Source organism: Hypanus sabinus, unplaced genomic scaffold, assembly GCF_030144855.1.
Source record: "Hypanus sabinus isolate sHypSab1 unplaced genomic scaffold, sHypSab1.hap1 scaffold_937, whole genome shotgun sequence".
Lineage (NCBI taxonomy): Eukaryota > Metazoa > Chordata > Chondrichthyes > Myliobatiformes > Dasyatidae > Hypanus > Hypanus sabinus.
This window is the reverse complement of record NW_026781791.1, coordinates 11,349-155,527: the sequence shown is the minus strand read 5'-3', so window position 1 is coordinate 155,527 and position 144,179 is coordinate 11,349. Positions and strand designations below refer to the sequence as shown.

Here is a 144,179-nt window from a genome sequence, read left to right as displayed (position 1 = left end):
ATACACCTCAATCGAGTGATTGGAGGAGGGTATTGGGGGTATACACCTCGGTCGAGTGATTGGAGGAGGGTATTGGGGGTATACACCTCAATCGAGTGATTGGAGGAGGGTATTGGGGGTATACACCTCAATCGAGTGATTGGAGGAGGGTATTGGGGGTATACACCTCAATCGAGTGATTGGAGGAGGGTATTGGGGGTATACACCTCAATCGAGTGATTGGAGGAGGGTATTGGGGGTATACACCTCGGACGAGTGATTGGAGGAGGGTATTGGAGATGTCAGAGCGGGTTTTTGACAGAGTGGAGAGTGTATGGAACGTGCTGCTGGGGTGGTGATTGGGGACATTTTAGAGACGCTTAGACAGACTCATGGCTGACAGACAAACAGAGGGCGATGCAGCCAGTGGTGACGTCCTCACTGGACTGCGAGGACAGTGGTCCCAGGTTCCAATCCAACCAGTTCCTTGCACACTTTCCATCCCCACGAGCTGGCAACTCAGCCTCGTGAAAAACAGACAAATGCTAAAGAAATGGCAGGACTGCCTCCCGATACAGCACAAGGCACGGAGAGGAAGTAAGTCACTACGAGGGAGGAGAGAGTTATATCGATCTAGCAGTGGGTTGAATGTTTGGGCCAAAGGGCCTGCTCGGTTCTGTTCTGACAGCTGGCAAGGATCAGGGGCGGACTGCTGACTCAGATCTGCTACTTGGCCGGGACCCAGAGCTCTGTGGGGAACGGCCTCCAGATTGCACTCCAGTGGGTCAAAGGTTGCCGTTTGTAGCTGAGCTCAGCTCTTTTCCAAATGACATCAGTTAATTGAGGAACTATCTCTGACAAACAGCTTTGAGTGGGGCAAGGCGGAATCTGACGCATTCCACACACTGACAAATCACATCATAAAATGTCAGGCTTGAGTTCGTCGGGACCAACACGTCAATCTCGGGCGCAGGTTGCTCTGCGCCTTGGAAATCCTCCCCCCCCCACCGTCCCTCACACTTCACAAAGGAGTTTCCTTCCCACTCCTTCCTTGGCCTTGTCCTGCTGTTGGGAGTGAGGAACAATCGAGGCCTCCCTGCACCTCGGGGCAGAGAGTGGGGTCATATCACGGATACCCCCTGACTACATGCCACTTCCACACTCCGGAGGAGTCTGCCCCCTCATCCCCAGCCCACGGTGCAGCGCTCGGCGCACTGGGAGGGGTGCGATAGGCCGTGACTGATCCCTGGTTGGCCCGGATGAGGAGGCCAGTCACCCGAGCTCAGCAAGCCATGGAGAAGAAATCACAGGCGACGTCTCCGGCCAATACGTCGACCGCTTTCTCCCCTCCGCAGACGCTGCCTGACCCGCTGAGTTCCTCCAGCATCTCGTGTGTGCTGCTCTGGATTTCCAGCATCTGCAGAACCTCTCGAGTTTATGACCGGTCGCAGGCTGTGACCTCTCCCTCTTCCAAAGATAGGTCTGTGTCTGGAGAGGGAGAGGGAGCATCTGGTGGTCTGGGCCCAGCGGAGCCCTGATCCCAACTCCACACAGCCAAGGGAACACAGTGTGGTGCACCCACACCACCTTCCCCGGCCTCCGCTTCCTCAGGAGGCTAAAGAAATTCACAACACCCGGTTGATCCTTGGCAACGCGCGACAGGAAGCATCCTGCCCGCATGCAGCACGGTTCGAGATGGGAACTGCTCGACCTGTGACGTGTGACACTCCAGCGAGGAGTGGCTTAGCACGTCACAGAAACCAGCCCCCCCCTCCATGGACCCTGCATCGGCAAAGCATCAAAGATCACCCCCCCCCAGAGTTTCTCTTTCCCCCCCTCCCGTCGGGCAGAAGATACAAAAGCCTGAAAGCTCGTCCCACCAGGCTTGGGGACAGATTCTGCTGGACTAGTGACTAGTGAGTCCAATAAACTGGACACTCAACTTCATCCACACTGTTATGATCTCGCTTCTCATTGTTCTCCTGCTGGGCAGTTTCCCTGGAGCCAGGGCATTTTATTTTGTATTCTGTTGTAGTTTTACCTCGTTCTACCCAATGCACAGTGCAATGGTTTGATCTGTATCTCAGTACAGAGACAGTAATAAACCAATTCCCACCTCAGCCTCCCTGTACCCTCACAGAACTGGCCAGGCTGCAGGAAGGGAGTGACACCCTCAGTTCGAGCCACCTCTGGGAGGGGAGTGGGCAAGTTCTGGGAGGGTGGTGGGCCAGTTCTAGGAGGGTAGTGGGCCGGTTCTGGAAGGGTGGTGGGCCAGTTCTAGGAGGGTGGTGGGCCGGTTCTGGGAGGGTAGTGGGCCGGTTCTGGGAGGGTAGTGGGCTGGTTCTGGGAGGGTGGTGGGCCGGTTCTGGGAGGGTAGTGGGCCGGTTCTGGGAGGGTGGTGGGCCGGTTCTGGGAGAGTGGTGGGCCAGTTCTAGGAGGGTAGTGGGCCGGTTCTGGGAGGGTGGTGGGCCGGTTCTGGGAGGGTGGTGGGCCAGTTCTAGGAGGGTAGTGGGCCGGTTCTGGGAGGGTGGTGGGCCAGTTCTGGGAGGGTAGTGGGCAGGTAGTGGGACGATATTTTATTTGCAGGTATACGTGTGTACAGTTGCGTGTGAGTTATATGCACTGTGTCGGTGTGGAGGAACGTCATCTCGTTGGGTGGTATACTGCATGTGTGACAATAGGCTGAACTTGAACGTGAACTGCTCGATCCTGGAATGACCATGGACCACGCTGCTGTGAAGAGGCGACTTGCCGATTCTTGATGTAGAAACCTGGGGTGTGACCCGGCTGCCTCCCCACATGTTGCCTCTTCCCCCACCCCTTGGGGGGGGCAAACAATCCCACAGACCCCAGGTACTGAGGTCAGGTTTTCTGGTCTCTATTGTGTTGCCATTTTTCTGGGGGATCTTGTTGAAGATTCAAGTTTGTTTGATGTCATTTCCAGTACGCAAATGTAAAGGAGAACGGAATAGTTGTTACTCCCGATCTCTGATGCAGCTCAAAAAAACAGCATCAGAGAAGGAAGGAGCGATAATAACCAATCACAATAAATATAAATGCAGAAGATAGCTTATCGATTGACTGCATGTCCATAAAGTGACGCTGCGTGACTGACGGAAGTAATAAAGCAGTGGGTGGAGGTGTTTCTCAGAGCCACGAGCTGAGGGTGGGTGGGGGTGGGTGGAGGTGTTTCTCAGGGCCACGAGCTGAGGGTGGGTGGGGGTGGGTGGAGGTGTTTCTCAGAGCCACGAGCTGTGGGTGGGTGGGGGTGGGTGGAGGTGTTTCTCAGAGCCACGAGCTGAGGGTGGGTGGGGGTGGGTGGAGGTGTTTCTCGGCCACGAGCTGAGGGTGGGTGGGGGTGGGTGGAGGTGTTTCTCAGAGCCACGAGCTGAGGGTGGGTGGGGGTGGGTGGAGGTGTTTCTCGGCCACGAGCTGAGGGTGGGTTGGGGTGGGTGGAGGTGTTTCTCGGCCACGAGCTGAGGGTGGGTGGGGGTGGGTGGAGGTGTTTCTCAGAGCCACGAGCTGAGGGTGGGTGGGGGTGGGTGGAGGTGTTTCTCAGGGCCACGAGCTGAGGGTGGGTGGGGGTGGGTGGAGGTGTTTCTCGGCCACGAGCTGAGGGTGGGTGGGGGTGGGTGGAGGTGTTTCTCAGGGCCACGAGCTGAGGGTGGGTGGGGGTGGGTGGAGGTGTTTCTCAGGGCCACGAGCTGAGGGTGGGTGGGGGTGGGTGGAGGTGTTTCTCGGCCACGAGCTGAGGGTGGGTGGGGGTGGGTGGAGGTGTTTCTCAGAGCCACGAGCTGAGGGTGGGTGGGGGTGGGTGGAGGTGTTTCTCGGCCACGAGCTGAGGGTGGGTGGGGGTGGGTGGAGGTGTTTCTCAGGGCCACGAGCTGAGGGTGGGTGGAGGTGTTTCTCGGCCACGAGCTGAGGGTGGGTGGAGGTGGGTGGAGGTGTTTCTCAGAGCCACGAGCTGAGGGTGGGTGGGGGTGGGTGGAGGTGTTTCTCAGGGCCACGAGCTGAGGGTGGGTGGAGGTGTTTCTCGGCCACGAGCTGAGGGTGGGTGGGGGTGGGTGGAGGTGTTTCTCAGAGCCACGAGCTGAGGGTGGGTGGGGGTGGGTGGAGGTGGGTGGAGGTGTTTCTCAGGGCCACGAGCTGAGGGTGGGTTGGGGTGGGTGGAGGTGTTTCTCAGAGCCACGAGCTGAGGGTGGGTGGGGGTGGGTGGAGGTGTTTCTCAGGGCCACCAGCTGAGGGTGGGTGGGGGTGGGTGGAGGTTTTTCTCAGGGCCACGAGCTGAGGGTGAGTTGGGGTCCTTACCTGGCTCCTGGCACATGTAGGAGTAAAACCCCTCGGACTTCAGCATCAGCAGCAGGGAACCCCAGCCCAGCAGCACGGCCGAGAAGAGCAGGTTTTCCAGCACGGCCGTGCAGGCCATCCACCAACGGCGGCGGTGGGCCGTAGCCAGAGTGGGAGCCATGTCGGCGGTGGCTGGTCACTCTGCAGGTCGATGGGGAGAGAGGGGAGAGACACGGGGTTAGTGAGCCTCATCTGGACCAGGACTTCCCAGCTTCACCTTCTCTGCAAACCCTCTTCCCCACATCCCCCAACGCAAACCCCTCTCCTTCACCCCGCCAGGACACATTAACGTCATCATCATCAAGTTCGGTGGAACTGCAGACAACCCACCCCCCCACAAAACCACTGCCATCTCCCCCCCAACAAACCCCCCAAACCCACTGTCATCTCCCCATCAAACCCCCCAAACCCACTGTCATCTCCCCATCAAACCCCCAAACCCACTGTCATCTCCCCATCAAACCCCCAAACCCACTGTCATCTCCCCATCAAACCCCCCAAACCCACTGTCATCTCCCCATCAAACCCCCCAAACCCACTGTCATCTCCCCATCACACCCGCCAAACCCACTGTCATCTCCCCATCAAACCCCACAAACCCACTGTCATCTCCCCCATCAAACCCCCCAAACCCACTGTCATCTCCCCCATCAAACCCCCCAAACCCACTGTCATCTCCCCCAACAAACCCCCAAACCCACTGTCATCTCCCCATCAAACCCACCAAACCCACTGTCATCTCCCCCAACAAACCCCCAAACCCACTGTCATCTCCCCCATCAAACACCCCAAACCCACTGTCATCTCCCAATCAAACCCCCCAAACCCACTGTCATCTCCCAATTAAACCCCCCAAACCCACTGTCATCTCCCCCATTAAACCCCCCCAAACCCTCTGTCATCTCCCCCATCAAACCCCCCAAACCCACTGTCATCTCCCCATCAAACCCCCCAAACCCACTGTCATCTCTCCATCAAACCCCCCAAACCCACTGTCATCTCCCAATCAAACCCCCCAAACCCACTGTCATCTCCCAATCAAACCCCCCAAACCCACTGTCATCTCCCAATCAAACCCCCCAAACCCACTGTCATCTCCCCCATTAAACCACCCCAAACCCTCTTTCATCTCCCCGAACAAAACCCCAAACCCACTGTCATCTCCCCCATCAAACCCCCCAAACCCACTGTCATCTCCCCATCAAACCCCCCAAACCCACTGTCATCTCCCCCATCAAACCCTCCAAACCCACTGTCATCTCCACATCACACCCCACAAACCCACTGTCATCTCCCCCATCAAACCCTCCAAACCCACTGTCATCTCCCCCCCAATCAAACCCCCCAAACCCACTGTCATCTCCCCCATCAAACCCCCCAAACCCACTGTCATCTCCCCATCAAACCCCCCAAACCCACTGTCATCTCCCCATCAAACCCACCAAACCCACTGTCATCTCCCCCATCAAACCCCCCAAACCCACTGTCATCTCCCCATCAAACCCCCCAAACCCACTGTCATCTCCCCATCAAACACCCTAAACCCACTGTCATCTCCCCATCAAACCCCCCAAACCCACTGTCATCTCCCCATCACACCCCCCAAACCCACTGTCATCTCCCCCATCAAACCCCCCAAACCCACTGTCATCTCCCCATCAAACCCCCCAAACCCACTGTCATCTCCCCATCAAACCCCCCAAACCCACTGTCATCTACCCAGCAAACCCCCCAAACCCACTGTCATCTCCCCATCAAACCCCCAAACCCACTGTCATCTCCCCATCAAACCCCCCAAACCCACTGTCATCTCCCCATCAAACCCCCCAAACCCACTGTCATCTACCCAGCAAACCCCCCAAACCCACTGTCATCTCCCCATCACACCCCCCAAACCCACTGTCATCTCCCCCATCAAACCCACCAAACCCACTGTCATCTCCCCCCAATCAAACCCCCCAAACCCACTGTCATCTCCCCCATCAAACCCACCAAACCTACTGTCATCTCCCCATCACACCCCCCAAACCCACTGTCATCTCCCCATCAAACCCCCCAAACCCACTGTCATCTCCCCATCAAACCCCCCAAACCCACTGTCATCTCCCCCATCACACCCCCCAAACCCACTGTCATCTCCCCATCAAACCCCCCAAACCCACTGTCATCTCCCCATCAAACCCCCAAACCCACTGTCATCTCCCCCAGCATACCCCCCAAACCCAGTGTCATCTCCCCATCAAACCCCCAAACCCACTGTCATCTACCCAGCAAACCCCCCAAACCCACTGTCATCTCCCCCATCAAACCCACCAAACCCACTGTCATCTCCACATCACACTTCCCAAACCCACTGTCACCTCCCCATCAAACCCCCCAAACCCACTGTCATCTCCCCCATCACACCCCCAAACCCACTGTCATCTCCCCATCACACCCCCCAAACCCACTGTCATCTCCCCATCAAACCCCCCAAACCCACTGTCATCTCCCCATCAAACCCCCCAAACCCACTGTCATCTCCCCATCACACCCCCCAAACCCACTGTCATATCCCCCATCAAACACCCCAAACCCACTGTCATCTCCCCATCACACCCCCCAAACCCACTGTCATCTCCCCATCATACCCCCCAAACCCACTGTCATCTCCCCATCAAACCCTCCAAACCCACTGTCATCTCCCCCATCAAACACCCCAAACCCACTGTCATCTCCCCATCAAACCCCCCAAACCCACTGTCATCTCCCCATCAAACCCCCCAAACCCACTGTCATCTCCCCATCAAACCCCCCAAACTCACTGTCATCTCCCCATCAAACCCCCCAAACCCACTGTCATCTCCCCCATCAAACACCCCAAACCCACTGTCATCTCCACATCACACCCCCCAAACCCACTGTCATCTCCCCATCACACCCCCCAAACCCACTGTCATCTCCCCATCAACCCCCCCAAACTCACTGTCATCTCCCCATCAAACCCCCCAAACCCACTGTCACCTCCCCATCAAACCCCCCAAACCCACTGTCATCTCCCCATCAAACCCCCCAAACCCACTGTCATCTCCCCCATCAAACACCCCAAACCCACTGTCATCTCCCCCAACAAACCCCCCAAACCCACTGTCATCTCCCCATCAAACCCCCCAAACCCACTGTCATCTCCCCCAACAAACCCCCCAAACCCACTGTCATCTCCCCCATCAAACACCCCAAACCCACTGTCATCTCCCCATCAAACCCCCCAAACCCACTGTCATCTCCCCCATCAAACACCCCAAACCCACTGTCATCTACCCAGCAAACCCCCCAAACCCACTGTCATCTCCCCATCACACCCCCCAAACCCACTGTCATCTCCCCATCACACCCCCTAAACCCACTGTCATCTACCCAGCAAACCCCCCAAACCCACTGTCATCTCCCCATCAAACCCCCAAACCCACTGTCATCTCCCCATCAAACCCCCCAAACCCACTGTCATCTCCCCCAACAAACCCGCCAAACCCACTGTCATCTCCCCCATCAAACCCCCCAAACCCACTGTCATCTCCCCCATCAAACCCCCCAAACCCACTGTCATCTCCCCCATCAAACCCACCAAACCCACTGTCATCTCCCCATCAAGCCCCCCAAACCCACTGTCATCTCCCCATCAAACTCCCCAAACCCACTGTCATCTCCCCATCAAACCCCCAAACCCACAGTCATCTCCCCCATCAAACCCACCAAACCCACTGTCATCTCCCCCCCAATCAAACCCCCCAAACCCACTGTCATCTCCCCCCAATCACACCCCCCAAACCCACTGTCATCTCCCCCATCAAACCCACCAAACCCACTGTCATCTCCCCCATCAAACCCCCCAAACCCACTGTCATCTCCCCCATCACACCCCCCAAACCCACTGTCATCTCCCCATCAAACCCCCCAAACCCACTGTCATCTCCCCATCAAACCCCCAAACCCACTGTCATCTCCCCCATCACACCCCCAAACCCACTGTCATCTCCCCATCAAACCCCCCAAACCCACTGTCATCTCCCCATCAAACCCCCAAACCCACTGTCATCTCCCCATCAAACCCCCCAAACCCACTGTCACCTCCCCATCAAACCCCCCAAACCCACTGTCATCTCCCCATCACACCCTCCAAACCCACTGTCATCTCCCCCATCACACCCCCAAACCCACTGTCACCTCCCCATCAAACCCCCCAAACCCACTGTCATCTCCCCATCACACCCCCCAAACCCACTGTCATCTCCCCCATCACACCCCCAAACCCACTGTCATCTCCCCATCAAACCCCCCAAACCCACTGTCATCTCCCCATCACACCCCCAAACCCACTGTCATCTCCCCATCAAACCCCCCAAACCCACTGTCATCTCCCCATCACACCCCCAAACCCACTGTCATCTCCCCATCAAACCCCCCAAACCCACTGTCATCTCCCCATCAAACCCCCCAAACCCACTGTCATCTCCCCATCACACCCCCCAAACCCACTGTCATCTCCCCATCAAACCCCCCAAACTCACTGTCATCTCCCCATCAAACCCCCCAAACCCACTGTCATCTCCCCATCAAACCCCCCAAACCCACTGTCACCTCCCCATCAAACCCCCCAAACCCACTGTCACCTCCCCATCAAACCCCCCAAACCCACTGTCATCTCCCCATCAAACCCCCCAAACCCACTGTCATCTCCCCATCAAACCCCCCAAACCCACTGTCATCTCCCCCATCAAACACCCCAAACCCACTGTCATCTCCCCATCAAACCCCCCAAACCCACTGTCATCTCCCCCATCAAACACCCCAAACCCACTGTCATCTCCCCCAACAAACCCCCAAACCCACTGTCATCTCCCCATCACACCCCCAAACCCACTGTCATCTCCCCATCACACCCCCCAAACCCACTGTCATCTCCCCATCAAATCCCCCAAACCCACTGTCATCTCCCCATCAAACCCCCCAAACCCACTGTCATCTCCCCATCAAATCCCCCAAACCCACTGTCATCTCCCCCATCAAACCCCCAAACCCACAGTCATCTCCCCCATCAAACCCACCAAACCCACTGTCATCTCCCCCCCAATCAAACCCCCCAAACCCACTGTCATCTCCCCCCAATCACACCCCCCAAACCCACTGTCATCTCCCCCATCAAACCCACCAAACCCACTGTCATCTCCCCCATCAAACCCCCCAAACCCACTGTCATCTCCCCCATCACACCCCCAAACCCACTGTCACCTCCCCATCAAACCCCCCAAACCCACTGTCATCTCCCCATCACACCCCCCAAACCCACTGTCATCTCCCCCATCACACCCCCAAACCCACTGTCATCTCCCCATCAAACCCCCCAAACCCACTGTCATCTCCCCATCACACCCCCAAACCCACTGTCATCTCCCCATCAAACCCCCCAAACCCACTGTCATCTCCCCATCACACCCCCAAACCCACTGTCATCTCCCCATCAAACCCCCCAAACCCACTGTCATCTCCCCATCAAACCCCCCAAACCCACTGTCATCTCCCCATCACACCCCCCAAACCCACTGTCATCTCCCCATCAAACCCCCCAAACTCACTGTCATCTCCCCATCAAACCCCCCAAACCCACTGTCATCTCCCCATCAAACCCCCCAAACCCACTGTCACCTCCCCATCAAACCCCCCAAACCCACTGTCACCTCCCCATCAAACCCCCCAAACCCACTGTCATCTCCCCATCAAACCCCCCAAACCCACTGTCATCTCCCCATCAAACCCCCCAAACCCACTGTCATCTCCCCCATCAAACACCCCAAACCCACTGTCATCTCCCCATCAAACCCCCCAAACCCACTGTCATCTCCCCCATCAAACACCCCAAACCCACTGTCATCTCCCCCAACAAACCCCCAAACCCACTGTCATCTCCCCATCACACCCCCAAACCCACTGTCATCTCCCCATCACACCCCCCAAACCCACTGTCATCTCCCCATCAAATCCCCCAAACCCACTGTCATCTCCCCATCAAACCCCCCAAACCCACTGTCATCTCCCCATCAAATCCCCCAAACCCACTGTCATCTCCCCCATCAAACCCCCAAACCCACAGTCATCTCCCCCATCAAACCCACCAAACCCACTGTCATCTCCCCCCCAATCAAACCCCCCAAACCCACTGTCATCTCCCCCCAATCACACCCCCCAAACCCACTGTCATCTCCCCCATCAAACCCACCAAACCCACTGTCATCTCCCCCATCAAACCCCCCAAACCCACTGTCATCTCCCCCATCACACCCCCCAAACCCACTGTCATCTCCCCATCAAACCCCCCAAACCCACTGTCATCTCCCCATCAAACCCCCAAACCCACTGTCATCTCCCCATCACACCCCCAAACCCACTGTCATCTCCCCCATCACACCCCCAAACCCACTGTCATCTCCCCATCAAACCCCCCAAACCCACTGTCATCTCCCCATCACACCCCCCAAACCCACTGTCATCTCCCCATCAAACCCCCCAAACCCACTGTCATCTCCCCCATCAAACACCCCAAACCCACTGTCATCTCCCCATCAAACCCCCCAAACCCACTGTCATCTCCCCATCACACCCCCCAAACCCACTGTCATCTCCCCATCAAACCCCCCAAACCCACTGTCATCTCCCCATCAAACCCCCCAAACCCACTGTCATCTCCCCATCAAACCCCCCAAACCCACTGTCATCTCCCCCATCAAGCCCCCAAACCCACTGTCATCTCCCCATCACACCCCCAAACCCACTGTCATCTCCCCATCACACCCCCCAAACCCACTGTCATCTCCCCCATCAAACCCCCCAAACCCACTGTCATCTCCCCCAACAAACCCCCAAACCCACTGTCATCTCCCCATCACACCCCCCAAACCCACTGTCATCTCCCCCATCACACCCCCCAAACCCACAGTCATCTTCCCATCACACCCCCCAAACCAACTGTCATCTCCCCATCAAACCCTCCAAACCCACTGTCATCTCCCCCAACAAACCCCCAAACCCACTGTCATCTCCCCGAACAAACCCCCAAACCCACTGTCATCTCCCCCAACAAACCCCCAAACCCACTGTCATCTCCCCGAACAAACCCCCAAACCCACTGTCATCTCCCCCATCAAACCCCCAAACCCACTGACATCTCCCCATCAAACCCCCCAAACCCACTGTCATCTCCCCATCAAACCCACCAAACCCACTGTCATCTCCCCATCACATCCCCCAAACCCACTGTCATCTCCCCCATCAAACCCCCCAAACCCACTGTCATCTCCCCATCAAACCCCCCAAACCCACTGTCATCTCCCCATCAAACCCCCCAAACCCACTGTCATCTCCCCATCAAACCCCCCAAACCCACTGTCATCTCCCCATCAAAACCCCCAAACCCACTGTCATCTCCCCATCAAACCCCCCAAACCCACTGTCATCTCCCCATCAAACCCCCCAAACCCACTGTCATCTCCCCATCAAACCCCCCAAACCCACTGTCATCTCCCCCATCAAACCCTCCAAACCCACTGTCATCTCCCCCCAATCACACCCCCCAAACCCACTGTCATCTCCCCATCAAACCCCCCAAACCCACTGTCATCTCCCCCCAATCACACCCCCCAAACCCACTGTCATCTCCCCCCAATCACACCCCCCAAACCCACTGTCATCACCCCATCACACACCCCAAACCCACTGTCATCTCCCCATCAAACCCCCCAAACCCACTGTCATCTCCCCATCAAACCCCCAAACCCACTGTCATCTCCCCATCATACCCCCCAAACCCACTGTCATCTCCCCATCAAACCCCCCAAACCCACTGTCATCTCCCCATCAAACCCCCCAAACCCACTGTCATCTCCCCATCAAACCCCCCAAACCCACTGTCATCTCCCCATCAAACCCCCCAAACCCACTGTCATCTCCCCATCAAACCCCCCAAACCCACTGTCATCTCCCCCATCAAACCCTCCAAACCCACTGTCATCTCCCCCCAATCACACCCCCCAAACCCACTGTCATCTCCCCATGAAACCCCCCAAACCCACTGTCATCTCCCCCCAATCACACCCCCCAAACCCACTGTCATCTCCCCCCAATCACACCCCCCAAACCCACTGTCATCACCCCATCACACACCCCAAACCCACTGTCATCTCCCCATCAAACCCCCCAAACCCACTGTCATCTCCCCATCAAACCCCCCAAACCTACTGTCATCTCCCCATCACATCCCCCAAACCCACTGTCATCTCCCCCATCAAACCCCCCAAACCCACTGTCATCTCCCCATCAAACCCCCAAACACACTGTCATCTCCCCATCATACCCCCGAAACCCACTGTCATCTCCCCATCAAACCCCCCAAACCCACTGTCATCTCCCCATCAAACCCCCCAAACCCACTGTCATCTCCCCATCACATCCCCCAAACCCACTGTCATCTCCCCCATCAAACCCCCCAAACCCACTGTCATCTCCCCATCAAACCCCCAAACACACTGTCATCTCCCCATCATACCCCCGAAACCCACTGTCATCTCCCCATCAAACCCCCCAAACCCACTGTCATCTCCCCATCAAACCCCCCAAACCCACTGTCATCTCCCCATCACATCCCCCAAACCCACTGTCATCTCCCCCATCAAACCCCCCAAACCCACTGTCATCTCCCCATCAAACCCCCAAACCCACTGTCATCTCCCCATCATACCCCCCAAACCCACTGTCATCTCCCCATCAAACCCCCCAAACCCACTGTCATCTCCCCATCATACCCCCCAAACCCACTGTCATCTCCCCATCAAACCCCCCAAACCCACTGTCATCTCCCCCCCAATCAAACCCCCCAAACCCACTGTCATCTCCCCATCAAACCCCCCAAACCCACTGTCATCTCCCCATCAAATCCACTGCCATCTCCACTGATAAACACCTCCCTCCATCAAACCCTGCACCCCCTCAGTGGTAAACCCACCCCCTCCTCTACCCTCCAGCAACAGCAGCGTCTCCTTGAGCCAGCTCTGCACCCTGATCTCCCAACCGACCAGGCATCCCAAAGTGGAGCAACAACTTGTTCAGTTCAGGACTTTAGTTGGGAGATTCAAGGAATTACAGGTGCCCCTCCGACTGATGAATGTTCGCTTTACGCCCTTTCACTTTTACAAAAGACCTTCATTAGTAACCTGTTTTCACATTACAAAGAGGATTTTCACTTTTACAAAAATCTTTCCCATATAAATTAATGCTTCTTCGCTTTACGCTGTTTCGGCTTAAGAAAGGTTTCACAGGAAACATTGAAAAGGCAGAGATGGGGGGGGGGACATCTGTATCGGTATTTTTCATCAGAAACAGTACAGCCCCCCCCCCCCACACACACTGACCGTCACTGGGGGATGGTCCCACACACACTGACCCTCACTGGTGGATGGTCCCACACACACTGACCCTCACCGGGGGATGGTCCCACACACACTGACCCTCACTGGGGGATGGTCCCACACACACTGACCCTCACCGGGGGATGGTCCCACACACACTGACCCTCACTGGGGGATGGTCCCACACACACACTGACCCTCACTGGGGAACGGTCCCACACACACAATGACCCTCATTGGGGGACGATCCCACACACACTGACCCTCACTGGGGGACGATCCCACACACACTGACCCTCACTGGGGGACGATCCCACACACACTGACTCTCACCGGGGGACGGTCACACACACACACACACTGACCCTCACTGGGGGACAGTCCCACACACACTGACCCTCACTGGGGAACGGTCCCACACACACATTGACCCTCACTGGGAAACAGTCCCACACACACTGACCCTCACTGGGGGACAGTCCCACACACACATTGACCCTCACTGGGGACAGTCCCACACACACTGACCCTCACTGGGGGACGGTCTCACACACACACACACACACACACACACTGACCCTCACTGGGGGACAGTCCCACACACACACTGACCCTCACTGGGGGACAGTCCCACACACACACACTGACCCTCACTGGGGGACGGTCTCACACACACACACACACACACACACACACACACACACACACACACACACACTGACCCTCACTGGGGGACAGTCCCACACACACACTGACCCTCACTGGGGGACGGTCCCACACTCACTGACCCTCACTGGGGGACAGTCCCACACACACACTGACCCTCACTGGGGGAAGGTCACACACACACACACACTGACCCTCACTGGGGGACAGTCCCACACATACACTTACCCTCACTGGGGGATGGTCCGACACACACACTGACCCTCACTGGGGGACGGTCCCACAAACACACACTGACCCTCACTGGGGGACAGTCCCACACATACACTTACCCTCATTGGGGGACGGTCCCACACACACACTGACCCTCACTGGGGGACAGTCCCACACACACACTGACCCTCACTGGGGGACGGTCCCACACACACAGACTCTCACTGGGGGACAGTCCCACACACACACTGACCCTCACCGGGGGACAGACCCACACACAGTGACCCTCACTGGGGGACGGTCTCACACACACACTGATCCTCACTGGGGGACAGTCACACACACTGACACTCACTGGGGGACGGTCCCACACACACATACTGACCTTCACTGGGGGACAGTCACACACACTGACCCTCACTGGGGGACAGTCACACACACACTGACCCTCACTGGGGGACGGTCCCACACACACTGACCCTCACTGGGGGACGGTCCCACACACACAGACTCTCGGTATAAGACTCCACAGCCCCGTTGCCCTGCCCTCTCCTACCTGCAGGTCTGACTCGGGCTCCCTGAGGGCCTGTCGAGGAAGAGGAAGCGGTTGCTTTCACCTTCCCTTTTATTGAGTCGGAACTCCTCGGCCGATGATCTGTTCTAACATGTGACTTTGTGATAAATGCTTAACTCAGTAAGAATAATCCCTATAAACTTTGCTCAATTTCTTGCTGAACACTATGTTTCAGCATCTGGTATCTACACTATAATTTTGCTTACAGCCAATCTCCAGGTCTCTTTAGAAATAACACTCAGCTTGTGGACTTCACTCCCTGATAAGATGATATTATAATGTTATAGTTATATCTACTAAATCTTTACAGAATGCCTTCTATACGCTTAAACAATGACCTACACAAAGGTCACATTGTTTTTTTAAAGAAAAACAGTATTTTCGTTGACAAGGTCCCAGATTATTTTGGTGTGGTGTTTGCCTGTGTACCTCTCGTTGCCTATCAGCCCTCAGATGGAAGTCCCTCACTACAACTGATAGCAACAGTTGTTGATCATTTTATTTTCTTTAAATTCCTCAAAGGCACGTTCTCTCTTTGACCTTTGGACCAGACCTTGCCTCTGATGGTCAGCCGGCTCGGAGGTTTTAATGAAACTGGGCGTGGAGTTGGTGGGGAGGGTTTGGGGGTTTCATGGGGAATGACCGCTGTCTGAAGCTCAGGAGGTTACCCTCACTGGCTCTGGCACAGGGGGATCTAGTGCTGGGAAATGGTGTGAGATCAACGTTCAAAGTAAATTTACTATCAAAGTACATATATACTACCCTGAGGGCCATCTTCTTGTGGGCATTCATATTCTTACAATAGAATTTCTGAAAACTATACACAAAGACGGACAAGCAACTAATGTACAAAAGATGATAAACTGTGCGAGTATAAAAATACTAAATAATAATAACACTGAGAACGTGATTGCAGAGTCGGGAAAGTGAGGCCATTGCTTACGTTGGGGTGGATGATCCAGGAGCCTAATACGTGCCATGCCGCCCAGCTACCCCAAATTTATCACTAGCTTAACCATGGGACAGTTTACTAACCTACCGGTACGTCTCCGAACTGTGGAAGGAACCAGAGCACCCGGAAAAAACACAGACTCCTTATAGATGCCGTTGAAATAGATCTCCAGACTCCATGTCCCGAGCTGTAATAGCATCGTGCTAACTGCTACACCACTGTGGTGCCTCGAGTTTACTGAGGAAAGATAGTGGAGTGGCAGGTAGTGCTGAGGACACAGAGTGTCTACAGAAGGACTTGGACAGATTGGGAGAATGGGTGAAGAAGTGGCTTGTGGAATATAGTGTAGGGAAGCGTATGGTCAGGCACTTGGAGAGAAGGAATAGAGAGTAAACTGTTTTCTAAACAGGGAGAACAGTCAAAAATCAGAAGTGCGAAGGAACTTGGGAGAACTTGTGCAGGATTCCCTAAACTTGCAGGTTGAGTCCGTGGCAAGAAAGGCAAATGGCATGTTGGCATTCATTTCCAGAGGACTGGAACTTCAGAGCAAGGATGTAATGCTGAGACTTCAGGAGGCACCGGTCAGACTTCACTCGGAGTATTGTGAGCAGCTTTGGGCCCAGTATCTACGAAAGGATGTGCTGACGTTGGAGAGGGCCCAGTGGAGGTTTTAAAGAATGATCCTGGGAATGAAAGGGTTAACATGTGAGGAACGTTTGATGGTTCTCTGCCTGTACTCACTGGGGTTTAGGAGAATGCAGGGGGTGGATTTCACTGAACATTGCAAGTTCTAGGAAGAGTGGGTGTGGAGAAGATGGTGGAGAGTTGAAGACCTGAAGGTCAAGTCTCAGATTGCAAGAACGTTCCTTTAGAACGGAGATGAGGAGAAGGTGGTGAATCTGTAGAATTCATTGCCAGAGATAGCTATGGAGGCCAAGTCATTGGGTAGATTTAAGCAAGGTTAATAGTTCATCAATCAGTAAGGGTGTCGAAGTTTCAGGGAGAAGATAGGAGAATGGTGTTGAGAGGGATAATAAATCAGCACAATGGAATAGTGGAGCAGATTGATGGACCGAATGGCCTAATTATGTTCCTGTGTCTTATGGAGTCAACCATATCAGGTATCAGTGAAGTGAATCTTCTCTGAACTCTTTCCACTTCAGCTCCTTAATGACGGAGTCTGGTAGGGAGACTCATAACTGACTGTTTTGTGGGATTTCATCAGCCCTCGAGATAAGACCACCTCTCTGTTCTAAATGGACGTCCCTCTGTTCTCAGGCAGTACTCTCTGGTCCTAGACCCCCAGCCCTCCTCCACTACAGGGAACATCCTCTCCACATCGACTGTATCTGTGTCCTCTGGTCCTGCACTCCCCCAGTATAGGAAACATCCTCTCCACATCCACTCTATCTGTGCCCCCTGGTCGTAGACTCCCCCACTGTAGGAAACATCCTCTCCACATCCACTCTATCTGTGCCCTCTGGTCCTAGACTCCCCCACTATAGGAAACATCCACTCCACATCCACTCTATCTGTGCCCCCTGGTCGTAGACTCCCCCACTGTAGGAAACATCCTCTCCACATCCACTCTATCTGTGTCCTCTGGTCCTGGACACCCCCACTATAGGAAACATCCTCTCCACACCCACTCTATCTGTGTCCTCTGGTCCTAGACTCCCCCACTATAGGAAACATCCTCCCCACATCCACTTTATCTGTGTCCTCTGGTCCTGGACTCCCCCACTATAGGAAACATCCTCTCCATATCCGCTCTATCTGTGTCCTCTGGTCCTGGACTCCCCCACTATAGGAAACATCCTCTCCACACCCGCTCTATCTGTGTCCTCTGGTCCTAGACTCCCCCACTATAGGAAACATCCTCCCCACATCCACTTTATCTGTGTCCTCTGGTCCTGGACTCCCCCACTATAGGAAACATCCTCTCCACATCCACTCTATCTGTGTCCTCTGGTCCTGGACTCCCCCACTATAGGAAACATCCTCTCCACATCCACTCTATCTGTGTCCTCTGGTCCTGGACTCCCCCACTATAGGAAACATCCTCTCCACATCCACTCTATCTGTGTCCTCTGGTCCTGGACTCCCCCACTATAGGAAACATCCTCCCCACATCCACTTTATCTGTGTCCTCTGGTCCTGGACACCCCCACTATAGGAAACATCCTCTCCACACCCACTCTATCTGTGTCCTCTGGTCCTAGACTCCCCCACTATAGGAAACATCCTCTCCACATCCACTCTATCTGTGTCCTCTGGTCCTAGACTCCCCCACTATAGGAAACATCCTCTCCACACCCACTCTATCTGTGTCCTCTGGTCCTAGACTCCCCCACTATAGGAAACATCCTCCCCACATCCACTTTATCTGTGTCCTCTGGTCCTGGACACCCCCACTATAGGAAACATCCTCTCCACACCCACTCTATCTGTGTCCTCTGGTCCTAGACCCCCACTATAGGAAACATCCTCTCCACATCCACTCTATCTGTGTCCTCTGGTCCTGGACTCCCCCACTATAGGAAACATCCTCTCCACATCCACTCTATCTGTGTCCTCTGGTCCTAGACTCCCCCACTATAGGAAACATCCTCTCCACATCCACTCTATCTGTGTCCTCTGGTCCTAGACTCCCTACTATAGGAAACATCCTCTCCACACCCACTCTATCTGTGCCATCTGGTCCTACACTCCCCCACTATAGGAAACATCCTCTCCACACCCACTCTATCTATGCCCTCTAAGTCATGGAATGAGTCTGTAGCCCGTGGGATCAGTTCAGGGTTGAGCTGAGTGAAGTTACCCACGCTAGTTCAGGAGCTGATGGTTGAGGGGTAATAACTGCTCCTGAACCTGGTGGTGAGAGCCCTGAGGCTCCTGTACCTACTGCCCGATGGTCGAGGGGTAATGACTGTCCCTGAACCTGGTGGTGAGAGCCCTGAGGCTCCTGTACCTACTGCCCGATGGTCGAGGGGTAATGACTGTCCCTGAACCTGGTGGTGAGAGCCCTGAGGCTCCTGTACCTACTGCCCGATGGTCGAGGGGTAATGACTGTCCCTGAACCTGGTGGTGAGAGCCCTGAGGCTCCTGTACCTACTGCCCGATGATCGAGGGGTAATAACTGCTCCTGAACCTGGTGGTGAGAGCCCTGAGGCTCCTGTACCTACTGCCCAATGATCGAGGGGTAATAACTGCTCCTGAACCTGGTGGTGAGGGTCCTGAGGCTCCTGTATCTCCTGCCCGATGGCAGCGTGGGAAGAGAGCCTGGCCTGGGTGGTGGGGGCTGACAGTGCATGTTATTGTAGAGTGGGCTGGTGGAAGGACACAAAACGGAGGGATGTGGTACTGCAGGCACACCGGGCGCCGGTGAGGTCACACCCGTCTCCTGGTGAGGGATCGATGTTCGTGAGCGGAAGAATGGTTACTGCGCTGACCCTGGCTATGAGCGATTGTCCCACGAGGAATGTTTGGACCAATCATGGAAGAATTGCACATATTTGTTCACAGTTCGTGGTAATATTTTGTTTATGTGCTGTGTGTGGTTGGATGCTTTGGGGATGCTCTGTGGCCTAGAGGAACGTTGTTTCATTTGTTTGTATAGACGACAATACACTTGAAGAGCGAGGGGGGGCGTGTAAGATGCTGTTAGCAGTGACAGGGTGGGTCGCCCCTTATTGCAGAGTCTGGAACTGGGTCATCGGGGTTTAAAAACAAGGGGTTGACAAGGTTGCCTCGAGCTGCTGAGTCTGTGAATCTGTCTCGGGGGAGAGGGGAGAGAGTCTTCGAACATTTTCAGGATGTGTCCCTGATTACCAAGTGTACTGGGATCCTGGGGGGTAGGGCAGGATCATACAGTGCGGAGCATTGCAGGGCTGGGGTGGTTGTCAGACCTGATCGTACACAGAGACGGCAGCAGATTTCAGGAGTACACCCCCGCCCCCACCCCAGCAGCCCTTGCAGATCCTGACACCTACAATCAGCACCTATTGTAAAATAGAATACAGAGCTCCAACCCCCCCCATCCGAACGGCTGTAGGAGCATCCCCCCAACCCTTTCCATCTTCATCCCCCCTCCAACCTCCCGAAAGCCTCTCACCCTAGGGTATGAACCAGGGTGTGCTTAGGGGAAGGAGGAAGGTGAGGGGGTGGGGGTGGTCACAGTCAGGAGAACGATGGCAGGGCGGAGGAGTCTTGGAGACTGTCTCACCATTCTGATACCATGTCCTCAAACCCCTCCCTCATTTGTCTACACACCTCCCTCATCTGTCCATACACCTCCCCCACACACCTCCCCGTCTCCTCACACTCCTCCCCGTCTCCCCCACTCACCTCCCCCACACACCACCCCGTCTCCCCCACACACCTCCCCGTCTCCCCCACACTCCTCCCCATCTCCCCCATACACCTCCCCATCTCCCCCACACACCTCCCCGTCTCCCCACACAGCTCCCCGTCTCCCCCACACACCTCCCCGTCTCCCCCACACACCACCCCATCTCCCCCACTCACCTCCCCGTCTCCCCCACACACCTCCCCGTCTCCTCACACTCCTCCCCGTCTCCCCATCTCCCCCACTCACCTCCCCATCTCCCCCACACACCTCCCCGTCTCCCCCACACACCTCCCTGTCTCCCCCACACTCCTCCCCATCTCCCCCATACACCTCCCCATCTCCCCCACACACCTCCCCGTCTCCCCACACAGCTCCCCGTCTCCCCCACACACCTCCCCGTCTCCCCCACACACCACCCCATCTCCCCCACTCACCTCCCCGTCTCCCCCACACACCACCCCATCTCCCCCACACACCTCCCCATCTCCCCCACACACCTCCCCGTCTCCCCACACTCCTCCCCGTCTCCACCACACATCTCCCCATCTCCCAGTTTCCCCATCACCCACACACACCTCTCCGTTTTCCCATCTCCCCCTCACACCTCTCCATCTCCCCATATCCCCCACACATCTCCCCCATACACATTCCCATTTCCCCGTCTGCCCCACTCACAGCTCCATCTCCCCACACACCTCCCCATCTCCCCACACACCACCCCATCTCCCCCACATACCACCCCATCTCCCCCACTCACCTCCCTGTCTCCCCACACACCACCCCATCTCCCCATCTCCCCCACAGACCATCCCATCTCCCCATCTCCCCACACACCACCCCGTCTCCCCATCTCCCCCACACACCTCCCCGTCTCCCCACACACCTCCCCGATGCCTCACCGTCACCATACAGATTTTCCCATCTTCCCCACATCCCTCCTCGTCCCTCCTGCACCCTCCCCAGTCCACAGCGTCCAGCTGTGTCCTGTCCAGGGTCCAGTGGTGTTTGAGGTGATGGCAGATGTTAGGCTGGTCCTCTCCCTCTGGACCCGACCCCCACCTCTCCCTCCAGCCCCGACCCTCACCTCTCCCTCCGGACCTGACCCTCATCTCTCCCTCCAGACCGGACCTTCACCTCTCCCTCCAGACCTGACCCTCAATTCTCCCTCTGGTCCTCTGACCCTCACCTTTCCCTCCAGACCCGACCCTCACCTCCCTCCAGATCCGACCCTCACCTCTCCCTCCAGATCCGACCCTCACCCACCTCTCCGGACTCCTGTTCTGTGGATTACTCTCTCCCCTCATCCCCTCTTCCCCCTCCTTCTCTCCATCACGACCCTTTTTTCGTACCCCCCCTCCCGTTCCTCAGAATCCTGCGGCTCCTCGCCGCATCGCCCCTCAGTGCCCTCTCGATCCCCGCAGCCCCTGTCCCCCCCCCCCCGGTCCCCCGGTGCGCCCAGCCCGCACTGTCACCGCACCGAACCGCCCGCAGTGACAGCGGCCAGTGGCCGGGAGGGGCCGCTCACCTGCGGCTCTAACCGAGCTGGACAGCCCTGCGATGTCCGCCTTCCCTTCTTCCTCTCTCTCTCTCTCTCTCTCTCTCTCTCACACTCACACACACTCTCTCTCTCTCCTCTCTCTGTTTTCTCTCTCCCCCCTTCCTCTGCTATTTATTTCTTTTACCTTTACAATTTCCTCACCATCAGCCCTGCTCTCATTGGCTGCCATCTCTGCCCTCCGGCCAATAGCAGGGACGTTAGCGACAAACCTCAGCCAATCGGGTAGCGAGGCATTCAGAGAGAGTCCGAAAAACAAGCTGGAAAGGGGCGTGGCCTGAGGATAGAGGGAATGGGGAAAGACGGGATGGAAAGAGAGAGAGAGAGAGAGAGCAAATGCAGAGGGAATTCAGCGTGATGGAGAATGCAGAGAGAGAGAGAGAGAGAGAACGGAGAGAGGGAAAGGGAATGTAGGGAGAGGGAGAGGGAGACTGAGGGAACGAGAGGGAATACAAATGTAGAAAGAGAGGAAAGAGGAGATAGAGAAGGAAAGAGGGAGTTTGGAAAGGGAATGCAGAGAGAGAGGAGATGCAGAGAGAAATGCATAGGGCAAGAGTGAGTTCAGAGAGAAATAGAAAGGAGAGAGATGAATAACAGAGAATGAGAGAGGGGAAGAGAGATTGCAGAAAGAGACAGATCAGAGAGAGGGGTGGGGGATTGAGAGAGAGAGAGAGAGAGAGAAGGAGAGTAGGAAGAGATTATGGGGAATTGGGTTGAGAAACCGAGAGAGGAGATTCAGCACAGTAGCTGGCCCTTCAGTCCACAGTCCCTGCCGACTATCCATTGCTCACTTATTGCCATCCCTCTCCACCCCCATTTCATTTGCCTGTCCCAGATTCTACCCCCTCTTCACACCAGCAGCAATTTACAGCAGTGATCTGGGTGGAAATGCGACTCCACACGTCCAGCACCCAGGATCAAAGTCAAACCGGGATACCTGTCCCAAATTGCTGCTGGCACAGGGGTGGGTGGGACAGAGGTGATAGGTCAGGGGTGATGGGTCAAGAGTGATTGCACGGGTAATGGGACAGGGTGACGGTTCTGGGGTGATGGGTTGGGGGTGGGACAGGGGTGAAGGGTCGGGTGTAATGGGTCAGGAGTGATGGTTCAGGGGTGGGTGAGACAAGGGTGATGGGTCAGGGGTGATGGTTCAGAGGTGATAGGCCATGGGTGATAGGTCAGGGATGTTGGGTCAGGGTGATGGGTCAAGGGTAATGGGTCAAGAGTGATGGGACTCTTGACACTGACCCCTGTCACCGAGCTTGATACTGACTGCTACCACAGTACCAGGGGTCTGTCGCTAGCCATGACCTCAATACTGATCCTAGCCCCTAACTCCCTACCCAGGCTCGGAGAGCAGCTAGGTACAGTACCGGGTGAGTGGTGAAATGTGGAGACTCCCTGTGTGAACATGATCTGGTTACTGTGAGGAGGACACGTTCTCCACATCCACCCTTTTGGGACCCCTCCACCCCACTCTCAGGAGCTGATGCTCCCAACTCCAGCGGGTTCCAGTTGACGGTGTGACGTCTCTGCTACAAAAGGTGGGATTTCCCAGAGGCCACCCACTTCAAGTCAGCTTCCCATTCCCAAGCTGACTCCCCTGCTCTGTGGGAGTGACACCTCACAGTCTGGGCAGCCTCCAACCCGAGGGCATGAACATTGATTTCTCCAACTTCCAGTAATTTCCCCCCTCCCCTTCTCTCTCTTTCCATTCCCCATTCTGGCTCCCCTCTCACCCCTTCCCTTCTCCTCACCTGCCCATCACCTCCCTCTGGTGCCTCTCCTCCTTAAGCAGATTCCTACTTCACCTTTTCCACCTCCCATTCCCCCCCCTCCAGTCTCACCTATCAGCTTCCGGCTCATACTGCCCCCACCTTCCTATCCTGGCCTCTGCCCCCTTCCCTTCCAGTCCTGAAGAAGGGTCTTGGCTGGAAACATCGACTTTTTGTTAATTTCCACAGATGCAGCCTGACCTGCAGAGTTCCTCCAGCATCTTGTGTGTGTTGCTACCGATTTCCAGCATCGGCAGAATCTCCTGTGTTTATTCAATCAAGTCTCTACTTCTCTCCAAAAATGTAGCAGAAACGAGCTGGCAGCTCGATGTTCCTGGTTCCATGCACCCCTGACCCTCCACTCCTCCAGACTGTGCTGACCCTCCTCACTCCTCCAGACCGTGCTGACCCTCCTCACTCCTCCAGACCGTGCTGACCCTCCTCACTCCTCCAGACCGTGCTGACCCTCCTCCAGACCGTGCTGACCCTCCTCACTCCTCCAGACTGTGCTGACCCTCCTCACTCCTCCAGACCGTGCTGACCCTCCTCACTCCTCCAGACCGTGCTGACCCTCCTCACTCCTCCAGACCGTGCTGACCCTCCTCCAGACCGTGCTGACCCTCCTCACTCCTCCAGACCGTGCTGACCCTCCTCACTCCTCCAGACCGTGCTGACCCTCCTCACTCCTCCAGACCGTGCTGACCCTCCTCCAGACCATGCTGACCCTCCTCACTCCTCCAGACCGTGCTGACCCTCCTCACTCCTCCAGACCGTGCTGACCCTCCTCACTCCTCCAGACCGTGCTGACCCTCCTCCAGACCATGCTGACCCTCCTCACTCCTCCAGACCGTGCTGACCCTCCTCACTCCTCCAGACCATGCTGACCCTCCTCACTCCTCCAGACTGTGCTGACCCTCCTCCAGACCATGCTGACCCTCCTCACTCCTCCAGACCGTGCTGACCCTCCTCACTCCTCCAGACTGTGCTGACCCTCCTCCAGACCATGCTGACCCTCCTCACTCCTCCAGACTGTGCTGACCCTCCTCCAGACCATGCTGACCCTCCTCACTCCTCCAGACCGTGCTGACCCTCCTCCAGACCATGCTGACCCTCCTCACTCCTCCAGACCGTGCTGACCCTCCTCCAGACCATGCTGACCCTCCTCACTCCTCCAGACCGTGCTGACCCTCCTCCAGACCATGCTGACCCTCCTCACTCCTCCAGACCGTGCTGACCCTCCTCACTCCTCCAGACTGTGCTGACCCTCCTCACTCCTCCAGACCGTGCTGACCCTCCTCACTCCTCCAGACTGTGCTGACCCTCCTCCAGACCATGCTGACCCTCCTCACTCCTCCAGACTGTGCTGACCCTCCTCCAGACCATGCTGACCCTCCTCACTCCTCCAGACCATGCTGACCCTCCTCACTCCTCCAGACCATGCTGACCCTCCTCACTCCTCCAGACCGTGCTGACCCTCCTCACTCCTCCAGACCGTGCTGACCCTCCTCACTCCTCCAGACCGTGCTGACCCTCCTCCAGACCGTGCTGACCCTCCTCACTCCTCCAGACCGTGCTGACCCTCCTCACTCCTCCAGACCGTGCTGACCCTCCTCACTCCTCCAGACCGTGCTGACCCTCCTCACTCCTCCAGACCGTGCTGACCCTCCTCACTCCTCCAGACCGTGCTGACCCTCCTCCAGACCATGCTGACCCTCCTCACTCCTCCAGACCGTGCTGACCCTCCTCACTCCTCCAGACCGTGCTGACCCTCCTCACTCCTCCAGACTGTGCTGACCCTCCTCCAGACCATGCTGACCCTCCTCACTCCTCCAGACCGTGCTGACCCTCCTCCAGACCATGCTGACCCTCCTCACTCCTCCAGACCGTGCTGACCCTCCTCACTCCTCCAGACCGTGCTGACACTCCTCACTCCTCTAGACCGTGCTGACCCTCCTCACTCCTCCAGACCGTGCTGACCCTCCTCACTCCTCCAGACTGTGCTGACCCTCCTCACTCCTCCAGACCATGCTGACCCTCCTCACTCCTCCAGACCGTGCTGACCCGCCTCACTCCTCCAGACCGTGCTGACCCTCCTCACTCCTCCAGACTGTGCTGACCCTCCTCCAGACCATGCTGACCCTCCTCACTCCTCCAGACCGTGCTGACCCTCCTCACTCCTCCAGACAGTGCTGACCCTCCTCCAGACCATGCTGACCCTCCTCACTCCTCCAGACTGTGCTGACCCTCCTCACTCCTCCAGACAGTGCTGACCCTCCTCACTCCTCCAGACAGTGCTGACCCTCCTCCAGACTGTGCTGACCCTCCTCACTCCTCCAGACTGTGCTGACCCTCCTCACTCCTCCAGACCGTGCTGACCCTCCTCACTCCTCCAGACCGTGCTGACCCTCCACTCCTCCAGACGGTGCTGACCCTCCTCACTCCTCCAGACCGTGCTGACCCTCCTCACTCCTCCAGACCGTGCTGACCCTCCTCCAGACCATGCTGACCCTCCTCACTCCTCCAGACCATGCTGACCCTCCTCACTCCTCCAGACCGTGCTGACCCTCCTCACTCCTCCAGACCATGCTGACCCTCCTCACTCCTCCAGACCGTGCTGACCCTCCTCACTCCTCCAGACCGTGCTGACCCTCCTCACTCCTCCAGACCGTGCTGACCCTCCTCCAGACCATGCTGACCCTCCTCACTCCTCCAGACCGTGCTGACCCTCCTCACTCCTCCAGACAGTGCTGACCCTCCTCCAGACCGTGCTGACACTCCTCACTCCTCCAGACTGTGCTTACCCTCCTCACTCCTCCAGACTGTGCTGACCCTCCTCACTCCTCCAGACTGTGCTGACCCTCCTCACTCCTCCAGACTGTGCTTACCCTCCTCACTCCTCCAGACCGTGCTGACCCTCCTCACTCCTCCAGACCGTGCTGACCCTCCACTCCTCCAGACCGTGCTGACCCTCCTCACTCCTCCAGACCGTGCTGACCCTCTTCCAGACCGTGCTGACCCTACTCCAGACCGTGCTGACCCTCCTCACTCCTCCAGACCGTGCTGACCCTCCTCACTCCTCCAGACCATGCTGACCCTCCTCACTCCTCCAGACCGTGCTGACCCTCCTCACTCCTCCAGACCGTGCTGACCCTCCTCACTCCTCCAGACTGTGCTGACCTTCCTCACTCCTCCAGACTGTGCTGACCTTCCTCACTCCTCCAGACCGTGCTGACCCTCCTCACTCCTCCAGACCGTGCTGACCCTCCTCACTCCTCCAGACCGTGCTGACCCTCCTCACTCCTCCAGACTGTGCTGACCTTCCTCACTCCTCCAGACCGTGCTGACCCTCCTCACTCCTCCAGACCGTGCTGACCCTCCTCACTCCTCCAGACTGTGCTGACCCTATTCCAGACCGTGCTGACCCTCCTCACTCCTCCAGACCGTGCTGACCCTCCTGACTCCTCCAGACCGTGCTGACCCTATTCCAGACCGTGCTGACCCTCCTCACTCCTCCAGACCGTGCTGACCCTCCTCACTCCTCCAGACCGTGCTGACCCTCCTCACTCCTCCAGACCGTGCTGACCCTCCTCACTCCTCCAGACCGTGCTGACCCTCCTCACTCCTCCAGACCATGCTGACCCTCCTCACTCCTCCAGACCGTGCTGACCCTCCTCACTCCTCCAGACCGTGCTGACCCTCCTCCAGACCGTGCTGACCCTCCTCACTCCTCCAGACCGTGCTGACCCTCCACTCCTCCAGACTGTGCTGACCCTCCTCACTCCTCCAGACCGTGCTGACCCTCCTCACTCCTCCAGACCATGCTGACCCTCCTCACTCCTCCAGACCGTGCTGACCCTCCTCACTCCTCCAGACTGTGCTGACCCTCCTCCAGACCGTGCTGACCCTCCTCACTCCTCCAGACCGTGCTGACCCTCCTCACTCCTCCAGACCATGCTGACCCTCCTCACTCCTCCAGACCGTGCTGACCCTCCTCACTCCTCCAGACCGTGCTGACCCTCCTCACTCCTCCAGACCGTGCTGACCCTCCTCACTGGTACTGCTGTCACTTGGGGACTGACTCCATCTCCCAGGAAGCGAATGTTTGTACTGAGACACCATCTCCTGCCTCTGGACCCTCAGTGAGGCCACGGTCCCCCACCTCATTTCCTCTGGAGATCTTCTGTCCGCACAGTCACACACAGCACAGGAACCAGTGTCCAGTGAACAGTGTCCAGATCTAGTGGGTCAGCCTCCTCTTGCCCCTACAAACTTCCTTCTCCTGTCCCTGACCCCTTCTCCCCAGTCCGGTCCCTGCCCACCGACAGCTGTGAGAGGCTCCCTGCCCATTCCCCATTTCCGACCGGTTCACCTCCACCAGGGACGTGCCCCTCTGTCCACGCGACGATAACCTGAGGGGTGTCCGCTCCCTCTCTGAGTGCAGCCCACCCCCCCCAGCTGCCCCGCTTCCCCCTCCCTACCAGGATGGGCTGCAGAGGAGGGACTCCTGGAGCCAGACTGGGCCCCTGGCTGAATGGTGCCACCAGCACCAACCTCTCCCTCAGTCAGCTGGCGGGATAGGAGTAGTCCGGGGTAGGAGGGTGAACGTCTGCTGGGGAGGGACGTGTCCGTGATGGCTTGGCAGCAACTTTAAATTCATGGACATTGACTGCCCCGGGCTGGACACAGAGAACTAAACATAAGGAAGGAGCACCAGAGACCGTAACTTCTTCGAAGGTTAAGGAGGTTTGGCTTGTCACCGAACACTAACAGGCTCAATGCAGAGTGCCTGACTGGCTGTATCATGACCTGCTACAGCAATTCAAGTGCGCAGGAACGTGTGAACCTGCTGGGAGCAGAGGACTCTGCCCACCATTGGTCATGTCTGTGGGAGACGCTGCCTCAGGAAGGCGACGTCCCTCATCTGGGCCAGGCCATCTTCTCACAGCTCCCACTGGACAGGAGGTACAACTAGTCTACAAAAAATTGCTATCCTACCAGCAGCCTGCACCTGGATTACAGCCCTCCCTACCCCTCCCACCTATGTACGTACCCAAATGTCCCCTAACTGTTAAATTCAAATCCATATGCTGGCAGCTCGTTCCATTTTCTCATCACCCTCTGAGCGAAAAAGTTCCCCCTCATGCTCCCCTTAAACATTTCACCTTTCACCCTTAACCTGTGACTTCTCGTTGTAGTCTCACTCAACCTGCTGGGAAACAGCCGATTTGGGCCGAATGCTTTCATTAGGACTTGAAGAAGGGTCTTGGCCTAAAATGTTGACTGTTTACTCGCCGCCACAGATGCTGCCTGACCTGCTGAGTTCCTCCAGCATCTCGTGTGAGTTGCTCTGGATTTCCAGCATCTGCAGAATCTCTCGAGTTTGGGAGTTGGTGGGTACCTCTATCTGTGTCCTGGGCCTGAATCTCAATCACTGGAGGGAAATCGATGAAGCTTTGGAAAAGATTGCTATGAAGGCTAAGTCTTTGGGTGTATTTAAGGCAGAGGTTGGTCAGGACATGAAGGGATACGGGGAGAAGGCAGGAGACGGGCTGAGAGGGAAAATGGATCAGCCATGATGAAATGGTGGAGCAGACTTAGACTTGATGGGCCAAATGGCCTAATTCTGCTCCTATATCTTATGGACTTACAAGAAAGTGTTTTGTGCAAATCTGCGGCTGCATTTCCCACAACACCTGACTCCACCCAGGAAGCTCTTGATTGGCTTTGAGCTCGATGGAAATGCAGGCCTGTTGTGATCAGGACAAGTGGTCAGGGGCTTTGGGGAGGCCAGAAGCTGACTACACCATAGGTGGGAGGAGGAAGAGCAGGGGAGGTCAAAGACCCAGGTCGAAGTTCAAAGTAAATTTATTATCAAAGTACATATTTGTCACCAAATACTAGCCTAAGACTAATTTTCTTGCAGGAATTCACAGCAGAGCAAATAAATCAAAGGTTCAAAGGTTAATTAATTATTAAAATGTGCTACTCTGAAATTCTTCAATTCTCTGAGTAGCCATGATAGAGAGAGCGAGGGGGGGGGGGGAGAGAGAGAGAGAGAGAGAGAGAGAGAGAGAGAGAGAGAGAGAGAGAGAGAGAGAGAGAGAGAGAGAGAGAGAGAGAGAGAGAGAGAGAGAGAGAGAGAGAGAGAGAGAGAGGAGGGGAGGAGAGAGAGGGGGGAGAGAGGGAAAGAGAGAGAGAGAGAGAGGGAGGGAGAGAGAGGGGGGAGAGAGAGGGGGAGAGAGGGGAGAGGGAGAGAGAGTGAGAGGGAGAGAGAGAGGGGAGAGAGAGGGAGAGAGAGAGTGAGAGAGAGATAGAGAGAAAGATAGAGAGGCAGAGAGAGAGACAGAGAGAGATAGAGAGAGGAGAGAGATTGATAGAAAGAGAGAGAGAGAAATAGATAGATACTGTAGATAAATAATACTGAGGACATGAATTGCAGAGTCCTAGAGTGGGTAGGTTGGGGAATCAGTTCAGAGTTGAGGTGAGTGAGGTTAGTCCCACTGGTTCAGGAGCCTGATGGTTGAGGCTGTTCCTGGCCTGGTGGTGTGGGACCCAAGGCTCCTGTACCTCTTTCTCCATGGCAACAGTGAGAAGAGAGTATGGCCTGGATGGAATTGGCAAATCCTGAAGCCCACTCGAGAACGAAGGCTGGAGACGGCCAGTCCTGGGATTGGAGGCTTTTGCCTATTTGTGAGGGTGGCTGGGGTGAGTGTGAGGGAGATCAGTGGCTTGTTTTACAGTGGAAGCTGTAGGATAGCAGTTTAATTCCCACTGCTGTCTGTAAGGAGTTCGTACGTTCTCCCCGTGACCATGTGGGTTTCCACCGGGTGCTCCGGTTTCCTCCCACATTCCAAGGACGTACCGGCTAGGGTGAGTGAGTTTGGACCTACTGTGAAGCTTGCAGACCCCAGTACAACCCTCGCTGATTTGATTTGACACAAGCGATGCATTTCACTGCATGACGAATAAAATTGATCTTAAATGTTTCTTTGTTTTGTTGTTGTTGTTTTTGTAGTTGCTGTGCTGCTGAACACAGTAAATCCGTGTCGGAATGTGTGTCAACGCTTGCTGGCTCATCCTTAGGCTATGTTGGTTGCTGATGCCGGCGACTTTTACGCGGTTCCGGCTGTTTTCCGATGTGTAACCCATCCCCGCGTCACGCGTGTTGTGTGACCTCTGCGCTTCGGAGTAAGGTTCACGGTAAACGTGTTTCTGGTTAAATGACAATGGATTCAGCGCTGTGCCTAACCAATCAATTAGTAATCAAATGACCAACTAAACTAAATCCCCTCTGCCTGCACAATGCCCATATCCTTCTGTTTTTCTCACATTCATGCGCGTCTCCTAAAACTCCCAAGTGTTCCTGCGTCTATCCCGCATCCACTCTGCGTAAAGAACCTCCCTCATAACTCCTTTGAAATCACCCCCTCTCACCTCAATGCCCTCTGGCAGACATCTCAACCCTGGGAAAAGGACACTGTCTACTCTATCCATGTCTCTGATAATCTTTTAAGCTCCTCTCAGATTTCCCTCCTCCTCCTCCGCGGCTCCAGCGAAAACAACCCAAGTTTGTCCGACCTCCTGTTACAGCCCATGCCCTCTGATCCAGTTCGAATCGGAATGGAAACGTGAGGCTGACTCTGAGCGCAGGTAACACGAACAGATCTGCTCTGTGTTCAGCCGGGAAACGAGCCAGGTCTGAGAATGGGAGCAGGATTCGTTCCCTGAGGACGTTTGAGATTTGGGTTGTTTACAGGAGCTTTCAACCGCTTGCCATAGCGATGTACGGAACAGCCTGTAACGTCCGTCTGAACCAGATAGGGACATGACACATTCTGTATTAATACATCACGTCCACATAGTGAGACTGCAGCCGTCTCCGGCAGTGCTGCCCTGTCCCCTTGGCAGAGAGATCGCTGCTCCCAGTGACACACAGCCTGGTTCGCCCGAGGACAGCACGGCGCGGGGGCCACTGTCCTCTGTAAAGCGTTCCCTGGGGCAACAGTTCACGATAATGGGGCGAAGGTCTACATTACAAGGCGTGGCTGCGGTAATTGATGTGGCAGAGAATGCCTCCTGTGAGTCACAGTCAACAACTGGTCGGATCGGTTACACGGTCTGTCGCTGCGTCCAGGGGCTGTCTCAGGCTGAACGAACAGTCCACACCCTTTCCTCTCTCTGCCCCGCAATGGCCGGGGAGTTTCCGATTTTCCGAGCTTCCCCGTCAGAACCCTCCCGAGGTCGACAGGGTCAAGATCATTAAAACACTGAAAAGGCAGATCCGTTCTCGCGTTTCCTTTTCTTTGCGCTTCAATTCTTCGTCTTTTGTAAAATTCTACTTTCTGCAAAAAAAATTAATCTCCAGGTAGCTTATCGTAGTTTGATTATAAATTTACTTTGAAACGTAGAGACACACACTCAACGATTCAGGAACAGCTTCTACCCCTCTGCCATCCGATGTCTGAATGGGACACTACCTCTCTGCTTTTGCATTTCTATGTTTGCTCTATACTTATCACAGCTTTTTTCTCTAATACTATGTATGGCATTGAGCTGCCTGCGGCCGCAGCCACAGCAGACTTCACGACATACACAAGGTTAGGGCAAAGGCTGACCAATGCAGCGCTCTCCACGAGGACCACAAGCTTGTCCTAGGGTCTGGGGGCTTGCGTTGGCTGGAGTCAGGGCTCTATGCTTTGGGTCACCCATGCCAAACAGGTCAAAGGGTAGAGGCCAGACTAAGAGTGGTCCAACGGTCCTGTAGGCTCGGGGTACAGCTCAGGGCTAACGACCCTGTCTGGCCAAAAGAAAATTGTCATGGAAACAACAATGACGAATCCTTCTGTATCTGAGTGTGACGGCACCCGGACTGGCGGTAGTGAAAACCGAGAGGAGGCTACTTGCACGATGAAGGAAGCCCTGAACAGCGGCAAGGCCAAGACCAAATTGTTTCTTTGGAACACAGGAACCACGTCCCACACCAGCAGACTGGCACAAATATCTGCAGATGTGTGTCGCCACGAACTGCAGACAGACAGACAGAAATGGAAGACCGTTATTGCTGCCCTAAATAACAGTAAAGCACAACGGCTGGCCCTTCGGCCCGACAATGTTCTGCTGAATTCATTCAGTACGTAATTAAATGCTTACCGAAATTAAACTTACCCGCCTGCACAATATCGATATCCCCCCAATTCCTTGCTCATCCAAACCCAACTTAAAACCTTCATGTAGAATTGTTTTAATATTCTGGTTATATTCAGTGTATTATATAATTTGCTTATTATGTCACATGTTCTAACATACAGTGAAAATCTTGTCTTGCATTACAGATAATTTCATTGCAGAGTAGAATGAGGTGAAACGGTAACAGAAGGAAGTTTCAGCTAAAGTGCAGTGCCGCCAGACGCCGAGCTGCAGTGAGGTCGACTTCTGGTTCGGACGCAGCGACGAGAACAGGGCCAAACAAAACAAATTCTCTTTCTAAGCACATTGCTTATGATCGCAAGACCTCCTGGACACTAAGAACTAAAAGCATTGCGGGCTCATCCCACCGCTGAGTCGCTCGTCAGCGGAGAGGAGCTGGACCTGGTGCGGACTGCGCCGCGGGCTGCATCAGGTACGTAGTCTCCCAGCAAGCGACCGTCGTTCAGAATCCGGCTTCTCATCACCGGATTGCGACGTGAGATCTGTTACTTTAGCAGCAGCAGCTCAATGCAATGCATAATCCAGCGGATAAAAAAAATAAAGAAAATAGAAAAATAAACAAGTAAACCATTTACGTATGTTGAATAGATTCAAAAACATGCAAAACCAGAAATACTGTATTTACAAAAAATGAGGTAGTGTCCAAGGGTTCAATGTCCATTTAGGAATCGGATGGCAGAGGGGAAGAAGCTGTACCGGAATCGCTGAGTGTGTGCCTTTAGGTTTCTGTACCTCCTACCTGACGGTAACAGTGAGAAAATGGCATGCCCTGGGTGCTGGAGTTCATTAATAATGGACACTGCCTTTCCTAAAGATGTCCTGAGTACTTTGAAGGCTAGTGCCCAAGATGGAGCTGACTAGATTTACTACTCTCGACAGCCTCTTTCGGTCCTGTGCAGTAGCCCCTCCATACCAGACAGTGTTGCAGCCTGTCAGAATGCTCTCCATGGTACATCTATAGAAGTTTTTGAGTGTATTTTTGACATACCAAATATCTTTAAACTCCTAATATAGTCGCTGTCTTGCCTTCTTTATAACTGCATCGATATGTTGGGACCAAGTTAGATCCTCAGAGATCGTGACATCCAGGAACTTGAAACTGCTCACTTTCTCCACTTCTGATCCCTCTATGAAGATCGGTATGTGTTCCTTCGTCTTACCCTTCCTGAAGTCCACAATCAGCTCTTTTGTCTTACTGACATTGAGTGCCAGATTGTTGCTGTGGCGCCGCTCCACTAGTTGGCATATCTCACTCCTGTACACCCTCTCGTCTCCATCTGTTGGACATTGTTAATGTGGAATGCTGCAAATCGAGAGGCGGGGGAGCGAGGACTAGGTCTCAAGCCGCGGCGTTGCCTGTTTGTGGCCCCGCAGGGAGGAGGCGTCGCAGCCGGTGCGCTCCCCCCAGAGTGCCGGAGGTGGTGCTGTGCGGCGTGCACGTTGCGGTCGGTGCTGCCCTCCAGTGTTCACTCGGCAGAAGACAAGTTGTATTGAGTTTGACTGGGACCAGGACTATATATTTTTTGTGTGACTGTATTTTACTGCTGTCGTGATTATATGTACTATATGTGCTTTGTACTGTGGTTTGCACCTTTGCTCCAGAGTTAATGCTGTTTCGTTTGGCTGTATTCGTGGGTATTCATGTGTTGTTGTTGATTGTCAATTAAACTTGAACTTGAAGGTCCACAGGACCATAGAACACTACAGCACAGTGCAGGCCCTACAGCCCTCCATGTTGTGCCGACCCATATAATCCTCTAAAAAATACTAAACACACACTACCCCATAACCCTCTATTTTTCTTTCAACCATGTGCCTGTCCAAGAGGCTCTTAAATACCCCGTTAAAAATATCAAGAGTCCATTTTCACCGTACACGTCGTCGTAAGGTCGCATCTGGAAATTTCAGTTGGTGGACGATTTCCCTCCACGCTGCTCTGATATATTGAGAAATCATATAGTCAGCAAGTTACCGCAGTAGTTTGCCTTTGCCTACTGCCGGGTGAGTTTAAAGAGATCAGCACGCCTTGCAGTGGATGACCAGGACGTCTAACTGCCTTGTCGTGCTCCTAGCGCTCCACCAACTGGCCTCTGGCTTCTTGACCGCTGGACCGTTAACCGGCCTCCTCCGCTCGGTCCGCCAGGGCCAGACTTCACGCGCTGGGACAGACAGATCCCCTACCTCACCGAGGGCCGAAGACCCTTCGGCTCCCCTCACCCGGTGAGTCGGTGTACCGGGGTGCGGCCGCTCAGTCTGCCACAGCCACATGTGAGAGCCGAGCGCCAGCTGGGAACCAAAGGTGGAGGAGCCCCGAAAAAGAGGACGGCAGGCACACCCCAGAAGTGCAACCCCTCCCGACACACCCCATATTCCCTAATATTCTACGGAATGTTAAAATAATCTTAAAACGGCGAGCAGAATCTGTCCGTCAAACTGGTGAGACGTGCTTTCAGGCTCGTACTTCCTGCCCGAGGGGAGAGGGGAGACGGTCGGGGGGGGGGGGGGTGAGACCGTTGACTGTGCCGGCTGCTTCCCTGAGGCAGAGACACGTGTAGACGGGTCTGTAGAGGAGAGGCTGGTTCCTGAGGCAGAGACACGTGTAGACGGGTCTGTAGAGGAGAGGCTGGTTCCCCTGAGGCAGAGACACGTGTAGACGGGTCTGTAGAGGAGAGGCTGGTTCCCCTGAGGCAGTGACACGTGTAGACGGGTCTGTAGAGGAGAGGCTGGTTCCCCTGAGGCAGAGACACGTGTAGACGGGTCAGTAGAGGAGAGGCTGGTTCCCCTGAGGCAGAGACACGTGTAGACGGGTCAGTAGAGGAGAGGCTGGTTCCCCTGAGGCAGAGACACGTGTAGACGGGTCTGTAGAGGAGAGGCTGGTTCCTGAGGCAGAGACACGTGTAGACGGGTCTGTAGAGGAGAGGCTGGTTCCCCTGGGGCAGAGACAAGTGTAGACGGGTCTGTAGAGGAGAGGCTGGTTCCTGAGGCAGAGACACGTGTAGACGGGTCTGTAGAGGAGAGGCTGGTTCCCCTGGGGCAGAGACAAGTGTAGACGGGTCTGTAGAGGAGAGGCTGATTCCTGAGGCAGAGACACGTGTAGACGGGTCTGTAGAGGAGAGGCTGGTTCCCCTGAGGCAGAGACACGTGTAGACGGGTCTGTAGAGGAGAGGCTGGTTCCTGAGGCAGAGACACGTGTAGACGGGTCTGTAGAGGAGAGGCTGGTTCCCCTGAGGCAGAGACACGTGTAGACGGGTCTGTTGAGGAGAGGCTGGTTCCTGAGGCAGAGACACGTGTAGACGGGTCTGTAGAGGAGAGGCTGGTTCCCCTGAGGCTGAGACACGTGTAGACGGGTCTGTGGAGGAGAGGCTGGTTCCCCTGAGGCAGAGACACGTGTAGACGGGACTGTAGAGGAGAGGCTGGTTCCCCTGAGGCAGTGACACGTGTAGACGGGACTGTAGAGGAGAGGCTGGTTCCCCTGAGGCAGTGACACGTGTAGACGGGTCTGTAGAGGAGAGGCTGGTTGCCCTGAGGCAGTGACACGTGTAGACGGGTCTGTAGAGGAGAGGCTGGTTCCCCTGAGGCAGAGACAAGTGTAGACGGGTCTGTAGAGGAGAGGCTGGTTCCTGAGGCAGAGACACGTGTAGACGGGTCTGTAGAGGAGAGGCTGATTCCTGAGGCAGAGACACGTGTAGACGGTCTGTAGAGGAGAGGCTGGTTCCCCTGAGGCAGAGACACGTGTAGACGGGTCTGTAGAGGAGAGGCTGGTTCCTGAGGCAGAGACACGTGTAGACGAGTCTGTAGAGGAGAGGCTGGTTCCCCTGAGGCAGAGACACGTGTAGACGGGTCTGTTGAGGAGAGGCTGGTTCCTGAGGCAGAGACACGTGTAGACGGGTCTGTAGAGGAGAGGCTGGTTCCCCTGAGGCTGAGACACGTGTAGACGGGTCTGTGGAGGAGAGGATGGTTCCCCTGAGGCAGAGACACGTGTAGACGGGACTGTAGAGGAGAGGCTGGTTCCCCTGAGGCAGTGACACGTGTAGACGGGACTGTAGAGGAGAGGCTGGTTCCCCTGAGGCAGTGACACGTGTAGACGGGTCTGTAGAGGAGAGGCTGGTTCCCCTGAGGCAGTGACACGTGTAGACGGGACAGTAGAGGAGAGGCTGGTTCCCCTGAGGCAGTGACACGTGTAGACGGGTCTGTAGAGGAGAGGCTGGTTCCTGAGGCAGAGACACGTGTAGACGGGTCTGTAGAGGAGAGGCTGGTTCCCCTGAGGCAGAGGCACGTGTAGACGGGTCTGTAGAGGAGAGGCTGGTTCCCCTGAGGCAGAGGCACGTGTAGACGGGTCTGTAGAGGAGAGGCTGGTTCCCCTGAGGCAGAGACACGTGTAGACGGGTCTGTAGAGGACAGGCTGGTTCCCCTGAGGCAGAGAGACGTGTAGACGGGTCTGTGGAGGAGAGGCTGGTTCCCCTGAGGCAGAGACACGTGTAGACGGGTCTGTAGAGGAGAGGCTGGTTCCCCTGAGGCAGAGACACGTGTAGACGGGTCTGTAGAGGAGAGGCTTGTTCCCCTGAGGCAGAGACACGTGTAGACGGGTCTGTAGAGGAGAGGCTGGTTCCCCTGAGGCAGAGACACGTGTAGACGGGTCTGTAGAGGAGAGGCTGGTTCCTGAGGCAGAGACACGTGTAGACGGGTCTGTGGAGGAGAGGCTGGTTCCCCTGAGGCAGAGACACGTGTAGACGGGTCTGTAGAGGAGAGGCTGGTTCCTGAGGCAGAGACACGTGTAGACGGGTCTGTGGAGGAGAGGCTGGTTCCCCTGAGGCAGATACACGTGTAGTCGGGTCTGTAGAGGAGAGGCTGGTTCCCCTGAGGCAGAGACACGTGTAGACGGGACTGTAGAGGAGAGGCTGGTTCCCCTGAGGCAGTGACACGTGTAGACGGGACTGTAGAGGAGAGGCTGGTTCCCCTGAGGCAGTGACACGTGTAGACGGGTCTGTAGAGGAGTGGCTGGTTCCCCTGAGGCAGTGTCACGTGTAGACGGGACTGTAGAGGAGAGGCTGGTTCCCCTGAGGCAGTGACACGTGTAGACGGGTCTGTAGAGGAGAGGCTGGTTCCTGAGGCAGAGACACGTGTAGACGGGTCTGTAGAGGAGAGGCTGGTTCCCTTGAGGCAGAGGCACGTGTAGACGGGTCTGTAGAGGAGAGGCTGGTTCCCCTGAGGCAGAGGCACGTGTAGATGGGTCTGTAGAGGAGAGGCTGGTTCCCCTGAGGCAGAGAGACGTGTAGACGGGTCTGTAGAGGACAGGCTGGTTCCCCTGAGGCAGAGAGACGTGTAGACGGGTCTGTGGAGGAGAGGCTGGTTCCCCTGAGGCAGAGACACGTGTAGACGGGTCTGTAGAGGAGAGGCTGGTTCCCCTGAGGCAGAGACACGTGTAGACGGGTCTGTAGAGGAGAGGCTGGTTCCGGAGGCAGAGACACGTGTAGACGGGTCTGTAGAGGAGAGGCTGGTTCCCCTGAGGCAGTGACACGTGTAGACGGGACTGTAGAGGAGAGGCTGGTTCCTGAGGCAGAGACACGTGTAGACGATTCTGTAGAGGAGAGGCTGGTTCCCCTGAGGCAGAGACACGTGTAGACGGGTCTGTAGAGGAGAGGCTGGTTCCCCTGAGGCAGAGACACGTGTAGACGGGTCTGTAGAGGAGAGGCTGGTTCCCCTGAGGCAGAGACACGTGTAGACGATTCTGCAGAGGAGAGGCTGGTTCCCCTGAGGCAGAGACACGTGTAGACGGGTCTGTAGAGGAGAGGCTGGTTCCCCTGAGGCAGAGACACGTGTAGACGGGTCTGTAGAGGAGAGGCTGGTTCCCCTGAGGCAGAGACACGTGTAGACGGGTCTGTAGAGGAGAGGCTTGTTCCCCTGAGGCAGAGACACGTGTAGACGGGTCTGTAGAGGAGAGGCTGGTTCCCCTGAGGCAGAGACACGTGTAGACGGGTCTGTAGAGGAGAGGCTGGTTCCTGAGGCAGAGACACGTGTAGACGGGTCTGTGGAGGAGAGGCTGGTTCCCCTGAGGCAGAGACACGTGTAGACGGGTCTGTAGAGGAGAGGCTGGTTCCTGAGGCAGAGACACGTGTAGACGGGTCTGTGGAGGAGAGGCTGGTTCCCCTGAGGCAGATACACGTGTAGTCGGGTCTGTAGAGGAGAGGCTGGTTCCCCTGAGGCAGAGACACGTGTAGACGGGTCTGTAGAGGAGAGGCTGGTTCCCCTGAGGCAGAGACACGTGTAGACGGGTCTGTAGAGGAGAGGCTGGTTCCTGAGGCAGAGACACATGTAGACGGGTCTGTAGAGGAGAGGCTGGTTCCTGAGGCAGAGACACGTGTAGACGGGTCTGTGGAGGAGAGGCTGGTTCCCCTGAGGCAGAGACACGTGTAGACGGGTCTGTAGAGGACAGGCTGGTTCCCCTGAGGCAGAGAGACGTGTAGACGCGTCTGTGGAGGAGAGGCTGGTTCCCCTGAGGCAGAGACACGTGTAGACGGGTCTGTAGAGGAGAGGCTGGTACCCCTGAGGCAGAGACACGTGTAGACGGGTCTGTAGAGGAGAGGCTGGTTCCTGAGGCAGAGACATGTGTAGACGGGTCTGTAGAGGAGAGGCTGGTTCCCCTGAGGCAGAGACACGTGTAGACGGGTCTGTAGAGGAGAGGCTGGTTCCTGAGGCAGAGACATGTGTAGACGGGTCTGTAGAGGAGAGGCTGGTTCCCCTGAGGCAGAGACACGTGTAGACGGGTCTGTAGAGGAGCGGCTGGTTCCCCTGAGGCAGAGACACGTGTAGACGGGCTGTAGAGGAGAGGCTGGTTCTTGAGGCAGAGACACGTGTAGACGGGTCAGTAGAGGAGAGGCTGGTTCCTGAGGCAGAGACACGTGTAGACGGGTCTGTAGAGGAGAGGCTGGTTCCCCTGAGGCAGATACACGTGTAGACGGGTCTGTAGAGGAGAGGCTGGTTCCCCTGAGGCAGAGACACGTGTAGTCGGGTCTGTAGAGGAGAGGCTGTTTCCTGAGGCAGAGACACGTGTAGAAGGGTCTGAAGAGGAGAGGCTGGTTCCCCTGAGGCAGAGACACGTGTAGACGGGTCTGTAGAGGACAGGCTGGTTCCCCTGAGGCAGAGACACGTGTAGACGGGTCTGTAGAGGAGAGGCTGGTTCCCCTGAGGCAGAGACACGTGTAGACGGGTCTGTAGAGGAGAGGCTGGTTCCTGAGGCAGAGACACGTGTAGACGGGTCTGTAGAGGAGAGGCTGGTTCCCCTGAGGCAGAGACACGTGTAGACGGGTCTGTTGAGGAGAGGCTGGTTCCTGAGGCAGAGACACGTGTAGACGGGTCTGTAGAGGAGAAGCTGGTTCCCCTGAGGCAGTGACACGTGTAGACGGGTCTGTAGAGGAGAGGCTGGTTGCCCTGAGGCAGTGACACGTGTAGACGGGTCTGTAGAGGAGAGGCTGGTTCCCCTGAGGCAGAGACAAGTGTAGACGGGTCTGTAGAGGAGAGGCTGGTTCCTGAGGCAGAGACACGTGTAGACGGGTCTGTAGAGGAGAGGCTGATTCCTGAGGCAGAGACACGTGTAGACGGTCTGTAGAGGAGAGGCTGGTTCCCCTGAGGCAGAGACACGTGTAGACGGGTCTGTAGAGGAGAGGCTGGTTCCTGAGGCAGAGACACGTGTAGACGAGTCTGTAGAGGAGAAGCTGGTTCCCCTGAGGCAGAGACACGTGTAGACGGGTCTGTTGAGGAGAGGCTGGTTCCTGAGGCAGAGACACGTGTAGACGGGTCTGTAGAGGAGAGGCTGGTTCCCCTGAGGCTGAGACACGTGTAGACGGGTCTGTGGAGGAGAGGCTGGTTCCCCTGAGGCAGAGACACGTGTAGACGGGACTGTAGAGGAGAGGCTGGTTCCCCTGAGGCAGTGACACGTGTAGACGGGACTGTAGAGGAGAGGCTGGTTCCCCTGAGGCAGTGACACGTGTAGACGGGTCTGTAGAGGAGAGGCTGGTTCCCCTGAGGCAGTGACACGTGTAGACGGGACTGTAGAGGAGAGGCTGGTTCCCCTGAGGCAGTGACACGTGTAGACGGGTCTGTAGAGGAGAGGCTGGTTCCTGAGGCAGAGACACGTGTAGACGGGTCTGTAGAGGAGAGGCTGGTTCCCCTGAGGCAGAGGCACGTGTAGACGGGTCTGTAGAGGAGAGGCTGGTTCCCCTGAGGCAGAGGCACGTGTAGACGGGTCTGTAGAGGAGAGGCTGGTTCCCCTGAGGCAGAGACACGTGTAGACGGGTCTGTAGAGGACAGGCTGGTTCCCCTGAGGCAGAGAGACGTGTAGACGGGTCTGTGGAGGAGAGGCTGGTTCCCCTGAGGCAGAGACACGTGTAGACGGGTCTGTAGAGGAGAGGCTGGTTCCCCTGAGGCAGACACGTGTAGACGGGTCTGTAGAGGAGAGGCTCGTTCCGGAGGCAGAGACACGTGTAGACGGGTCTGTAGAGGAGAGGCTTGTTCCCCTGAGGCAGTGACACGTGTAGACGGGTCTGTAGAGGAGAGGCTGGTTCTCCTGAGGCAGAGACACGTGTAGACGGGTCTGTAGAGGAGAGGCTGGTTCCCCTGAGGCAGAGACACGTGTAGACGGGTCTGTAGAGGAGAGGCTGGTTCCCCTGAGGCAGAGACACGTGTAGACGGGTCTGTAGAGGAGAGGCTTGTTCCCCTGAGGCAGAGACACGTGTAGACGGGTCTGTAGAGGAGAGGCTGGTTCCCCTGAGGCAGAGACACGTGTAGACGGGTCTGTAGAGGAGAGGCTGGTTCCTGAGGCAGAGACACGTGTAGACGGGTCTGTAGAGGAGAGGCTGGTTCCGGAGACAGAGACACGTGTAGACGGGTCTGTAGAGGAGAGGCTGGTTCCCCTGAGGCAGTGACACGTGTAGACGGGACTGTAGAGGAGAGGCTGGTTCCTGAGGCAGAGACACGTGTAGACGATTCTGTAGAGGAGAGGCTGGTTCCCCTGAGGCAGAGACACGTGTAGACGATTCTGTAGAGGAGAGGCTGGTTCCCCTGAGGAAGAGACACGTGTAGACGGGTCTGTAGAGGAGAGGCTGGTTCCCCTGAGGCAGAGACACGTGTAGACGGGTCTGTAGAGGAGAGGCTTGTTCCCCTGAGGCAGAGACACGTGTAGACGGGTCTGTAGAGGAGAGGCTGGTTCCCCTGAGGCAGAGACACGTGTAGACGGGTCTGTAGAGGAGAGGCTGGTTCCTGAGGCAGAGACACGTGTAGACGGGTCTGTGGAGGAGAGGCTGGTTCCCCTGAGGCAGAGACACGTGTAGACGGGTCTGTAGAGGAGAGGCTGGTTCCTGAGGCAGTGACACGTGTAGACGGGTCTGTGGAGGAGAGGCTGGTTCCCCTGAGGCAGAGACACGTGTAGACGGGTCTGTAGAGGAGAGGCTGGTTCCCCTGAGGCAGAGACACGTGTAGACGGGTCTGTAGAGGAGAGGCTGGTTCCCCTGAGGCAGAGACACGTGTAGACGGGTCTGTAGAGGAGAGGCTTGTTCCCCTGAGGCAGAGACACGTGTAGACGGGTCTGTAGAGGAGAGGCTGGTTCCCCTGAGGCAGAGACACGTGTAGACGGGTCTGTAGAGGAGAGGCTGGTTCCTGAGGCAGAGACACGTGTAGACGGGTCTGTGGAGGAGAGGCTGGTTCCCCTGAGGCAGAGACACGTGTAGACGGGTCTGTAGAGGAGAGGCTGGTTCCTGAGGCAGAGACACGTGTAGACGGGTCTGTGGAGGAGAGGCTGGGTCCCCTGAGGCAGATACACGTGTAGTCGGGTCTGTAGAGGAGAGGCTGGTTCCCCTGAGGCAGAGACACGTGTAGACGGGTCTGTAGAGGAGAGGCTGGTTCCCCTGAGGCAGAGACACGTGTAGACCGGTCTGTAGAGGAGAGGCTGGTTCCTGAGGCAGAGACACATGTAGACGGGTCTGTAGAGGAGAGGCTGGTTCCTGAGGCAGAGACACGTGTAGACGGGTCTGTGGAGGAGAGGCTGGTTCCCCTGAGGCAGAGACACGTGTAGACGGGTCTGTAGAGGACAGGCTGGTTCCCCTGAGGCAGAGAGACGTGTAGACGCGTCTGTGGAGGAGAGGCTGGTTCCCCTGAGGCAGAGACACGTGTAGACGGGTCTGTAGAGGAGAGGCTGGTACCCCTGAGGCAGAGACACGTGTAGACGGGTCTGTAGAGGAGAGGCTGGTTCCTGAGGCAGAGACATGTGTAGACGGGTCTGTAGAGGAGAGGCTGGTTCCCCTGAGGCAGAGACACGTGTAGACGGGTCTGTAGAGGAGAGGCTGGTTCCTGAGGCTGAGACATGTGTAGACGGGTCTGTAGAGGAGAGGCTGGTTCCCCTGAGGCAGAGACACGTGTAGACGGGTCTGTAGAGGAGCGGCTGGTTCCCCTGAGGCAGAGACACGTGTAGACGGGCTGTAGAGGAGAGGCTGGTTCTTGAGGCAGAGACACGTGTAGACGGGTCAGTAGAGGAGAGGCTGGTTCCTGAGGCAGAGACACGTGTAGACGGGTCTGTAGAGGAGAGGCTGGTTCCCCTGAGGCAGATACACGTGTAGACGGGTCTGTAGAGGAGAGGCTGGTTCCCCTGAGGCAGAGACACGTGTAGTCGGGTCTGTAGAGGAGAGGCTGTTTCCTGAGGCAGAGACACGTGTAGAAGGGTCTGAAGAGGAGAGGCTGGTTCCCCTGAGGCAGAGACACGTGTAGACGGGTCTGTAGAGGACAGGCTGGTTCCCCTGAGGCAGAGACACGTGTAGACGGGTCTGTAGAGGAGAGGCTGGTTCCCCTGAGGCAGAGACACGTGTAGACGGGTCTGTAGAGGAGAGGCTGGTTCCTGAGGCAGAGACACGTGTAGACGGGTCTGTAGAGGAGAGGCTGGTTCCCCTGAGGCAGAGACACGTGTAGACGGGTCTGTTGAGGAGAGGCTGGTTCCTGAGGCAGAGACACGTGTAGACGGGTCTGTAGAGGAGAGGCTGGTTCCCCTGAGGCTGAGACACGTGTAGACGGGTCTGTGGAGGAGAGGCTGGTTCCCCTGAGGCAGAGACACGTGTAGACGGGACTGTAGAGGAGAGGCTGGTTCCCCTGAGGCAGTGACACGTGTAGACGGGTCTGTAGAGGAGAGGCTGGTTGCCCTGAGGCAGTGACACGTGTAGACGGGTCTGTAGAGGAGAGGCTGGTTCCCCTGAGGCAGAGACAAGTGTAGACGGGTCTGTAGAGGAGAGGCTGGTTCCTGAGGCAGAGACACGTGTAGACGGGTCAGTAGAGGAGAGGCTGATTCCTGAGGCAGAGACACGTGTAGACGGTCTGTAGAGGAGAGGCTGGTTCCCCTGAGGCAGAGACACGTGTAGACGGGTCTGTAGAGGAGAGGCTGGTTCCTGAGGCAGAGACACGTGTAGACGAGTCTGTAGAGGAGAAGCTGGTTCCCCTGAGGCAGAGACACGTGTAGACGGGTCTGTTGAGGAGAGGCTGGTTCCTGAGGCAGAGACACGTGTAGACGGGTCTGTAGAGGAGAGGCTGGTTCCCCTGAGGCTGAGACACGTGTAGACGGGTCTGTGGAGGAGAGGCTGGTTCCCCTGAGGCAGAGACACGTGTAGACGGGACTGTAGAGGAGAGGCTGGTTCCCCTGAGGCAGTGACACGTGTAGACGGGACTGTAGAGGAGAGGCTGGTTCCCCTGAGGCAGTGACACGTGTAGACGGGTCTGTAGAGGAGAGGCTGGTTCCCCTGAGGCAGTGACACGTGTAGACGGGACTGTAGAGGAGAGGCTGGTTCCCCTGAGGCAGTGACACGTGTAGACTGGTCTGTAGAGGAGAGGCTGGTTCCTGAGGCAGAGACACGTGTAGACGGGTGTGTAGAGGAGAGGCTGGTTCCCCTGAGGCAGAGGCACGTGTAGACGGGTCTGTAGAGGAGAGGCTGGTTCCCCTGAGGCAGAGGCACGTGTAGACGGGTCTGTAGAGGAGAGGCTGGTTCCCCTGAGGCAGAGACACGTGTAGACGGGTCTGTAGAGGACAGGCTGGTTCCCCTGAGGCAGAGAGACGTGTAGACGGGTCTGTGGAGGAGAGGCTGGTTCCCCTGAGGCAGAGACACGTGTAGACGGGTCTGTAGAGGAGAGGCTGGTTCCCCTGAGGCAGAGACACGTGTAGACGGGTCTGTAGAGGAGAGGCTGGTTCCGGAGGCAGAGACACGTGTAGACGGGTCTGTAGAGGAGAGGCTTGTTCCCCTGAGGCAGTGACACGTGTAGACGGGTCTGTAGAGGAGAGGCTGGTTCCCCTGAGGCAGAGACACGTGTAGACGGGTCTGTAGAGGAGAGGCTGGTTCCCCTGAGGCAGAGACACGTGTGGACGGGTCTGTAGAGGAGAGGCTGGTTCCCCTGAGGCAGAGACACGTGTAGACGGGTCTGTAGAGGAGAGGCTTGTTCCCCTGAGGCAGAGACACGTGTAGACGGGTCTGTAGAGGAGAGGCTGGTTCCCCTGAGGCAGAGACACGTGTAGACGGGTCTGTAGAGGAGAGGCTGGTTCCTGAGGCAGAGACAGGTGTAGACGGGTCTGTAGAGGAGAGGCTGGTTCCGGAGGCAGAGACACGTGTAGACGGGTCTGTAGAGGAGAGGCTGGTTCCCCTGAGGCAGTGACACGTGTAGACGGGACTGTAGAGGAGAGGCTGGTTCCTGAGGCAGAGACACGTGTAGACGATTCTGTAGAGGAGAGGCTGGTTCCCCTGAGGCAGAGACACGTGTAGACGATTCTGTAGAGGAGAGGCTGGTTCCCCTGAGGAAGAGACACGTGTAGACGGGTCTGTAGAGGAGAGGCTGGTTCCCCTGAGGCAGAGACACGTGTAGACGGGTCTGTAGAGGAGTGGCTTGTTCCCCTGAGGCAGAGACACGTGTAGACGGGTCTGTAGAGGAGAGGCTGGTTCCCCTGAGGCAGAGACACGTGTAGACGGGTCTGTAGAGGAGAGGCTGGTTCCTGAGGCAGAGACACGTGTAGACGGGTCTGTGGAGGAGAGGCTGGTTCCCCTGAGGCAGAGACACGTGTAGACGGGTCTGTAGAGGAGAGGCTGGTTCCTGAGGCAGAGACACGTGTAGACGGGTCTGTGGAGGAGAGGCTGGTTCCCCTGAGGCAGATACACGTGTAGTCGGGTCTGTAGAGGAGAGGCTGGTTCCCCTGAGGCAGAGTCACGTGTAGACGGGTCTGTAGAGGAGAGGCTGGTTCCCCTGAGGCAGAGACACGTGTAGACGGGTCTGTAGAGGAGAGGCTGGTTCCTGAGGCAGAGACACATGTAGACGGGTCTGTAGAGGAGAGGCTGGTTCCTGAGGCAGAGACACGTGTAGACGGGTCTGTAGAGGAGAGGCTGGTTCCCCTGAGGCAGATACACGTGTAGACGGGTCTGTAGAGGAGAGGCTGGTTCCCCTGAGGCAGAGACACGTGTAGTCGGGTCTGTAGAGGAGAGGCTGGTTCCTGAGGCAGAGACACGTGTAGAAGGGTCTGAAGAGGAGAGGCTGGTTCCCCTGAGGCAGAGACACGTGTAGACGGGTCTGTAGAGGAGAGGCTGGTTCCCCTGAGGCACAGACACGTGTAGACGGGTCTGTAGAGGAGAGGCTGGTTCCCCTGAGGCAGAGACACGTGCAGACGGGTCTGTAGAGGACAGGCTGGTTCCCCTGAGGCAGAGACACGTGTAGACGGGTCTGTAGAGGAGAGGCTGGTTCCCCTGAGGCAGAGACACGTGTAGATGGGTCTGTAGAGGACAGGCTGGTTTCCCTGAGGCAGAGAGACGTGTAGACGGGTCTGTGGAGGAGAGGCTGGTTCCCCTGAGGCAGAGACACGTGTAGACGATTCTGTAGAGGAGTGGCTGGTTCGCCTGAGGCAGAGACACGTGTAGACGGGTCTGTAGAGGAGAGGCTGGTTCCCCTGAGGCAGAGACACGTGCAGACGGGTCTGTAGAGGAGAGGCTGGTTCCCCTGAGGCAGAGACACGTGTAGACGGGTCAGTAGAGGAGAGGCTGGTTCCCCTAAGGCTGAGACACGTGTAGACGGGGCAGTAGAGGAGAGGCTGGTTCCTGAGGCAGATTCACGTGTAGACGGGTCTGTGGAGAAGAGGCTGGTTCCCCTGAGGCAGAGACACGTGTAGACGGGTCAGTAGAGGAGAGGCTGGTTCCCCTGAGGCAGAGACACGTGTAGACGGGTCTGTAGAGGAGAGGCTGGTTCCCCTGAGGCAGTGACACGTGTAGACGGGAATGTAGAGGAGATGCTGGTTCCCCTGAGGCAGAGACACGTGTAGACGGGTCTGTAGAGGAGAGGCTGATTCCTGAGGCAGAGACACGTGTAGACGGGTCTGTAGAGGAGAGGCTGGTTCCCCTGAGGCAGTGACACGTGTAGACGGGACTGTAGAGGAGAGGCTGGTTCCCCTGAGGCAGAGACACGTGTAGACGGGTCTGTAGAGGAGAGGCTGGTTCCCCTGAGGCAGAGACACGTGTAGACGGGTCTGTAGAGGAGAGGCTGATTCCTGAGGCAGAGACACGTGTAGACGGGTCTGTAGAGGAGAGGCTGGTTCCCCTGAGGCACAGACACGTGAAGACGGGTCTGTAGAGGAGAGGCTGGTTCCCCTGAGGCAGAGACACGTGTAGACGAGTCTGTAGAGGACAGGCTGGTTCCCCTGAGGCAGAGACACGTGTAGACGGGTCTGTAGAGGACAGGCTGGTTCCCCTGAGGCAGAGACACGTGTAGACGGTCTGTAGAGGAGAGGCTGGTTCCCCTGAGGCAGAGACACGTGTAGAGGGGTCTGTAGAGGACAGGCTGGTTCCCCTGAGGCAGAGACACGTGTAGACGGGTCTGTGGAGGAGAGGCTGGTTCCCCTGAGGCAGAGACACGTGTAGACGGGTCTGTAGAGGAGAGGCTGGTTCCCCTGAGGCACAGACACGTGTAGACGGGTCTGTAGAGGAGAGGCTGGTTCCCCTGAGGCAGAGACACGTGTAGACGGGACTGTAGAGGAGAGGCTGGTTCCCCTGAGGCAGTGACACGTGTAGACGGGACTGTAGAGGAGAGGCTGGTTCCCCTGAGGCAATGACACGTGTAGACGGGTCTGTAGAGGAGAGGCTGGTTCCCCTGAGGCAGTGACACGTGTAGACGGGACTGTAGAGGAGAGGCTGGATCCCCTGAGGCAGTGACACGTGTAGACGGGTCTGTAGAGGAGAGGCTGGTTCCTGAGGCAGAGACACGTGTAGACGGGTCTGTAGAGGAGAGGCTGGTTCCCCTGAGGCAGAGGCACGTGTAGACGGGTCTGTAGAGGAGAGGCTGGTTCCCCTGAGGCAGAGGCACGTGTAGACGGGTCTGTAGAGGAGAGGCTGGTTCCCCTGAGGCAGAGACACGTGTAGACGGGTCTGTAGAGGACAGGCTGGTTCCCCTGAGGCAGAGAGACGTGTAGACGGGTCTGTGGAGGAGAGGCTGGTTCCCCTGAGGCAGAGACACGTGTAGAGGGGTCTGTAGAGGAGAGGCTGGTTCCCCTGAGGCAGAGACACGTGTAGACGGGTCTGTAGAGGACAGGCTGGTTCCCCTGAGGCAGAGAGACGTGTAGACGGGTCTGTGGAGGAGAGGCTGGTTCCCCTGAGGCAGAGACACGTGTAGAGGGGTCTGTAGAGGAGAGGCTGGTTCCCCTGAGGCAGAGACACGTGTAGACGGGTCTGTAGAGGAGAGGCTGGTTCCTGAGGCAGAGACACGTGTAGACGGGTCTGTGGAGGAGAGGCTGGTTCCCCTGAGGCAGATACACGTGTAGTCGGGTCTGTAGAGGAGAGGCTGGTTCCCCTGAGGCAGAGACACGTGTAGACGGGACTGTAGAGGAGAGGCTGGTTCCCCTGAGGCAGTGACACGTGTAGACGGGACTGTAGAGGAGAGGCTGGTTCCCCTGAGGCAGTGACACGTGTAGTCGGGTCTGTAGAGGAGAGGCTGGTTCCCCTGAGGCAGAGTCACGTGTAGACGGGTCTGTAGAGGAGAGGCTGGTTCCCCTGAGGCAGAGACACGTGTAGACGGGTCTGTAGAGGAGAGGCTGGTTCCTGAGGCAGAGACACATGTAGACGGGTCTGTAGAGGAGAGGCTGGTTCCTGAGGCAGAGACACGTGTAGACGGGTCTGTGGAGGAGAGGCTGGTTCCCCTGAGGCAGAGACACGTGTAGACGGGTCTGTAGAGGACAGGCTGGTTCCCCTGAGGCAGAGAGACGTGTAGACCCGTCTGTGGAGGAGAGGCTGGTTCCCCTGAGGCAGAGACACGTGTAGACGGGTGTGTAGAGGAGAGGCTGGTACCCCTGAGGCAGAGACACGTGTAGACGGGTCTGTAGAGGAGAGGCTGGTTCCTGAGGCAGAGACATGTGTAGACGGGTCTGTAGAGGAGAGGCTGGTTCCCCTGAGGCAGAGACACGTGTAGACGGGTCTGTAGAGGAGAGGCTGGTTCCTGAGGCAGAGACATGTGTAGACGGGTCTGTAGAGGAGAGGCTGGTTCCCCTGAGGCAGAGACACGTGTAGACGGGTCTGTAGAGGAGCGGCTGGTTCCCCTGAGGCAGAGACACGTGTAGACGGGCTGTAGAGGAGAGGCTGGTTCCTGAGGCAGAGACAGGTGTAGACGGGTCAGTAGAGGAGAGGCTGGTTCCTGAGGCAGAGACACGTGTAGACGGGTCTGTAGAGGAGAGGCTGGTTCCCCTGAGGCAGATACACGTGTAGACGGGTCTGTAGAGGAGAGGCTGGTTCCCCTGAGGCAGAGACACGTGTAGTCGGGTCTGTAGAGGAGAGGCTGGTTCCTGAGGCAGAGACACGTGTAGAAGGGTCTGAAGAGGAGAGGCTGTTTCCCCTGAGGCAGAGACACGTGTAGACGGGTCTGTAGAGGAGAGGCTGGTTCCCCTGAGGCACAGACACGTGTAGACGGGTCTGTAGAGGAGAGGCTGGTTCCCCTGAGGCAGAGACACGTGTAGACGGGTCTGTAGAGGACAGGCTGGTTCCCCTGAGGCAGAGACACGTGTAGACGGGTCTGTAGAGGAGAGGCTGGTTCCCCTGAGGCAGAGACACGTGTAGACGGGTCTGTAGAGGACAGGCTGGTTTCCCTGAGGCAGAGAGACGTGTAGACGGGTCTGTGGAGGAGAGGCTGGTTCCCCTGAGGCAGAGACACGTGTAGACGATTCTGTAGAGGAGTGGCTGGTTCGCCTGAGGCAGAGACACGTGTAGACGGGTCTGTAGAGGAGAGGCTGGTTCCCCTGAGGCAGAGACACGTGCAGACGGGTCTGTAGAGGAGAGGCTGGTTCCCCTGAGGCAGAGACACGTGTAGACGGGTCAGTAGAGGAGAGGCTGGTTCCCCTAAGGCTGAGACACGTGTAGACGGGGCAGTAGAGGAGAGGCTGGTTCCTGAGGCAGAGACACGTGTAGACGGGTCTGTGGAGAAGAGGCTGGTTCCCCTGAGGCAGAGACACGTGTAGACGGGTCTGTAGAGGAGAGGCTGGTTCCCCTGAGGCAGAGACACGTGTAGACGGGTCTGTAGAGGAGAGGCTGGTTCCCCTGAGGCAGTGACACGTGTAGACGGGAATGTAGAGGAGAGGCTGGTTCCCCTGAGGCAGAGACACGTGTAGACGGGTCTGTAGAGGAGAGGCTGATTCCTGAGGCAGAGACACGTGTAGACGGGTCTGTAGAGGAGAGGCTGGTTCCCCTGAGGCAGTGACACGTGTAGACGGGACTGTAGAGGAGAGGCTGGTTCCCCTGAGGCAGAGACACGTGTAGACGGGTCTGTAGAGGAGAGGCTGGTTCCCCTGAGGCAGAGACACGTGTAGACGGGTCTGTAGAGGAGAGGCTGATTCCTGAGGCAGAGACACGTGTAGACGGGTCTGTAGAGGAGAGGCTGGTTCCCCTGAGGCACAGACACGTGTAGACGGGTCTGTAGAGGAGAGGCTGGTTCCCCTGAGGCAGAGACACGTGTAGACGAGTCTGTAGAGGACAGGCTGGTTCCCCTGAGGCAGAGACACGTGTAGACGGGTCTGTAGAGGACAGGCTGGTTCCCCTGAGGCAGAGACACGTGTAGACGGTCTGTAGAGGAGAGGCTGGTTCCCCTGAGGCAGAGACACGTGTAGAGGGGTCTGTAGAGGACAGGCTGGTTCCCCTGAGGCAGAGACACGTGTAGACGGGTCTGTGGAGGAGAGGCTGGTTCCCCTGAGGCAGAGACACGTGTAGACGGGTCTGTAGAGGAGAGGCTGGTTCCCCTGAGGCACAGACACGTGTAGACGGGTCTGTAGAGGAGAGGCTGGTTCCCCTGAGGCAGAGACACGTGTAGACGGGACTGTAGAGGAGAGGCTGGTTCCCCTGAGGCAGTGACACGTGTAGACGGGATTGTAGAGGAGAGGCTGGTTCCCCTGAGGCAGTGACACGTGTAGACGGGTCTGTAGAGGAGAGGCTGGTTCCCCTGAGGCAGTGACACGTGTAGACGGGACTGTAGAGGAGAGGCTGGATCCCCTGAGGCAGTGACACGTGTAGACGGGTCTGTAGAGGAGAGGCTGGTTCCTGAGGCAGAGACACGTGTAGACGGGTCTGTAGAGGAGAGGCTGGTTCCCCTGAGGCAGAGGCACGTGTAGACGAGTCTGTAGAGGAGTGGCTGGTTCCCCTGAGGCAGAGGCACGTGTAGACGGGTCTGTAGAGGAGAGGCTGGTTCCCCTGAGGCAGAGACACGTGTAGACGGGTCTGTAGAGGACAGGCTGGTTCCCCTGAGGCAGAGAGACGTGTAGACGGGTCTGTGGAGGAGAGGCTGGTTCCCCTGAGGCAGAGACACGTGTAGAGGGGTCTGTAGAGGAGAGGCTGGTTCCCCTGAGGCAGAGACACGTGTAGACGGGTCTGTAGAGGAGAGGCTGGTTCCGGAGGCAGAGACACGTGTAGACGGGTCTGTAGAGGAGAGGCTGGTTCCTGAGGCAGAGACACGTGTAGACGGGTCTGTGGAGGAGAGGCTGGTTCCCCTGAGGCAGAGACACGTGTAGACGGGTCTGTAGAGGAGAGGCTGGTTCCTGAGGCAGAGACACGTGTAGACGGGTCTGTGGAGGAGAGGCTGGTTCCCCTGAGGCAGATACACGTGTAGTCGGGTCTGTAGAGGAGAGGCTGGTTCCCCTGAGGCAGAGACACGTGTAGACGGGACTGTAGAGGAGAGGCTGGTTCCCCTGAGGCAGTGACACGTGTAGACGGGACTGTAGAGGAGAGGCTGGTTCCCCTGAGGCAGTGACACGTGTAGTCGGGTCTGTAGAGGAGAGGCTGGTTCCCCTGAGGCAGAGTCACGTGTAGACGGGTCTGTAGAGGAGAGGCTGGTTCCCCTGAGGCAGAGACACGTGTAGACGGGTCTGTAGAGGAGAGGCTGGTTCCTGAGGCAGAGACACATGTAGACGGGTCTGTAGAGGAGAGGCTGGTTCCTGAGGCAGAGACACGTGTAGACGGGTCTGTGGAGGAGAGGCTGGTTCCCCTGAGGCAGAGACACGTGTAGACGGGTCTGTAGAGGACAGGCTGGTTCCCCTGAGGCAGAGAGACGTGTAGACGCGTCTGTGGAGGAGAGGCTGGTTCCCCTGAGGCAGAGACACGTGTAGACGGGTCTGTAGAGGAGAGGCTGGTACCCCTGAGGCAGAGACACGTGTAGACGGGTCTGTAGAGGAGAGGCTGGTTCCTGAGGCAGAGACATGTGTAGACGGGTCTGTAGAGGAGAGGCTGGTTCCCCTGAGGCAGAGACACGTGTAGACGGGTCTGTAGAGGAGAGGCTGGTTCCTGAGGCAGAGACATGTATAGACGGGTCTGTAGAGGAGAGGCTGGTTCCCCTGAGGCAGAGACACGTGTAGACGGGTCTGTAGAGGAGCGGCTGGTTCCCCTGAGGCAGAGACACGTGTAGACGGGCTGTAGAGGAGAGGCTGGTTCCTGAGGCAGAGACACGTGTAGACGGGTCTGTGGAGGAGAGGCTGGTTCCCCTGAGGCAGATACACGTGTAGTCGGGTCTGTAGAGGAGAGGCTGGTTCCCCTGAGGCAGAGTCACGTGTAGACGGGTCTGTAGAGGAGAGGCTGGTTCCCCTGAGGCAGAGAGACGTGTAGACGGGTCTGTGGAGGAGAGGCTGGTTCCCCTGAGGCAGAGACACGTGTAGAGGGGTCTGTAGAGGAGAGGCTGGTTCCCCTGAGGCAGAGACACGTGTAGACGGGTCTGTAGAGGAGAGGCTGGTTCCCCTGAGGCAGAGACACGTGTAGACGGGTCAGTAGAGGAGAGGCTGGTTCCCCTAAGGCTGAGACACGTGTAGACGGGGCAGTAGAGGAGAGGCTGGTTCCTGAGGCAGAGACACGTGTAGACGGGTCTGTAGAGGAGAGGCTGGTTCCCCTAAGGCTGAGACACGTGTAGACGGGGCAGTAGAGGAGAGGCTGGTTCCTGAGGCAGAGACACGTGTAGACGGGTCTGTGGAGAAGAGGCTGGTTCCCCTGAGGCAGAGACACGTGTAGACGGGTCTGTAGAGGAGAGGCTGGTTCCCCTGAGGCAGAGACACGTGTAGACGGGTCTGTAGAGGAGAGGCTGGTTCCCCTGAGGCAGTGACACGTGTAGACGGGAATGTAGAGGAGAGGCTGGTTCCCCTGAGGCAGAGACACGTGTAGACGGGTCTGTAGAGGAGAGGCTGATTCCTGAGGCAGAGACACGTGTAGACGGGTCTGTAGAGGAGAGGCTGGTTCCCCTGAGGCAGTGACACGTGTAGACGGGACTGTAGAGGAGAGGCTGGTTCCCCTGAGGCAGAGACACGTGTAGACGGGTCTGTAGAGGAGAGGCTGGTTCCCCTGAGGCAGAGACACGTGTAGACGGGTCTGTAGAGGAGAGGCTGATTCCTGAGGCAGAGACACGTGTAGACGGGTCTGTAGAGGAGAGGCTGGTTCCCCTGAGGCACAGACACGTGTAGACGGGTCTGTAGAGGAGAGGCTGGTTCCCCTGAGGCAGAGACACGTGTAGACGAGTCTGTAGAGGACAGGCTGGTTCCCCTGAGGCAGAGACACGTGTAGACGGGTCTGTAGAGGACAGGCTGGTTCCCCTGAGGCAGAGACACGTGTAGACGGTCTGTAGAGGAGAGGCTGGTTCCCCTGAGGTAGAGACACGTGTAGAGGGGTCTGTAGAGGACAGGCTGGTTCCCCTGAGGCAGAGACACGTGTAGACGGGTCTGTGGAGGAGAGGCTGGTTCCCCTGAGGCAGAGACACGTGTAGACGGGTCTGTAGAGGAGAGGCTGGTTCCCCTGAGGCACAGACACGTGTAGACGGGTCTGTAGAGGAGAGGCTGGTTCCCCTGAGGCAGAGACACGTGTAGACGGGACTGTAGAGGAGAGGCTGGTTCCCCTGAGGCAGTGACACGTGTAGACGGGATTGTAGAGGAGAGGCTGGTTCCCCTGAGGCAGTGACACGTGTAGACGGGTCTGTAGAGGAGAGGCTGGTTCCCCTGAGGCAGTGACACGTGTAGACGGGACTGTAGAGGAGAGGCTGGATCCCCTGAGGCAGTGACACGTGTAGACGGGTCTGTAGAGGAGAGGCTGGTTCCTGAGGCAGAGACACGTGTAGACGGGTCTGTAGAGGAGAGGCTGGTTCCCCTGAGGCAGAGGCACGTGTAGACGGGTCTGTAGAGGAGAGGCTGGTTCCCCTGAGGCAGAGGCACGTGTAGACGGGTCTGTAGAGGAGAGGCTGGTTCCCCTGAGGCAGAGACACGTGTAGACGGGTCTGTAGAGGACAGGCTGGTTCCCCTGAGGCAGAGAGACGTGTAGACGGGTCTGTGGAGGAGAGGCTGGTTCCCCTGAGGCAGAGACACGTGTAGAGGGGTCTGTAGAGGAGAGGCTGGTTCCCCTGAGGCAGAGACACGTGTAGACGGGTCTGTAGAGGAGAGGCTGGTTCCGGAGGCAGAGACACGTGTAGACGGGTCTGTAGAGGAGAGGCTGGTTCCTGAGGCAGAGACACGTGTAGACGGGTCTGTGGAGGAGAGGCTGGTTCCCCTGAGGCAGAGACACGTGTAGACGGGTCTGTAGAGGAGAGGCTGGTTCCTGAGGCAGAGACACGTGTAGACGGGTCTGTGGAGGAGAGGCTGGTTCCCCTGAGGCAGATACACGTGTAGTCGGGTCTGTAGAGGAGAGGCTGGTTCCCCTGAGGCAGAGACACGTGTAGACGGGACTGTAGAGGAGAGGCTGGTTCCCCTGAGGCAGTGACACGTGTAGACGGGACTGTAGAGGAGAGGCTGGTTCCCCTGAGGCAGTGACACGTGTAGTCGGGTCTGTAGAGGAGAGGCTGGTTCCCCTGAGGCAGAGTCACGTGTAGACGGGTCTGTAGAGGAGAGGCTGGTTCCCCTGAGGCAGAGACACGTGTAGACGGGTCTGTAGAGGAGAGGCTGGTTCCTGAGGCAGAGACACATGTAGACGGGTCTGTAGAGGAGAGGCTGGTTCCTGAGGCAGAGACACGTGTAGACGGGTCTGTGGAGGAGAGGCTGGTTCCCCTGAGGCAGAGACACGTGTAGACGGGTCTGTAGAGGACAGGCTGGTTCCCCTGAGGCAGAGAGACGTGTAGACGCGTCTGTGGAGGAGAGGCTGGTTCCCCTGAGGCAGAGACACGTGTAGACGGGTCTGTAGAGGAGAGGCTGGTACCCCTGAGGCAGAGACACGTGTAGACGGGTCTGTAGAGGAGAGGCTGGTTCCTGAGGCAGAGACATGTGTAGACGGGTCTGTAGAGGAGAGGCTGGTTCCCCTGAGGCAGAGACACGTGTAGACGGGTCTGTAGAGGAGAGGCTGGTTCCTGAGGCAGAGACATGTATAGACGGGTCTGTAGAGGAGAGGCTGGTTCCCCTGAGGCAGAGACACGTGTAGACGGGTCTGTAGAGGAGCGGCTGGTTCCCCTGAGGCAGAGACACGTGTAGACGGGCTGTAGAGGAGAGGCTGGTTCCTGAGGCAGAGACACGTGTAGACGGGTCTGTGGAGGAGAGGCTGGTTCCCCTGAGGCAGATACACGTGTAGTCGGGTCTGTAGAGGAGAGGCTGGTTCCCCTGAGGCAGAGTCACGTGTAGACGGGTCTGTAGAGGAGAGGCTGGTTCCCCTGAGGCAGAGAGACGTGTAGACGGGTCTGTGGAGGAGAGGCTGGTTCCCCTGAGGCAGAGACACTTGTAGAGGGGTCTGTAGAGGAGAGGCTGGTTCCCCTGAGGCAGAGACACGTGTAGACGGGTCTGTAGAGGAGAGGCTGGTTCCCCTGAGGCAGAGACACGTGTAGACGGGTCAGTAGAGGAGAGGCTGGTTCCCCTAAGGCTGAGACACGTGTAGACGGGGCAGTAGAGGAGAGGCTGGTTCCTGAGGCAGAGACACGTGTAGACGGGTCTGTGGAGAAGAGGCTGGTTCCCCTGAGGCAGAGACACGTGTAGACGGGTCTGTAGAGGAGAGGCTGGTTCCCCTGAGGCAGAGACACGTGTAGACGGGTCTGTAGAGGAGAGGCTGGTTCCCCTGAGGCAGAGACACGTGTAGACGGGTCTGTAGAGGAGAGGCTGGTTCCTGAGGCAGAGACACATGTAGACGGGTCTGTAGAGGAGAGGCTGGTTCCTGAGGCAGAGACACGTGTAGACGGGTCTGTGGAGGAGAGGCTGGTTCCCCTGAGGCAGAGACACGTGTAGACGGGTCTGTAGAGGACAGGCTGGTTCCCCTGAGGCAGAGAGACGTGTAGACGCGTCTGTGGAGGAGAGGCTGGTTCCCCTGAGGCAGAGACACGTGTAGACGGGTCTGTAGAGGAGAGGCTGGTACCCCTGAGGCAGAGACACGTGTAGACGGGTCTGTAGAGGAGAGGCTGGTTCCTGAGGCAGAGACATGTGTAGACGGGTCTGTAGAGGAGAGGCTGGTTCCCCTGAGGCAGAGACACGTGTAGACGGGTCTGTAGAGGAGAGGCTGGTTCCTGAGGCAGAGACATGTATAGACGGGTCTGTAGAGGAGAGGCTGGTTCCCCTGAGGCAGAGACACGTGTAGACGGGTCTGTAGAGGAGCGGCTGGTTCCCCTGAGGCAGAGACACGTGTAGACGGGCTGTAGAGGAGAGGCTGGTTCCTGAGGCAGAGACACGTGTAGACGGGTCTGTGGAGGAGAGGCTGGTTCCCCTGAGGCAGATACACGTGTAGTCGGGTCTGTAGAGGAGAGGCTGGTTCCCCTGAGGCAGAGTCACGTGTAGACGGGTCTGTAGAGGAGAGGCTGGTTCCCCTGAGGCAGAGAGACGTGTAGACGGGTCTGTGGAGGAGTGGCTGGTTCCCCTGAGGCAGAGACACGTGTAGAGGGGTCTGTAGAGGAGAGGCTGGTTCCCCTGAGGCAGAGACACGTGTAGACGGGTCTGTAGAGGAGAGGCTGGTTCCCCTGAGGCAGAGACACGTGTAGACGGGTCAGTAGAGGAGAGGCTGGTTCCCCTAAGGCTGAGACACGTGTAGACGGGGCAGTAGAGGAGAGGCTGGTTCCTGAGGCAGAGACACGTGTAGACGGGTCTGTAGAGGAGAGGCTGGTTCCCCTAAGGCTGAGACACGTGTAGACGGGGCAGTAGAGGAGAGGCTGGTTCCTGAGGCAGAGACACGTGTAGACGGGTCTGTGGAGAAGAGGCTGGTTCCCCTGAGGCAGAGACACGTGTAGACGGGTCTGTAGAGGAGAGGCTGGTTCCCCTGAGGCAGAGACACGTGTAGACGGGTCTGTAGAGGAGAGGCTGGTTCCCCTGAGGCAGTGACACGTGTAGACGGGAATGTAGAGGAGAGGCTGGTTCCCCTGAGGCAGAGACACGTGTAGACGGGTCTGTAGAGGAGAGGCTGATTCCTGAGGCAGAGACACGTGTAGACGGGTCTGTAGAGGAGAGGCTGGTTCCCCTGAGGCAGTGACACGTGTAGACGGGACTGTAGAGGAGAGGCTGGTTCCCCTGAGGCAGAGACACGTGTAGACGGGTCTGTAGAGGAGAGGCTGGTTCCCCTGAGGCAGAGACACGTGTAGACGGGTCTGTAGAGGAGAGGCTGATTCCTGAGGCAGAGACACGTGTAGACGGGTCTGTAGAGGAGAGGCTGGTTCCCCTGAGGCACAGACACGTGTAGACGGGTCTGTAGAGGAGAGGCTGGTTCCCCTGAGGCAGAGACACGTGTAGACGAGTCTGTAGAGGACAGGCTGGTTCCCCTGAGGCAGAGACACGTGTAGACGGGTCTGTAGAGGACAGGCTGGTTCCCCTGAGGCAGAGACACGTGTAGACGGTCTGTAGAGGAGAGGCTGGTTCCCCTGAGGTAGAGACACGTGTAGAGGGGTCTGTAGAGGACAGGCTGGTTCCCCTGAGGCAGAGACACGTGTAGACGGGTCTGTGGAGGAGAGGCTTGTTCCCCTGAGGCAGAGACACGTGTAGACGGGTCTGTAGAGGAGAGGCTGGTTCCCCTGAGGCACAGACACGTGTAGACGGGTCTGTAGAGGAGAGGCTGGTTCCCCTGAGGCAGAGACACGTGTAGACGGGACTGTAGAGGAGAGGCTGGTTCCCCTGAGGCAGTGACACGTGTAGACGGGATTGTAGAGGAGAGGCTGGTTCCCCTGAGGCAGTGACACGTGTAGACGGGTCTGTAGAGGAGAGGCTGGTTCCCCTGAGGCAGTGACACGTGTAGACGGGACTGTAGAGGAGAGGCTGGATCCCCTGAGGCAGTGACACGTGTAGACGGGTCTGTAGAGGAGAGGCTGGTTCCTGAGGCAGAGACACGTGTAGACGGGTCTGTAGAGGAGAGGCTGGTTCCCCTGAGGCAGAGGCACGTGTAGACGGGTCTGTAGAGGAGAGGCTGGTTCCCCTGAGGCAGAGGCACGTGTAGACGGGTCTGTAGAGGAGAGGCTGGTTCCCCTGAGGCAGAGACACGTGTAGACGGGTCTGTAGAGGACAGGCTGGTTCCCCTGAGGCAGAGAGACGTGTAGACGGGTCTGTGGAGGAGAGGCTGGTTCCCCTGAGGCAGAGACACGTGTAGAGGGGTCTGTAGAGGAGAGGCTGGTTCCCCTGAGGCAGAGACACGTGTAGACGGGTCTGTAGAGGAGAGGCTGGTTCCGGAGGCAGAGACACGTGTAGACGGGTCTGTAGAGGAGAGGCTGGTTCCTGAGGCAGAGACACGTGTAGACGGGTCTGTGGAGGAGAGGCTGGTTCCCCTGAGGCAGAGACACGTGTAGACGGGTCTGTAGAGGAGAGGCTGGTTCCTGAGGCAGAGACACGTGTAGACGGGTCTGTGGAGGAGAGGCTGGTTCCCCTGAGGCAGATACACGTGTAGTCGGGTCTGTAGAGGAGAGGCTGGTTCCCCTGAGGCAGAGACACGTGTAGACGGGACTGTAGAGGAGAGGCTGGTTCCCCTGAGGCAGTGACACGTGCAGACGGGACTGTAGAGGAGAGGCTGGTTCCCCTGAGGCAGTGACACGTGTAGTCGGGTCTGTAGAGGAGAGGCTGGTTCCCCTGAGGCAGAGTCACGTGTAGACGGGTCTGTAGAGGAGAGGCTGGTTCCCCTGAGGCAGAGACACGTGTAGACGGGTCTGTAGAGGAGAGGCTGGTTCCTGAGGCAGAGACACATGTAGACGGGTCTGTAGAGGAGAGGCTGGTTCCTGAGGCAGAGACACGTGTAGACGGGTCTGTGGAGGAGAGGCTGGTTCCCCTGAGGCAGAGACACGTGTAGACGGGTCTGTAGAGGACAGGCTGGTTCCCCTGAGGCAGAGAGACGTGTAGACGCGTCTGTGGAGGAGAGGCTGGTTCCCCTGAGGCAGAGACACGTGTAGACGGGTCTGTAGAGGAGAGGCTGGTACCCCTGAGGCAGAGACACGTGTAGACGGGTCTGTAGAGGAGAGGCTGGTTCCTGAGGCAGAGACATGTGTAGACGGGTCTGTAGAGGAGAGGCTGGTTCCCCTGAGGCAGAGACACGTGTAGACGGGTCTGTAGAGGAGAGGCTGGTTCCTGAGGCAGAGACATGTATAGACGGGTCTGTAGAGGAGAGGCTGGTTCCCCTGAGGCAGAGACACGTGTAGACGGGTCTGTAGAGGAGCGGCTGGTTCCCCTGAGGCAGAGACACGTGTAGACGGGCTGTAGAGGAGAGGCTGGTTCCTGAGGCAGAGACACGTGTAGACGGGTCTGTGGAGGAGAGGCTGGTTCCCCTGAGGCAGATACACGTGTAGTCGGGTCTGTAGAGGAGAGGCTGGTTCCCCTGAGGCAGAGTCACGTGTAGACGGGTCTGTAGAGGAGAGGCTGGTTCCCCTGAGGCAGAGAGACGTGTAGACGGGTCTGTGGAGGAGAGGCTGGTTCCCCTGAGGCAGAGACACGTGTAGAGGGGTCTGTAGAGGAGAGGCTGGTTCCCCTGAGGCAGAGACACGTGTAGACGGGTCTGTAGAGGAGAGGCTGGTTCCCCTGAGGCAGAGACACGTGTAGACGGGTCAGTAGAGGAGAGGCTGGTTCCCCTAAGGCTGAGACACGTGTAGACGGGGCAGTAGAGGAGAGGCTGGTTCCTGAGGCAGAGACACGTGTAGACGGGTCTGTGGAGAAGAGGCTGGTTCCCCTGAGGCAGAGACACGTGTAGACGGGTCTGTAGAGGAGAGGCTGGTTCCCCTGAGGCAGAGACACGTGTAGACGGGTCTGTAGAGGAGAGGCTGGTTCCCCTGAGGCAGTGACACGTGTAGACGGGAATGTAGAGGAGAGGCTGGTTCCCCTGAGGCAGAGACACGTGTAGACGGGTCTGTAGAGGAGAGGCTGATTCCTGACGCAGAGACACGTGTAGACGGGTCTGTAGAGGAGAGGCTGGTTCCCCTGAGGCAGTGACACGTGTAGACGGGACTGTAGAGGAGAGGCTGGTTCCCCTGAGGCAGAGACACGTGTAGACGGGTCTGTAGAGGAGAGGCTGGTTCCCCTGAGGCAGAGACACGTGTAGACGGGTCTGTAGAGGAGAGGCTGATTCCTGAGGCAGAGACACGTGTAGACGGGTCTGTAGAGGAGAGGCTGGTTCCCCTGAGGCACAGACACGTGTAGACGGGTCTGTAGAGGAGAGGCTGGTTCCCCTGAGGCAGAGACACGTGTAGACGAGTCTGTAGAGGACAGGCTGGTTCCCCTGAGGCAGAGACACGTGTAGACGGGTCTGTAGAGGACAGGCTGGTTCCCCTGAGGCAGAGACACGTGTAGACGGTCTGTAGAGGAGAGGCTGGTTCCCCTGAGGCAGAGACACGTGTAGAGGGGTCTGTAGAGGACAGGCTGGTTCCCCTGAGGCAGAGACACGTGTAGACGGGTCTGTGGAGGAGAGGCTGCTTCCCCTGAGGCAGAGACACGTGTAGACGGGTCTGTAGAGGAGAGGCTGGTTCCCCTGAGGCACAGACACGTGTAGACGGGTCTGTAGAGGAGAGGCTGGTTCCCCTGAGGCAGAGACACGTGTAGACGGGACTGTAGAGGAGAGGCTGGTTCCCCTGAGGCAGTGACACGTGTAGACGGGACTGTAGAGGAGAGGCTGGTTCCCCTGAGGCAGTGACACGTGTAGACGGGTCTGTAGAGGAGAGGCTGGTTCCCCTGAGGCAGTGACACGTGTAGACGGGACTGTAGAGGAGAGGCTGGATCCCCTGAGGCAGTGACACGTGTAGACGGGTCTGTAGAGGAGAGGCTGGTTCCTGAGGCAGAGACACGTGTAGACGGGTCTGTAGAGGAGAGGCTGGTTCCCCTGAGGCAGAGGCACGTGTAGACGGGTCTGTAGAGGAGAGGCTGGTTCCCCTGAGGCAGAGGCACGTGTAGACGGGTCTGTAGAGGAGAGGCTGGTTCCCCTGAGGCAGAGACACGTGTAGACGGGTCTGTAGAGGACAGGCTGGTTCCCCTGAGGCAGAGAGACGTGTAGACGGGTCTGTGGAGGAGAGGCTGGTTCCCCTGAGGCAGAGACACGTGTAGAGGGGTCTGTAGAGGAGAGGCTGGTTCCCCTGAGGCAGAGACACGTGTAGACGGGTCTGTAGAGGAGAGGCTGGTTCCGGAGGCAGAGACACGTGTAGACGGGTCTGTAGAGGAGAGGCTGGTTCCTGAGGCAGAGACACGTGTAGACGGGTCTGTGGAGGAGAGGCTGGTTCCCCTGAGGCAGAGACACGTGTAGACGGGTCTGTAGAGGAGAGGCTGGTTCCTGAGGCAGAGACACGTGTAGACGGGTCTGTGGAGGAGAGGCTGGTTCCCCTGAGGCAGATACACGTGTAGTCGGGTCTGTAGAGGAGAGGCTGGTTCCCCTGAGGCAGAGACACGTGTAGACGGGACTGTAGAGGAGAGGCTGGTTCCCCTGAGGCAGTGACACGTGTAGACGGGACTGTAGAGGAGAGGCTGGTTCCCCTGAGGCAGTGACACGTGTAGTCGGGTCTGTAGAGGAGAGGCTGGTTCCCCTGAGGCAGAGTCACGTGTAGACGGGTCTGTAGAGGAGAGGCTGGTTCCCCTGAGGCAGAGACACGTGTAGACGGGTCTGTAGAGGAGAGGCTGGTTCCTGAGGCAGAGACACATGTAGACGGGTCTGTAGAGGAGAGGCTGGTTCCTGAGGCAGAGACACGTGTAGACGGGTCTGTGGAGGAGAGGCTGGTTCCCCTGAGGCAGAGACACGTGTAGACGGGTCTGTAGAGGACAGGCTGGTTCCCCTGAGGCAGAGAGACGTGTAGACGCGTCTGTGGAGGAGAGGCTGGTTCCCCTGAGGCAGAGACACGTGTAGACGGGTCTGTAGAGGAGAGGCTGGTACCCCTGAGGCAGAGACACGTGTAGACGGGTCTGTAGAGGAGAGGCTGGTTCCTGAGGCAGAGACATGTGTAGACGGGTCTGTAGAGGAGAGGCTGGTTCCCCTGAGGCAGAGACACGTGTAGACGGGTCTGTAGAGGAGAGGCTGGTTCCTGAGGCAGAGACATGTGTAGACGGGTCTGTAGAGGAGAGGCTGGTTCCCCTGAGGCAGAGACACGTGTAGACGGGTCTGTAGAGGAGCGGCTGGTTCCCCTGAGGCAGAGACACGTGTAGACGGGCTGTAGAGGAGAGGCTGGTTCCTGAGGCAGAGACACGTGTAGACGGGTCTGTGGAGGAGAGGCTGGTTCCCCTGAGGCAGAGACACGTGTAGACGGGACTGTAGAGGAGAGGCTGGTTCCCCTGAGGCAGTGACACGTGTAGACGGGACTGTAGAGGAGAGGCTGGTTCCCCTGAGGCAGTGACACGTGTAGACGGGACTGTAGAGGAGAGGCTGGTTCCCCTGAGGCAGTGACACGTGTAGTCGGGTCTGTAGAGGAGAGGCTGGTTCCCCTGAGGCAGAGTCACGTGTAGACGGGTCTGTAGAGGAGAGGCTGGTTCCCCTGAGGCAGAGACACGTGTAGACGGGTCTGTAGAGGAGAGGCTGGTTCCTGAGGCAGAGACACATGTAGACGGGTCTGTAGAGGAGAGGCTGGTTCCTGAGGCAGAGACACGTGTAGACGGGTCTGTGGAGGAGAGGCTGGTTCCCCTGAGGCAGAGACACGTGTAGACGGGTCTGTAGAGGACAGGCTGGTTCCCCTGAGGCAGAGAGACGTGTAGACGCGTCTGTGGAGGAGAGGCTGGTTCCCCTGAGGCAGAGACACGTGTAGACGGGTCTGTAGAGGAGAGGCTGGTACCCCTGAGGCAGAGACACGTGTAGACGGGTTTGTAGAGGAGAGGCTGGTTCCTGAGGCAGAGACATGTGTAGACGGGTCTGTAGAGGAGAGGCTGGTTCCCCTGAGGCAGAGACACGTGTAGACGGGTCTGTAGAGGAGAGGCTGGTTCCTGAGGCAGAGAATGTGTAGACGGGTCTGTAGAGGAGAGGCTGGTTCCCCTGAGGCAGAGAGACGTGTAGACGGGTCTGTAGAGGAGCGGCTGGTTCCCCTGAGGCAGAGACACGTGTAGACGGGCTGTAGAGGAGAGGCTGGTTCCTGAGGCAGAGACAGGTGTAGACGGGTCAGTAGAGGAGAGGCTGGTTCCTGAGGCAGAGACACGTGTAGACGGGTCTGTAGAGGAGAGGCTGGTTCCCCTGAGGCAGATACACGTGTAGACGGGTCTGTAGAGGAGAGGCTGGTTCCCCTGAGGCAGAGACACGTGTAGTCGGGTCTGTAGAGGAGAGGCTGGTTCCTGAGGCAGAGACACGTGTAGAAGGGTCTGAAGAGGAGAGGCTGGTTCCCCTGAGGCAGAGACACGTGTAGACGGGTCTGTAGAGGAGAGGCTGGTTCCCCTGAGGCACAGACACGTGTAGACGGGTCTGTAGAGGAGAGGCTGGTTCCCCTGAGGCAGAGACACGTGTAGACGGGTCTGTAGAGGACAGGCTGGTTCCCCTGAGGCAGAGACACGTGTAGACGGGTCTGTAGAGGAGAGGCTGGTTCCCCTGAGGCAGAGACACGTGTAGACGGGTCTGTAGAGGACAGGCTGGTTTCCCTGAGGCAGAGAGACGTGTAGACGGGTCTGTGGAGGAGAGGCTGGTTCCCCTGAGGCAGAGACACGTGTAGACGATTCTGTAGAGGAGTGGCTGGTTCGCCTGAGGCAGAGACACGTGTAGACGGGTCTGTAGAGGAGAGGCTGGTTCCCCTGAGGCAGAGACACGTGTCGACGGGTCTGTAGAGGAGAGGCTGGTTCCCCTGAGGCAGAGACACGTGTAGACGATTCTGTAGAGGAGAGGCTGGTTCCCCTGAGGCAGAGACACGTGTAGACGGGTCTGTAGAGGAGAGGCTGTTTCCCCTGAGGCAGAGACACGTGTAGACGAGTCTGTAGAGGACAGGCTGGTTCCCCTGAGGCAGAGACACGTGTAGACGGGTCTGTAGAGGACAGGCTGGTTCCCCTGAGGCAGAGACACGTGTAGACGGTCTGTAGAGGAGAGGCTGGTTCCCCTGAGGCAGAGACACGTGTAGACGGGTCTGTAGAGGAGAGGCTGGTTCCCCTGAGGCAGAGACACGTGTAGACGGGTCAGTAGAGGAGAGGCTGGTTCCCCTGAGGCAGAGAGATGTGTAGACGGGTCTGTGGAGGAGAGGCTGGTTCCTGAGGCAGAGACACGTGTAGACGGGTCTGTAGAGGAGAGGCTGGTTCCCCTGACACTGAGACACGTGTAGACGGGGCTGTAGAGGAGAGGCTGGTTCCCCTGAGGCTGAGACACGTGTAGACGGGTCTGTAGAGGAGAGGCTGGTTCCCCTGAGGCAGAGACACGTGCAGACGGGTCTGTAGAGGAGAGGCTGGTTCCCCTGAGGCAGAGACACGTGTAGACGGGTCAGTAGAGGAGAGGCTGGTTCCCCTAAGGCTGAGACACGTGTAGACGGGGCAGTAGAGGAGAGGCTGGTTCCTGAGGCAGAGACACGTGTAGACGGGTCTGTGGAGAAGAGGCTGGTTCCCCTGAGGCAGAGACACGTGTAGACGGGTCTGTAGAGGAGAGGCTGGTTCCCCTGAGGCAGAGACACGTGTAGACGGGTCTGTAGAGGAGAGGCTGGTTCCCCTGAGGCAGTGACACGTGTAGACGGGAATGTAGAGGAGAGGCTGGTTCCCCTGAGGCAGAGACACGTGTAGACGGGTCTGTAGAGGAGAGGCTGATTCCTGAGGCAGAGACACGTGTAGACCGGTCTGTAGAGGAGAGGCTGGTTCCCCTGAGGCAGTGACACGTGTAGACGGGACTGTAGAGGAGAGGCTGGTTCCCCTGAGGCAGAGACACGTGTAGACGGGTCTGTAGAGGAGAGGCTGGTTCCCCTGAGGCAGAGACACGTGTAGACGGGTCTGTAGAGGAGAGGCTGATTCCTGAGGCAGAGACACGTGTAGACGGGTCTGTAGAGGAGAGGCTGGTTCCCCTGAGGCACAGACACGTGTAGACGGGTCTGTAGAGGAGAGGCTGGTTCCCCTGAGGCAGAGACACGTGTAGACGAGTCTGTAGAGGACAGGCTGGTTCCCCTGAGGCAGAGACACGTGTAGACGGGTCTGTAGAGGAGAGGCTGGTTCCCCTGAGGCAGAGACACGTGTAGACGGGACTGTAGAGGAGAGGCTGGTTCCCCTGAGGCAGTGACACGTGTAGACGGGACTGTAGAGGAGAGGCTGGTTCCCCTGAGGCAGTGACACGTGTAGACGGGTCTGTAGAGGAGTGCTGGTTCCCCTGAGGCAGTGACACGTGTAGACGGGACTGTAGAGGAGAGGCTGGATCCCCTGCGGCAGTGACACGTGTAGACGGGTCTGTAGAGGAGAGGCTGGTTCCTGAGGCAGAGACACGTGTAGACGGGTCTGTAGAGGAGAGGCTGGTTCCCCTGAGGCAGAGGCACGTGTAGACGGGTCTGTAGAGGAGAGGCTGGTTCCCCTGAGGCAGAGGCACGTGTAGACGGGTCTGTAGAGGAGAGGCTGGTTCCCCTGAGGCAGAGACACGTGTAGACGGGTCTGTAGAGGACAGGCTGGTTCCCCTGAGGCAGAGAGACGTGTAGACGGGTCTGTGGAGGAGAGGCTGGTTCCCCTGAGGCAGAGACACGTGTAGAGGGGTCTGTAGAGGAGAGGCTGGTTCCCCTGAGGCAGAGACACGTGTAGACGGGTCTGTAGAGGAGAGGCTGGTTCCGGAGGCAGAGACACGTGTAGACGGGTCTGTAGAGGAGAGGCTGGTTCCCCTGAGGCAGTGACACGTGTAGACGGGACTGTAGAGGAGAGGCTGGTTCCTGAGGCAGAGACACGTGTAGACGATTCTGTAGAGGAGAGGCTGGTTCCCCTGAGGCAGAGACACGTGTAGACGATTCTGTAGAGGAGAGGCTGGTTCCCCTGAGGCAGAGACACGTGTAGACGGGTCTGTAGAGGAGAGGCTGGTTCCCCTGAGGCAGAGACACGTGTAGACGGGTCTGTAGAGGAGAGGCTGGTTGCCCTGAGGCAGAGACACGTGTAGACGATTCTGTAGAGGAGAGGCTGGTTCCCCTGAGGCAGAGACACGTGTAGACGGGTCTGTAGAGGAGAGGCTGGTTCCCCTGAGGCAGAGACACGTGTAGACGGGTCTGTAGAGGAGAGGCTGGTTCCCCTGAGGCAGAGACACGTGTAGACGGGTCTGTAGAGGAGAGGCTTGTTCCCCTGAGGCAGAGACACGTGTCGACGGGTCTGTAGAGGAGAGGCTGGTTCCCCTGAGGCAGAGACACGTGTAGACGGGTCTGTGGAGGAGAGGCTGGTTCCCCTGAGGCAGAGACACGTGTAGACGGGTCTGTAGAGTAGAGGCTGGGTCCTGAGGCAGAGACACATGTAGACGGGTCTGTAGAGGAGAGGCTGGTTCCTGAGGCAGAGACACGTGTAGACGGGTCTGTGGAGGAGAGGCTGGTTCCCCTGAGGCAGAGACACGTGTAGACGGGTCTGTAGAGGACAGGCTGGTTCCCCTGAGGCAGAGAGACGTGTAGACGCGTCTGTGGAGGAGAGGCTGGTTCCCCTGAGGCAGAGACACGTGTAGACGGGTCTGTAGAGGAGAGGCTGGTTCCTGAGGCAGAGACACATGTAGACGGGTCTGTAGAGGAGAGGCTGGTTCCTGAGGCAGAGACACGTGTAGACGGGTCTGTGGAGGAGAGGCTGGTTCCCCTGAGGCAGAGACACGTGTAGACGGGTCTGTAGAGGACAGGCTGGTTCCCCTGAGGCAGAGAGACGTGTAGACCCGTCTGTGGAGGAGAGGCTGGTTCCCCTGAGGCAGAGACACGTGTAGCCGGGTCTGTAGAGGAGAGGCTGGTACCCCTGAGGCAGAGACACGTGTAGACGGGTCTGTAGAGGAGAGGCTGGTTCCTGAGGCAGAGACATGTGTAGACGGGTCTGTAGAGGAGAGGCTGGTACCCCTGAGGCAGAGACACGTGTAGACGGGTCTGTAGAGGAGAGGCTGGTTCCTGAGGCAGAGACATGTGTAGACGGGTCTGTAGAGGAGAGGCTGGTTCCCCTGAGGCAGAGACACGTGTAGACGGGTCTGTAGAGGAGCGGCTGGTTCCCCTGAGGCAGAGACACGTGTAGACGGGCTGTAGAGGAGAGGCTGGTTCCTGAGGCAGAGACAGGTGTAGACGGGTCAGTAGAGGAGAGGCTGGTTCCTGAGGCAGAGACACGTGTAGACGGGTCTGTAGAGGAGAGGCTGGTTCCCCTGAGGCAGATACACGTGTAGACGGGTCTGTAGAGGAGAGGCTGGTTCCCCTGAGGCAGAGACACGTGTAGTCGGGTCTGTAGAGGAGAGGCTGGTTCCTGAGGCAGAGACACGTGTAGAAGGGTCTGAAGAGGAGAGGCTGGTTCCCCTGAGGCAGAGACACGTGTAGACGGGTCTGTAGAGGAGAGGCTGGTTCCCCTGAGGCACAGACACGTGTAGACGGGTCTGTAGAGGAGAGGCTGGTTCCCCTGAGGCAGAGACACGTGTAGACGGGTCTGTAGAGGACAGGCTGGTTCCCCTGAGGCAGAGACACGTGTAGACGGGTCTGTAGAGGAGAGGCTGGTTCCCCTGAGGCAGAGACACGTGTAGATGGGTCTGTAGAGGACAGGCTGGTTTCCCTGAGGCAGAGAGACGTGTAGACGGGTCTGTGGAGGAGAGGCTGGTTCCCCTGAGGCAGAGACACGTGTAGACGATTCTGTAGAGGAGTGGCTGGTTCGCCTGAGGCAGAGACACGTGTAGACGGGTCTGTAGAGGAGAGGCTGGTTCCCCTGAGGCAGAGACACGTGCAGACGGGTCTGTAGAGGAGAGGCTGGTTCCCCTGAGGCAGAGACACGTGTAGACGGGTCAGTAGAGGAGAGGCTGGTTCCCCTAAGGCTGAGACACGTGTAGACGGGGCAGTAGAGGAGAGGCTGGTTCCTGAGGCAGAGACACGTGTAGACGGGTCTGTGGAGAAGAGGCTGGTTCCCCTGAGGCAGAGACACGTGTAGACGGGTCAGTAGAGGAGAGGCTGGTTCCCCTGAGGCAGAGACACGTGTAGACGGGTCTGTAGAGGAGAGGCTGGTTCCCCTGAGGCAGTGACACGTGTAGACGGGAATGTAGAGGAGAGGCTGGTTCCCCTGAGGCAGAGACACGTGTAGACGGGTCTGTAGAGGAGAGGCTGATTCCTGAGGCAGAGGCACGTGTAGACGGGTCTGTAGAGGAGAGGCTGGTTCCCCTGAGGCAGTGACACGTGTAGACGGGACTGTAGAGGAGAGGCTGGTTCCCCTGAGGCAGAGACACGTGTAGACGGGTCTGTAGAGGAGAGGCTGGTTCCCCTGAGGCAGAGACACGTGTAGACGGGTCTGTAGAGGAGAGGCTGATTCCTGAGGCAGAGACACGTGTAGACGGGTCTGTAGAGGAGAGGCTGGTTCCCCTGAGGCACAGGCACGTGTTGACGGGTCTGTAGAGGAGAGGCTGGTTCCCCTGAGGCAGAGACACGTGTAGACGAGTCTGTAGAGGACAGGCTGGTTCCCCTGAGGCAGAGACACGTGTAGACGGGTCTGTAGAGGACAGGCTGGTTCCCCTGAGGCAGAGACACGTGTAGACGGTCTGTAGAGGAGAGGCTGGTTCCCCTGAGGCAGAGACACGTGTAGAGGGGTCTGTAGAGGACAGGCTGGTTCCCCTGAGGCAGAGACACGTGTAGACGGGTCTGTGGAGGAGAGGCTGGTTCCCCTGAGGCAGAGACACGTGTAGACGGGTCTGTAGAGGAGAGGCTGGTTCCCCTGAGGCACAGACACGTGTAGACGGGTCTGTAGAGGAGAGGCTGGTTCCCCTGAGGCAGAGACACGTGTAGACGGGACTGTAGAGGAGAGGCTGGTTCCCCTGAGGCAGTGACACGTGTAGACGGGACTGTAGAGGAGAGGCTGGTTCCCCTGAGGCAATGACACGTGTAGACGGGTCTGTAGATGAGAGGCTGGTTCCCCTGAGGCAGTGACACGTGTAGACGGGACTGTAGAGGAGAGGCTGGATCCCCTGAGGCAGTGACACGTGTAGACGGGTCTGTAGAGGAGAGGCTGGTTCCTGAGGCAGAGACACGTGTAGACGGGTCTGTAGAGGAGAGGCTGGTTCCCCTGAGGCAGAGGCACGTGTAGACGGGTCTGTAGAGGAGAGGCTGGTTCCCCTGAGGCAGAGACACGTGTAGACGGGTCTGTAGAGGACAGGCTGGTTCCCCTGAGGCAGAGAGACGTGTAGACGGGTCTGTGGAGGAGAGGCTGGTTCCCCTGAGGCAGAGACACGTGTAGAGGGGTCTGTAGAGGAGAGGCTGGTTCCCCTGAGGCAGAGACACGTGTAGACGGGTCTGTAGAGGAGAGGCTGGTTCCGGAGGCAGAGACACGTGTAGACGGGTCTGTAGAGGAGAGGCTGGTTCCTGAGGCAGAGACACGTGTAGACGGGTCTGTGGAGGAGAGGCTGGTTCCCCTGAGGCAGAGACACGTGTAGACGGGTCTGTAGAGGAGAGGCTGGTTCCTGAGGCAGAGACACGTGTAGACGGGTCTGTGGAGGAGAGGCTGGTTCCCCTGAGGCAGATACACGTGTAGTCGGGTCTGTAGAGGAGAGGCTGGTTCCCCTGAGGCAGAGACACGTGTAGACGAGTCTGTAGAGGACAGGCTGGTTCCCCTGAGGCAGAGACACGTGTAGACGGGTCTGTAGAGGACAGGCTGGTTCCCCTGAGGCAGATACACGTGTAGACGGTCTGTAGAGGAGAGGCTGGTTCCCCTGAGGCAGAGACACGTGTAGAGGGGTCTGTAGAGGACAGGCTGGTTCCCCTGAGGCAGAGACACGTGTAGACGGGTCTGTGGAGGAGAGGCTGGTTCCCCTGAGGCAGAGACACGTGTAGACGGGTCTGTAGAGGAGAGGCTGGTTCCCCTGAGGCACAGACACGTGTAGACGGGTCTGTAGAGGAGAGGCTGGTTCCCCTGAGGCAGAGACACGTGTAGACGGGACTGTAGAGGAGAGGCTGGTTCCCCTGAGGCAGTGACACGTGTAGACGGGACTGTAGAGGAGAGGCTGGTTCCCCTGAGGCAATGACACGTGTAGACGGGTCTGTAGATGAGAGGCTGGTTCCCCTGAGGCAGTGACACGTGTAGACGGGACTGTAGAGGAGAGGCTGGATCCCCTGAGGCAGTGACACGTGTAGACGGGTCTGTAGAGGAGAGGCTGGTTCCTGAGGCAGAGACACGTGTAGACGGGTCTGTAGAGGAGAGGCTGGTTCCCCTGAGGCAGAGGCACGTGTAGACGGGTCTGTAGAGGAGAGGCTGGTTCCCCTGAGGCAGAGACACGTGTAGACGGGTCTGTAGAGGACAGGCTGGTTCCCCTGAGGCAGAGAGACGTGTAGACGGGTCTGTGGAGGAGAGGCTGGTTCCCCTGAGGCAGAGACACGTGTAGACGGGTCTGTAGAGGAGAGGCTGGTTCCGGAGGCAGAGACACGTGTAGACGGGTCTGTAGAGGAGAGGCTGGTTCCTGAGGCAGAGACACGTGTAGACGGGTCTGTGGAGGAGAGGCTGGTTCCCCTGAGGCAGAGACACGTGTAGACGGGTCTGTAGAGGAGAGGCTGGTTCCTGAGGCAGAGACACGTGTAGACGGGTCTGTGGAGGAGAGGCTGGTTCCCCTGAGGCAGATACACGTGTAGTCGGGTCTGTAGAGGAGAGGCTGGTTCCCCTGAGGCAGAGACACGTGTAGACGGGACTGTAGAGGAGAGGCTGGTTCCCCTGAGGCAGTGACACGTGTAGACGGGACTGTAGAGGAGAGGCTGGTTCCCCTGAGGCAGTGACACGTGTAGTCGGGTCTGTAGAGGAGAGGCTGGTTCCCCTGAGGCAGAGTCACGTGTAGACGGGTCTGTAGAGGAGAGGCTGGTTCCCCTGAGGCAGAGACACGTGTAGACGGGTCTGTAGAGGAGAGGCTGGTTCCTGAGGCAGAGACACATGTAGACGGGTCTGTAGAGGAGAGGCTGGTTCCTGAGGCAGAGACACGTGTAGACGGGTCTGTGGAGGAGAGGCTGGTTCCCCTGAGGCAGAGACACGTGTAGACGGGTCTGTAGAGGACAGGCTGGTTCCCCTGAGGCAGAGAGACGTGTAGACCCGTCTGTGGAGGAGAGGCTGGTTCCCCTGAGGCAGAGACACGTGTAGACGGGTGTGTAGAGGAGAGGCTGGTACCCCTGAGGCAGAGACACGTGTAGACGGGTCTGTAGAGGAGAGGCTGGTTCCTGAGGCAGAGACATGTGTAGACGGGTCTGTAGAGGAGAGGCTGGTTCCCCTGAGGCAGAGACACGTGTAGACGGGTCTGTAGAGGAGAGGCTGGTTCCTGAGGCAGAGACATGTGTAGACGGGTCTGTAGAGGAGAGGCTGGTTCCCCTGAGGCAGAGACACGTGTAGACGGGTCTGTAGAGGAGCGGCTGGTTCCCCTGAGGCAGAGACACGTGTAGACGGGCTGTAGAGGAGAGGCTGGTTCCTGAGGCAGAGACAGGTGTAGACGGGTCAGTAGAGGAGAGGCTGGTTCCTGAGGCAGAGACACGTGTAGACGGGTCTGTAGAGGAGAGGCTGGTTCCCCTGAGGCAGATACACGTGTAGACGGGTCTGTAGAGGAGAGGCTGGTTCCCCTGAGGCAGAGACACGTGTAGTCGGGTCTGTAGAAGAGAGGCTGGTTCCTGAGGCAGAGACACGTGTAGAAGGGTCTGAAGAGGAGAGGCTGGTTCCCCTGAGGCAGAGACACGTGTAGACGGGTCTGTAGAGGAGAGGCTGGTTCCCCTGAGGCACAGACACGTGTAGACGGGTCTGTAGAGGAGAGGCTGGTTCCCCTGAGGCAGAGACACGTGTAGACGGGTCTGTAGAGGACAGGCTGGTTCCCCTGAGGCAGAGACACGTGTAGACGGGTCTGTAGAGGAGAGGCTGGTTCCCCTGAGGCAGAGACACGTGTAGACGGGTCTGTAGAGGACAGGCTGGTTTCCCTGAGGCAGAGACACGTGTAGACGATTCTGTAGAGGAGTGGCTGGTTCGCCTGAGGCAGAGACACGTGTAGACGGGTCTGTAGAGGAGAGGCTGGTTCCCCTGAGGCAGAGACACGTGCAGACGGGTCTGTAGAGGAGAGGCTGGTTCCCCTGAGGCAGAGACACGTGTAGACGGGTCAGTAGAGGAGAGGCTGGTTCCCCTAAGGCTGAGACACGTGTAGACGGGGCAGTAGAGGAGAGGCTGGTTCCTGAGGCAGAGACACGTGTAGACGGGTCTGTGGAGAAGAGGCTGGTTCCCCTGAGGCAGAGACACGTGTAAACGGGTCTGTAGAGGAGAGGCTGGTTCCCCTGAGGCAGAGACACGTGTAGACGGGTCTGTAGAGGAGAGGCTGGTTCCCCTGAGGCAGTGACACGTGTAGACGGGAATGTAGAGGAGAGGCTGGTTCCCCTGAGGCAGAGACACGTGTAGACGGGTCTGTAGAGGAGAGGTTGGTTCCCCTGAGGCAGTGACACGTGTAGACGGGACTGTAGAGGAGAGGCTGGTTCCCCTGAGGCAGAGACACGTGTAGACGGGTCTGTAGAGGAGAGGCTGGTTCCCCTGAGGCAGAGACACGTGTAGACGGGTCTGTAGAGGAGAGGCTGATTCCTGAGGCAGAGACACGTGTAGACGGGTCTGTAGAGGAGAGGCTGGTTCCCCTGAGGCACAGACACGTGTAGACGGGTCTGTAGAGGAGAGGCTGGTTCCCCTGAGGCAGAGACACGTGTAGACGAGTCTGTAGAGGACAGGCTGGTTCCCCTGAGGCAGAGACACGTGTAGACGGGTCTGTAGAGGACAGGCTGGTTCCCCTGAGGCAGAGACACGTGTAGACGGTCTGTAGAGGAGAGGCTGGTTCCCCTGAGGCAGAGACACGTGTAGAGTGGTCTGTAGAGGACAGGCTGGTTCCCCTGAGGCAGAGACACGTGTAGACGGGTCTGTGGAGGAGAGGCTGGTTCCCCTGAGGCAGAGACACGTGTAGACGGGTCTGTAGAGGAGAGGCTGGTTCCCCTGAGGCACAGACACGTGTAGACGGGTCTGTAGAGGAGAGGCTGGTTCCCCTGAGGCAGAGACACGTGTAGACGGGACTGTAGAGGAGAGGCTGGTTCCCCTGAGGCAGTGACACGTGTAGACGGGACTGTAGAGGAGAGGCTGGTTCCCCTGAGGCAGTGACACGTGTAGACGGGTCTGTAGAGGAGAGGCTGGTTCCCCTGAGGCAGTGACACGTGTAGACGGGACTGTAGAGGAGAGGCTGGATCCCCTGAGGCAGTGACACGTGTAGACGGGTCTGTAGAGGAGAGGCTGGTTCCTGAGGCAGAGACACGTGTAGACGGGTCTGTAGAGGAGAGGCTGGTTCCCCTGAGGCAGAGGCACGTGTAGACGGGTCTGTAGAGGAGAGGCTGGTTCCCCTGAGGCAGAGGCACGTGTAGACGGGTCTGTAGAGGAGAGGCTGGTTCCCCTGAGGCAGAGACACGTGTAGACGGGTCTGTAGAGGACAGGCTGGTTCCCCTGAGGCAGAGAGACGTGTAGACGGGTCTGTGGAGGAGAGGCTGGTTCCCCTGAGGCAGAGACACGTGTAGAGGGGTCTGTAGAGGAGAGGCTGGTTCCCCTGAGGCAGAGACACGTGTAGACGGGTCTGTAGAGGAGAGGCTGGTTCCGGAGGCAGAGACACGTGTAGACGGGTCTGTAGAGGAGAGGCTGGTTCCTGAGGCAGAGACACGTGTAGACGGGTCTGTGGAGGAGAGGCTGGTTCCCCTGAGGCAGAGACACGTGTAGACGGGTCTGTAGAGGAGAGGCTGGTTCCTGAGGCAGAGACACGTGTAGACGGGTCTGTGGAGGAGAGGCTGGTTCCCCTGAGGCAGATACACGTGTAGTCGGGTCTGTAGAGGAGAGGCTGGTTCCCCTGAGGCAGAGACACGTGTAGACGGGACTGTAGAGGAGAGGCTGGTTCCCCTGAGGCAGTGACACGTGTAGACGGGACTGTAGAGGAGAGGCTGGTTCCCCTGAGGCAGTGACACGTGTAGTCGGGTCTGTAGAGGAGAGGCTGGTTCCCCTGAGGCAGAGTCACGTGTAGACGGGTCTGTAGAGGAGAGGCTGGTTCCCCTGAGGCAGAGACACGTGTATACGGGTCTGTAGAGGAGAGGCTGGTTCCTGAGGCAGAGACACATGTAGACGGGTCTGTAGAGGAGAGGCTGGTTCCTGAGGCAGAGACACGTGTAGACGGGTCTGTGGAGGAGAGGCTGGTTCCCCTGAGGCAGAGACACGTGTAGACGGGTCTGTAGAGGACAGGCTGGTTCCCCTGAGGCAGAGAGACGTGTAGACGCGTCTGTGGAGGAGAGGCTGGTTCCCCTGAGGCAGAGACACGTGTAGACGGGTCTGTAGAGGAGAGGCTGGTACCCCTGAGGCAGAGACACGTGTAGACGGGTCTGTAGAGGAGAGGCTGGTTCCTGAGGCAGAGACATGTGTAGACGGGTCTGTAGAGGAGAGGCTGGTTCCCCTGAGGCAGAGACACGTGTAGACGGGTCTGTAGAGGAGAGGCTGGTTCCTGAGGCAGAGACATGTATAGACGGGTCTGTAGAGGAGAGGCTGGTTCCCCTGAGGCAGAGACACGTGTAGACGGGTCTGTAGAGGAGCGGCTGGTTCCCCTGAGGCAGAGACACGTGTAGACGGGCTGTAGAGGAGAGGCTGGTTCCTGAGGCAGAGACACGTGTAGACGGGTCTGTGGAGGAGAGGCTGGTTCCCCTGAGGCAGATACACGTGTAGTCGGGTCTGTAGAGGAGAGGCTGGTTCCCCTGAGGCAGAGTCACGTGTAGACGGGTCTGTAGAGGAGAGGCTGGTTCCCCTGAGGCAGAGAGACGTGTAGACGGGTCTGTGGAGGAGAGGCTGGTTCCCCTGAGGCAGAGACACGTGTAGAGGGGTCTGTAGAGGAGAGGCTGGTTCCCCTGAGGCAGAGACACGTGTAGACGGGTCTGTAGAGGAGAGGCTGGTTCCCCTGAGGCAGAGAGACGTGTAGACGGGTCAGTAGAGGAGAGGCTGGTTCCCCTAAGGCTGAGACACGTGTAGACGGGGCAGTAGAGGAGAGGCTGGTTGCTGAGGCAGAGACACGTGTAGACGGGTCTGTGGAGAAGAGGCTGGTTCCCCTGAGGCAGAGACACGAGTAGACGGGTCTGTAGAGGAGAGGCTGGTTCCCCTGAGGCAGAGACACGTGTAGACGGGTCTGTAGAGGAGAGGCTGGTTCCCCTGAGGCAGTGACACGTGTAGACGGGAATGTAGAGGAGAGGCTGGTTCCCCTGAGGCAGAGACACGTGTAGACGGGTCTGTAGAGGAGAGGCTGATTCCTGAGGCAGAGACACGTGTAGACGGGTCTGTAGAGGAGAGGCTGGTTCCCCTGAGGCAGTGACACGTGTAGACGGGACTGTAGAGGAGAGGCTGGTTCCCCTGAGGCAGAGACACGTGTAGACAGGTCTGTAGAGGAGAGGCTGGTTCCCCTGAGGCAGAGACACGTGTAGACGGGTCTGTAGAGGAGAGGCTGATTCCTGAGGCAGAGACACGTGTAGACGGGTCTGTAGAGGAGAGGCTGGTTCCCCTGAGGCACAGACACGTGTAGACGGGTCTGTAGAGGAGAGGCTGGTTCCCCTGAGGCAGAGACACGTGTAGACGAGTCTGTAGAGGACAGGCTGGTTCCCCTGAGGCAGAGACACGTGTAGACGGGTCTGTAGAGGACAGGCTGGTTCCCCTGAGGCAGAGACACGTGTAGACGGTCTGTAGAGGAGAGGCTGGTTCCCCTGAGGCAGAGACACGTGTAGAGGGGTCTGTAGAGGACAGGCTGGTTCCCCTGAGGCAGAGACACGTGTAGACGGGTCTGTGGAGGAGAGGCTGGTTCCCCTGAGGCAGAGACACGTGTAGACGGGTCTGTAGAGGAGAGGCTGGTTCCCCTGAGGCACAGACACGTGTAGACGGGTCTGTAGAGGAGAGGCTGGTTCCCCTGAGGCAGAGACACGTGTAGACGGGACTGTAGAGGAGAGGCTGGTTCCCCTGAGGCAGTGACACGTGTAGACGGGACTGTAGAGGAGAGGCTGGTTCCCCTGAGGCAGTGACACGTGTAGACGGGTCTGTAGAGGAGAGGCTGGTTCCCCTGAGGCAGTGACACGTGTAGACGGGTCTGTAGAGGAGAGGCTGGTTCCTGAGGCAGAGACACGTGTAGACGGGTCTGTAGAGGAGAGGCTGGTTCCCCTGAGGCAGAGGCACGTGTAGACGGGTCTTTAGAGGAGAGGCTGGTTCCCCTGAGGCAGAGGCACGTGTAGACGGGTCTGTAGAGGAGAGGCTGGTTCCCCTGAGGCAGAGACACGTGTAGACGGGTCTGTAGAGGACAGGCTGGTTCCCCTGAGGCAGAGAGACGTGTAGACGGGTCTGTGGAGGAGAGGCTGGTTCCCCTGAGGCAGAGACACGTGTAGAGGGGTCTGTAGAGGAGAGGCTGGTTCCCCTGAGGCAGAGACACGTGTAGACGGGTCTGTAGAGGAGAGGCTGGTTCCGGAGGCAGAGACACGTGTAGACGGGTCTGTAGAGGAGAGGCTGGTTCCTGAGGCAGAGACACGTGTAGACGGGTCTGTGGAGGAGAGGCTGGTTCCCCTGAGGCAGAGACACGTGTAGACGGGTCTGTAGAGGAGAGGCTGGTTCCTGAGGCAGAGACACGTGTAGACGGGTCTGTGGAGGAGAGGCTGGTTCCCCTGAGGCAGATACACGTGTAGTCGGGTCTGTAGAGGAGAGGCTGGTTCCCCTGAGGCAGAGACACGTGTAGACGGGACTGTAGAGGAGAGGCTGGTTCCCCTGAGGCAGTGACACGTGTAGACGGGACTGTAGAGGAGAGGCTGGTTCCCCTGAGGCAGTGACACGTGTAGTCGGGTCTGTAGAGGAGAGGCTGGTTCCCCTGAGGCAGAGTCACGTGTAGACGGGTCTGTAGAGGAGAGGCTGGTTCCCCTGAGGCAGAGACACGTGTAGACGGGTCTGTAGAGGAGAGGCTGGTTCCTGAGGCAGAGACACATGTAGACGGGTCTGTAGAGGAGAGGCTGGTTCCTGAGGCAGAGACACGTGTAGACGGGTCTGTGGAGGAGAGGCTGGTTCCCCTGAGGCAGAGACACGTGTAGACGGGTCTGTAGAGGACAGGCTGGTTCCCCTGAGGCAGAGAGACGTGTAGACGCGTCTGTGGAGGAGAGGCTGGTTCCCCTGAGGCAGAGACACGTGTAGACGGGTCTGTAGAGGAGAGGCTGGTACCCCTGAGGCAGAGACACGTGTAGACGGGTCTGTAGAGGAGAGGCTGGTTCCTGAGGCAGAGACATGTGTAGACGGGTCTGTAGAGGAGAGGCTGGTTCCCCTGAGGCAGAGACGCGTGTAGACGGGTCTGTAGAGGAGAGGCTGGTTCCTGAGGCAGAGACATGTGTAGACGGGTCTGTAGAGGAGAGGCTGGTTCCCCTGAGGCAGAGACACGTGTAGACGGGTCTGTAGAGGAGCGGCTGGTTCCCCTGAGGCAGAGACACGTGTAGACGGGCTGTAGAGGAGAGGCTGGTTCCTGAGGCAGAGACACGTGTAGACGGGTCTGTGGAGGAGAGGCTGGTTCCCCTGAGGCAGATACACGTGTAGTCGGGTCTGTAGAGGAGAGGCTGGTTCCCCTGAGGCAGAGTCACGTGTAGACGGGTCTGTAGAGGAGAGGCTGGTTCCCCTGAGGCAGAGACACGTGTAGACGGGTCTGTAGAGGAGAGGCTGGTTCCTGAGGCAGAGACACATGTAGACGGGTCTGTAGAGGAGAGGCTGGTTCCTGAGGCAGAGACACGTGTAGACGGGTCTGTGGAGGAGAGGCTGGTTCCCCTGAGGCAGAGACACGTGTAGACGGGTCTGTAGAGGACAGGCTGGTTCCCCTGAGGCAGAGAGACGTGTAGACGCGTCTGTGGAGGAGAGGCTGGTTCCCCTGAGGCAGAGACACGTGTAGACGGGTCTGTAGAGGAGAGGCTGGTACCCCTGAGGCAGAGACACGTGTAGACGGGTCTGTAGAGGAGAGGCTGGTTCCTGAGGCAGAGACATGTGTAGACGGGTCTGTAGAGGAGAGGCTGGTTCCCCTGAGGCAGAGACACGTGTAGACGGGTCTGTAGAGGAGAGGCTGGTTCCTGAGGCAGAGAATGTGTAGACGGGTCTGTAGAGGAGAGGCTGGTTCCCCAGAGGCAGAGACACGTGTAGACGGGTCTGTAGAGGAGCGGCTGGTTCCCCTGAGGCAGAGACACGTGTAGACGGGCTGTAGAGGAGAGGCTGGTTCCTGAGGCAGAGACAGGTGTAGACGGGTCAGTAGAGGAGAGGCTGGTTCCTGAGGCAGAGACACGTGTAGACGGGTCTGTAGAGGAGAGGCTGGTTCCCCTGAGGCAGAGACACGTGTAGACGGGTCTGTAGAGGAGAGGCTGGTTCCCCTGAGGCACAGACACGTGTAGACGGGTCTGTAGAGGAGAGGCTGGTTCCCCTGAGGCAGAGACACGTGTAGACGGGTCTGTAGAGGACAGGCTGGTTCCCCTGAGGCAGGGACACGTGTAGACGGGTCTGTAGAGGAGAGGCTGGTTCCCCTGAGGCAGAGACACGTGTAGACGGGTCTGTAGAGGACAGGCTGGTTTCCCTGAGGCAGAGAGACGTGTAGACGGGTCTGTGGAGGAGAGGCTGGTTCCCCTGAGGCAGAGACACGTGTAGACGATTCTGTAGAGGAGTGGCTGGTTCGCCTGAGGCAGAGACACGTGTAGACGGGTCTGTAGAGGAGAGGCTGGTTCCCCTGAGGCAGAGACACGTGTAGACGGGTCTGTAGAGGAGAGGCTGGTTCCCCTGAGGCAGAGACACGTGTAGACGATTCTGTAGAGGAGAGGCTGGTTCCCCTGAGGCAGAGACACGTGTAGACGGGTCTGTAGAGGAGAGGCTGTTTCCCCTGAGGCAGAGACACGTGTAGACGAGTCTGTAGAGGACAGGCTGGTTCCCCTGAGGCAGAGACACGTGTAGACGGGTCTGTAGAGGACAGGCTGGTTCCCCTGAGGCAGAGACACGTGTAGACGGTCTGTAGAGGAGAGGCTGGTTCCCCTGAGGCAGAGACACGTGTAGACGGGTCTGTAGAGGAGAGGCTGGTTCCCCTGAGGCAGAGACACGTGTAGACGGGTCAGTAGAGGAGAGGCTGGTTCCCCTGAGGCAGAGAGATGTGTAGACGGGTCTGTGGAGGAGAGGCTGGTTCCTGAGGCAGAGACACGTGTAGACGGGTCTGTAGAGGAGAGGCTGGTTCCCCTGACACTGAGACACGTGTAGACGGGGCTGTAGAGGAGAGGCTGGTTCCCCTGAGGCTGAGACACGTGTAGACGGGTCTGTAGAGGAGAGGCTGGTTCCCCTGAGGCAGAGACACGTGCAGACGGGTCTGTAGAGGAGAGGCTGGTTCCCCTGAGGCAGAGACACGTGTAGACGGGTCAGTAGAGGAGAGGCTGGTTCCCCTAAGGCTGAGACACGTGTAGACGGGGCAGTAGAGGAGAGGCTGGTTCCTGAGGCAGAGACACGTGTAGACGGGTCTGTGGAGAAGAGGCTGGTTCCCCTGAGGCAGAGACACGTGTAGACGGGTCTGTAGAGGAGAGGCTGGTTCCCCTGAGGCAGAGACACGTGTAGACGGGTCTGTAGAGGAGAGGCTGGTTCCCCTGAGGCAGTGACACGTGTAGACGGGAATGTAGAGGAGAGGCTGGTTCCCCTGAGGCAGAGACACGTGTAGACGGGTCTGTAGAGGAGAGGCTGATTCCTGAGGCAGAGACACGTGTAGACGGGTCTGTAGAGGAGAGGCTGGTTCCCCTGAGGCAGTGACACGTGTAGACGGGACTGTAGAGGAGAGGCTGGTTCCCCTGAGGCAGAGACACGTGTAGACGGGTCTGTAGAGGAGAGGCTGGTTCCCCTGAGGCAGAGACACGTGTAGACGGGTCTGTAGAGGAGAGGCTGATTCCTGAGGCAGAGACACGTGTAGACGGGTCTGTAGAGGAGAGGCTGGTTCCCCTGAGGCACAGACACGTGTAGACGGGTCTGTAGAGGAGAGGCTGGTTCCCCTGAGGCAGAGACACGTGTAGACGAGTCTGTAGAGGACAGGCTGGTTCCCCTGAGGCAGAGACACGTGTAGACGGGTCTGTAGAGGACAGGCTGGTTCCCCTGAGGCAGAGACACGTGTAGACGGTCTGTAGAGGAGAGGCTGGTTCCCCTGAGGCAGAGACACGTGTAGAGGGGTCTGTAGAGGACAGGCTGGTTCCCCTGAGGCAGAGACACGTGTAGACGGGTCTGTGGAGGAGAGGCTGGTTCCCCTGAGGCAGAGACACGTGTAGACGGGTCTGTAGAGGAGAGGCTGGTTCCCCTGAGGCACAGACACGTGTAGACGGGTCTGTAGAGGAGAGGCTGGTTCCCCTGAGGCAGAGACACGTGTAGACGGGACTGTAGAGGAGAGGCTGGTTCCCCTGAGGCAGTGACACGTGTAGACGGGACTGTAGAGGAGAGGCTGGTTCCCCTGAGGCAGTGACACGTGTAGACGGGTCTGTAGAGGAGTGCTGGTTCCCCTGAGGCAGTGACACGTGTAGACGGGACTGTAGAGGAGAGGCTGGATCCCCTGAGGCAGTGACACGTGTAGACGGGTCTGTAGAGGAGAGGCTGGTTCCTGAGGCAGAGACACGTGTAGACGGGTCTGTAGAGGAGAGGCTGGTTCCCCTGAGGCAGAGGCACGTGTAGACGGGTCTGTAGAGGAGAGGCTGGTTCCCCTGAGGCAGAGGCACGTGTAGACGGGTCTGTAGAGGAGAGGCTGGTTCCCCTGAGGCAGAGACACGTGTAGACGGGTCTGTAGAGGACAGGCTGGTTCCCCTGAGGCAGAGAGACGTGTAGACGGGTCTGTGGAGGAGAGGCTGGTTCCCCTGAGGCAGAGACACGTGTAGAGGGGTCTGTAGAGGAGAGGCTGGTTCCCCTGAGGCAGAGACACGTGTAGACGGGTCTGTAGAGGAGAGGCTGGTTCCGGAGGCAGAGACACGTGTAGACGGGTCTGTAGAGGAGAGGCTGGTTCCCCTGAGGCAGTGACACGTGCAGACGGGACTGTAGAGGAGAGGCTGGTTCCTGAGGCAGAGACACGTGTAGACGATTCTGTAGAGGAGAGGCTGGTTCCCCTGAGGCAGAGACACGTGTAGACGATTCTGTAGAGGAGAGGCTGGTTCCCCTGAGGCAGAGACACGTGTAGACGGGTCTGTAGAGGAGAGGCTGGTTCCCCTGAGGCAGAGACACGTGTAGACGGGTCTGTAGAGGAGAGGCTGGTTGCCCTGAGGCAGAGACACGTGTAGACGATTCTGTAGAGGAGAGGCTGGTTCCCCTGAGGCAGAGACACGTGTAGACGGGTCTGTAGAGGAGAGGCTGGTTCCCCTGATGCAGAGACACGTGTAGACGGGTCTGTAGAGGAGAGGCTGGTTCCCCTGAGGCAGAGACACGTGTAGACGGGTCTGTAGAGGAGAGGCTTGTTCCCCTGAGGCAGAGACACGTGTCGACGGGTCTGTAGAGGAGAGGCTGGTTCCCCTGAGGAAGAGACACGTGTAGACGGGTCTGTGGAGGAGAGGCTGGTTCCCCTGAGGCAGAGACACGTGTAGACGGGTCTGTAGAGTAGAGGCTGGGTCCTGAGGCAGAGACACATGTAGACGGGTCTGTAGAGGAGAGGCTGGTTCCTGAGGCAGAGACACGTGTAGACGGGTCTGTGGAGGAGAGGCTGGTTCCCCTGAGGCAGAGACAGGTGTAGACGGGTCTGTAGAGGACAGGCTGGTTCCCCTGAGGCAGAGAGACGTGTAGACGCGTCTGTGGAGGAGAGGCTGGTTCCCCTGAGGCAGAGACACGTGTAGACGGGTCTGTAGAGGAGAGGCTGGTACCCCTGAGGCAGAGACACGTGTAGACGGGTCTGTAGAGGAGAGGCTGGTTCCTGAGGCAGAGACATGTGTAGACGGGTCTGTAGAGGAGAGGCTGGTTCCCCTGAGGCAGAGACACGTGTAGACGGGTCTGTAGAGGAGAGGCTGGTTCCTGAGGCAGAGACATGTGTAGACGGGTCTGTAGAGGAGAGGCTGGTTCCCCTGAGGCAGAGACACGTGTAGACGGGTCTGTAGAGGAGCGGCTGGTTCCCCTGAGGCAGAGACACGTGTAGACGGGCTGTAGAGGAGAGGCTGGTTCCTGAGGCAGAGACACGTGTAGACGGGTCAGTAGAGGAGAGGCTGATTCCTGAGGCAGAGACACGTGTAGACGGGTCTGTAGAGGAGAGGCTGGTTCCCCTGAGGCACAGACACGTGTAGACGGGTCTGTAGAGGAGAGGCTGGTTCCCCTGAGGCAGAGACACGTGTAGACGAGTCTGTAGAGGACAGGCTGGTTCCCCTGAGGCAGAGACACGTGTAGACGGGTCTGTAGAGGACAGGCTGGTTCCCCTGAGGCAGAGACACGTGTAGACGGTCTGTAGAGGAGAGGCTGGTTCCCCTGAGGCAGAGACACGTGTAGAGGGGTCTGTAGAGGACAGGCTGGTTCCCCTGAGGCAGAGACACGTGTAGACGGGTCTGTGGAGGAGAGGCTGGTTCCCCTGAGGCAGAGACACGTGTAGACGGGTCTGTAGAGGAGAGGCTGGTTCCCCTGAGGCACAGACACGTGTAGACGGGTCTGTAGAGGAGAGGCTGGTTCCCCTGAGGCAGAGACACGTGTAGACGGGACTGTAGAGGAGAGGCTGGTTCCCCTGAGGCAGTGACACGTGTAGACGGGACTGTAGAGGAGAGGCTGGTTCCCCTGAGGCAGTGACACGTGTAGACGGGACTGTAGAGGAGAGGCTGGATCCCCTGAGGCAGTGACACGTGTAGACCGGTCTGTAGAGGAGAGGCTGGTTCCTGAGGCAGAGACACGTGTAGACGGGTCTGTAGAGGAGAGGCTGGTTCCCCTGAGGCAGAGGCACGTGTAGACGGGTCTGTAGAGGAGAGGCTGGTTCCCCTGAGGCAGAGGCACGTGTAGACGGGTCTGTAGAGGAGAGGCTGGTTCCCCTGAGGCAGAGACACGTGTAGACGGGTCTGTAGAGGACAGGCTGGTTCCCCTGAGGCAGAGAGACGTGTAGACGGGTCTGTGGAGGAGAGGCTGGTTCCCCTGAGGCAGAGACACGTGTAGAGGGGTCTGTAGAGGAGAGGCTGGTTCCCCTGAGGCAGAGACACGTGTAGACGGGTCTGTAGAGGAGAGGCTGGTTCCGGAGGCAGAGACACGTGTAGACGGGTCTGTAGAGGAGAGGCTGGTTCCCCTGAGGCAGTGACACGTGTAGACGGGACTGTAGAGGAGAGGCTGGTTCCTGAGGCAGAGACACGTGTAGACGATTCTGTAGAGGAGAGGCTGGTTCCCCTGAGGCAGAGACACGTGTAGACGATTCTGTAGAGGAGAGGCTGGTTCCCCTGAGGCAGAGACACGTGTAGACGGGTCTGTAGAGGAGAGGCTGGTTCCCCTGAGGCAGAGACACGTGTAGACGGGTCTGTAGAGGAGAGGCTGGTTGCCCTGAGGCAGAGACACGTGTAGACGATTCTGTAGAGGAGAGGCTGGTTCCCCTGAGGCAGAGACACGTGTAGACGGGTCTGTAGAGGAGAGGCTGGTTCCCCTGATGCAGAGACACGTGTAGACGGGTCTGTAGAGGAGAGGCTGGTTCCCCTGAGGCAGAGACACGTGTAGACGGGTCTGTAGAGGAGAGGCTTGTTCCCCTGAGGCAGAGACACGTGTCGACGGGTCTGTAGAGGAGAGGCTGGTTCCCCTGAGGAAGAGACACGTGTAGACGGGTCTGTGGAGGAGAGGCTGGTTCCCCTGAGGCAGAGACACGTGTAGACGGGTCTGTAGAGTAGAGGCTGGGTCCTGAGGCAGAGACACATGTAGACGGGTCTGTAGAGGAGAGGCTGGTTCCTGAGGCAGAGACACGTGTAGACGGGTCTGTGGAGGAGAGGCTGGTTCCCCTGAGGCAGAGACAGGTGTAGACGGGTCTGTAGAGGACAGGCTGGTTCCCCTGAGGCAGAGAGACGTGTAGACGCGTCTGTGGAGGAGAGGCTGGTTCCCCTGAGGCAGAGACACGTGTAGACGGGTCTGTAGAGGAGAGGCTGGTACCCCTGAGGCAGAGACACGTGTAGACGGGTCTGTAGAGGAGAGGCTGGTTCCTGAGGCAGAGACATGTGTAGACGGGTCTGTAGAGGAGAGGCTGGTTCCCCTGAGGCAGAGACACGTGTAGACGGGTCTGTAGAGGAGAGGCTGGTTCCTGAGGCAGAGACATGTGTAGACGGGTCTGTAGAGGAGAGGCTGGTTCCCCTGAGGCAGAGACACGTGTAGACGGGTCTGTAGAGGAGCGGCTGGTTCCCCTGAGGCAGAGACACGTGTAGACGGGCTGTAGAGGAGAGGCTGGTTCCTGAGGCAGAGACACGTGTAGACGGGTCAGTAGAGGAGAGGCTGGTTCCTGAGGCAGAGACACGTGTAGACGGGTCTGTAGAGGAGAGGCTGGTTCCCCTGAGGCAGATACACGTGTAGACGGGTCTGTAGAGGAGAGGCTGGTTCCCCTGAGGCAGAGACACGTGTAGTCGGGTCTGTAGAGGAGAGGCTGGTTCCTGAGGCAGAGACACGTGTAGAAGGGTCTGAAGAGGAGAGGCTGGTTCCCCTGAGGCAGAGACACGTGTAGACGGGTCTGTAGAGGAGAGGCTGGTTCCCCTGAGGCACAGACACGTGTAGACGGGTCTGTAGAGGAGAGGCTGGTTCCCCTGAGGCAGAGACACGTGTAGACGGGTCTGTAGAGGACAGGCTGGTTCCCCTGAGGCAGAGACACGTGTAGACGGGTCTGTGGAGGAGAGGCTGGTTCCCCTGAGGCAGAGACACGTGTAGACGATTCAGTAGAGGAGAGGCTGGTTCCCCTGAGGCAGAGACACGTGTAGACGGGTCTGTAGAGGAGAGGCTGGTTCCCCTGAGGCAGAGACACGTGTAGACGGGTCTGTAGAGGAGAGGCTGGTTCCCCTGAGGCAGAGACACGTGTAGACGATTCTGTAGAGGAGAGGCTGGTTCCCCTGAGGCAGAGACACGTGTAGACGGGTCTGTAGAGGAGAGGCTGTTTCCCCTGAGGCAGAGAGATGTGTAGACGAGTCTTTAGAGGAGAGGCTGGTTCCCCTGAGGCAGAGAGATGTGTAGACGGGTCTGTGGAGGAGAGGCTGGTTCCTGAGGCAGAGACACGTGTAGACGGGTCTGTAGAGGAGAGGCTGATTCCCCTGACACTGAGACACGTGTAGACGGGGCTGTAGAGGAGAGGCTGGTTCCCCTGAGGCTGAGACACGTGTAGACGGGTCTGTAGGGGAGAGGCTGGTTCCCCTGAGGCAGAGACACGTGCAGACGGGTCTGTAGAGGAGAGGCTGGTTCCCCTGAGGCAGAGACACGTGTAGACGGGTCAGTAGAGGAGAGGCTGGTTCCCCTAAGGCTGAGACACGTGTAGACGGGGCTGTAGAGGAGAGGCTGGTTCCTGAGGCAGAGACACGTGTAGACGGGTCTGTGGAGGAGAGGCTGGTTCCCCTGAGGCAGAGACACGTGTAGACGGGTCTGTAGAGGAGAGGCTGGTTCCCCTGAGGCAGAGACACGTGTAGACGGGTCTGTAGAGGAGAGGCTGGTTCCCCTGAGGCAGTGACACGTGTAGACGGGAATGTAGAGGAGAGGCTGGTTCCCCTGAGGCAGAGACACGTGTAGACGGGTCTGTAGAGGAGAGGCTGATTCCTGAGGCAGAGACACGTGTAGACGGGTCTGTAGAGGAGAGGCTGGTTCCCCTGAGGCAGTGACACGTGTAGACGGGACTGTAGAGGAGAGGCTGGTTCCCCTGAGGCAGAGACACGTGTAGACGGGTCTGTAGAGGAGAGGCTGGTTCCCCTGAGGCAGAGACACGTGTAGACGGGTCTGTAGAGGAGAGGCTGATTCCTGAGGCAGAGACACGTGTAGACGGGTCTGTAGAGGAGAGGCTGGTTCCCCTGAGGCACAGACACGTGTAGACGGGTCTGTAGAGGAGAGGCTGGTTCCCCTGAGGCAGAGACACGTGTAGACGAGTCTGTAGAGGACAGGCTGCTTCCCCTGAGGCAGAGACACGTGTAGACGGGTCTGTAGAGGAGAGGCTGGTTCCCCTGAGGCAGTGACACGTGTAGACGGTCTGTAGAGGAGAGGCTGGTTCCCCTGAGGCAGAGACACGTGTAGACGGGTCTGTAGAGGACAGGCTGGTTCCCCTGAGGCAGAGACACGTGTAGACGGGTCTGTGGAGGAGAGGCTGGTTCCCCTGAGGCAGAGTCACGTGTAGACGGGTCTGTAGAGGAGAGGCTGGTTCCCCTGAGGCAGAGACACGTGTAGACGGGTCTGTAGAGGAGAGGCTGGTTCCCCTGAGGCAGTGGCACGTGTAGACGGGTCTGTAGAGGAGGGGCTGGTTCCTCTGAGGCAGAGACACGTGTAGACGGGTCTGTAGAGGAGAGGCTGGTTCCCCTGAGGCACGGACACGTGTAGACGGGTCTGTAGAGGAGAGGCTGGTTCCCCTGAGGCACCAACACGTGTAGACGGGTCTGTAGAGGAGAGGCTGGTTCCCCTGAGGCACCGACACGTGTAGACGGGTCTGTAGAGGAGAGGCTGTTTCCCCTGAGGCACAGACACGTGTAGACGGGTCTGTAGAGGAGAGGCTGGTTCCCCTGAGGCAGAGACACGTGTAAACGGGTCTGTAGAGGAGAGGCTGGTTCCCCTGAGGCACAGACACGTGTAGACGGGACTGTAGAGGAGAGGCTGGTTCCCCTGAGGCAGAGACACGTGTAGACGGGTCTGTAGAGGAGAGGCTGGTTCCCCTGAGGCAGAGACACGTGTAGACGGGTCTGTAGAGGAGAGGCTGGTTCCCCTGAGGCAGAGACACGTGTAGACGGGTCTGTAGAGGAGAGGCTGGTTCCGCTGAGGCACAGACACGTGTAGACGGGTCTGTAGAGGAGAGGCTGGTTCCCCTGAGGAACAGACACGTGTAGACGGGTCTGTAGAGGAGAGGCTGGTTCCCCTGAGGCACCGACACGTGTAGACGGGTCTGTAGAGGAGAGGCTGGTTCCCCTGAGGCACCGACACGTGTAGACGGGTCTGTAGAGGAGAGGCTGGTTCCCCTGAGGCAGAGACACGTGTAGACGGGTCTGTAGAGGAGAGGCTGGTTCCCCTGAGGCAGTGACACGTGTAGACGGTCTGTAGAGGAGAGGCTGGTTCCCCTGAGGCAGAGACACGTGTAGACGGGTCTGTAGAGGACAGGCTGGTTCCCCTGAGGCAGAGACACGTGTAGACGGGTCTGTGGAGGAGAGGCTGGTTCCCCTGAGGCAGAGACACGTGTAGACGGGTCTGTAGAGGAGAGGCTGGTTCCCCTGAGGCAGAGACACGTGTAGACGGGTCTGTAGAGGAGAGGCTGGTTCCCCTGAGGCAGTGGCACGTGTAGACGGGTCTGTAGAGGAGAGGCTGGTTCCTCTGAGGCAGAGACACGTGTAGACGGGTCTGTAGAGGAGAGGCTGGTTCCCCTGAGGCACGGACACGTGTAGACGGGTCTGTAGAGGAGAGGCTGGTTCCCCTGAGGCACCAACACGTGTAGACGGGTCTGTAGAGGAGAGGCTGGTTCCCCTGTGGCACCGACACGTGTAGACGGGTCTGTAGAGGAGAGGCTGTTTCCCCTGAGGCACAGACACGTGTAGACGGGTCTGTAGAGGAGAGGCTGGTTCCCCTGAGGCAGAGACACGTGTAAACGGGTCTGTAGAGGAGAGGCTGGTTCCCCTGAGGCACAGACACGTGTAGACGGGTCTGTAGAGGAGAGGCTGGTTCCCCTGAGGCAGAGACACGTGTAGACGGGTCTGTAGAGGAGAGGCTGGTTCCCCTGAGGCAGAGACACGTGTAGACGGGTCTGTAGAGGAGAGGCTGGTTCCCCTGAGGCAGAGACACGTGTAGACGGGTCTGTAGAGGAGAGGCTGGTTCCGCTGAGGCACAGACACGTGTAGACGGGTCTGTAGAGGAGAGGCTGGTTCCCCTGAGGAACAGACACGTGTAGACGGGTCTGTAGAGGAGAGGCTGGTTCCCCTGAGGCACCGACACGTGTAGACGGGTCTGTAGAGGAGAGGCTGGTTCCCCTGAGGCACCGACACGTGTAGACGGGTCTGTAGAGGAGAGGCTGGTTCCCCTGAGGCAGAGACACGTGTAGACGGATCTGTAGAGGAGAGGCTGGTTCCCCTGAGGCACAGACACGTGTAGACGGGTCTGTAGAGGACAGGCTGGTTCCCCTGAGGCAGAGACACGTGTAGACGGGTCTGTAGAGGAGAGGCTGGTTCCCCTGAGGCAGAGACACGTGTAGACGGGTCTGTAGAGGACAGGCTGGTTCCCCTGAGGCAGAGACACGTGTAGACGAGTCTGTAGAGGAGAGGCTGGTTCCCCTGAGGCAGAGACACGTGTAGACGGGTCTGTAGAGGAGAGGCTGGTTCCCCTGAGGCAGAGACACGTGTAGACGAGTCTGTAGAGGAGAGGCTGGTTCCCCTGAGGCAGAGACACGTGTAGACGGCTCTGTAGAGGAGAGGCTGGTTCCTGAGGCAGATTCACGTGTAGACGGGTCTGTGGAGGAGAGGCTGGTTCCCCTGAGGCAGAGACACGTGTAGACGGCTCTGTAGAGGAGAGGCTGGTTCCCCTGAGGCAGTGACACGTTTAGACGGGACTGTAGAGGAGAGGCTGGTTCCCCTGAGGCAGAGAAACGTGTAGACGGGCTGTAGAGGAGAGGCTGGTTCCTGAGGCAGAGACACGTGTAGACGGGTCAGTAGAGGAGAGGCTGGTTCCTGAGGCAGAGACACGTGTAGACGGGTCTGTAGAGGAGAGGCTGGTTCTCCTGAGGCAGAGACACGTGTAGACGGGTCTGTAGAGGAGAGGCTGGTTCCTGAGGCAGAGACACGTGTAGACGGGTCTGTAGAGGAGAGGCTGGTTCCTCTGAGGCAGAGGCACGTGTAGACGGGTCTGTAGAGGAGAGGCTGGTTCCCCTGAGGCAGAGACACGTGTAGACGGGTCTGTAGAGGAGAGGCTGATTCCTGAGGCAGAGACACGTGTAGACGGGTCTGTAGAGGAGAGGCTGGTTCCCCTGAGGCACAGACACGTGTAGACGGGTCTGTAGAGGAGAGGCTGGTTCCCCTGAGGCAGAGACACGTGTAGACGAGTCTGTAGAGGACAGGCTGGTTCCCCTGAGGCAGAGACACGTGTAGACGGGTCTGTAGAGGACAGGCTGGTTCCCCTGAGGCAGAGACACGTGTAGACGGTCTGTAGAGGAGAGGCTGGTTCCCCTGAGGCAGAGACACGTGTAGACGGGTCTGTAGAGGACAGGCTGGTTCCCCTGAGGCAGAGACACGTGTAGACGGGTCTGTGGAGGAGAGGCTGGTTCCCCTGAGGCAGAGACACGTGTAGACGGGTCTGTAGAGGAGAGGCTGGTTCCCCTGAGGCAGAGACACGTGTAGACGGGTCTGTAGAGGAGAGGCTGGTTCCCCTGAGGCAGTGGCACGTGTAGACGGGTCTGTAGAGGAGAGGCTGGTTCCTCTGAGGCAGAGACACGTGTAGACGGGTCTGTAGAGGAGAGGCTGGTTCCCCTGAGGCACGGACACGTGTAGACGGGTCTGTAGAGGAGAGGCTGGTTCCCCTGAGGCACCAACACGTGTAGACGGGTCTGTAGAGGAGAGGCTGGTTCCCCTGAGGGACCGACACGTGTAGACGGGTCTGTAGAGGAGAGGCTGGTTCCCCTGAGGCACAGACACGTGTAGACGGGTCTGTAGAGGAGAGGCTGGTTCCCCTGAGGCAGAGACACGTGTAAACGGGTCTGTAGAGGAGAGGCTGGTTCCCCTGAGGCACAGACACGTGTAGACGGGACTGTAGAGGAGAGGCTGGTTCCCCTGAGGCAGAGACACGTGTAGACGGGTCTGTAGAGGAGAGGCTGGTTCCCCTGAGGCAGAGACACGTGTAGACGGGTCTGTAGAGGAGAGGCTGGTTCCCCTGAGGCAGAGACACGTGTAGACGGGTCTGTAGAGGAGAGGCTGGTTCCCCTGAGGCACAGACACGTGTAGACGGGTCTGTAGAGGAGAGGCTGGTTCCCCTGAGGCACAGACACGTGTAGACGGGTCTGTAGAGGAGAGGCTGGTTCCCCTGAGGCACCGACACGTGTAGACGGGTCTGTAGAGGAGAGGCTGGTTCCCCTGAGGCACCGACACGTGTAGACGGGTCTGTAGAGGAGAGGCTGGTTCCCCTGAGGCAGAGACACGTGTAGACGGATCTGTAGAGGAGAGGCTGGTTCCCCTGAGGCACAGACACGTGTAGACGGGTCTGTAGAGGACAGGCTGGTTCCCCTGAGGCAGAGACACGTGTAGACGGGTCTGTAGAGGAGAGGCTGGTTCCCCTGAGGCAGAGACACGTGTAGACGGGTCTGTAGAGGACAGGCTGGTTCCCCTGAGGCAGAGACACGTGTAGACGAGTCTGTAGAGGAGAGGCTGGTTCCCCGGAGGCAGAGACACGTGTAGACGGGTCTGTAGAGGAGAGGCTGGTTCCCCTGAGGCAGAGACACGTGTAGACGAGTCTGTAGAGGAGAGGCTGGTTCCCCTGAGGCAGAATCACGTGTAGACGGGTCTGTAGAGGAGAGGCTGGTTCCCCTGAGGCAGAGACACGTGTAGACGGCTCTGTAGAGGAGAGGCTGGTTCCCCTGAGGCAGTGACACGTTTAGACGGGACTGTAGAGGAGATGCTGGTTCCCCTGAGGCAGAGACACGTGTAGACGGGCTGTAGAGGAGAGGCTGGTTCCTGAGGCAGAGACACGTGTAGACGGGTCAGTAGAGGAGAGGCTGGTTTCTGAGGCAGAGACACGTGTAGACGGGTCTGTAGAGGATAGGCTGGTTTCCCTGAGGCAGAGACACGTGTAGACGGGTCTGTAGAGGAGAGGCTGGTTCCCCTGAGGCAGAGACACGTGTAGACGAGTCTGTAGAGGAGAGGCTGGTTCCCCTGAGGCAGAGACACGTGTAGACGGTTCTGTAGAGGAGAGGCTGGTTCCCCTGAGGCAGAGTCACGTGTAGACGGGTCTGTAGAGGAGAGGCTGGTTCCCCTGAGGCAGAGACACGTGTAGACGGCTCTGTAGAGGAGAGGCCGGTTCCCCTGAGGCAGTGACACGTTTAGACGGGACTGTAGAGGAGAGGCTGGTTCCCCTGAGGCAGAGACACGTGTAGACGGGCTGTAGAGGAGAGGCTGGTTCCTGAGGCAGAGACACGTGTAGACGGGTCAGTAGAGGAGAGGCTGTTTCCTGAGGCAGAGACACGTGTAGACGGGTCTGTAGAGGATAGGCTGGTTCTCCTGAGGCAGAGACACGTGTAGACGGGTCTGTAGAGGAGAGGCTGGTTCCTGAGGCAGAGACACGTGTAGACGGGTCTGTAGAGGAGAGGCTGGTTCCTCTGAGGCAGAGGCACGTGTAGACGGGTCTGTAGAGGAGAGGCTGGTTCCCCTGAGGCAGAGACACGTGTAGACGAGTCTGTAGAGGACAGGCTGGTTCCCCTGAGGCAGAGACACGTGTAGACGGGTCTGTAGAGGACAGGCTGGTTCCCCTGAGGCAGAGACACGTGTAGACGGTCTGTAGAGGAGAGGCTGGTTCCCCTGAGGCAGAGACACGTGTAGACGGGTCTGTAGAGGACAGGCTGGTTCCCCTGAGGCAGAGACACTTGTAGACGGGTCTGTGGAGGAGAGGCTGGTTCCCCTGAGGCAGAGACACGTGTAGACGGGTCTGTAGAGGAGAGGCGGGTTCCCCTGAGGCAGAGAGACGTGTAGACGGGTCTGTAGAGGAGAGGCTGGTTCCCCTGAGGCAGTGGCACGTGTAGACGGGTCTGTAGAGGAGAGGCTGGTTCCTCTGAGGCAGAGACACGTGTAGACGGGTCTGTAGAGGAGAGGCTGGTTCCCCTGAGGCACGGACACGTGTAGACGGGTCTGTAGAGGAGAGGCTGGTTCCCCTGAGGCACCAACACGTGTAGACGGGTCTGTAGAGGAGAGGCTGGTTCCCCTGAGGCACCGACACGTGTAGACGGGTCTGTAGAGGAGAGGCTGGTTCCCCTGAGGCACAGACACGTGTAGACGGGTCTGTAGAGGAGAGGCTGGTTCCCCTGAGGCAGAGACACGTGTAAACGGGTCTGTAGAGGAGAGGCTGGTTCCCCTGAGGCACAGACACGTGTAGACGGGACTGTAGAGGAGAGGCTGGTTCCCCTGAGGCAGAGACACGTGTAGACGGGTCTGTAGAGGAGAGGCTGGTTCCCCTGAGGCAGAGACACGTGTAGACGGGTCTGTAGAGGAGAGGCTGGTTCCCCTGAGGCAGAGACACGTGTAGACGGGTCTGTAGAGGAGAGGCTGGTTCCCCTGAGGCACAGACACGTGTAGACGGGTCTGTAGAGGAGAGGCTGGTTCCCTTGAGGCACAGACACGTGTAGACGGGTCTGTAGAGGAGAGGCTGGTTCCCCTGAGGCACCGACACGTGTAGACGGGTCTGTAGAGGAGAGGCTGGTTCCCCTGAGGCACCGACACGTGTAGACGGGTCTGTAGAGGAGAGGCTGGTTCCCCTGAGGCAGAGACACGTGTAGACGGATCTGTAGAGGAGAGGCTGGTTCCCCTGAGGCACAGACACGTGTAGACGGGTCTGTAGAGGACAGGCTGGTTCCCCTGAGGCAGAGACACTTGTAGACGGGTCTGTAGAGGAGAGGCTGGTTCCCCTGAGGCAGAGACACGTGTAGACGGGTCTGTAGAGGACAGGCTGGTTCCCCTGAGGCAGAGACACGTGTAGACGAGTCTGTAGAGGAGAGGCTGGTTCCCCTGAGGCAGAGACACGTGTAGACGGGTCTGTAGAGGAGAGGCTGGTTCCCCTGAGGCAGAGACACGTGTAGACGAGTCTGTAGAGGAGAGGCTGGTTCCCCTGAGGCAGAATCACGTGTAGACGGGTCTGTAGAGGAGAGGCTGGTTCCCCTGAGGCAGAGACACGTGTAGACGGCTCTGTAGAGGAGAGGCTGGTTCCCCTGAGGCAGTGACACGTTTAGACGGGACTGTAGAGGAGAGGCTGGTTCCCCTGAGGCAGAGACACGTGTAGACGGGCTGTAGAGGAGAGGCTGATTCCTGAGGCAGAGACACGTGTAGACGGGTCAGTAGAGGAGAGGCTGGTTCCTGAGGCAGAGACACGTGTAGACGGGTCTGTAGAGGATAGGCTGGTTCCCCTGAGGCAGAGACACGTGTAGACGGGTCTGTAGAGGAGAGGCTGGTTCCTGAGGCAGAGACACGTGTAGACTGGTCTGTAGAGGAGAGGCTGGTTCCTCTGAGGCAGAGGCACGTGTAGACGGGTCTGTAGAGGAGAGGCTGGTTCCCCTGAGGCACAGACACGTGTAGACGGGTCTGTAGAGGAGAGGCTGGTTCCCCTGAGGCAGAGACACGTGTAGACGGGTCTGTAGAGGAGAGGCTGGTTCCCCTGAGGCACAGACACGTGTAGACGGGTCTGTAGAGGAGAGGCTGGTTCCCCTGAGGCAGAGACACGTGTAGACGGGTCTGTAGAGGAGAGGCTGGTTCCCCTGAGGCAGAGACACGTGTTGACGGGTCTGTAGAGGAGAGGCTGGTTCCTGAGGCAGAGACACGTGTAGACGGGTCTGTAGAGGAGAGGCTGGTTCCCCTGAGGCAGAGACACGTGTAGACGGGTCTGTAGAGGAGAGGCTGGTTCCTGAGATGCTGGGGACTCTCTGCTTTTTGAGCAGTCACCTGCAGAGAAGTTTTGTACCAAGCTGTCCAGGTAGGATGTTTTGTGCGATGTTTCGATAAACGTTTGTGAAGTTCTGAGTCCCACATCTGCCCCCCCTACCGACTTACAAATTGGGCTGGGAACAGCCGTTCCGACATGAAGAGAAATCTGGAAAAGTCGAGAGTGAGAGAGAGACAGAATGTTCCCATTAGAAGGAACGTAGACCAGTATTGCCCAGTCCCTTCGGCCCACAATATTGTGTCGACCTTTCAGCCCACCCCAAGATGAATCTAACCCTCCTCTTTCCCACATCCGTCCACATTTCTAACATCCATGTACCTATGTAAGGGTCTGTTAAATGTTCCTACTGTACCTGGCTCCACCACCCCTGGCATCACGAGGCTGGAAAGAGGAGGAAAGGATACTGAGGCACTCCTCCGGAAAAAGAAGGAGGCGTTTGTCATAAAAGGCGGTTTCTTTCAAGTGAATCCTTTGAAGAAGAGAGATGTAGGAAATCTGCCCTCGGTTCAACCCCCTCCTGCTGTTCAAATCCCTCCCATTATCCCAAACCCCTCCCACTGTCTAAATCCCCTCCCACTGTCCAAAACCCCTCCCATTGTTCAAAACTCCTCCCATTGTTCAAAACCCCTCCCACTGGCCAAAACCCCTCCCATAGTTCAAAACCCCTCCCATTGTTCAAAACCCCCACCCACTGTCCAAAACCCCTCCCAGTGTTCAAAACCCCTCTCATTGTTCAAAACCCCTCCCACTGTCCAAAACCCCTCCCACTGTTCAAAACCCCTCCCATTGTTCAAAACCCCTCGCACTGTCCAAAACCCCTCCCACTGTCCAAAACCCCTCCCATTGTCAAAACCCCTCCCACTGTCCAAAACCCCTCCCACTGTCCAAAACCCCTCCCACTGTTCAAAACCCCTCCCATTGTTCAAAACCCCTCGCACTGTCCAAAACCCCTCCCACTGTCCAAAACCCCTCCCAGTGTTCAAAACCCCTCTCATTGTTCAAAACCCCTCCCACTGTCCAAAACCCCTCCCACTGTCCAAAACCCCTCCCATTGTCAAAACCCCTCCCACTGTCCAAAACCCCTCCCATTGTCAAAAACCCCTCCCACTGTCCAAAACCCCTCCCATTGTTTAAAACCCCTCCCACTGTCCAAAACCCCTCCCATTGTTCAAAACCCCTCCCACTATTCCAAACCCCTACCACTGTCCCAAACCCCTCCCACTGTCCAAAATCCCTCCCATTGTTCAAAACCCCTTCCACTGTCCAAAACCACTCCCATTGTCCAAAACCCCCCCCACTGTCCTAAACCCCTCTCTTTGCCCAAAACCCCTCCCACTGTCCAAAACCTCTCCCATTGTTCAAAACCCCTCCCACTGTCCAAAGCCCCCACATTGTTCAAAACCCCTCCCACTGTCCAAAACCCCTCCCAATGTTCAAAACCCCTCTCACTGTCCAAAACCCCTCCCACTGTTCAAAACCCCTCTCACTGTCCCAAACCCATCCCACTGTCCAAAACCCCTCCCACTGTCCCAAACCCCTCCCACTGTCCAAAACCCTTCTCACTGTCCCAAACCCCTCCCTCTGTTCAAAACCCCTTCCACTGTTCAAAACCCCTCCCACTGTCCAAAACACCTCCCACTGTCCAAAACCCTCCCAGTCCCAAACCCCTCCCACTGTCCAAAACCCCTCCCACTGTCCAAAACCCCTCCCACTGTTCAAATCCCCTCCCATTGTCCAAAACCCCTCCCACTGTCCAAAACCCCTCCCACTGTTCAAATCCCCTCCCATTGTCCAAAACCCCTCCCACTGTCCCAAACCCCTTCCGTTGCCCAAAACCCCACCCACTGTTCAAAACCCCTCCCATTGTTCAAAACCCCTCCCATTGTTCAAAACCCATCCCACTGTCCAAAACCCCTCCCATTGTCCAAAACCCCTCCCACTGTCCAAAACCCCTCCCACTGTCCAAAACTCCTCATTGTCCAAAACCCCTCCCACTGTCCAAAACCCCTCCCACTGTTCAAAACCCCTCCCACTGTCCAAAACCCCTCCCATTGTTCAAAACCCCTCCCACTGTCCAAAACCCCTCCCACTGTCCAAAACCCCTCCCACTGTCCCAAACCCCTCCCACTGTTCAAAACCCCTCCCACTGTCCCAAACCCCTCCCACTGTCCCAAACCCCTCCAACTGTCCAAAACCCCTCCCACTGTCCCAAACCCCTCCCACTGTTCAAAACCCCTGCCATTGTTCAAAACCCCTCCCAGTGTCCAAAACCCCTCCCATTGTCCAAAACCCTCCCACTGTCCCAAACCCCTCCCACTGTTCAAAACCCCTTCCACTGTCCAAAACCCCTCCCATTGTTCAAAACCCCTCCCACTGTCCAAAACCCCTCCCACTGTCCCAAACCCCTCCCATTGCCCAAAACCCCTCCCACTGTCCAAAACGCCTCCCACTGTTCAAAACCCCTCCCATTGTTCAAAACCCCTCCCAGTCCAAATCCCCTCCCATTGTCCAAAACCCCTCCCACTGTCCCAAACCCCTCCCAGTCCAAAACTCCTCCCATTGTCCAAAACCCCTCCCACTGTCCAAAACCCCTCCCACTGTTCAAAACCCCTCCCACTGTTCAGAACCCCTCCCATTGTTCAAAACCCCTCCCACTGTCCAAAACCCCTCCCATTGTCCAAAACCCCTCCCATTGTTCAAAACCCCTCCCACTGTTCAAATCCCCTCCCTTTGTCCAAAACCCCTCCCACTATCCCAAACCCCTCCCACTGTCCAAAACCCTCCCACTGTCTCAAACCCCTCCCACTGTTCAAAACCCTTTCCACTGTCCAAAACCCCTCCCATTGTTCAAAACCCCTCCCACTGTCCAAAACCTCTCCCACTGTCCAAAACCCCTCCCACTGTCCCAAACCCCTCCCACCGTTCAAAACCCCTCCCATTGTTCAAACCCCACCGACTGTTCTAACCTCTCCCACCGTCCCAAACCCTGACCACTGTTCAAACCCCACCCAGTCCCAAAACCCTCCCATCATCCCAAATTCCTTCCGATGATCAAACCTCTCCCATCATCTCAAACCCTGACCACTGTTCAAACCCCACCGACTGTTCAAACCCCACCCAGTCCCAAAACCCTCCCATCATCCCAAATTCCTTCCGATGATCAAACCTCTCCCATCATCTCAAACCCTGACCCCTGTTCAAAGCTGCAGTGGTAGTTATTGGATTAGTCCGATTCCTCTCAGTTAGCCACTCCCACATGGGAGGAGTTCCCATACTGTTCAGGCAGAGTGATGAATAAAGTCCAGTTGAATATCCTGCATGCTGGTGTCCTAGTGTGATCTGCACACTCCCTCAATATCCAACAAAAGATGACGTCAGAAGTGATTTATCATTGATGAATTGGTTCTACAGGCCAGGCGAGAGTCCCAACAAGAAAGAATTTACAGTAAGACTGTTCTTGTTTTGTATATATCTATGAGAAATATTCAAAGACTTACCAACCTAAAATGCTTTTGCAAGTTGCTATCTTAGGCACCATGAGGCTGAACTGTGAACTGGCTAAAGTTGCTAGGCAACACCTTCAAACTGTACACAACAGGAGATACATTGTAATAAGCTGTGGGCTACCAGCCTGGGGAAATGCACAGAGACACAGATACAGCAGAGAAGTCGGTCAAACTCTCAGGGAACGGAAAGAAAGTTGAGTGAGACAACAACTAGAGGTCACGTGTTGAGTGTGCAAGATGAAATGTTTAAGGTGAATATGAAGGGAATTGTTTTCAGAGGATGATGTGAGTGTGGAATGAGCTACCAGTGCAAATGGTGCATATGAGCTCAATTTCAATGTTTGAGAGGAGTTTGGACAGGTGCATGGATGGGAGGGATATGAAGGCCAATGGTCTGAGTGCAGGTTAATGGGACTAGGCAGTTTAAATAGTTCAGCACGGACTAGATGGGCTGAATGGCCTGTATTTGTGTTGCACTTTTCTATGACTGTATATATTTTAAAAAAAGATCATTTCAGAAGATTGACATTTATCTGAAGGTGCATTGACAACAAAAGTTAAAAAGTAACCAGTGTAACGCTACCGGCGCTTCATTGTGTGATGAGACCTGGGTGGAGGTTCCTGCCCTTCGCTTGTATTTATATAATTGCTGAAGGAACATTATGTCAGGCTGCATCTGATTGATAAACATTCCCACATTCACACTCACACACACACACACACACACACCACACACACACACACACACACACTCACACTTACACACACTCACATAAACTCACTCACACACACACTCACACTTACACACACTCACATAAACTCACTCTCACACACACACTCACGTATACTCACTCACACATACACACTCCCACACACTCTTACACACACTCTCACACACATACTCACGCACATTCACTCACATTCACTCTCTCACAGACACTGACACTCTCACACACATTCACTCACACACACATTCACTTACACGCACACACTCTCACACACACTCTCTCGCACACACAAAGATCCCCAGCATCTGCGCCATGCCATTTCCTCACAGGACCCCGGAGTCCCACGCCACCAGGTTCAGGACACCGATTTCCCTTCAAACACTCGACGCGACCCTGATCACTAGAGTTCAGCAACTGACACTCTGACCACATTGAACTGAAATAAACCGTGTACTTTTGTTCTAATTGTGTCCTTTTATTTATTAAAGATAGCGTTAAATTGATGTTAATTTGTGTTTAATTATGGTGTTTCTTGTGAATGCTGCTTATTTGCTCTGTGCCTGAGATGCTGTAACAAGCAAGTTTTCCGTTGTACCTGTGCGGACATGCGCACAGACAATAGACACCGATCATTGTACATCCATAGATCGCCACATGGGGGCGAACTATTCCCAAATGAGTCAACACTCGGAATCAGGTTTACAGTAATATCACTGATGTACGTTGCTGTGGACACACACACACACACACACACACACACACACACACACACACACACACACACACACACACACACTGCTGTGGACAAACACACTCACATATACACACAGAGTTGTGTACACACACACACACACACACACACACAGACACACACACACACACACAGACACACACACACACACACACACACACACACACACACACACACACAGACACACACACACACACACACACACACACACACACACACACACACACACACTGCTGTGGACAAACACACTCACATATACACACAGAGTTGTGTACACACACACACACACACACACACACACACACAGACACACAGACACACACACAGACACACACACACACACACACACACACACACAGACACACACACACACACACACACACACACACAGACACACACACACACAGACACACACACACACACACACACACACACAGACACACACACACACACACACACACACACACAGACACACACACACACACACACACACACACACACAGACACACACACACACACAGACACACACACACACACACACACACACACAGACACACACACACACACACACACACACACACACACACACACACACACACACACAGACACACACACTGCTGTGGACAAACACACGCACACGTATGGACACGCGCACGCGTAAATGCGCTGGTGGACATGATTAAGGGACAATATGGCTTTAAATCACTCCTTCCTCTCCCCTGCTGCAGTTAAGCATGGTGGGAGAACCCCGCTCCCCTGTTTAATCCCGTTGGTGCTTCCCGGACGAAAGAAGCTGTTCCCATACAATCCGAACACCCGTTCCTACCCCAGAGCCCAGTCCTGCTGCCACACAGCCCCACACCATCGCCAGGTCCCCCGCACCAGCAGTTTGAGGCCGACCGCAGACCACAGACACAGTAAAAGCGACCATATCGGTAGGGTGTTGTGGTACAAGTGTTGGGGAGGGGGGGCACCACAGAGCTCGGTGCCAAATCCGTCTCTCCCCACCACAGGTCACCATGCGTACCTCCCACAGCACACACCACGGTCACTCACATAGCCTGCGTCAGCCGCCCCTCCTGAGCTCAGCATCCCTTCCACCGGGGCAGGGAGACCGGGACAGCGGGGCACGGATAGATTACTGGGAGTCGTGGGGCGTTGAGATGTCTCCTTCGTGTTCTGACTGTCAAAACAAGCACAGAGGCATTGAGCTTATCCGGAAACGAGCGCTGTTGGCACTTCCGCCGCCTGATTTGATTTTGTAGGAGGTGATAGCATTCGTGCCAGGCGTCTCATGGATTCAGCTTTGATCCGGAATCTCCACTTCAGCCGTGAGGTGATTTTGGAGATCACACCCGCTCCTCTTGTAGCTTCCTTGGTGTCTGATATGGCCCGCAGCAGATTTCAGACCTCACGGTTCATTCGGGGCTTCTGATTGGGGGCGAGTGAATGATTTAGTGGGAGAACAGTCAAATATATCTTTTAGAAGTCCATGTGTATGACATCAATTAAGTGTCCCTCTTTCATGGTCTTTCAAAAGTCTGTATATATCACTGTGTCTGTGATTTTCCTCTCTTCAACCATCTCCCTGTTTATTGTGTCAATGCTGAGGTCAATCTGACCGGTCTGTGGTTACTGGCTTTATCCCAACATCATTCTGTGAACTCTCCGGAGCTGGAGCCACTCACTCCACCCGCCCGAAACCTCCACTGCAGCTGCTGCTGACCACCAGCTGATGGCGCTCGAGCAGACAGGTTGGGTTTGGTTGTCTTCGAGGCCACAAGACACAGCGGCAGGAGCAGGCCGTTCGGCCCATCAAGTCTGCTCTATCATTTCGTCACGATTGATGTATTATCCCTCCAAACCCCATTCTCCTGTAACCTTTGATCCCTGACTAATCAGTATCAGAATTAGATTTAATATCAGATTCTGATTTGCATTCTGACTCGGTGTAAGCCATGAAATCTGTTAACTTTATAGCAGCAGTAATAAAATGCATGATAATACAGAGAAAAAACAGAATTACATGAAGTCTGTCTCTTTCTCTCTCTATGTATATATATATTTGAGTTAAAATACGTAGTGCAAAATAACAGGAATAAAAGTGTAGTGAGGTAGTCTTCATTGGTCAATTTAGGGATCGGATGGCAGAGGGGAGAACGCTGTACCTGAGCCGCCGAGTGTGGACCTTCCCGATGGTAACAGTGAGGGGAGGGCGATGGGCTCCGCTCCTCGAAGATGTCTTGGACACCGCGGAGGCTGGTACCCACGATAGAGAGGACTAATTTCACAATTTCTGCAAGTTATTTCGATCTGATGCAGAAGATCCCCTCCCCCCCCCCCCCCCCCATACCAGACAGTGATGCAGCCAGTCAGGATGCTCTCCGTGGCCGATTTGTAGAAGTTTTCGAGCTCTAGTTGTGAAACTCCGAATGAAATACAGTCCCTGTCTTGCCTTCCTGGGAGCTGGTACCACCCAGGCGATCCCAGGCTGCGCGGAGAACCACTGAGATTGTGTCTGTGGCGATGGGTCCAGGTCCTTGCTGAGGCCAATCTCTCAAAGCATTTCATCACGGTAGATGTGAGCAGTACTGAACAGTAGTAATGCTCTTCTTGGGCACTGGTGTAATAGGTGCCCTTTTCAAGCAGGTGGGAACTTCTGACTGTGGCACTGAGAGATTGAATGCTCCCACCAGTTGTTTGGCGAGAACGGAGCAACCTCTGCTTTCAATCTACTCAGCGACAATTGACTGTGGCAATGAATTCAACCGATTCACCACCCTCTGGTGAAAGAAGTTCCTGCTCACCTCCGTTCTAAATGGATGTCCCTCTAGAACGAGGCTGTGCCCTCTGGTGCTAAACTCCCCACACTAGAGGAAACACTTTTACTTTTTTTTTGAGGTTGTGGGGATAGTTTGAAGGACAGAAAGGGAGTTAGGGGTTGGGTTAGGGTAGAGGACAGGGATGTGGGGGAATTAAATGATAGAGTTTTGATTTTCTGCTCCATGTTTGAAGGCTGGCAACGTGGACGTGAGACATGCAAGATGGGATGATGGACCAGCAGACCAGTGTGGGCGAATGCGGCTCTGCAAGTTGTTGGCAAGTTCTGGAGTTGGAGTTCCATGTGGTCAGTGGGAACAAGGTTCGTGGATTGGCAAGACTAGAGTTTGGGGTCCTGTCACTGGCAGGACCAGAGTTCAAGGCCTGGTGTCCCGTCCTTGTCGAGTCTGCAGTTCAAGGCCTAGTGTTTGGTGATCAGTGGTTCCTGGCATCGGTGATGAAGATCTGAAGGTTGAACTGGGACTTCTCCCTGGTGGGATTGAACTGGGACGTCTCCCTGGTGGGACTGAACTGGGACATCTCCCTGGTGGGACTGAACTGGGACATCTCCCTGGTGGGACTGAACTGGGACGTCTCCCTGGTGGGACTGAACTGGGACTTCTCCCTGGTGGGACTGAACTGGGACTTCTCCCTGGTGGGACTGAACTGGGACCTCTCCCTGGTGGGACTGAACTGGGACGTCTCCCTGGTGGGACTGAACTGGGACCTCTCCCTGGTGGGACTGAACTGGAATTTACAGCTTATGTGTTTGGAAGACAGTGCTTTTGTGTATCGATGGTCAAACCCCACCAACCTTCTCACGGAACTGTAGAGCCATCGGGAATTGTTTCCCTATTCTATAACTGTGAATTTCTGTGACTCCATGTTTCCTCAAGCCCCTCTGCTCTGGGGAGAACAGACACAGCCTCCCCATTCTCTCTGCAGAACTCATAACTCTGCGCGCTCTCTGGCGCTACCAGACTACTCCCGCTGAGTTATATACAGGGGATAGCTTCACTCAACTTCACTCGCTGCACCTCCGAACTGCACTCTGCACCTCACGTTCTCGATATTTATTGCTTATTTATCTATCTATCTATCTATCTATCTATCTATCTATTTATCTATTTATTTATTTATTTCTTTCTTTCTCTTTCTTTTTGGATTTACACAGTTTGGTTTTATTTTTCTCTTTGGTTCTTTGTCCATCCTGTGGTCTTTCACTGATTCTCTTATTTTTCCTGGGTTTACTGTGAATGCCCACAAGAAGATGAATCTCGGGGTTGTATGTGGTGACATATATGTACTTCGATAATAAATTTACTTTGAACTTTGACCTATGGTTTATAACGTGGGAACAAAACCTCTCTCCTCTTGTTTTCAGGAGACTGATGAAGGCCAGTAACCTTCATCATTCTGACGCCTCTGGGCTTGTACACCAAAGTCCTGGGTTCCTCAGTACTCCCTTGGACCCTGTCCTCGTCAGTGCTCCCAAAATGCATCATCAGCCCCAAACGATGACTCTTTGTTCCTCTCCATAGATGCTGCCTGCCTGACCTGCTGAGATCCGTCAGCATTTCAAACATCCCAGTGACAACGGTGTGACGGTGGTTGGGCGCATTACCAGAAACGAGCAGATGGTTTACAGAGAGGAGGTGGAAGAGCTGGAGGCCGGGGGCTGGGCAAATGGCAACAAGACAAAGGAGATGGTTGTTGACTTTGAGAGAACTCGCACCCACTTTACATCGTCGGCAAAGCAGTGGAAACTACAAGCAGCTTCAAACTCTTGGGTGTGTCTATCACACACAACCTCCCCTAGTCCAAGAACACAGTCAGGAAAGCTCACCAACGCCTCTACTTTCTGCGAAGGTTGAAGAGAGCCAGACTTTGCACATTCATACTCACAGTATTCTACAGATTTGCAATAGAGAGCATTCTAACAAGCTGCATCACTGCTTGGTACAAAAACTACACCGCGGTGGAGAGGAAGGCTCTAGAACGAGTAGTCAAAGCTGCCCAGTGCATCACTGGCACCAGCCTACCCCCCACTCCCCATCAAGGACGCATATACAGAAAGGTGTCAGAAAAGGGCCAGTAAAACCTTGAAGGATTCCACACAGCCTGCTCATGGACTGTTAGTCCCAATACTATCATGGAGGAGGCTACATCACACCAAGGCCATCAGACTCAAAAACAGTTACTTTCCACAAGACTGATTAACACCCCCACCCACTCACCCACCCCTCCACACCCCCAACCACCACGACTTTCTCATTTCTTGTCAGTCACCTTGTGTACCAACACTCCTGTGCCTGGCGTAACTTTATGCACAGACAATCAATCTGTAGAGAAGCTATGTTATGTATTTATATTTATTGTGTTTTTATTATTGTGTTCTTTATCTTGTTGTTTTTTTTCTGTGCTGCAGCAGACCGGAGTAACCATGATTGTCATTCTCCTTTACCCTGGTGTGCTGGAAACCACCTTCATGCCTTGGATCTGATGTAAGATACCAGTCAGTTCGGATTGCCGTCCACGATCTCCGTCTTCACCTGAGCTCAGCCCCCGCTCTATCACTTTACCCCAGTGACCAAGCACAGCTCCAATGCCGTGTCCAAGTTTGTTGACGACACCACAGTCGTTGGCTGAATCGAAGGTGGTGATGAATCAGGCTGAGTGGTGTCAGAACAACCTCTCTCAATGTCAGCAGGGGCCAAGGAGCTGATTATTGACTTCAGCAGAAGGAAACCAGCGATGCGAGGTGGAGAGGGTCGGCAGCTTTAAATTCCTCAGTGTTGTCACTTCAGACGACCCACGTAAGAAAGCACGGCAACACCTCTACTTCCTCAGGAGTTTGTGAAGGTTCGGATTGCCATCTAAAACTTTGCCGATGTGTGCTGGAGAGTGTCCTGACCGGTCTGTCAGGGAAGCACCAACACCCTTGAATGGAAATTCCCATAAAAGGAATGGCTATGACCCTTCCCTCATCCCCCTCCACCACCAATCCACCTACCCTCATCTCCCTTCCCTCACCCAACTTCCCTCATCCCCTTCCCTCACCCACCTTCCCTCATCCCCCTCCACCACGCACCCACCTACCCTCATCCCCCTCCCTCCCACACATCTTCCCTCATCTCCCTCCCCTCGCCCACCTACCCTCATCCCCCCTCCCTCCCACACATCTTCCCTCATCCCCCTCCACCACGCACCCACCTACCCTCATCCCCCTCCCTCCCACACATCTTCCCTCATCTCCCTCCCCTCGCCCACCTACCCTCATCCCCCCTCCCTCCCACACATCTTCCCTCATCTCCCTCCCCTCGCCCACCTTCCCTCATCCTCTCCCCTCACCCACCTTCCCTCATCCCCCTCCACCATGCACCCACCTACCCTCATCCCCCTCCCTCCCACACATCTTCCCTCATCTCCCTCCCCTCGCCCACCTTCCCTCATCCCCTCCCGTCACCCACCCACATTCTGTCTCACCCGTCAGCTTGTACTCCTCCCCCACCCCCACCCCCACCAACCTTCTTACTCTGCTCCCTTCCTCTCCAGTCCTGGTGAAGGGTCTCGGCCCGAAACGTCGACTGTTTATTCCTTTCCACAGATGCTGCCTGACCTGCTGGGTTCCTCCAGCATTTTGTCTGTGTAGCTCTAGATTTCCAGCATCTGCAGAATCTCCGGAGTTGATGATCTTTTTCTATCTCTCTCTTTATCTGACCCTGGCGTGACGTCTGCCCTGCTCCGATCTGCAGGGACCGTTAGCAGTCTGCAGAGTTCAGGACGGTGATAACTGGTAAGATGGCAGCGTGCTTGGACACAGGGACAACCAAAGGTGATATTGTTGTTTTTAAATGATTGCAAGACCTGCTGGACATGAAGCATTGGAAGTACTGCAGGTCGATCCCATCAACAAGTGGCAGAGAAATGGAAGGAGCTGGGCCTGGTGCGGACTGTGATGCTGCTTGTGGAGGACGCGTGTACTCCAGCAGCAACTGATCGTCTTGGTCACTTTTCTTGTGATCACCAGACCCTCATGAACACTGTTTCTGTGCAACGCTGCAAGTCCGATTCGTTGGCTCATTGGTGAACTGTGGGCACAGATGCTGGGGAGCTTGTTAACAGCCACCCAGGAGAGAGGCATTAGAGAGGGAATGGCATGGCATTCCTGCTGGAGCTGGTGCTGCCCCCCAGAGTTCGCTCGGCAGAAAGCAAGCGGTAATGTGTTCAATTGCAGACTGTTGGAACAGTCATGGATTCAGGGACTCAGTCTATATACTTTGTGAGTGTGACTGTATGTTTATTGCTGTGTATATGTGCTGTGCTGTGTGTGACTGCTTGTACTGTGTTTTGCACCTTGGCCCTGAGGAGTAACACTGTTCCGTTCCGCTGTATTCATGCATGGTTGAATGACAATTAAACCCATACAACTCCTTACAGATAGCGGCCCAGTGTCTCGCACTATTCTGAGCACTGCAATACCATGCTACCAACATTTGATTTATTTTAACTCTTCCTTTTCCTGCTTCTGTCACATTTCTGGGAAGTTCTTTGTATTGGCTTCTGTGAAAGCAGAACTGAGGACCGTGTGTATTTACTGTGTTCCCCATTATAAATTCTTCCGTTACTGACAACAATCATATAGAATATTCCACTTCGATATTCCATTACACCCTACCTGATTTATTTATTTGTTTATTTAGTGATAGAGCTTGGAGTGGGCTCCTGCGGTCCCTCGAGCTGCATGTCCCCAGTAATCCCTGATAAACCCAATTTATCCCAGCCTGATCATGAAAAGGAGAGAGAGGGAGATAGTGTGGAGGAGAGTGAGTGATAGAGGAGTTAGGGAGAGAGAGAGAAAGAAGGAAAGAGGAAGAGAGAAAGACAGTGAAGGAGAGGGAGAGAAAGAGTGAGGAAGAGGGAAAGAGGGGGGAGAGATTGAGAGTGAGATAGAGAGGGAGGGAGAGAGAGAGGGAGAGAGGGAGAGAGAGTGTTTGAGAAAGATAGTGTGGAGGAGAGAGAGAAGAAGAGGGAGAAAGAAGGAGGGGGGAAGAGAGAAAGTGAGTGAAGGAGAGGGAGAGAAAGAGAGAGGAAGAGGGAAAGAGGAAGGGGAGAGGGAAAGTAAGAATGAGGGTGAGATGGGGAGAGAGAGAGTGAGGAGAGAGGGAAAAAGGGAGAGGGAAGAGAAAGATGGAGAGGGAGAGGAGGAGATGGGGGTGTGGGGGGAGAGAGATCCTTTCAAAGGCAAGGATTTAAGATTAATTATCCTTCAACTGTACACGTGTATGTAGCCGAATGAAACTGCATTGCTCCGGGGTCAAGGTGCAAGACACCATCCACATAGTCCCGAAGAAGGGTCTCAGCCTGAAACGTTGATCATTTATTCCCCACCATGGACGCTGCCTGGCCTCCTGAGTTTTGTGTATGTTGTACAATCCATATAGTCACACACAGTCCATATGGTCACACACAGTCCATATGGTCACACACAATCCATATAGTCACACACAGTCCATATGGTCACACACAGTCCATATAGTCAGACACAGTCCATATAGTCACACACAGTCCATATGGTCACACACAGTCCATATAGTCACACACAATCCATATAGTCACACACAGTCCATATGGTTACACACAGTCCATATGGTCACACACAGTCCATATGGTCACACACAGTCCATATAGTCACACACGGTCCATATGGTCACACACAGTCCATATGGTTACACACAGTCCATATAGTCACACACAGTCCATATAGTCACACAGTCCATATGGTTACACACAGTCCATATAGTCACACACAGTCCATATGGTCACACACAGTCCATATGGTCACACACAGTCCATATAGTCACACACAATCCATATAGTCACACACAGTCCATATGGTCACACACAGTCCATATGGTTACACACAGTCCATATGGTCACACACAGTCCATATGGTCACACACAGTCCATATAGTCACACACAATCCATATAGTCACACACAGTCCATATGGTCACACACAGTCCATATGGTCACGCACAGTCCATATAGTCACAAACAGTCCATTGGTCACACACAGTCCACATGGTCACACACAGTCCATATAGTCACACACAGTCCATATGGTCACACACAGTCCATATAGTCACACACAGTCCATATAGTCAGACACAGTCCATATAGTCACACACAGTCCATATAGTCACACACAATCCATATAGTCACACACAGTCCATATGGTCACACACAGTCCATATAGTCACACACAGTCCATATGGTTACACACAGTCCATATAGTCACACACAGTCCATATAGTCACACAGTCCATATGGTTACACACAGTCCATATAGTCACACACAGTCCATATAGTCACACAGTCCATATGGTTACACACAGTCCATATAGTCACACACAGTCCATATGGTCACACACAGTCCATATGGTCACACACAGTCCATATAGTCACACACAGTCCATATAGTCACACAGTCCATATGGTTACACACAATCCATATAGTCACACACAGTCCATATGGTCACACACAGTCCATATAGTTACAATGCAGCATATATGGTCACAAAATAATATTGGCATAAGTCCTGAGTGGCATGGCCTGATGTTTAATGCTGCATGGGATCTTGTCCTGGAGTCACGTTTCTGCAAGAACAAGTACGCTGCAGTTTCTCATCTTGCAGATGAAGGTAGTCCAGCTCCTCAGAACACTGGAGAGCAGCACTGAAGGGAGAGCTGGCCTGCTGGGGCCAGTCCCCAATCCAGCACGGATTCCAGTGCCCACTGCACCTCTATTGTCTCCCACACCTCATCCAGTGCCTCTACCTCTGGGTGGCTGTATCAGGTGACACCCCGGCATGAGAGCTTGGTCTTGGGAACAATCGAGACAACTTGGGTCCCCTGCCATTGGTCTCACCAGTGACCCAATGAACCAGATTTCCACAGCCTGCAGAACATCAGCCAGTTAGCTGGCCTTCTCCAATTACCCAGTACTGCTGTTAACACTCACTTGTTCGGGATAATGACCTCAATTGAATTCCCACAGGTGCCATGGTGGGATTCAAACTCAGTTCTCCAGATTGCTGGTCAAGGCTTCTGGGATAACAGCTTAGGGGGTCAAAGTTCAGAGTTCAATTCCAGAACTATCTGTACAAAGTCTATACCTTCTCCCTGTGTCCACGTGGGTTTCCTCCGCTTTCTTTCCAAAGGCATACTAGTTCAAAGTTCAAAGTACACTAATTATCAAAGAATCTATCCAGGCAGACACAAAATAAAGAAACACAAACAGAACCTATTAAGGTAAAAGTAGAGAGTCAAGGAAACAAGCAAATCGCAAAACAGCAAACAGATGAAATTCATGATAGTGAGTCCACAGACACAGAACCGGTCACAGGTATGGAGTCCAGTCACAGGTATTGAACCCAGATACAGGTATGGAACCCAGTCACTGGTATGGAGTCCAGTCACAGGTATGGAGTCCAGTCACAGGTATGGAACCCAGTCACAGGTATTGAACCCAGTAACAGGTATGGAACCCAGTCACAGGTATGGAACCCAATCGCAGGTATTGAACCCAGATACAGGTATGGAACCCGGTCGCAGGTATGGAACCCGGTCACAGGTATGGAATCCAGTCACAGGTATGGAGTCCAGTCACAGGTATGGAACCCGGTCACAGGTATGGAGTCCAGTCTCAGGTATGGAACCCGGTCACAGGTATGGAACCCGGATACAGGTATGAAACCCAGTCACAGTTATGGAACCCGGTGACAGGTATGGAGTGCAGTAACAGGTATGGAGTCCAGTCACAGGTATGGAACCTGGTCACAGGTATGGAACGCAGTCACAGGTATGGAACCTGGTCACAGGTATGGAATCCAGTAACAGGTATGGAACATGGTCACAGGTATTGAACCCAGTCACAGGTATGGAACCCAGTCACAGGTATGGAGTCCAGTCACAGGTATGGAACCCAGTCACAGGTATGGAACCCGGTCACAGGTATGGAACCCGGTCACAGGTATGGAACATGGTCACAGGTATGGAGTCCGGTCACAGGTATGGAGCCCGGTCAGAGGTATGGAACCCAGTCACAGGTATGGAGTCCAGTCACAGGTATGGAACCTGGTCACAGGTATGGAGTCCAGTCACAGGTATGGAACCCAGTCACAGGTATGGAACCCGGTCACAGGTATGGAACCCGGTCACAGGTATGGAGTCCAGTCACAGGTTTTGAACCTGGATACAGGTATGGAACCCAGTCACAGGTATGGAACACGGTCACAGGTATGGAGTCCAGTCACAGGTATGGAACGCAGTCACAGGTATGGAGTCCAGTCACAGGTATTGAACCCGGATACAGGTATGGAACCCAGTCACAGGTATGGAACCCGGTCACAGGTATGGAACCCGGTCACAGGTATGGAACCCAGTCACAGGTATGGAGTCCAGTCACAGGTATGGGTCGCAGTCACAGGTATGGAGTCCAGTCACAGGTATTGAACCCGGATACAGGTATGGAACCCAGTCACTGGTATGGAGTCCAGTCACTGGTATGGAGTCCAGTCACAGGTATGGAGTCCAGTCACAGGTATTGAACCCGGTCACAGGTATGGAACCCAGTCACAGGTATGGAACCCGGTCACAGGTATGGAGTCCAGTCACAGGTTTTGAACCTGGATACAGGTATGGAACCCAGTCACAGGTATGGAACCCGGTCACAGATATGGAGTCCAGTCACAGGTATGGAACGCAGTCACAGGTATGGAGTCCAGTCACAGGTATTGAACCCAGTCACAGGTATGGAACCCAGTCACAGGTATGGAACCCGATCACAGGTATGGAGTCCAGTCACAGGTATGGAACCCAGTCACAGGTATGGAGTCCAGTCACAGGTATGGAACCCGGTCACAGGTATGGAGTCCAGTCACAGGTATGGAACCCAGTCACAGGTATGGAGTCCAGTCACAGGTATGGAACGCAGTCACAGGTATGGAATCCAGTCACAGGTATTGAACCCGGATACAGGTATGGAACCCAGTCACAGGTATGGAGTCCAGTCACAGGTATGGATTCCAGTCACAGGTATGGAACCAGGTCACAGGTATGGAACCCGGTCACAGGTATGCAACCCAGTCGCAGGTATGGAGTCCAGCCACCGGTATGGAGTCCTGTCACAGGTATGGAACCTGGTCACAGGTATGGAGTCCAGTCACTGGTATGGGACCTGGTCACAGGTATGGAACCTGGTCACAGGTATGGAACCCGGTCACAGGTATGGAGTCCAGTCACAGGTATGGAACCCGCTCACAGGTATGGAACCCGGTCACAGTTATGGAACCCGGTGACAGGTATGGAATGCAGTCACTGGTATGGAGTCCAGTCACAGGTCTGGAACCCGGTCACAGTTATGGAGTCCAGTCGCAGGTATGGAGTCCAGCCACCGGAATGGAGTCCAGTCACAGGTATGGAACCCAGTTACAGGTATGGAACGCAGTCACTGGTATGGAACATGGTCACAGGTATTGAACCCTGTCACAGGTATGCAGTCCAGTCACAGGTATGGAACCCGGTCACAGGTATGGAACCCGGTCACAGGTATGGAACATGGTTACAGGCATGGAGCCCGGTCACAGGTATGGAGCCCAGACACAGGTGTGGAACATGGTCACTGGTATGGAGTCCAGTCACTGGTATGGAACATGGTCACAGGTATGGAACATGGTCACAGGTATTGAACATGGTCACAGGTATGGAACGCAGTCACAGGTATGGAACCCAGTCACAGGTATGGAACATGGTAACAGGTATGGAACATGGTCACAGGTATTGAACATGGTCACAGGTATGGAACGCAGTCACAGGTATGGAACCCGGTCACTGGTATGGAACATGGTCACTGGTATGGAACATGGTCACAGGTATGGAACATGGTCACAGGTATGGAACGCAGTCACAGGTATGGAACCCGGTCACAGGTATGGAACATGGTCACAGGTATGGAGTCCAGTCACAGGTATGGAACCTGGTCACAGGTATGGAGTCCAGTCACAGGTATGGAACCTAGTCACAGGTATTGAACCCAGTCACAGGTATGGAACATGGTCACAGGTATGGAGTCCAGTCACAGGTATGGAACCTGGTCACAGGTATGCAGTCCAGTCACAGGTATGGAACCTAGTCACAGGTATTGAACCCAGTCACAGGTATGGAACCCAGTCACAGGTATGGAGTCCAGTCACTGGTATGGAACACGGTCAGAGGTATGGAGTCCAGTCACAGGTATGGAACCTGGTCACAGGTATGGAGTCCAGTCACAGGTATGGAACCTAGTCACAGGTATGGAACCTAGTCACAGGTATTGAACCCAGTCACAGGTATGGAACCCAGTCACAGGTATGGAGTCCAGTCACTGGTATGGAACACGGTCAGAGGTATGGAACATGGTCACAGGTATGGAACGCAGCCACAGGTATGGAGTCCAGTCACAGGTATGGGACCTGGTCACAGGTATGGAAACTGGTCACAGGTATGGAGTCCAGTCACAGGTATCGGATCTGGTCACAGGTATGGAACCCGGTCACAGTTATGGAACCTGGTGACAGGTATGGAGCATGGTCACAGGTATGGAACCCGGTCACAGGTATGGAGTCCAGTCACAGGTATGGAACGCAGTCACAGGTATGGAATCCAGTCACAGGTATTGAACCCGGATACAGGTATGGAACCCGGTCATAGGTATGGAACCCAGTCACAGGTATGGAACCCAGTCACAGGTATGGAGTCCAGTCACAGGTATGGAACCCGTTCACAGGTATGGAATCCAGTCACAGGTATGGAACCCGGTCACAGGTATGGAGTCCAGTCACAGGTATGGAAACCAGTCACAGGTATGGAGTCCAGTCACAGGAATGGAACCCGGTCACAGTTATGGAACCCGGTGACTGGTATGGAACCTGGTCACAGGTATGGAGTCCAGTCACAGGTCTGGAACCCGGTCACAGTTATGGAGTCCAGTCGCAGGTATGGAGTCCTGCCACCGGAATGGAGTCCAGTCACAGGTATGGAACATGGTCACAGGTATGGAGTCCAGTCACAGGTATTGAACCCGGTCACAGGTATGGAACCCAGTCACAGGTATGGAACCCGGTCACAGGTATGGAGTCCAGTCACAGGTTTTGAACCTGGATACAGGTATGGAACCCAGTCACAGGTATGGAACCCGGTCACAGATATGGAGTCCAGTCACAGGTATGGAACGCAGTCACAGGTATGGAGTCCAGTCACAGGTATTGAACCCAGTCACAGGTATGGAACCCAGTCACAGGTATGGAACCCGATCACAGGTATGGAGTCCAGTCACAGGTATGGAACCCAGTCACAGGTATGGAGTCCAGTCACAGGTATGGAACCCGGTCACAGGTATGGAGTCCAGTCACAGGTATGGAACCCAGTCACAGGTATGGAGTCCAGTCACAGGTATGGAACGCAGTCACAGGTATGGAATCCAGTCACAGGTATTGAACCCGGATACAGGTATGGAACCCAGTCACAGGTATGGAGTCCAGTCACAGGTATGGATTCCAGTCACAGGTATGGAACCAGGTCACAGGTATGGAACCCGGTCACAGGTATGCAACCCAGTCGCAGGTATGGAGTCCAGCCACCGGTATGGAGTCCTGTCACAGGTATGGAACCTGGTCACAGGTATGGAGTCCAGTCACTGGTATGGGACCTGGTCACAGGTATGGAACCTGGTCACAGGTATGGAACCCGGTCACAGGTATGGAGTCCAGTCACAGGTATGGAACCCGCTCACAGGTATGGAACCCGGTCACAGTTATGGAACCCGGTGACAGGTATGGAATGCAGTCACTGGTATGGAGTCCAGTCACAGGTCTGGAACCCGGTCACAGTTATGGAGTCCAGTCGCAGGTATGGAGTCCAGCCACCGGAATGGAGTCCAGTCACAGGTATGGAACCCAGTTACAGGTATGGAACGCAGTCACTGGTATGGAACATGGTCACAGGTATTGAACCCTGTCACAGGTATGCAGTCCAGTCACAGGTATGGAACCCGGTCACAGGTATGGAACCCGGTCACAGGTATGGAACATGGTTACAGGCATGGAGCCCGGTCACAGGTATGGAGCCCAGACACAGGTGTGGAACATGGTCACTGGTATGGAGTCCAGTCACTGGTATGGAACATGGTCACAGGTATGGAACATGGTCACAGGTATTGAACATGGTCACAGGTATGGAACGCAGTCACAGGTATGGAACCCAGTCACAGGTATGGAACATGGTAACAGGTATGGAACATGGTCACAGGTATTGAACATGGTCACAGGTATGGAACGCAGTCACAGGTATGGAACCCGGTCACTGGTATGGAACATGGTCACTGGTATGGAACATGGTCACAGGTATGGAACATGGTCACAGGTATGGAACGCAGTCACAGGTATGGAACCCGGTCACAGGTATGGAACATGGTCACAGGTATGGAGTCCAGTCACAGGTATGGAACCTGGTCACAGGTATGGAGTCCAGTCACAGGTATGGAACCTAGTCACAGGTATTGAACCCAGTCACAGGTATGGAACATGGTCACAGGTATGGAGTCCAGTCACAGGTATGGAACCTGGTCACAGGTATGCAGTCCAGTCACAGGTATGGAACCTAGTCACAGGTATTGAACCCAGTCACAGGTATGGAACCCAGTCACAGGTATGGAGTCCAGTCACTGGTATGGAACACGGTCAGAGGTATGGAGTCCAGTCACAGGTATGGAACCTGGTCACAGGTATGGAGTCCAGTCACAGGTATGGAACCTAGTCACAGGTATGGAACCTAGTCACAGGTATTGAACCCAGTCACAGGTATGGAACCCAGTCACAGGTATGGAGTCCAGTCACTGGTATGGAACACGGTCAGAGGTATGGAACATGGTCACAGGTATGGAACGCAGCCACAGGTATGGAGTCCAGTCACAGGTATGGGACCTGGTCACAGGTATGGAAACTGGTCACAGGTATGGAGTCCAGTCACAGGTATCGGATCTGGTCACAGGTATGGAACCCGGTCACAGTTATGGAACCTGGTGACAGGTATGGAGCATGGTCACAGGTATGGAACCCGGTCACAGGTATGGAGTCCAGTCACAGGTATGGAACGCAGTCACAGGTATGGAATCCAGTCACAGGTATTGAACCCGGATACAGGTATGGAACCCGGTCATAGGTATGGAACCCAGTCACAGGTATGGAACCCAGTCACAGGTATGGAGTCCAGTCACAGGTATGGAACCCGTTCACAGGTATGGAATCCAGTCACAGGTATGGAACCCGGTCACAGGTATGGAGTCCAGTCACAGGTATGGAAACCAGTCACAGGTATGGAGTCCAGTCACAGGAATGGAACCCGGTCACAGTTATGGAACCCGGTGACAGGTATGGAACCTGGTCACAGGTATGGAGTCCAGTCACAGGTCTGGAACCCGGTCACAGTTATGGAGTCCAGTCGCAGGTATGGAGTCCTGCCACCGGAATGGAGTCCAGTCACAGGTATGGAACATGGTCACAGGTATGGAGTCCAGTCACAGGTATGGAACCCGGTCACAGGTATGGAACCCGGTCACAGGTATGGAACATGGTCACAGGTATGGAGTCCAGTCACAGGTATGGAACCCGGTCACAGTTATGGAACCCGGTGTCAGGTATGGAACCCGGTCACAGTTATGGAACTCGGTGACAGGTATGGAACCCGGTCACAGGTATGGAGTCCAGTCACAGGTATGGAATCCAGTCACAGGTATGGAACCCAGTCACAGGTATGGAGTCCAGTCACAGGTATGGATTCCAGTCACAGGTATGGAACCCAGTCACAGGTATGGAGTCCAGTCACAGGTATGGATTCCAGTCACAGGAATGGAACCCGGTCACAGTTATGGAACCCGGTGACAGGTATGGAACCTGGTCACAGGTATGGAACATGGTCACAGGTATGGAACATGGTCACAGGTATGGAATGCAGTCACAGTTATGGAACCCGGTCACAGTTATGGATCCCAGTGACAGGTATGGAATGCAGTCACTGGTATGGAACATGGTCACAGGTATTGTACCCTGTCACAGGTATGGAGCCCAGTCACAGGTATGGAACCCAGTCACATGTATGAAACCCGGTCACAGGTATGGAACCTGGTCACAGTTATGGAACCTGGTGACAGGTATGGAACATGGTCACAGGTATGGAACCCAGTCACAGGTATGGAGTCCAGTCACAGGTATGGAACCCGTTCACAGGTATGGAGTCCAGTCACAGGTATGGAAACCAGTCACAGGTATGGAGTCCAGTCACAGGTATGGAGTCCAGTCACAGGTATGGAACCCGGTCACAGGTATGGAATCCAGTCACAGGTATGGAACCCAGTCACAGGTATGGAGTCCAGTCACAGGTATGGATTCCAGTCACAGGAATGGAACCCGGTCACAGGTATGGAACCCAGTCGCAGGTATGGAACCCGGTCACAGTTATGGAGTCCAGTCGCAGGTATGGAGTCCTGCCACCGGAATGGAGTCCAGTCACAGGTATGGAACATGGTCACAGGTATGGAGTCCAGTCACAGGTATGGAACCCGGTCACAGTTATGGAACCCGGTGACAGGTATGGAACCCAGTCACAGGTATGGAGTCCAGTCACAGGTATGGATTCCAGTCACAGGAATGGAACCCGGTCACAGTTATGGAACCCGGTGACAGGTATGGAACCTGGTCACAGGTATGGAACATGGTCACAGGTATGGAACATGGTCACAGGTATGGAATGCAGTCACAGTTATGGAACCCGGTCACAGTTATGGATCCCAGTGACAGGTATGGAATGCAGTCACTGGTATGGAACATGGTCACAGGTATTGTACCCTGTCACAGGTATGGAGTCCAGTCACAGGTATGGAACCCAGTCACATGTATGGAACCCGGTCACAGGTATGGAACCTGGTCACAGTTATGGAACCTGGTGACAGGTATGGAACATGGTCACAGGTATGGAACCCAGTCACAGGTATGGAGTCCAGTCACAGGTATGGAACCCGTTCACAGGTATGGAGTCCAGTCACAGGTATGGAAACCAGTCACAGGTATGGAGTCCAGTCACAGGTATGGAGTCCAGTCACAGGTATGGAACCCGGTCACAGGTATGGAATCCAGTCACAGGTATGGAACCCAGTCACAGGTATGGAGTCCAGTCACAGGTATGGATTCCAGTCACAGGAATGGAACCCGGTCACAGTTATGGAACCCGGTGACAGGTATGGAACGCAGTCACTGGTATGGAGTCCAGTCACAGGTCTGGAACCCGGTCACAGTTATGGAGTCCAGTCGCAGGTATGGAGTCCAGCCACCGGAATGGAGTCCAGTCACAGGTATGGAACATGGTCACAGGTATGGAACCCGGTCACAGGTATGGAACATGGTCACAGGTATGGAGTCCAGTCACAGGTATGGAACCCGGTCACTGTTATGGAACCCGGTGACAGGTATGGAACCCGGTCACAGGTATGGAACATGGTCACAGGTATGGAGTCCAGTCACAGGTATGGAACCCGGTCACTGTTATGAAACCCGGTGACAGGTATGGAACCCGGTCACAGGTATGGAGTCCAGTCACAGGTATGGAAACCAGTGACAGGTATGGAACCCGGTCACAGGTATGGAGTCCAGTCACAGGTATGGAACCCAGTCACAGTTATGGAACCCAGTGACAGGTATGGAATGCAGTCACTGGTATGGAACATGGTCACAGGTATTGTACCCTGTCACAGGTATGGAGTCCAGTCACAGGTATGGAACCCAGTCACAGGTATGGAACCCGGACACAGGTATGGAGCCCAGTCACAGGTGTGGAACCCGGTCACAGGTATGGAGTCCAGTCACAGGTATGGAACCTGGTCACAGGTATGGAACATGGACATTGGTATGGAACATGGTCACAGGTATGGAATGTAGTCACAGGTATGGAACCCAGCCACAGGTATGGAACCCAGTCACAGGTATGGAGTCTAGACACAGGTATGGAACCCGCTCACAGGTATGGAACCCGGTCACAGTTATGGAACCCGGTGACAGGTATGGAACCCGGTCACAGGTATGGAGTCTAGACACAGGTATGGAACCCGCTCACAGGTATGGAACCCGGTCACAGTTATGGAACCCGGTGACAGGTATGGAACCCAGTCACAGGTATGGAGTCCAGTCACAGGTATGGAACCCAGTCACAGGTATGGAACCCGGACACATGTATGGAGCCCAGTCACAGGTATGGAACCCGGTCACAGGTATGGAGTCCAGTCACAGGTATGGAACCTGGTCACAGGTATGGAACCCGCTCACAGGTATGGAACCCGGTCACAGTTATGGAACCCGGTGACAGGTATGGAACACAGTCACTGGTATGGAGTCCAGTCACAGGTCTGGAACCCGGTCACAGTTATGGAGTCCAGTCGCAGGTATGGAGTCCAGCCACCGGAATGGAACCCAGTCACAGGTATGGAACATGGTCACAGGTATGGAGTCCGGTCACAGGTATGGAACCCGTTCACAGGTATGGAACCCTGTCACAGGAATGGAGTCCAGTCACAGGTATGGAACCCGGTCACAGGTATGGAACATGGTCACAGGTATGGAGTCCAGTCACAGGTGTGGAACCCGGTCACAGGTATGGAACCCGGTCACAGGTATGGAACATGGTCACTGGTATGGAGTCCAGTCACAGGTATGGAACCCGGTCACAGTTATGGAACCCGGTGACAGGTATGGAACCCGGTCACAGTTATGGAACCCGGTGACAGGTATGGAACCCGGTCACAGGTATGGAGTCCAGTCACAGGTATGGAACCCGGTCACAATTATGGAACCCGGTGACAGGTATGGAACCCGGTCACAGTTATGGAACCCGGTGACAGGTATGGAATGCAGTCACTGGTATGGAACGTGGTCACAGGTATGGAACCCTGTCACAGGTATGGAGTCCAGTCACTGGTATGGAACCTGGTCACAGGTATGGAACCCGGTCACAGGTATGGAGCCCGGTCACAGGTATGGAGTCCAGTCACAGGTATGGAACCTGGTCACAGGTATGGAACCTGGTCACAGGTATGGAACATGGTCACAGGTATGGAACCCAGTCACAGGTATGGAACCCGGTCACAGGTATGGTGTCCAGTCACAGGTATGGAACCTGGTCACAGGTATGGAGTCCAGTCACAGGTATGGAATCCAGTCACAGGTATGGAACACGGTCACAGGTATTGAACCCAGTCACAGGTATGGAGTCCAGTCACAGGTATAGGACCTGGTCACAGGTATGGAACCTGGTCACAGGTATGGAGTCCAGTCACAGGTATGGGACCTGGTCACAGGTATGGAAACCGGTCACAGTTATGGAACCCGGTGACAGGTATGGAACATGGTCACTGGTATGGAACATGGTCACAGGTATGGAACCCAGTCACAGGTATGGAACCCGGTCACAGGTATGGAACATGGACACTGGTATGGAACATGGTCACAGGTATGGAACCCAGTCACAGGTATGGAACCCGGTCACAGGTATGGAGTCCAGTCACAGGTATGGAACCTGGTCACAGGTATGGAGTCCAGTCACAGGTATGGAACCTGGTCACAGGTATGGAACCCAGTCACAGGTATGGAACCCGGTCACAGGTATGGAGTCCAGTCACAGGTATGGAACCTGGTCACAGGTATGGAGTCCAGTCACAGGTATGGAATCCAGTCACAGGTATGGAACACGGTCACAGGTATGGAGTCCAGTCACAGGTATGGACCCCAGTCACAGGTATGGAACCCGGTCACATGTATGGAGTCCAGTCACAGGTATGGATTCCAGTCACAGGAATGGAACCCGGTCACAGTTATGGAACCCGGTGACAGGTATGGAACCTGGTCACAGGTATGGAGTCCAGTCACAGGTATGGAACCCGGTCACTGTTATGAAACCCGGTGACAGGTATGGAACCCGGTCACAGGTATGGAGTCCAGTCACAGGTATGGAAACCAGTGACAGGTATGGAACCCGGTCACAGGTATGGAGTCCAGTCACAGGTATGGAACCCAGTCACAGTTATGGAACCCAGTGACAGGTATGGAATGCAGTCACTGGTATGGAACATGGTCACAGGTATTGTACCCTGTCACAGGTATGGAGTCCAGTCACAGGTATGGAACCCAGTCACAGGTATGGAACCCGGACACAGGTATGGAGCCCAGTCACAGGTGTGGAACCCGGTCACAGGTATGGAGTCCAGTCACAGGTATGGAACCTGGTCACAGGTATGGAACATGGACATTGGTATGGAACATGGTCACAGGTATGGAATGTAGTCACAGGTATGGAACCCAGCCACAGGTATGGAACCCAGTCACAGGTATGGAGTCTAGACACAGGTATGGAACCCGCTCACAGGTATGGAACCCGGTCACAGTTATGGAACCCGGTGACAGGTATGGAACCCGGTCACAGGTATGGAGTCTAGACACAGGTATGGAACCCGCTCACAGGTATGGAACCCGGTCACAGTTATGGAACCCGGTGACAGGTATGGAACCCAGTCACAGGTATGGAGTCCAGTCACAGGTATGGAACCCAGTCACAGGTATGGAACCCGGACACATGTATGGAGCCCAGTCACAGGTATGGAACCCGGTCACAGGTATGGAGTCCAGTCACAGGTATGGAACCTGGTCACAGGTATGGAACCCGCTCACAGGTATGGAACCCGGTCACAGTTATGGAACCCGGTGACAGGTATGGAACACAGTCACTGGTATGGAGTCCAGTCACAGGTCTGGAACCCGGTCACAGTTATGGAGTCCAGTCGCAGGTATGGAGTCCAGCCACCGGAATGGAACCCAGTCACAGGTATGGAACATGGTCACAGGTATGGAGTCCGGTCACAGGTATGGAACCCGTTCACAGGTATGGAACCCTGTCACAGGAATGGAGTCCAGTCACAGGTATGGAACCCGGTCACAGGTATGGAACATGGTCACAGGTATGGAGTCCAGTCACAGGTGTGGAACCCGGTCACAGGTATGGAACCCGGTCACAGGTATGGAACATGGTCACTGGTATGGAGTCCAGTCACAGGTATGGAACCCGGTCACAGTTATGGAACCCGGTGACAGGTATGGAACCCGGTCACAGTTATGGAACCCGGTGACAGGTATGGAACCCGGTCACAGGTATGGAGTCCAGTCACAGGTATGGAACCCGGTCACAATTATGGAACCCGGTGACAGGTATGGAACCCGGTCACAGTTATGGAACCCGGTGACAGGTATGGAATGCAGTCACTGGTATGGAACGTGGTCACAGGTATGGAACCCTGTCACAGGTATGGAGTCCAGTCACTGGTATGGAACCTGGTCACAGGTATGGAACCCGGTCACAGGTATGGAGCCCGGTCACAGGTATGGAGTCCAGTCACAGGTATGGAACCTGGTCACAGGTATGGAACCTGGTCACAGGTATGGAACATGGTCACAGGTATGGAACCCAGTCACAGGTATGGAACCCGGTCACAGGTATGGTGTCCAGTCACAGGTATGGAACCTGGTCACAGGTATGGAGTCCAGTCACAGGTATGGAATCCAGTCACAGGTATGGAACACGGTCACAGGTATTGAACCCAGTCACAGGTATGGAGTCCAGTCACAGGTATAGGACCTGGTCACAGGTATGGAACCTGGTCACAGGTATGGAGTCCAGTCACAGGTATGGGACCTGGTCACAGGTATGGAAACCGGTCACAGTTATGGAACCCGGTGACAGGTATGGAACATGGTCACTGGTATGGAACATGGTCACAGGTATGGAACCCAGTCACAGGTATGGAACCCGGTCACAGGTATGGAACATGGACACTGGTATGGAACATGGTCACAGGTATGGAACCCAGTCACAGGTATGGAACCCGGTCACAGGTATGGAGTCCAGTCACAGGTATGGAACCTGGTCACAGGTATGGAGTCCAGTCACAGGTATGGAACCTGGTCACAGGTATGGAACCCAGTCACAGGTATGGAACCCGGTCACAGGTATGGAGTCCAGTCACAGGTATGGAACCTGGTCACAGGTATGGAGTCCAGTCACAGGTATGGAATCCAGTCACAGGTATGGAACACGGTCACAGGTATGGAGTCCAGTCACAGGTATGGACCCCAGTCACAGGTATGGAACCCGGTCACATGTATGGAACATGGTCACAGGTATGGAGTCCAGTCACAGGTATGGAACCTGGTCACAGGTATGGAGTCCAGTCACAGGTATGGAACCTAGTCACAGGTATTGAACCCAGTCACAGGTATGGAACCCAGTCACAGGTATGGAGTCCAGTCACTGGTATGGAACACGGTCACAGGTATGGAACATGGTCACAGGTATGGAACGCAGCCACAGGTATGGAGTCCAGTCACAGGTATGGGACCTGGTCACAGGTATGGAACCTGGTCACAGGTATGGAGTCCAGTCACAGGTATTGGATGTGGTCACAGGTATGGAACCCGGTCACAGTTATGGAACCTGGTGACAGGTATGGAGCATGGTCACAGGTATGGAACCCGGTCACAGGTATGGAGTCCAGTCACAGGTATGGAACGCAGTCACAGGTATGGAGTCCAGTCACAGGTGTGGAACCCGGTCACAGGTATGGAAACCGGTCACAGTTATGGAACCCGGTGACAGGTATGGAACATGGTCACAGGTATGGAATGCAGTCACAGGTATGGAACCCAGTCACAGGTATGGAACATGGTCACAGGTATGGAACCTGGTCACAGGTATGGAACACAGTCGCAGGTATTGAACCCGGTCACAGGTATGGAACCCGGTCACAGGTATGGAACATGGTCACAGGTATGGAACCTGGTCACCGGTATGGAGTCCAGTCACAGGTATGGAACCTGGTCACCGGTATGGAGTCCAGTCTCTGGTATGGAACCCAGTCACAGGTATGGAACACGGTCACAGGTATGGAACCTGGTCACAGGTATGGAACCCAGTCACAGGTATGGGACCTGGTCAAATGTATGGAACCTGGTCACAGGTATGGAGTCCAGTCACAGGTATGGAACACGGTCACAGGTATGGAGTCCAGTCACAGGTATGGAACCCAGTCGCAGGTATGGAACACGGTCACAGGTATGGAACCTGGTCACAGGTATGGAACATGGTCACCGGTACGGAGTCCAGTCACAGGTATGGAACCCAGTCACAGGTATGGAACCCAGTCACCGGTATGGAGTCCAGTCACAGGTATGGAACACCGTCACAGGTATGGAGTCCAGTCACAGGTATGGAACACCGTCACAGGTATGGAACCCAGTCACAGGTATGCAATCCGGTCACAGGTATGGAGTCCAGTCACCGGTATGGGTCCTGGTCACAGGTATGGAACCCGGTCACAGGTATGGAACCCAGTCACAGGTATGGAGTCCAGTCACAGGTATGGAACACCGTCACAGGTATGGAACCCAGTCACAGGTATGCAATCCGGTCACAGGTATGGAGTCCAGTCACAGGTATGGGTCCTGTTCACAGGTATGGAACCCGGTCACAGGTATGGAACATGGTCACAGGTATGGAGTCCAGTCACAGGTATGGAACCTGGTCACAGGTATGGAGTCCAGTCACAGGTATGGAACCTGGTCACAGGTATGGAGTCCAGTCACAGGTATGGAACACGGTCACAGGTATGGAACATGGTCACAGGTATGGAACGCAGCCACAGGTATGGAGTCCAGTCACATGTATGGGACCTGGTCACAGGTATGGAACATGGTCACAGGTATGGAACCTAGTCACAGGTATTGAACCCAGTCACAGGTATGGAACCCAGTCACAGGTATGGAGTCCAGTCACTGGTATGGAACACGGTCACAGGTATGGAACATGGTCACAGGTATGGAACGCAGCCACAGGTATGGAGTCCAGTCACAGGTATGGGACCTGGTCACAGGTATGGAACATGGTCACAGGTATGGAATGCAGTCACAGTTATGGAACCCGGTCACAGTTATGGATCCCAGTGACAGGTATGGAATGCAGTCACTGGTATGGAACATGGTCACAGGTATTGTACCCTGTCACAGGTATGGAGTCCAGTCACAGGTATGGAACCCAGTCACATGTATGAAACCCGGTCACAGGTATGGAACCTGGTCACAGTTATGGAACCTGGTGACAGGTATGGAACATGGTCACAGGTATGGAACCCAGTCACATTTATGGAGTCCAGTCACAGGTATGGAACCCGTTCACAGGTATGGAGTCCAGTCAGAGGTATGGAAACCAGTCACAGGTATGGAGTCCAGTCACAGGTATGGAGTCCAGTCACAGGTATGGAACCCGGTCACAGGTATGGAATCCAGTCACAGGTATGGAACCCAGTCACAGGTATGGAGTCCAGTCACAGGTATGGATTCCAGTCACAGGAATGGAACCCGGTCACAGGTATGGAACCCAGTCGCAGGTATGGAACCCGGTCACAGTTATGGAACCCGGTGACAGGTATGGAACCTGGTCACAGGTATGGAGTCCAGTCACAGGTCTGGAACCCGGTCACAGTTATGGAGTCCAGTCGCAGGTATGGAGTCCTGCCACCGGAATGGAGTCCAGTCACAGGTATGGAACCCGGTCACAGGTATGGAGTCCAGTCACAGGTATGGAACCTGGTCACAGGTATGGAACCCGCTCACAGGTATGGAACCCGGTCACAGTTATGGAACCCGGTGACAGGTATGGAGTCCAGTCACAGGTATGGAACCTGGTCACAGGTATGGAACCCGCTCACAGGTATGGAACCTGGTCACAGTTATGGAACCTGGTGACAGGTATGGAACATGGTCACAGGTATGGAACATGGTCACAGGTATGGAACGCAGCCACAGGTATGGAGTCCAGCCACAGGTATGGGACCTGGTCACAGGTATGGAACATGGTCACAGGTATGGAATGCAGTCACAGTTATGGAACCCGGTCACAGTTATGGATCCCAGTGACAGGTATGGAATGCAGTCACTGGTATGGAACATGGTCACAGGTATTGTACCCTGTCACAGGTATGGAGTCCAGTCACAGGTATGGAACCCAGTCACATGTATGGAACCCGGTCACAGGTATGGAACCTGGTCACAGTTATGGAACCTGGTGACAGGTATGGAACATGGTCACAGGTATGGAACCCAGTCACAGGTATGGAGTCCAGTCACAGGTATGGAACCCGTTCACAGGTATGGAGTCCAGTCACAGGTATGGAAACCAGTCACAGGTATGGAGTCCAGTCACAGGTATGGAGTCCAGTCACAGGTATGGAACCCGGTCACAGGTATGGAATCCAGTCACAGGTATGGAACCCAGTCACAGGTATGGAGTCCAGTCACAGGTATGGATTCCAGACACAGGAATGGAACCCGGTCACAGTTATGGAACCCGGTGACAGGTATGGAACGCAGTCACTGGTATGGAGTCCAGTCACAGGTCTGGAACCCGGTCACAGTTATGGAGTCCAGTCGCAGGTATGGAGTCCAGCCACCGGAATGGAGTCCAGTCACAGGTATGGAACATGGTCACAGGTATGGAACCCGGTCACAGGTATGGAACATGGTCACAGGTATGGAGTCCAGTCACAGGTATGGAACCCGGTCACTGTTATGGAACCCGGTGACAGGTATGGAACCCGGTCACAGGTATGGAACATGGTCACAGGTATGGAGTCCAGTCACAGGTATGGAACCCGGTCACTGTTATGAAACCCGGTGACAGGTATGGAACCCGGTCACAGGTATGGAGTCCAGTCACAGGTATGGAAACCAGTGACAGGTATGGAACCCGGTCACAGGTATGGAGTCCAGTCACAGGTATGGAACCCAGTCACAGTTATGGAACCCAGTGACAGGTATGGAATGCAGTCACTGGTATGGAACATGGTCACAGGTATTGTACCCTGTCACAGGTATGGAGTCCAGTCACAGGTATGGAACCCAGTCACAGGTATGGAACCCGGACACAGGTATGGAGCCCAGTCACAGGTATGGAACCCGGTCACAGGTATGGAGTCCAGTCACAGGTATGGAACCTGGTCACAGGTATGGAACATGGACATTGGTATGGAACATGGTCACAGGTATGGAATGTAGTCACAGGTATGGAACCCAGCCACAGGTATGGAACCCAGTCAGAGGTATGGAGTCTAGACACAGGTATGGAACCCGCTCACAGGTATGGAACCCGGTCACAGTTATGGAACCCGGTGACAGGTATGGAACCCGGTCACAGGTATGGAGTCCAGTCACAGGCATGGAACCCAGTCACAGTTATGGAACCCAGTGACAGGTATGGAACCCGGTCACAGGTATGGAGTCCAGTCACAGGTATGGAACCCAGTCACAGGTATGGAACCCGGACACATGTATGGAGCCCAGTCACAGGTATGGAACCCGGTCACAGGTATGGAGTCCAGTCACAGGTATGGAACCTGGTCACAGGTATGGAACCCGCTCACAGGTATGGAACCCGGTCACAGTTATGGAACCCGGTGACAGGTATGGAACACAGTCACTGGTATGGAGTCCAGTCACAGGTCTGGAACCCGGTCACAGTTATGGAGTCCAGTCGCAGGTATGGAGTCCAGCCACCGGAATGGAACCCAGTCACAGGTATGGAACATGGTCACAGGTATGGAGTCCGGTCACAGGTATGGAACCCTGTCACAGGTATGGAGTCCAGTCACAGGTATGGAACCTAGTCACAGGTATTGAACCCAGTCACAGGTATGGAACCCAGTCACAGGTATGGAGTCCAGTCACTGGTATGGAACCCAGTCACAGTTATGGAACCCAGTGACAGGTATGGAATGCAGTCACTGGTATGGAACATGGTCACAGGTATTGTACCCTGTCACAGGTATGGAGTCCAGTCACAGGTATGGAACCCAGTCACAGGTATGGAACCCGGACACAGGTATGGAGCCCAGTCACAGGTATGGAACCCGGTCACAGGTATGGAGTCCAGTCACAGGTATGGAACCTGGTCACAGGTATGGAACATGGACATTGGTATGGAACATGGTCACAGGTATGGAATGTAGTCACAGGTATGGAACCCAGCCACAGGTATGGAGTCTAGACACAGGTATGGAACCCGCTCACAGGTATGGAACCCGGTCACAGTTATGGAACCCGGTGACAGGTATGGAACCCGGTCACAGGTATGGAGTCCAGTCACAGGCATGGAACCCAGTCACAGTTATGGAACCCAGTGACAGGTATGGAACCCGGTCACAGGTATGGAGTCCAGTCACAGGTATGGAACCCAGTCACAGGTATGGAACCCGGACACATGTATGGAGCCCAGTCACAGGTATGGAACCCGGTCACAGGTATGGAGTCCAGTCACAGGTATGGAACCTGGTCACAGGTATGGAACCCGCTCACAGGTATGGAACACGGTCACAGTTATGGAACCCGGTGACAGGTATGGAACACAGTCACTGGTATGGAGTCCAGTCACAGGTCTGGAACCCCGTCACAGTTATGGAGTCCAGTCGCAGGTATGGAGTCCAGCCACCGGAATGGAACCCAGTCACAGGTATGGAGTCCGGTCACAGGTATGGAACCCGTTCACAGGTATGGAACCCTGTCACAGGTATGGAGTCCAGTCACAGGTGTGGAACCCGGTCACAGGTATGGAACCCGGTCACAGGTATGGAACATGGTCACTGGTATGGAGTCCAGTCACAGGTATGGAGTCCAGTCACAGTTATGGAACCCAGTCACAGTTATGGAACCCGGTGACAGGTATGGAACCCGGTCACAGTTATGGAACCCGGTGACAGGTATGGAACCCGGTCACAGGTATGGAGTCCAGTCACAGGTATGGAACCCGGTCACAATTATGGAACCCGGTGACAGGTATGGAACCCGGTCACAGTTATGGAACCCGGTGACAGGTATGGAATGCAGTCACTGGTATGGAACGTGGTCACAGGTATGGAACCCTGTCACCGGTACGGAGTCCAGTCACTGGTATGGAACCTGGTCACAGGTATGGAACCCGGTCACAGGTATGGAGCCCGGTCACAGGTATGGAACATGGTCACAGGTATGGAACCCAGTCACAGGTATGGAACCCGGTCACAGGTATGGAGTCCAGTCACAGGTATGGAACCTGGTCACAGGTATGGAGTCCAGTCACAGGTATGGAACCTGGTCACAGGTATGGAACCCGGTCACAGTTATGGAACCCGGTGACAGGTATGGAACCCGGTCACAGTTATGGAACCCGGTGACAGGTATGGAACCCGGTCACAGGTATGGATTCCAGTCACAGGTATGGAACCCGGTCACAATTATGGAACCCGGTGACAGGTATGGAACCCGGTCACAGTTATGGAACCCGGTGACAGGTATGGAATGCAGTCACTGGTATGGAACGTGGTCACAGGTATGGAACCCTGTCACCGGTACGGAGTCCAGTCACTGGTATGGAACCTGGTCACAGGTATGGAACCCGGTCACAGGTATGGAGCCCGGTCACAGGTATGGAACCCAGTCACAGGTATGGAACCCGGTCACAGGTATGGAGTCCAGTCACAGGTATGGAACCTGGTCACAGGTATGGAGTCCAGTCACAGGTATGGAACCTGGTCACAGGTATGGAACCCAGTCACAGGTATGGAACCCGGTCACAGGTATGGAGTCCAGTCACAGGTATGGAACCTGGTCACAGGTATGGAGTCCAGTCACAGGTATGGAATCCAGTCACAGGTATGGAACCTGGTCACAGGTATGGAACCCGGTCACAGGTATGGAGCCCGGTCACAGGTATGGAACCCAGTCACAGGTATGGAACCCGGTCACAGGTATGGAGTCCAGTCACAGGTATGGAACCTGGTCACAGGTATGGAGTCCAGTCACAGGTATGGAATCCAGTCACAGGTATGGAACCTGGTCACAGGTATGGAACCCGGTCACAGGTATGGAGCCCGGTCACAGGTATGGAACCCAGTCACAGGTATGGAACCCGGTCACAGGTATGGAGTCCAGTCACAGGTATGGAACCTGGTCACAGGTATGGAGTCCAGTCACAGGTATGGAACCTGGTCACAGGTATGGAACCCAGTCACAGGTATGGAACCCGGTCACAGGTATGGAGTCCAGTCACAGGTATGGAACCTGGTCACAGGTATGGAGTCCAGTCACAGGTATGGAGTCCAGTCACAGGTATGGAACACGGTCACAGGTATTGAACCCAGTCACAGGTATGGAGTCCAGTCACAGGTATAGGACCTGGTCACAGGTATGGAACCTGGTCACAGGTATGGAGTCCAGTCACAGGTATGGGACCTGGTCACAGGTATGGAAACCGGTCACAGTTATGGAACCCGGTGACAGGTATGGAACATGGTCACTGCTATGGAACCCAGTCACAGGTATGGAACCCGGTCACAGGTATGGAACATGGACACTGGTATGGAACATGGTCACAGGTATGGAACCCAGTCACAGGTATGGAACCCGGTCACAGGTATGGAGTCCAGTCACAGGTATGGAACCTGGTCACAGGTATGGAGTCCAGTCACAGGTATGGAACCTGGTCACAGGTATGGAACGCAGTCACAGGTATGGAACCCGGTCACAGGTATGGAGTCCAGTCACAGGTATGGAATCCAGTCACAGGTATGGAACACGGTCACAGGTATGGAGTCCAGTCACAGGTATGGACCCCAGTCACAGGTATGGAACCCGGTCACAGGTATGGAACATGGTCACAGGTATGGAGTCCAGTCACAGGTATGGAACCTGGTCACAGGTATGGAGTCCAGTCACAGGTATGGAACCTAGTCACAGGCATTGAACCCAGTCACAGGTATGGAACCCAGTCACAGGTATGGAGTCCAGTCACTGGTATGGAACACGGTCACAGGTATGGAACATGGTCACAGGTATGGAACGCAGCCACAGGTATGGAGTCCAGTCACAGGTATGGGACCTGGTCACAGGTATGGAACCTGGTCACAGGTATGGAGTCCAGTCACAGGTATTGGATGTGGTCACAGGTATGGAACCCGGTCACAGTTATGGAACCTGGTGACAGGTATGGAGCATGGTCACAGGTATGGAACCCGGTCACAGGTATGGAGTCCAGTCACAGGTATGGAACGCAGTCACAGGTATGGAGTCCAGTCACAGGTGTGGAACCCGGTCACAGGTATGGAAACCGGTCACAGTTATGGAACCCGGTGACAGGTATGGAACATGGTCACAGGTATGGAGTCCAGTCTCAGGTATGGAACCCAGTCACAGGTATGGAGTCCAGTCACAGGTATGGAACCCAGTCACAGGTATGGAACCCAGTCACAGGTATGGAACACGGTCACAGGTATGGAACCTGGTCACAGGTATGGAACCCAGTCACAGGTATGGAATCCAGTCACAGGTATGGAACCTGGTCACAGGTATGGAACCCGGTCACAGGTATGGAGCCCGGTCACAGGTATGGAACCCAGTCACAGGTATGGAACCCGGTCACAGGTATGGAGTCCAGTCACAGGTATGGAACCTGGTCACAGGTATGGAGTCCAGTCACAGGTATGGAACCTGGTCACAGGTATGGAACCCAGTCACAGGTATGGAACCCGGTCACAGGTATGGAGTCCAGTCACAGGTATGGAACCTGGTCACAGGTATGGAGTCCAGTCACAGGTATGGAGTCCAGTCACAGGTATGGAACACGGTCACAGGTATTGAACCCAGTCACAGGTATGGAGTCCAGTCACAGGTATAGGACCTGGTCACAGGTATGGAACCTGGTCACAGGTATGGAGTCCAGTCACAGGTATGGGACCTGGTCACAGGTATGGAAACCGGTCACAGTTATGGAACCCGGTGACAGGTATGGAACATGGTCACTGGTATGGAACCCAGTCACAGGTATGGAACCCGGTCACAGGTATGGAACATGGACACTGGTATGGAACATGGTCACAGGTATGGAACCCAGTCACAGGTATGGAACCCGGTCACAGGTATGGAGTCCAGTCACAGGTATGGAACCTGGTCACAGGTATGGAGTCCAGTCACAGGTATGGAACCTGGTCACAGGTATGGAACGCAGTCACAGGTATGGAACCCGGTCACAGGTATGGAGTCCAGTCACAGGTATGGAATCCAGTCACAGGTATGGAACACGGTCACAGGTATGGAGTCCAGTCACAGGTATGGACCCCAGTCACAGGTATGGAACCCGGTCACAGGTATGGAACATGGTCACAGGTATGGAGTCCAGTCACAGGTATGGAACCTGGTCACAGGTATGGAGTCCAGTCACAGGTATGGAACCTAGTCACAGGTATTGAACCCAGTCACAGGTATGGAACCCAGTCACAGGTATGGAGTCCAGTCACTGGTATGGAACACGGTCACAGGTATGGAACATGGTCACAGGTATGGAACGCAGCCACAGATATGGAGTCCAGTCACAGGTATGGGACCTGGTCACAGGTATGGAACCTGGTCACAGGTATGGAGTCCAGTCACAGGTATTGGATGTGGTCACAGGTATGGAACCCGGTCACAGTTATGGAACCTGGTGACAGGTATGGAGCATGGTCACAGGTATGGAACCCGGTCACAGGTATGGAGTCCAGTCACAGGTATGGAACGCAGTCACAGGTATGGAGTCCAGTCACAGGTGTGGAACCCGGTCACAGGTATGGAAACCGGTCACAGTTATGGAACCCGGTGACAGGTATGGAACATGGTCACAGGTATGGAGTCCAGTCTCAGGTATGGAACCCAGTCACAGGTATGGAGTCCAGTCACAGGTATGGAACCCAGTCACAGGTATGGAACCCAGTCACAGGTATGGAACACGGTCACAGGTATTGAACCCAGTCACAGGTATGGAACCCAGTCACAGGTATGGGACCTGGTCAAATGTATGGAACCTGGTCACAGGTATGGAGTCCAGTCTCAGGTATGGAACCCAGTCACATGTATGGAACACGGTCACAGGTATGGAACCTGGTCACAGGTATGGAACCCAGTCACAGGTATGGAACACCGTCACAGGTATGGAACCTGGTCACAGGTATGGAACATGGTCACCGGTACGGAGTCCAGTCACAGGTATGGAACCCAGTCACAGGTATGGAACCCAGTCACAGGTATGGAACCCAGTCACAGGTATGGAGTCCAGTCACAGGTATGGAACACCGTCACAGGTATGGAACCCAGTCACAGGTATGCAATCCGGTCACAGGTATGGAGTCCAGTCACCGGTATGGGTCCTGGTCACAGGTCTGGAACCCGGTCACAGGTATGGAACCCAGTCACAGGTATGGAGTCCAGTCACAGGTATGGAACACCGTCACAGGTATGGAACCCAGTCACAGGTATGCAATCCGGTCACAGGTATGGAGTCCAGTCACAGGTATGGGTCCTCGTCACAGGTATGGAACCCGGTCACAGGTATGGAACATGGTCACAGGTATGGAGTCCAGTCACAGGTATGGAACCTGGTCACAGGTATGGAGTCCAGTCACAGGTATGGAACCTAGTCACAGGTATTGAACCCAGTCACAGGTATGGAACCCAGTCACAGGTATGGAGTCCAGTCACTGGTATGGAACCCAGTCACAGGTATGGAACATGGTCACAGGTATGGAACCTGGTCACAGGTATGGAACACAGTCGCAGGTATTGAACCCGGTCACAGGTATGGAACCCGGTCACAGGTATGGAACATGGTCACAGGTATGGAACCTGGTCACCGGTATGGAGTCCAGTCACAGGTATGGAACCTGGTCACCGGTATGGAGTCCAGTCTCAGGTATGGAACCCAGTCACAGGTATGGAGTCCAGTCACAGGTATGGAACCCAGTCACAGGTATGGAACCCAGTCACAGGTATGGAACACGGTCACAGGTATGGAACCTGGTCACAGGTATGGAACCCAGTCACAGGTATGGGACCTGGTCAAATGTATGGAACCTGGTCACAGGTATGGAGTCCAGTCACAGGTATGGAACACGGTCACAGGTATGGAGTCCAGTCTCAGGTATGGAACCCAGTCACATGTATGGAACACGGTCACAGGTATGGAACTTGGTCACAGGTATGGAACCCAGTCACAGGTATGGAACACCGTCACAGGTATGGAACCTGGTCACAGGTATGGAACATGGTCACCGGTACGGAGTCCAGTCACAGGTATGGAACCCAGTCACAGGTATGGAACCCAGTCACAGGTATGGAACCCAGTCACAGGTATGGAGTCCAGTCACAGGTATGGAACACCGTCACAGGTATGGAACCCAGTCACAGGCATGCAATCCGGTCACAGGTATGGAGTCCAGTCACAGGTATGGTTCCTGGGCACAGGTATGGAACCTGGTCACAGGTATGGAGTCCTGTCACTGGTATGGGACCTGGTCACAGGTATGGAACCTGGTCACAGGTATGGAGTCCAGTCACAGGTATGGAACCTGGTCACAGGTATGGAACATGGTCACCGGTACGGAGTCCAGTCACAGGTATGGAACCCAGTCACAGGTATGGAACCCAGTCACAGGTATGGAGTCCAGTCACAGGTATGGAACACCGTCACAGGTATGGAACCCAGTCACAGGTATGCAATCCGGTCACAGGTATGGAGTCCAGTCACAGGTATGGGTCCTCGTCACAGGTATGGAACCCGGTCACAGGTATGGAACATGGTCACAGGTATGGAGTCCAGTCACAGGTATGGAACCTGGTCACAGGTATGGAGTCCAGTCACTGGTATGGGGCCTGGTCACAGGTATGGAACCTGGTCACAGGTATGGAACCTGGTCACAGGTATGGAGTCCAGCCACAGGTATGGAACCTGGTCACAGGTATGGAACATGGTCACAGGTATGGAACGCAGTCACAGGTATGGAACATGGACACAGGTATGGAACCCAGTCACAGGTATGGAACCCAGTCACAGGTATGGAACCTGGTCACAGGTGTGGAACATGGTCACAGGTATGGAGTCCAGTCACATGTATGGAACCTGGTCACAGATATGGAACATGGTCACAGCCAATCCAGGAGCCTGTTAGTTACAGGCCACAACCTCAAAAGTCAATCAAACAGGTCCTCCTCTGGACTTGGGTCCCACCACCTTGACTCTGATCCGTACGTTTTTGGTCATTGTCAACTGTCCTGTAATTAGGCAAGGGTTAAATATGTGGGTTGCTGAGCGGGGCAACTTGTCAGCCCGAAAGGCCTGTTCCACACGGTATCTTGAAAATAAATAAGTTAATTGAAGATAACCTGTTCACCACTAGCATACCTCGACAGCTCAGACAGTATAGTTGCTGATCTGAATGACATCTCTCCCGCCCCGTTTAAGTCCAGACCATAGATGTCCATGAACAAAAGCTGTAATCACACCACCAGGTTCAGAAGTTCCTTCAATCATTCAGTTCCTGAACCAACGATCACAACCCTATCACTGCCTCAGTATAATATCACTATTACCCCTTTAATCAATTTGTGAATGCTGATTATCTGAGCTTGAGATGCTGCTGCAAGTAAGCTTTTTGTTGTACCTGTGCAGGTGACAATAAACTCTAGAAGCATAGAAACATAGAAAACCTACAGCACAATACAGGCCCTTCGGCCCACAAAGTTGTGCTGAACATGTTCCTACCTTAGAAATTACTAGGCTTACCTATAGCCTCTATTTTACTAAGCTCCTTGTACCTATCTAAGAGCCTCTTAAAAGTCCCTATCGTATCCGTCTCCACCACAGTCGCCAGCAGCCCATTCCACACACTCACCACTCTGAGTAAAAAATCTTACCCCTGACATCTCCTCTGTACCTACTCCCCAGCACCTTAAACCTGTGTCCTCTTGTGGCAACCATTTCAGCCCTACTTTGAACTTTGAGCTGGATGGGTATGGTTGTAGAAGGAGAAGGGAGGGCTATGCATTCTGGCTTCTCTCTTACCCCTTCTATTCTCAAATTGATTGTGGACTTCAGGAAGGAGAACTCAAGGGAACAGACACTGGTGCTCATCAAGGGACTGAAGCGGAAAGGATTTCAAGTTGCTGGGTGTCAACATCTCTGAGGATCAATCCTGTGCCCAACATATTGATGCAGTTACAATGAAAGCACAGAACTGCATATTAGGAGTTACAGATTTGGTGTATCACCAAAGACTCTCACAAATTTCTACAGAGGTACCATGGGGAGCATTCTAACTGGCTGCATCACCATCTGGCATGGAGTGGCCACTGCACAGGTCAGAAAAAGTTGCAGAAGGTTGTAAATTGAGCCAGATCCACCATGGGCATTAGCCTCCCCAACATCTATTGTGTCTGTGCACAAGTACATATATATTAAGTAAAAGCACGTACATGGGAGATGGCTTTAATGGTGTTTTCACATTGCAATGAGAGAGAGAGAGAGTGAGAGAGAGAGCGAGAGAGAGAGAGGGGGACAGCGTATGCATAGACAACAGATCAATACATAGTGCTGGGGTGGGGGTATTGCTCTAAAAGAAATAGATCCATACATTACACTTCCTCTTCCTTTAGATTAATGCAACATACAACTGTGTATGTGCAAAACATTCAATTTCTTTTTCATAAACCCATATTCCAAATAAACATGCTTTCACAATAACAGTCCATAACTTTGTGTGACATTCTGTTTCTTTAAGGATAGCGTCTCTGGACCTGTGCAGTGGCATCAGGTTTGGGTGTTTTGTCTAAGACTATGTTCTCAGTTTCCGGCGTCACGTTGCTGTCAGTGACACGATCATCACTGAGAAGCAAGTCCAGTGACTGTAATGTGTCCATTTTGTTGGATGCAATTGACTCGTGTGAGTTCTTCGGTTGAGCATGCAGTATCTGGCCTACGTGACATATCAATGTCTGATCTCCAACATCAACTGTATACCTCAGTGGTTCAGTTCTTGTAACTATCCGACCGAGTGTCCACTAGTCTTCTCGGTAATCAGACGCTGGGACTCCCTGTCCAATCTTGAAGCTCTTTGACAATCGGCTGGACTGCACTTCCTCCATGGGTCCGGTTTCAGGAGTTTATGTGAGATCTCAGATTCCTGCTCATGAACAGCATTGCAGGAATTTGATTTGTCGTCATGTGAACAGAGATCTGATACACAAAAAGGAAATTATCCACCTTGTGCTGCAGAGAAATGTTCTCCTCGTCCATCAGGTTGATGGTCTTCTTGTAGGTTTGGATAAATATTTCAGGTTACTCATTCATTGCTGGGTGCTGAGGAGCTGACTGATGCCATTTTTCTCCATGAGCAGCTGGAATTCCTCTGACATGTATTGTGGTCCGTTGTCTCTCACAATTTGTTCTGGTGAGCCATTTCTGTTAAAGGTAGTCCTCAGAGCAGAGACAGTCTTTACTGAGGCAGTTGACTTCATTGGGATAACCTCCAGCCACTTCAAATGAGAATCCACAGCAATCAGAAACATGGAGTCCATGACTGGCCCAGCAAAGTCAATATGTACTTTTTGCCATGGTGACAAGCAGCCACTCCATGGGGGTAACAGTACCCATTGGGGTGTATTTTGAACTTTTTGGCATTCCAAACAGCTTTTGGCCAAGTCTTCAATCTGTTTACCTACTCCCAGCCACCACACATAGCTCCAGGTGAGACTTTTCATTTTGCTGGTGCCCAGGTGTCCTTTATGCAGATTTTCTAACACTCTGTGGCACAGTTTAGAGGGACCCACACATCGGGGTTCTTTAACATACCAACAGTGTTCTCGTCTTGTTGAGATCTCTGGAAACATAGGGTGACCATGAGCTGACCATCCCTGCATGCTGACGTTATTGACTTCTGACGATGACGGGTCCCTTGTTTCTCTTTGTATTTCAGAAATTGTTACGGACAACTGGTCCACCAATGCTGTAAAGAACACTTCTACTGGGTCACAGAATGAAGACTTCCCTTCTTCAGTTGTCAATAGTGGAAGATGAGATAGGCCATCAGCAGTGCCTTGTTGTTTGCTAACCTTGAACTCTGTGTCATTAGAGTGGGCTCCAAGGAACAGTGCCCAATGTGATAACCGGGCAGCAGTCATCACTGGAGTTCCCTTCCTGGGGTTGAAAATAGACACCAGGGGCTGGTGATCTGTCACTGGCATAAACTTTTGTCTGGAGACGTAGTGGTAGAACTTCCTTGTTCCCCATACTAGACTAGGGGCCTCTCAGTCGATCTGTGCGTAGTTGCATTCTGCGCTCGTCAGTGATCCTGAAGCAAATGCAATCAGCCGTTTCATAATGTGTGACAAAATGGCTCCAATGCCATAAGGGGACACATTGCACAGATGGGCCAGGCGGGTCACAACGGGCGAGCAGTTGATCAGATGTTGCCTGTCCCTTTGTTTCCTTGAATGCTCTTTCACATCTTTTTGACCATCCCCACTTTGCTCCTGTCTGGGTCAGTACGTTCAATGGGTGCTGCACTGTACAATATTTGGGAGGAACCAGTGGTAGTAGTTTACAAGGCCCAAGTATGACCTGGGTAGTGACACTTTTTCTGGTTTGGGTGCCTGTAGCACAACTTCAATCTTCTCTTGTGACTTATGTAAGGCATGCCTGTCACTGACGTGTCCACAACATGAGATTTTATTTTTGAAAAACTCAATTTGTCCCTCTTTATGTGCAGACTGTGCTCACTCAGCCTGGTGAGCACTTTACCGGGGCTCTGGAGGTGCTCTTCATAATTTTCGCTAGTCATGATGATGTTGTCAAGGTAACATTGTTTTCCAGGGATATCCGAGAGCACTCGAGCCATCGCTTTTGCCAAATTGCTGGAGTTGATGCGACACCAAAGATGAGACAATTGTATTGGAACAGTTCCCTGCGAGCGGTGATTGTGAGGAACTTCCTGCCTAACTCCTCAATCTTCATTTACAGATAGGCTTGTGACAGGTCAATCTTTGAAAATCTCTCCCCTCCAGCCAAAGATGCAAAAAAATGTCTTCTATTCGAGGCAGGGGATACTGCACAGAAAACAGCACTGGGCTGATGCTCACCTTGAAATCTGGCTCTGGCCTTCTCTTTCTTGATCACCGGGATGATGGGCATGGACTAATTGCTCCACTCAGCCTTGGAGAGAATTTCAGACACCTCCAAGCAGTGTGGTTCGGCATCCACTTTAGGACGTGGTGCATAAGGAAACGAACATGCTTTATTGACTCCTGGTGTTGCTGTTTCATTCAGTTCAATCCTGGTCTTCATGCCTTTGAGTTTACCAATCCTTTTCTCAAACACCTTCTCACTAGCATTGAGCAGCTGTCACAGTCTCCGGTTCTGCTCCCATTTGGGCTGCAGTAACTTGTCGATGATATATTGATTGAGTGCCAGTCTAGTTGGATCTTTCTCAACCATTCACATCCGAGATGCGCTGACCCTCCAATTTTCAACACATAGAGCTCTTACTGTTGTGTTTCACCTCCATAAGTTGCATTTACTTTCAGTTTGCCCTCGAGAGACACTTTTTCACCTGTCTTTAGCAGCATTAAGGTATTTTCTAAACATAGCTTAGAAAATGAGCCTGTTGTACTTGGCCTCTGGAATTATGGACAAAGCTGATGCTGTATCCAGCTCCATTTTCAGTTTTACACCAGACACATCTATCGTGATCCAGATGATTTTGTGATCTGCTTCAGTTATACTATGCAGTTCTAGGCATGACAGTTCGCCTTTGTCAGACTCTGTGTTGTCTAATTCTGTTTTACATCCAGTAACTTTATGCACTTGCTTAGTTTTATGTTTGAGTTTTTCACTCAGTTTGCTTTTTGTCTGCCTTGCACACTCTCTCCATGTAACCTTGTCTGTGACTTGTTCTTTGAACCAACAGTTATTTGCAGCATGGGGGGATTTGCCACATCGATAACATTTTTGGCTTTTTGCACCATTCAGGGACATTTTGTGCATTTCACATTCTAACCTTCTTTTCTGTAGTTCTGCTGCATCTTTGCAACAATATTGCAATGGTCAATGCCCGTTCTAAGATTAGGTCTCTTTCCAACAGTAACCTTGTTTGAGTGCTTTGACTATGCATGCCACAGACAACCCTAATGCATCAGAAAGTCCATCTTTAAAGTCACAGTTCTGGGAAAGTTCATGCAGTTCTGCAATATATTCTGAAAGGCTTTCATCTTTTGACTGGTTTCCATTTGTAAAATCTAAATCTTTCAGCTATTGCCAGTAGATTAGGGCTCAAGTGATTTTGTAAAATTGTAACAATTTCATTGAATGTCTTGCTTGCTGGCTTTGCAGGGTTTAAATTTTTTTTAAAATTTTATTTATTTATTACATTTTTAAGAGAATTACATAGAATGAATGGAATATAGAATAGTAAAAAAAATTAATATTGACCCTCCCCCTCCCCTTAACTCTCCCCCCTTAACCCCTATCTAAATAAAAGAAAAAAAAGAAAGGAAAGAAAGAAAGATTGCCTGAATATCGGAGGTTCCCCACATGCTCCATGGAGTTCAAAATAATTTTAATTTTCCCCATTACTTTGTAATTTTATCTTCAAAGGACCTGTATATTCAATCCTATCTTTTGTAGATATGGGTGCCAAATTTTCAAAAATATATCATATTCATTTCTCAGATTATAAGTAATATTTTCAAGTGGAATGCAGCTATATATTTCATTATTCCAACAATCCATAGTTAAATATAAGTCTGATTTCCAAGTAACTGCGATAACTTTTTTAGCTACTGCCAATGCAATTTTTATAAATTTTTTCTGATACTTATTCAAGTTAAGTTTCGGTATTGTCCCTTCAATGTCACCTAGTAAAAATAATATTGGGCTATGTGGGAGTTGTACTCCAGTAATTTGTTCCAATAAAAGTCTTAAATTTATCCAAAATGGTTGAATTTTAAAACAAGACCAAGTAGAATGTAAAAAAGTACCAATTTCTTGATTACATTGAAAACATTGGTCGGATAGATTTGAATTTAATCTATTTATTTTCTGTGGTGTTATATATGATTGGTGTAAAAATTATATTGTACTAATTAAAGTCGGACATTTATTGTATTTATCATACTATCAAAACATAATCTTGACCAATTTTTTCCATCAATTTTAATATTCAAATCAGATTCCCATTTTTGTCTTGATTTATGAATTCTTGGATTAATTGCCTGTTTTTGAATCAAATTATACATACAAGATGTAAATTTTTTAATTTTTCCTTTTTGAATTAATATTTCTATTTCATTAGGTTTTGGCATTAACATTGTTGGACCCAGTTTATCTCGTAAATAGGCCTTTAATTGAAAATAACAGAAAAGGGTGTTATTTGATATTTTGTATTTATTTTTTAATTGATCAAACGACATCAATACACCTCCTTCAAAACAGTCACCTATATATTTAATCCCCTTTTGAAACCAGTTATGTCAAAGTTTATTATCCATTGTAAAAGGAGTAAGCCTATTTTGAATTCAGGTTCTTCGTGCTAATAAAGTTTTCTTTATCTCATCGTCCATATTTACCTTATTCCATAAATCAATCAAACATCTTAACATAAGAGATTCTTTCTTTTCCCGTATCCATTTGGATTCCCATTTATATATAAAATCTTCTGGTATATTTTCTCCTATCTTATCTAGTTCTATTCTAATCCATGCCAGTTTTTCTTCATCAAAAAAAGATGCAATAAATCTAAGTTGGTTTGCTTTATAATTCTTAAAATTTAGAAGTTGTAACCCTCCTAATTCAAATTTACATGTCAATTTTTCCAATGATATTCTTGACATCTTTCCTTTCCAAAGAAACTTCCTCACATATGTATTCAATTCTTGAAAAAATTTCTGAGGAAGTTGTATTGGTGAAGTTTGGAATAAATATTGCAATCTAGGAAATATATTCATTTTTACAGCATTAACTCTACCTATTAATGTTATTGGTAACAACATCCATTTATCAAGATCTTCTTTTATTTATTTTAATAATGGCAAATAGTTTTGTTTATATAAATTCTTTACATCATTATCGACTCTTATACCTAAATATTTTATCCCATTTATTGGCCATCGAAATTGAGTTACTAATCGACATTGACTATGATCTCCTTTGGTAAGGGGTAAAATTTCACTTTTATCCCAGTTTACTTTATACCCCGATATTTTCCCATATTCTTCCAATCTGAAAGATAGTTTTTGCAGCGATTGCAATGGGTTTATTAAATAAATCAGAACATCATCAGCAAATAAATTAATCTTATATTCTTCTTGGTTAACTCTAAAGCCCATAATATCTGAATCTGTTCTAATTATTTCAGCTAATGGTTCTATCGCCAATACAAATAATGCAGGTGATAATGGGCAACCTTGTCTAGTTGACCTTGTTAAGCGGAATGGTGTTGAAATCTGACCATTCGTAACTACTTTAGCTTGAAGATTAATATTTAAGGTCTTAATCCATTTTATAAAAGATTTTCCTAACTCATATTTTTCCAATACCTTAAATAAAAAATCCCATTCCAATCTATCAAATACTTTTTCTGCATCCAAGGCCACTGTCACACTCATTTCCTCTCTTTTTGTGCTAAGTAACCGAGTTATATTATCCATTGCTTGTCTGTTTTTAATAAAGCCTGTTTGATCCATATGTATTAATTTTGGTAGATATTTAGCTATTCTATTAGATAAAATTTTTGCTATTATTTTATAATCTGCATTCAACAAGGAGACAGGCCTATATGATGTTGGTTTTAAAGGATCTCTATCTTTTTTTGGCAATACAGTTATGATCGCTGTCGAAAAAGATTGTGGGAGTTTGTGCATTCTTTCCACTTGATATATTAATTCCATAAAAGGAGGGATTAATAAATCTTTAAATTTTTTTATAAAATTCAGGCGGAAAACTGTCTTCTGGGGATTTATTACTCTGGCTTTGCAGAGGTTAATAGGTGCTGCACATTCTCAGGTCCATTAAGCTAAGCAGTGTAGGCATGCGATGTTGGCGCCAGAATGTGTGGTGATATTTGTGGGTTGCCCCCAGCGCACCCTTAGTTGTGTTGGTTGTTTACACCAATGACACATTTCACTGTATGTATCGATGTATATGTGATAAATTAATGAATCTACCACAGCCTCCTCTAGTTCTGACCAGAACTACATGCAGTAACCCCAGATGACATCTGTTCACACAGAATTGTAATAAGTGTAGTTTATTTAAATAGAATAAATTATTACAAATACATAAATATAGGTCAAGTATATCAAAAATATGTCAATCTTTGCATTGTTTCTGGATGTGCATGGGGGGAGAGGGATGTTGTGCAGGGACAGCCGTGTGGGCTTCCGTCAGTTGGTTCTCAGTATTTGGTCTTTAGGAGGAGGAAGTCTCGGACAACCTTGTTCAGGTAGGTCTCCAGGTCCCGGAAGATGATGTAGCCCTTTAAGTTGCTAATCCAATCACTTTCAGTGCTTGGAGCCAGGAGAGAGTAGCTGACATCGGAGGGATCTGGAACGGTGGTATTCAAGGTTCGGATCTGAAGGCAGAGGGAACAGGGAGACTGAGTTCAAGCTCAAGTTTATTGTGATTCAATCACACATACACACATATACAGGTAAACAGGTTCCTGTGGGGCTAAAGTACAAAACGCTGTACGTATAGTCACACACAGCACATCTCGTTATGATCCAGTATTAGTCCAGTCCTCGAATGGCACAACCTGCAGACTGGTGGTCAGATAGATTGACGTTTTACCGTACATGTATATCGTCAAGTGAGACATTTCTCCAGAACAGGGTGTAGAGCATAACACACCTACAAACACAATAACTTAGGAAAGTAAGAATTACACATAAATAAAGAAAGGAAAGAGCATAAATTCAATATTGTAAGGTACAGAACAGAATAGCTGATGACACTTTGAATGCGATGTGGCAGGGAGTTCAGAAGATCAATTGTTTCCCATCCCGACCGTGAACAAGAACAAGCATGCAGCAGTTCCTCACCTCACACTGGGTCCATGCTTCAGGCTGATGTTTCAGGCCCAAGACATGGAGAGGGGGGGAGGAGTTGGTGAGGAAGGATGGACTGAGAATCAGTGTAAGATGACAGGTAGGTAGGGTAGATAAGCAGAGGTTAGAATAGTGATAGAGTCACTTAAGACAGAGCAATACAGCACAGAAACAGTCCCTTCAGCCCATCCAGTTCATGCTGAACCACTGTACTGCCTAGTCCCATCAACAAACACCTGGATCATAGCTCTCTATACTCCTCCCATCCATGTACCTGTCCAAACCTCTCTTAAGTATTGAAATTGAACCCACATCCACACTTCCACTGTCTGAGTGAAGAAGTTTCCCCTCATGTTCCCCTTAAACTTTTCACCTTTCACCTTTAGCCCATGAACTCTAGTTGTAGTCTCACCCAACCTCAGTGGAAAAAGCCCTGCTTGCATTTACCCCACCTATACCCCTCATAATTC

At 55.0% G+C, this 144,179-nt stretch overlaps 1 protein-coding gene and 1 long non-coding RNA gene across 5 annotated transcripts in view; one reads left to right on the top strand and one right to left on the bottom strand.

Moving 5' to 3' along the window:
- LOC132390517 (large neutral amino acids transporter small subunit 4-like) overlaps positions 1-22,222 on the bottom strand; it is a 42,839-nt gene extending 20,617 nt beyond the window's left edge. The window contains exons 1-2 of one of the 2 annotated variants that reach the window (XM_059963134.1): positions 22,199-22,222; positions 4,288-4,467 (exon numbers count right to left, since the gene is read on the bottom strand). In XM_059963134.1, coding sequence (XP_059819117.1) covers positions 4,288-4,447 — 160 coding nt within the window. In that variant the 5' untranslated portion in view covers positions 4,448-4,467; positions 22,199-22,222. The other variant, XM_059963133.1, reaches the window with a different exon arrangement.
- Positions 22,223-30,218: 7,996 nt separating this feature from the next.
- Positions 30,219-105,649, top strand: LOC132390516 (uncharacterized). 3 transcript variants are annotated; one of them, XR_009510927.1, is made up of 5 exons: positions 30,219-31,496; positions 33,179-33,465; positions 102,795-102,921; positions 104,141-104,389; positions 105,028-105,649. It is a non-coding gene; the product is annotated as an uncharacterized LOC132390516 (long non-coding RNA). The 3 variants fall into 3 exon arrangements; XR_009510929.1 differs by lacking the exon at positions 30,219-31,496 and adding an exon at positions 31,509-31,924; XR_009510928.1 differs by lacking the exon at positions 30,219-31,496 and adding an exon at positions 32,465-32,976.
- The last annotated feature ends 38,530 nt before the right edge of the window (positions 105,650-144,179 follow it).